The 144,179-nt window shown below is 41.6% G+C and overlaps 3 protein-coding genes across 12 annotated transcripts; 2 read left to right on the top strand and 1 right to left on the bottom strand.

Moving 5' to 3' along the window:
* Positions 1-22,882: 22,882 nt before the first annotated feature.
* Positions 22,883-27,416, top strand: eomesa (eomesodermin homolog a). 5 transcript variants are annotated; one of them, XM_086192726.1, is made up of 8 exons: positions 22,883-23,841; positions 23,968-24,289; positions 24,637-24,791; positions 25,441-25,562; positions 25,796-25,954; positions 26,109-26,170; positions 26,271-26,989; positions 27,117-27,416. In XM_086192726.1, the coding sequence occupies exons 1-8, from the start codon at positions 23,589-23,591 to the stop codon at positions 27,128-27,130; spliced, it is 1,806 nt and encodes a 601-aa protein (XP_086048852.1). In that variant the 5' UTR covers positions 22,883-23,588; the 3' UTR covers positions 27,131-27,416. The 5 variants fall into 5 exon arrangements, with proteins under 5 accessions (XP_086048852.1, XP_086048850.1, XP_086048848.1 ...); XM_086192724.1 differs by lacking the exon at positions 27,117-27,416 and having other exon boundaries at positions 22,883-23,126; positions 23,272-24,289; positions 26,271-27,024; XM_086192722.1 differs by lacking the exon at positions 27,117-27,416 and having other exon boundaries at positions 22,883-23,157; positions 23,272-24,289; positions 26,271-27,024.
* A 5,073-nt stretch (positions 27,417-32,489) lies between these two features.
* On the top strand, positions 32,490-73,940 carry slc4a7 (solute carrier family 4 member 7). 4 transcript variants are annotated; one of them, XM_086192717.1, is made up of 26 exons: positions 32,491-32,724; positions 46,301-46,382; positions 48,033-48,182; positions 49,251-49,389; positions 52,040-52,200; positions 52,389-52,577; positions 53,484-53,864; positions 58,005-58,120; positions 58,806-58,963; positions 59,652-59,739; positions 59,939-60,085; positions 60,565-60,671; positions 63,092-63,266; positions 64,144-64,277; positions 64,396-64,641; positions 65,304-65,409; positions 65,667-65,828; positions 66,326-66,439; positions 66,668-66,829; positions 67,704-67,955; positions 68,075-68,143; positions 68,362-68,535; positions 68,687-68,824; positions 69,139-69,239; positions 71,143-71,253; positions 71,806-73,940. In XM_086192717.1, the coding sequence occupies exons 1-26, from the start codon at positions 32,683-32,685 to the stop codon at positions 71,885-71,887; spliced, it is 3,786 nt and encodes a 1,261-aa protein (XP_086048843.1). In that variant the 5' UTR covers positions 32,491-32,682; the 3' UTR covers positions 71,888-73,940. The 4 variants fall into 4 exon arrangements, with proteins under 4 accessions (XP_086048845.1, XP_086048843.1, XP_086048846.1 ...); XM_086192718.1 differs by lacking the exon at positions 32,491-32,724 and adding an exon at positions 37,230-37,395; XM_086192719.1 differs by lacking the exon at positions 71,143-71,253 and having other exon boundaries at positions 32,490-32,724.
* A 1,995-nt stretch (positions 73,941-75,935) lies between these two features.
* On the bottom strand, positions 75,936-81,295 carry LOC147240716 (homocysteine-responsive endoplasmic reticulum-resident ubiquitin-like domain member 2 protein). Of its 3 annotated transcripts, none has more exons than XM_086194094.1 (9): positions 81,171-81,295; positions 80,526-80,764; positions 79,474-79,551; positions 79,142-79,255; positions 78,898-79,031; positions 78,461-78,574; positions 78,106-78,387; positions 77,675-77,789; positions 75,936-77,327 (listed from the first exon to the last, which is right to left on the bottom strand). In XM_086194094.1, the coding sequence occupies exons 2-9, from the start codon at positions 80,670-80,672 to the stop codon at positions 77,160-77,162; spliced, it is 1,152 nt and encodes a 383-aa protein (XP_086050220.1). In that variant the 5' UTR covers positions 80,673-80,764; positions 81,171-81,295; the 3' UTR covers positions 75,936-77,159. The 3 variants fall into 3 exon arrangements, with proteins under 3 accessions (XP_086050220.1, XP_086050219.1, XP_086050221.1); XM_086194093.1 differs by having other exon boundaries at positions 80,526-80,790; positions 81,171-81,292; XM_086194095.1 differs by having other exon boundaries at positions 80,526-80,758; positions 81,171-81,259.
* Between the last annotated feature and the right edge of the window lie 62,884 nt (positions 81,296-144,179).

Below are 144,179 nucleotides of genomic sequence, written 5' to 3'. Positions count from 1 at the left end.
TACGGTGCATTAAAAGTAGTGTATCTTCCTCATACAAAGTATCCATTATTAATTAATTATTATAATTACTATCTAATAATCATTCCAGGTGGTTCAACTGTAAAAACACACACAATTTGCTCATGGAGTGTGTGATTGCACCTTTTCCACATATCCACTCCAGTAGGTGCTACAGGTTCTATTGTTTGCTAAACAATCGATGCACAAAGGTGTGTGTGTGTGTCTATGTGCCATCACTCCTATACACACGCATGAACCAGCTGAACATTGTGACATAGACACGTTGCAAGAGCTGGAACATAGCATTTTGTTACTTTCTCGCACAAGTACATTTCTTTTCTTTTCATCTATTACAAATAGCTTGATTCATATCAACAGGACTGGGAGAATATTAGGAGCCTCTCCTGAATAAAAGGAGAGTTTGTCGCAAGTGTAGTTGCTCTGAGTGCGGCAGTGGGAAACTGTCTGAAGTGTAGTATACTGAAGCATGCATGATACGGTGACGCGCGTGTAAATTAGAGAACAAGGGCATTTGATCTGTTTGCAGTTACGCTTTGCATCAATGGTTGCTGTCACAAAAGAGCAGCGTGGATTGACAGTGTCGTGGGGGCGGGGGCGGGGGTTGTAGCGGGGGGCTGGCCTCTGGCCGATTGTGACCTTTGACAAGTCTCCGTCTCTTCTCACCTCTGCAAGACAAGCACTGTCATTGCAACACACACAACATCACATGCTCCCACATTTTTCCGTCTCTTCAATTAAAACCTTAATGGATGTTTTAGCACGCTGCCACTCTGATGACAGCATCCTAATCTGCCACTGGAAGGGGCGGGGGGGGGGGGTGGCGGCATCTTACAGGTTAGGAGGGAGCACTGACAATATAATCATGGTGAGTGAGACACTGCAGCGTGACTTTTTTTTTCTTTTTTCACACGCGGCAGACCCAAAGGGGTGGTCCTGGTCAGGGCATCTAGCCGGAGAGCCTAGTCTCACCTCACTGACATAGAAGCCACCCTGGCTGTCACTTTGCATCTCTGATGCCTAGAGAGGGAGACCATGACCAGGCTGACAGGGGCAGAGGAAGGTGAGGACCCAAAATGCTTGAGACACACTTGGCTCAGAGCCAAACTCTGCCCCCCCCCCTCCATCACTTACTTAACCCCCCCCCACACCACTTTATTCTTTCTTCCCCTTCCTTCCATCTATGTGAACTTTTATACTTTATGATCTCTCTAACCTTTACATCTTCAGAATAAAACCTGAGCGGATCTGAACGACCCGTTAGTCCCTCTTCCGAGAGCTTATTAAACGCTTTGACACAATGACAAGCAAGACATTTCGAATATCTGTTTTGGAAGACAATGTCACCCCATGTGAAAGATAGTGATTAAAAAAAAATAAAAAATTCTGAACCAACTTTAAAAAAAAAAAAAAAAACATGGCTGTATATGAACCCGCGGCAAAAGCCTGGAATCAGCACACAAAGGCGACAACATGACGTATCACAAACAATGTGTAAAACCTGTGAGATGAGGTAGGTCACACTCCAGTTACAAGAAGAGAAAACACGCACAAACGTAACATGTGCAACAACCCTGCAGGACTCAGATGTGATACCAATGACTAATGCTTTCATACTCTATGGGCGTTGCAGAGCGAAACCAGGGATTCCACATCATCTGCAGAACTATCCGAGCAGCGTAGGTGCAAGACGAGCACTCGTGGTCTTCTCACGCTGGATTTCACTTTTGTCATCATTCAGTATCACAAACATAATCACAGGAAATGGCTTATCATAAAAAAGATAATTACAGGGTATAAGAACAGAGCAAATATGGGCAAGAATAATATATTATCTAGAAAAAAGACCATGTATAAAATTGTTTACATTTGCAAAATGAATGATTTATTTGTCAGTGACAGAGCCCGAAGCAAAGTGATGTATATAAAAAGATATAACTCATGATCAAAATGATCTAACTTCAAGGAATAAGTTGTGCTTTTGGACACAAGATGGGTTTTTTTTCTTTCTCTGTGCCAACAAAAAAAATTTAAGTTGGTTTCAATGAAAATTCTGTTCTTAGAGATTTGAATACACCGATAAGAACTGCACCAATGACACCATTTGTGATGTCATAAACATGAGCCCAGAGAGCCACAGCAGATGGATGTTGATGGGAGCAAAACAGCTCAAATTAAAAAACTTAAATGTAAGAGCACCTCTCTCTCTCTCTCTCTCTCTCTCGCACTCTCTCTCTCTCGCACTCTCTCTCTCTCTCTCTCTCTCTCTCTCTCTCTCTCGTGAACATTGGCTTGCTTCCTGTATGCAACTCGCTCATGTGTGAACAAAATTAATGGTATGAGAAAAAAAAAGAAGTGTGACCTGCTGTTGCTTCCCTGGTCCTCAAGAGGCTTCTTGAGGACCAGGGAACCTTAAACACACACACACACACACACACACACACACACACACACACACACACACACACACACACACACACACTTCCAAATCAAACCAGTTTCCTCCTTCTGTAACAACTTTTTCAACAGTTAATCACCACAAAGACCATTTCTTGATCACACCTTGAGAAGGGACTGGAACTTGTTGGTGTCACTTGTGATTAAGGGTGTAGGCAAAGTGGTCAAAAGATGTCAACAGTGACAGCAGAGTTGTTCCAGACACTCGAACCACAATGAATATTTTTTACCAAACATGTCATCGGACTGGGAGTTTTTTTTTTTAACAAATGTGCAAAATTGTGAGGAAAAACCAGTTGAACAAAACTTGCCATACTTATGATTTTGTCGTTTGCCTTTGAACTTGAGCTGAACTTGAGCTGAACTTGTCAACCTTGTGCTGGTTGGGGCCAACATCAGGCTTTGTCTTTGATTTTTGCTGTCTTAAAATCACACAGGGAGGAGGGAGACAGCAGTATTTTTATTCGATATAAAACTTTTTAACATCGAGAGTGGTAAAATTCACTTGTACACACTTTTATCAGTTAACCCCACCAATAAATGATATCTGATGTAGATACTGTACACAAAATCATTGATGAACACAAACTTACTGATTTGATGGCAGCAGGATGGTCATCATTTTATTTTGAAAAGGTACGACGCTCAAATACTGACCATAAATGAATACTGCATCCCTTTAAATCTTGCATCCACAAGTTTCAAATACTCTGACTGACATGGACGTCACTACTCTGAGTCATACCTCAGCATGTCACAAGTGTCAACAGGGTTGTCAGTGTCGACGCCTCTGAATCCTGATCCGGAATGGTTCCAAACCATTATTAAAAAGTCATCAAACTGAGAATAACTTCATAAAGTCCAACCAAATTAATGTCAACGGGCTGAGTAGATCCGGAAAAGTTACAATGACACAAACGTTAATTGAGTTATCGCCAGATATCACGCCTGAGGTGTTTTTTTTTCTTTAAGTTTCCAACAACTTGGCCACTCATTATCCTTTTTCTTCCTTTTTTTTTCATTTGATCAAACTTGCAAGAGAGCAACAAAGGGGTCGCTTTGATATAACCCCGCCCCCTAAACTTGGCAACTAATTGCGACATGACTCAGAAGTCCTGTACACGAGAAGATGATGATCTGAATCATACGACGGTAAAGAGGCGTTACCCTGTAGTTACGCAGCACGAAGTCTGTAACATAGAGTCTGGGTGTGAATGAGCTGATTAAAGTCCAGAGAATATTTGCAATGATAATTCTGCTGCAAGAACCAGAAAAATGCAAATATCAGGGTGAAGAAGAAAGAACACGGGGAGAGTGGGTGACATTCTGGGGCTTCTATCAGGGAAGGCTGGAAAGGAATTAAACAAAAGTTTACAGTTTAGGATTTTGAACCAGCAACATGACCAAAGTGTAATTTAAGTGTTACAGCTTTTATATCTTACTCAAAATATTTCCGGGAGGAGAGAAGGTCTTCCCTTGTCCTTCAGTAGAACAGGTTTAGCCCTCCTGAAGATCCCCACAACCAAGAAACCCCAGAGTTTTCACACTTATGGGAACTTTTCAAAGGTTCTCTGGAGTTTTATGGATGTGAGTTGAAAATGTTGCTGAAGTTATCTGTTTTAAATTAAAAGTGTTAGGGTGGAGGTAATGTCCATCCATCCACCCATCCATCCTGCCAGCCCTTCCTCCCTTCCTGATCTCATCATCCTGTGCACACTTGAACTTGTGCCCCCTGCCTTCTTGTTGACCTCCTCAGTTGAGTGCTGTGATCCCACCATTGCCCCTCCGTCCCTCCCTCCCTCCATCCATCCACCCTTCCATCCACTCCTCCTCCTCTCCTTATCCCAGCTCTTTCAGTGTAGCAGACTGCCGATCCCGCCTGGCCGCCCCTTGCCGTCTCACAGAAGTGCGAAAATAAGATGGCATCGGATCTATTAACACATCGGGCTGAGTGTTAGTGAGGGGAGGGGGGCGGGGAGGGCGGGATGAGGGGGAGGTGGGGGCGGGGGCGGCCCAACCGAGACCACTCTCCCAAGGTTCATGGACCACCGTTCTGGCCTGTGTCTCTGGTGGAAGGTTGTGGAGGTTGGTGTGTGTGTGTGTGTGTGTGTGTGTGTGTGTGTGTGTGTGTGTGTGTGTGTGTGTGTGTGTGTGTGTGTGTGTGTGTGTGTGTGTGTGATCCGTGGGCAATTAGAGAGCTCTGAGGGTTGTACAAGGAGGGAGAACCAAAGAAGAAGAAGCTTCTGTTCAGGGCATGTTGACACTTGTCCACTTGAAATTTCACCTGTTCACCAGGCAGGCGCGTGTCAATCGATGAATGGAGCATCAGAACTCATGTCAGGACTTGTGCAGTCTGATAAGAGAACCGCACTCACACACAAATTAAATTTTATTTTTTTTTAACAATTGAAACAAATTGTGCTATTGTAGTATTTCATTTCAAGAAATCTGGAGGGAATGTTGCCTTTGTATCCATAAGACATAAGTCCAACTGCGCATGTGCAAATCCTTCCGAATCAGTCAGCATATTTTCTATTCATGAAGGTAAAACATAAACTGCCACATAAACTGCCATTTCTCAGATAACCTTGTTCCAATGTTATGATGACTTTACATGTGCTCGCATCCACAGGATTTCACTCCTGAACTTGTTGGCACGCCGAGATGTAATGTGTGTCTATCTCCGAGTGTCTCTACCTCGGTGTGATTTACACGCCCACAGATTTACCAGCTCCGTCACAACAGCAACGAAAAATAAATAAACCTCACAACTTTTTGTCACACTTCAATCACATCAACCGACTGTATGCTAAGAATTAAAAGGCGGTGCAATATTAAAAAAAAAAAAATCTTTTCAAGCAATTAATGAATGACTACAGAGGAAGGGAAGATGCCATATATGTTTGTGCAAAAAAAAAAATTCTATAATTTATAAAAATGACAATTAAAGTGTTATTTCTTTTTCTGAGAATGGAAGCAAATTCCGGCGTCGTTCTTCTGGTGTACAGCATGAGGCCCTCCCTCAGAGGGGCTGGTTACCAAGCAGATTAGACAAGATATGTACAGGTGTGAAAAGATGCATTTTTCTAATACAGTGTGAAATTCTTCTGTTAAGTGTGCTCTTTCCAATAAGCCTGTTCACAATGGAATGGGAGAGAGAGAGGGATCGAAAGAAAGATAGAGAGAGAGAGAGAGAGAGAATCCAAGATGTGAGTTGTCTTCTTTTTTTTGGCTCTGTATTTTAAAAAGAGCTGAGGCGTAGCTGAGCACAAGTCTTAAGAAAAAGTGATAAAATATACAGTGAGAAAAGCTTTCAAAGTGTCGGGAATTAAAGCGGAGTGCAGCAGCAGGACGGGGGACGTGGGTGGGGTGAGGGGGGCGGGGGGTTTTTCGGTTGTTGGTGGGGGTGGTGGTGGTTGGGTGGCGGTGGAGCAGCGATCAAGATGAATACAATCTGCTTATGTGACTCCAGAGAGGAGTTGTCCTCAGAGGCCTCAGACTTCTCCCGTTTTTATGTGTGTGTGTGTGTGTGTGTGTGTGTGTGTGTGTGTGTGTGTGTGTGTGTGTGAGACATATCAGCTGTATGACAATCAGCAGGTTCATATTTGCCTCTCAGTTTAACACAACACATGGCGCATGACATATAGAAAATCTGAAGCTTTAAAAAAAAAAAAAATCTCGAGCATATTAAAGTGGGTCTTTTCCTTTTGTCGCCCGGCATAACCCCGCGAGCTCGTATACTTCCTGAAGTTAAACAAGTGAGAAGGAGGAGGAGTGGGTGAGAATGGGAGTTTGAAGGAAACGGTTCGAATTTTGGGTAAAGGCTACAGGGAGTGTTGTGTCCACACGCTTTCACCCGTAGAGTGTGGCTTGGAGCCCAGAAAAGGGTACGCTGGGGTTGTCCTCCTCTCTATGGAGAGACGGTCCGTTCTGTACAGGAGTCAGGAACAGCAGCACGGGGATGAAAACGCTTTGATGCCAACTCTCTATCCTGTGAAAAACAAACAAATCGTACTCGCTGGTTAATTCCTGCAACTTGTTTTCCATGAATAAATCTCAAAGTAAAGACAGAAAATGAAAAACAGAATTGAAAAATACGGGAAAGGGTTAGGTAGTGAAAATCTTGCATTTATTTAAAATTTTTGAAAAAATAGAAAGATGCCTGTCTTTTTTCCTTAATAAAAGAACAAAGTGTTGTGGCCTACAGCCGGTTTCGTATGATGTCCCAGTACGTAAATCTTCACTAATACTCATTTTCTGGCAGTTGTAAGGGAGGTTTGTTCAGCCCGCAGCCGTCCTCTCCCACCACAGCGTCGACACACAGCTCGGCCAGGGCAACATGGCGGGGCTGAGACACCCCCCCTAATTAATGGAGGCAATCTTGCAGCTTACAACGAGCTTTTCATTTCTTTTAATGAAAGGATTAGTGTGATGCATTAAGATGTATTTAACCTCCAGCACTAGCTGTGTTTCAATAAGTATTAAACAGACCATTAAATGGAGTCGGGGGGCTCAATTAAAGCAGACAAAGGCCAACGTGCTGAATGTGGAGTGAGAGGTGGATCCAGGGAGCCTCGACATGTGAGTTCACATTTAGCATCTGCCCGAACAGCTCATGGTGAGCTGGAGGAGAAAGAGAAGTGACTCGATGCAGCCTGCAGATGCACGGAGCTGAAGGTCCATCCTGAGCTACGAAGATAAAATATATTTTGTATTATTTAATAAAGTTGAGCCATAATTTGCATCCGTCTTTTAGCAGGAGTGGAGATTGTTTTATTTCTTTTTTTTTTTATAAAAGATGTATGTAGTCTACCCACATTGTAAACCAAAGCGAGAAATCTCATAAATCTATTTTCCAAGTTGTTGATTTTACAAAACAATCAACCGCCACCATGTAAGTGTTGCCAGAGCCCCTGCTGAACAATGATGGTATTGTTCACTTGGAGAAGAAAACTGGCGTGGGCTGCTGCATTTATCAATTTTCCCTTTTCTCTTTTCGCCCACTTCTTGTTTGTCATGGCATGGCGAAGGCCCATTTTGGGCCCAGCATGTTGTCCTGCGCACACGGCATCACCTAAAATTAGTTCAAGTCAGCGGTGGCCTTTTTGCAGCTTCGCCACTGTGGATGTTGGATGCAGATCCAAAAAAAAAAAAAAAAAAAAAACCTGCCTTGTCTCACCGGCTTTCTATGTTTGTAACAAACGGTGTTTTCTCTCATCTTTGCTAAGAAACATTTATTGAAAAAGCACAAATTGTCAAAATACGTCTTGACGTACGACCTTTTCTTATAAATGAACAGGAGATCAGAAGTCAGAAATCGTGATGACGGAATGACGGAACTGATTTGAACTCAATTTAACCAACGTGACAGTCTTGTCATTCACTTAAGTGTTGATTAGTTTTTCAGATTCGGTACTCCTTCCTCATCTACCCTTCGATCATGAGTGGAGTGAGAATGACGTGGCCCACGAGTGAAGTGCATTCTCTTTCGCATGTCATTATCCCCCCCGCTGCAGGATGTGGCGGAGCAGCTTTTCTCGGGTTGTCTTCCATTGAGATGATTAGGCTTGAAACTACATTCTCAGAAGTGTTTGTCAGGGCATGTAACATGCTACAGTGAATCCGGGGAACAGATGGATTTGCTCTTGGAGGAACAGGCTGAACATGGTGCGCTTTAAAATAGCACCATGAAACCTTCAGTCCATATTATCGTACTTTTTTAACCCCCTCCAGCATTTACGGTAGCCTGCAGGCACACATTATGCTGCTTTCTCTGCCACTACACAAAACTAACGGGGAGGGTGAATTATGGAGAATGCCAACACATTATAAATGTCTCATGAGATTAAAGCCATACTGATACTTTTGAAATTAATTGAAGCAGCGTATCCGTACTCCTGGATATAAAAAGCTAAATAAACTCCAGCCATGCAAACCACACCACAGAGTCCAGTGACTTTTCTAAATATGCAGGCAAACTGATTCAACAGATCTCAAAGTAAAAGTTCACTTAGTGTTCCTCTTCTCGCTGTCACTGTCACATTCTGGTTTGACAAGTAATTGAAGTCATTGAGTTATTTTGAGATACTTCTACGGCCAGAGTGATATTGGAGATATTCTGTACAATAATGACAGTAGTGTTATGTTGGCACCTCAATTGCCCTCAGCTGAGTTTGTTCGGTTCTTCTGCGTCTCCGTCCGCGCGCCTCGTGGTCGAGGTTTTTTTTTTTTGCATTTCTTTCAACGGTATCAACTCAATATCCAAACGGTCACTAAACGGCATCGCTGCACTGCTTCATTCGACAAGGTTTTTCTTGTTTTGTTTTGTTTTGTAAAGCTAGAAATTTTGTGCTGTGGCGACAACTTTGACAAAGCGATGGAAAGGTTTGAAAAGAGGATCGCAAACATCTTTTCTCTTTTCTACTTTTCTAATGATTTGGTAGAAATTACAAAAGCTTTGCATGTTTGATTTTTGATTTCCAGAATATCCTGACAGAAAAGATGTGAAGTACCAGGTTACGGCGGAGTGAACTGAACAGTAACACTGGTTCACTAAAGAGATAATCAGCTGATTTATCACCTTAACCAGCTTCAGAAGTTTCATGTACCCATGTAATTAATAACTAAATTGCAGTCATAAGTAATTAAAATGTATTAAACTGTCTGTTTGTTACACAGTATAAATACAGCCTGTCAAAAAAAACATCAGGAGTTGTGGACGTTTGTCCCAGGTGTAATAATTCCTGAGATATCACTTTCACTGTCATGGGAGGGATGTGAGGTCACAGTGACTTTGACCTTTGACCACCAAACCCTTTTAGGTCATCATCCAAGTTGATATTTCAACCAAATTAGAAGAAATCTTCTCAAAGCATTTCTAAAATATTGTGTTAACAACAATGGTACATTATACAGCCAATTATGAGGTGAGTTCTACAACCCAGCAGCCAGATATATTTGTTTCAACCCTCTGCAAACACAGCAAATAATTCGATGGTTAACCCATCACACCATCCATCACAACGACCTGCTTTACACAGACAGACTTCCTTGCTTCCTTCCTTCCTTCCTTCATCACACACATGAGAAGAGTGTGTGTGTGTGTGTGTGTGCGTGTGTGTGTTTGAGAAGTTGAGTTTGATGGGGTTTGGAGTATATTCCGGCTTTAATGGCGTTGGCTGGGGAAGTGCCAAGACTGACAAATACCACTCCTGCTGTGTTCTTTGCACCCCGGTCGCAGCTCTCAGAGGTATTCCCAGCCTGTTGAGCCTGCGATGGAAAGAGAGACGGCTGAATGAAAGGAAATGGAGGAGAGAGAGGAAGCATATGAGAGGGGAGAGAGAGATGTTGGGTAAGAGGGAGAGAGAGAGAGAGAGAGAAACAGAGGGAGGGAGGCTATGAAAGTGTAAAACAAAAGATGAGACACACCTGGTGTCAAGTCACCTGTGTAGAATCACAGCTTTAGTCCTTAGGTCACATGTTTAACTATACTCTTTCTCTCCTTCCCTGTGAATTGTCATTAAATCATATGACACGTGTGTGTGTGTGTGTGTGTGTGTGTGTGTGTGTGTGTGTGTGTGTGTGTGTGTGTGTGTGTGTGTGTGTGTGTGTACGGGGTATTCCTTATTTTGTGGGGACATAAATCTCTCTTCTCTGTTTGGGGAGAAGGGCAAGTCTCCTCAACACAGGTGCAAATGGAAAGTTAAAGTTTACAAATCAAAACTCGAGTGGTGATGTAATTATAAGAAATGCAACCATCATGTGCATTTCCATTTCCTGACTTATATGCTCAATACTGCGAGAATTACCATATAAAGTGGGCACACAAGAGCTGTAGGATTGGACTTGTCCTGACGCCACCATTACAGTTAGCAAATCCAGTCTTACCAGGGCCACCTGATGTCATCTCTGGACTGGAAGCTTCTTCTCTGGGCTTTTACTGCTCATGCCAATGGGCAGGAACCCACTGGTGTATTCAGCAGTCCAGAAAGTCCTTAAGAAGTAGAAAAGAGAACCTGTGTTGTGAGCAGGGGTCCTGTATAGAGCAGGGAGGTTTTCAGTTCTCCAAAACTGAGTGCATGAACCAGCAATATCAATTACTGCGATCTCTGCAGCTACATACTGGGCCTGATGTTCGGCCCAGCATGGAATGTTTTCTCAATAGCAGTCAGTCTCAGCAATGCCAAGAAAGTCCGGCAACAGCCGGAGCCACTGTCCCACTGCAAAAGATATCTCAGGTGTGTGAGTACTGTCAGCATCAATGTTAGCTGCAAGTTTCATTTTTTTCCCTTTGAGAGGAAGGGCGAGAATCCTCAAACATCTTGAATCTGCACTGGCTCATTATCCAGGCAGCGGTTCGAGAAACATAATAAGCTGTTCCTGCTTTCAGTTTTCACCACATGTAAGAGTGATGATTTCACACTCACAGAAAGTTAAAAAAAGAGTGCTGATGTGATGGCGGTTACAGGGAATCATGACCTGATAAATGAATAGGAGTCAGGTAAGTGTGCGCTCGTCGAAATGAAGAATAAGCATCATCCTTTACAAAGTTCTGAACTCTAGCAAAGCTGCCTGGCTTCCTATTGTGTCACTGAGCTGAACTGTTACAAAGTTGAAATGGCCTAAGCCAAGAAAGGAGGCCTCAGCTGTGGCTGAGTGGAGCCAAAGCATGGTGAAGGCCTTTACTGGGGTGACAAGAGCAGGGAGCAGGGAGCCAGAGCATGTTAGCTAGCTAGAGCGTTTGATAAAAGTGCAGACAGCTTGGGAGGTGCTAATGAATGCCGGGCATTGCTAACCGTACTGTACCCAGGCTCCGGGCGCAGCCTGGCAGCCTCCTGTCCCTCCTGCCCGTGCGAAATGTGAAAGATCAACCGGTTGGAGGGAGCAGACGGGAGCAAACACACACGCACACACACACACAATCAAGTGCATCTACACTTGAGGATGCACACGCATCACTATGCATACACATGTATAGACAAAAACAAACTCACACAGGCAAATACATGCGCGTGCAGACTCACAGAAACAGCCACACAAACAAGTGCACCCACACTCGGGCCTGGCTCGCTACGCTAGCACATCATGAGGGCTCCAGCCAGGCCAAGCCATGAGGCCTCAGCTGAGATGATTCAAGACTCCCTGCTGAGACACCACTCAACCAGCCAGGTGGAGCACAACTCCATCACTACAGCTCCGAAAACGCGGAAATACATTTGTTAAAGTTGTGGCTGATTGAGGAATGCAACATTTTAAAGAAAAGAGCTAGATTGATTTACATATATTTGTACTTGCATGTGAACTTTTGTTTTCTATAACATTTGAACTCTAACAACCAAACAAGGACAAATCATCCAGCATATTCCAGGACTTAATCAAACTTAAACACAAAATATGCCTCATATACGGCAATGATGGCCTTTAAAAGTAACTGACTTTATCTCATTTTGGTTTCATCCACTAAAACACAAACAGAAATTCAAACGGACACTTGAGGTCACTCGCTACGAATCAGGTTTCTGAAAGGACAAAAGCAATTATAATTGCTATAATTGTAATTTTCAAGACATTTACCGACATCGGGAACAACATTACTGACTCCTGCTGTCTTTTCTTTATACAAGCGCTTCTTAACCCGTGACCGATAGTCATGCAAATACATCTCACATGAAAAAAGATGACGAATCACTCGACGTGTGTCATCTATTAACTGCTGGTGAGGTTTTCTTCACAGATCAGGACTAAGGTGACAGGACACAAGCAGAAAGCATCTGATTCTATTTAATAAGCTTGTAAGTTATCACACCAGCTAATCAGAGTACTCATTCCTGGAAAGAACATGTCACCTTCAGAAGGATCTAAAAGCACCGACAGAACAGTTGAGGGAAACTCTGATTCCTCTCGCTCATTGAAACATTCAACAACTACATAACTTCACTTTTTATTCTTTCTTTTTTGTTTTTTAAAACCACACCAATCACATTTTTTTCCTGCTGTGTGATGATATTCGGGTTAATCATACAGCAGGAAAATACCAATAAAAAAATTTACAAAGAACATCACAAAATTAGCAGCAAAAAACTGTGCTTTACTTTTGTAATTATTTTTAAATTAAAAAGTTTTTTTTCCATGAATGATAAATCATTTCTTAAACTGGATATTTGAAGATGGAATTTACGTTTTTAAACATTTTTTTTTTAATTTGAGCTAAAAAAGTAAGACATGTGGCTGTAGATGTAATCAAAAAATAATTTCACACATTTTTTATATCTGTGCATGTTGAATTTAAAGTATAATTCAGTGCATATATATTTATATATAGTGCACAACACTCCCCCTTTTTTCTGTTATTAGCAATCCTGAGAGTGAAAGGACGCTTCAAAACAAGGTGAGGAAATAGTGGTGTCTGTCGTACGCCTCAGAATGCAACGCGCGGACACCTGGAGAGCCGTGCTAAGTCGTAGAAACCTACCTCCCGTGGTGATGCAGCTCTAAGGGGATAAGTTGTGAGTTCTCATCAGGAATATAATGGCGAGATCAGCAGCTCAGATACAGGGGATGGTGAGTTTGTCCCTGTTTTGACAACCTAACACGAGCTCTATTCTTCACATGGGGCTCTGTGAATGATACCCAGCTGTATAAGATGAATCATATTTACCGTTTTTCGCTCATGAATATTCATCATTTAATATTTTGCATATAGCTCATGTAAATAGAAATGGAGGAATCACAGTTATGATCCGTGTCCGACCATCTGTAGTGTCCTTTCGAATTATTACAAATGATACAATTTCAACTTTTTATTCAGTGTGAAAAGAAGAATGCATATAATTTATGTTTTTAAAGCGGTGTTGAGGATGAATATATATAATTTATCATGCTGCAAACATTACCACATTATCAAGTTTTACTGTCAAAGTCCCACCTCGCTTCTTGGCACAAAATGTAATGCCTTTGATTTTCTACTTCAACTTTCTTCTTCACAGTGACATCAATCTTGAGTAAGTTGAGTCTCATTAAATGCTCTTTGCGAGTTGTCTGGAGATGTATCTATTCATTAGCTTCAAAAGGGTGTCATGTGTATGAATTATGCTAACAGGATCTAATTAGCAGATGCAAATGAGGTTAGTCAAAATTGTACTGAAAAGACAGAAGAAAAGCTCCATGGGATAGTTGGAGCTCGACAGCTCACCAACCGCCCCCACGCTGGGCACCAAATGTGATGGTTCGCCCCTGCTGCTGCTCTGTACAGGAGGCAGGACTGAACCATAAACACAGACGTGGGGAAGACAGCTGTTTGGAGGTGTACTTATCAAGAATAGTGCTGTGTTTTATTTGAGACAGCCTCTTAGAGTGGATATCAAGCTTGATCACTTAAATACTGAAATTTACGAGTGTATGTCATCTTACGAAGGTCCTCACACTGATTTGCCCTAATGGAACACGCATTGCACGTGCAAACAGCAACATACATGCCTCCTCTTCCCCCCTTTTTCCACTCCAAACAAGTTACACAACCAGCTGATGGAACTCCAGAATCCGGCGTGAAGAGGACTCACTAATAGCAGCCGCCTACACGCTCCTGCCACTCTGACATCAGTGGCCCCAGACTGTGGAGAAGCTGGCAGGACTTGGGGAGCATACCTTCTGGCCTCGGCAGGAAGGAAGGCCAGCAGGCTTCAGTGTCACACGCACGCACGCACGCACGCACGCACGCACACACACACACACGCACACCTCATCCTGCAATGGAAGTCACTGCACATGCATGCATGAGAAGAAGAGGGGGTACCGTAAGTAGCAACTAGTGACCTTGTTTATGGTCAGACAGCTACACAGAGCAGCAGAATGTGGAAGGCTGTTAGCTGGCATCGATACCTGATAGTGTTCAACACTGAGCCAAGACTGGCAGCATGTCAGGAGCTGGGATCAGTTTCAGCTCAGGTCAACGAGGATGTGCCATCGTGATATGATATTGTGTATGTCGAGACCACAACTGGGGGTAGAGTAATGATGGAAAAATTACAATTAGGTTTGTGGTCCCGGTTAATTAAAAGGGATCACTTTTTATTTCAACAAACAAAAAGTGCTAACTGCTCTGGCGGATTACTACCTCTGCTGAGCAGGTCATATTTCAGATGGCGTTTGTTTGTGCTTCAGCAGGACACAAAATTATGAGGCCAGTTTTCACCAAACATGCTGGAGTGTAGTCTATTCCAAAGAAGAACCCGTTCAGTTATGGTGCAGATAATTCCTAACAGCACCAGTTAGTGGGTCAATCAGAACCACTTTAAGAACTTGATGATAGGTTGATGTGACCGCCTGTTTTCATTAAACGGTCTTAGCTTGGCAGCCAGTTTCTCCATTGAAGGGGAAACTGTAGTAACTGGAGCTCAGAGCGTCGTCTTCCGGTGACGCACAGTGACAAAACAATAGTGTGTGTTCTCTGGTCCCACCTAGTGGACGCAGGAAATGATATTGGCACCACAGCGCATACATTGGTTTGATCCTTCATGTCACATCCTAAAATGATTAGACTTGACCTCCCTCTCACAGTATAGAACAGCCACGCACTCTGACGTGCGGAGGAGGGGGAGGGGTTGAAACGGCCCTCTCATCGCTGCTTGTTTTTCATCGGTCCGGTTTGACTTATCAGAAGGTGACAGGTGAAAGAAAAGTTTTAAAAATCCGGGCGAGAGATTCAAAGAGTTCAAATATCTGCCATGAACCATGCGTCAATATGTCATGGTACTGCTTTGGTTCTCAATGTGAAAAAGATACTGTGAAACATCCTTCAATTTGCAGATGATGAAAGCATGTCAGATCATATGTAAATATAAACATACTGTGTCAATATTACTTGCTAATCAAAGCAATGAAGAGTGACTTTTGACCTATTTTGCTTTCCTGACCTCCAATAGCAGCGCCCTGACTCATAATTCACATCTAAATGTGTAGAAAGTTCACCTGCTTTAGCGTTCTGTCACTGAAATTTTGATATAAAAATAAACTGCCCTCTCAGGAATTCAATTCAGTGCAATCCAGATAAGAGAGTGAAAGAGAAAACAGATTTACAGCGGTGTGAGACCACCCACTCACATCCTCTTGTAGCGGTATGTGATTCACTTCCAGCCATTGCAAATCACCACAGGTGAAATAAAACATACTTTTATCCTCAAAAAATGTCAAAGTTCTGAGACTGATTTGTACTTCGACGAGTGAAGTTTCTAGGGTGCAGCAGGCCCTGATGCATGTTAGCATCAGCGTTTTTTCTTTTTTCTTTCTGAGGCCCCTTCATATTTCAACATATGTTCACCAACAATTCTATAGGCAAATAACAAAAGAGGCTAGCCACAAACTGCATTCTTACAAGAGGTGAAAACAAAGCGAAAGCAGTTTTCTTCTTTGTTCATTTTGACTGCAACAGATCCCCTGTCTTCACACCTCCCACATTGGTTTAACGTGTTGCATTGTCCCCCACACAGCTAGTTGCATACACACACACAGACGCACAACAGAAATGCATAGAGACCCCTACCCACACACACACACACACACACACACACACACACACACACACACACACACACACACACACACACACACACACACACACACACACATTCAGATACACCTATACCTAAACCACATCAGCCCGGGGCTTCCCTTTTTGTCTGCCTACGCACAGAAGGTGTGACGGCTTGGTGCGTTGCTGAGGAGGTGGGGAACGTTCTTGAACCCGAGGCTGGAAGATATTAGCCCAGTGGGTCCTGTAGTGCCAAATCATTTTAAAATCGAATGCTGGCCATCACTGGGGATCCCCTCATTGCAGCAATCACAGCTGTTGAGTTGAGCAAACTCCTGTATGACTGTATAAACGTTTTTTTTTTTGTGTCATCCCCCCATGATTCCAATCAATATGACTGTAGAGCCCCTTAATGAACAGAAATGCACTTCAAGTATACATGTCAGACTAAATGGAGTCTTAGACCCTTCCCTTTAACAAGTCCATTTACCCTGGTGTTCAACTTTTCCTTGAAATTACCAGATTCTACTAATTTCATTGTATAAAAAAGTGACTGAAATCTTATTATTCATGTCCAGAAATCCCTCTGAGCATCTGCGTCCCACTAACCTGAATCAAGCAGATGGATTCTGATGAAATTTAAGAGAATGACATAACTTGGTATGTTTTTTATATGTGGTCAGATTTTGGAATTGCTCTGGTACCAGTAGTTCCTCTATCATCACGCACTCATCTCTGTTCTGGAGGCACGATGAAGTGGAGCTCTGCGATTGTCCCCAACTCTCAAGTGTCATAACTTATTTTGACGAACGAGCGGGTGTTGAGCAATAGTGAGAACAGAGGGAGGATGGGACCATGTGGGTGTCCTCACAGCAGAGACATGCAGTCATGAAAAGAATTTTTCCACTTTTCATCAAGATAAATCTAAATGATCTAAACAGAATCCAGGTTTACTTCATCACCGGCTTCATTTTCCAGACCTGCAGGTTATTCCCTTTGGTTTATATGATCAATGTATGAAGTATTTGCAAACTAAAGTTGAAGATTTAGGAAATATTATCTTTTTTTATATGTGCACACGAGGAAAAAAACAACTAGAATCAATTTTCTAGTGTCTTCAATGGCTCACATATACCAGATTTGCTCAAATGAAGTCTAGACTATTAGCACTGGGTATGGGTCCAGACTGCCTCGGCTGGTCGGTTCTATCAAGGTCCACAACCATCAGATGAACCTCGAAACGCAAGTGCTCCTCTGTCAGACAGAATGTTGTTCCATGTGTCTAGACCTCCACCATATCTGACCCGCCAGCACAGAAGGACACACAAACACTCGACAGACGATCATAAGGAACAAATAGAGGCAGGCTCCTTCCCTCCACCATGAGACTTGGATATGCATGCTCACTGCTGTTCGTAATCTCTTATTATTGACACCCACCCCTCCACATCCACACATATACTTGTCAAATATGACACCTCTACCCACAAGGAAGAGACCAGGATCTCATACCTCTTCTAGAGAGCCTGACTGCACCGTCCCACCTAGTTCTTTGGTGAGCCATGACTGAGCGGGCCGTCCCTTAAAAATACAAGATGTCTGCTTTGCTTTCAGTTTTCAGGCAGGAAGGCCTTTTGCTCAGTCCTTTACATCTCTCCTCTGGTCTGGAGGAGACCAGACCATGGACCACTTCCATGCTATGTGGGAGTCCCTGCTGTTTCAGTGGCTGCCAGGCAGGCAGCCTCTTCCCTTTCTCTTCGGAGTGCTTGGCTCCATAACCACGGGAGCCCATCTGATGTGGTCCCCCCCATCTGACTAGCAGCTCTCTTCCCCAGGCCCAGACGGCTGGAGGGACAGAGTAGACGAAAGGGGCCGCAGATTGTTGTAGACCATTTACATGTAAATACAGAGACCAGGCCTGGGTCTGGGTTCAATATTGAAGGAGTCCGCTGCACTGAGGTCCCTCTCTATATAGTGTGTGTGCCGACACACATCAGCGTGTATGTGTGTGTGCGTGCGTGTGTGCCCAGGCACCTGGCAAGTGTATATGATTGTGTGTGACCATGCATGCACATATGTGTGTGTGTTTTCATGTATGTGAATGGCATGATCCAGTACATCTAAATTATACAGCTGCCAAATTGCTGCAAATGTTTTAATACAAAAGCATTCTGTGGTCTGTAATTAAATCTAATGGCTGCTGGATGCATTTCTCCAGAGCAAAAACTGGAGCCTTTTCAGTGAATAATTAGCATTTCATACACTAGTTTAATATCTAATTGCAAAACACAATTAAAAAAAAAAGAGTAACATTGACTCAAACATGCCCAGTGTTTGTGAAAATTGGCTATAAAAGGAAGCTATGTTATGTTTTTGTTTGACAGCCAGGGCCTTCTAGCGCTGTGAAAGTAGTCCCCGCTCCCCAGAGTAAACTGAAGATGCCAACGGCAACATACCCACTTTCCTGGTGGGTGGAGGGGGGGTCAACCTTAAACCGTTAATCATGTCTACATAACCTCACGCTCACTAGCATATGCCTCTGGTTGGTAGACTGCAAGTCAGTTAGGGCTTTCCTCTGTGTCGCTCTAGAAGCTTTCATACTGAGAGAGATGTGTTAAAACTCTATATTCTCACGTCTGATTCACTGTTTTAACCACATTGAAGGAGGAGCAGCAGCAGAATACTCCTGTGGTGTAAATCTGTTTGTGTTCCCTGTCCAAAAAAAAAAAAAAAATGCATCAGTTAAAAAAAAACAAAAAACAGAGTCCTCTTGAAATGCAGTTTCTGAGTCAGGGTTAGCAATGTGATAAAAGCCCAGCTTGTTTGGCAGTAATAGTGCTGTGGGAAAGGACAGAGAAGCAGGGGTGAGCTGCTGCAGCACTGTGTCTTGGTGGCTTGGATTGCTTCACAAGCGTAGGACCGTCTCCCCTCCCAGCCCCAGCTCACCCCATCTCTCCTCGGCCAAGAGAGTACGCCTGTTAGAGAGGCAGTGTTCTTTTCAAGGCTTAATGCGTAGTCGATACAACTCTGGCACCCTCCCTTACACCTCACATTCCTGGGAACACATACATCCAGTCTACACTGTCAAACTTTTAGCACCTGCTATTTTGCTTCGGTCCCTTATGTCAATTCCTCTGGTGTTTCAGGAGGGGTGGGCTGGGAGAAGTGGGTCAACAAAGGTTGATGCTAAAATGGGGATGAGGGTGAGAGTCGGGCCAATGATCAGCCATCCACTTCCAGCATCGCTGGCTTAAAGACATGATGACACAGTGAGTGAAAGTAGAAAGGTGGTTGTGCTGCAAGTGCCAGAATCACTTCAGAGATCTGTGATAAGAAAATACACTCTCTCTATTAATACCCGTAAGATTTTTTGGGGGGAAATTTGAATATAAAAGACAGGGATTATTTGAAATTATTCCTTTTTTTGTTGTTGTTTTTTGTCCTAATCATGAAAAATATTATTTGGAAATAGAAAGATTTATATACTGGTGTAAGGATGAAAGAATGTGTGAGAGAAGATAAAAAAAAGTCTCATAAAAATAGATACCTGAAACTCACCCTGCGCCATATTGTGTACCTGCTGCTTTCCCCAGAGCCCCAGGGTGACACTTTCTAATGCAGTAATCCAAAAATCATGTTATCCTGCCTAAGGGAATCAAATACAGTGAGTGCAGCCTTCAATCCTATTTCCCTGAATACAGCCAGTGCACCTTATTTTTCTATGATTTGTCTTAACACAGTGGATTATCACTGCCCCCTGAAACCTGTGCATCACAATATCCCTAGATACATTTCTGCAATAATCCACCACTCCTTCCACGGAACACACACACACACACACGCGTGCACACACATACACACACACACACACACACACACACACACACACTAAACTAGAACACATACACTGACATGTATGCATGCAACACCAACATGCTGACATTGAGACTTAGCTGCAGACATGATGCAAAGTAACATCCGATGGTTTTATGCAATCTATTTTAATGTATTTTGGAGGGACATAGATTGAGAAAATTCCCATGTGTCCAGTTTGGGGGGGGGGGGGGATTCCCATTTCATGATTATGTGCTCTGCCGGAATGAAATGTGAAACATGACTTCAAACATGAATATATTTTACATATGCTAATACTTCCAAAAAAGAAAAAAAGGCTTTGTAAGAAAGATGTGAAGCTGTTTATACAAACTCCTGGTCTAAAGGGAAAATCTCAGGCTGCTTAAATCACAAAGAAACCAGCAGAAACACGGGAAGGTAATTGTTGAAGGCAATATACGGGCAAATGGAAATTCATGAAAGCTGTCACCTCCTATCTTTGAAGACAGCAGCATGTCTGTAACATAAGCTTTCCTCGTGTAAAGACTACTGCTTTGATTAAATGTTAGCCATCTCCTCACACAGGAAAATATACTGGAGGACATCTTTGATAAACTTGTGAAATAAATTCTTTCCAATAAAAATGTTCTTGGGGATGATGATTTGCGGAGGAGCGCAGAGCTGGCATGGTGCACATTGCACTTGGTTCTTTTCCCAGCACCCCTCCCTCCAGGGGTCTCGGTGGCGAGGATCTCTAATGAGACTTGCGTTATTAATCCTTGCAATGGGGTACATGAATTCTCTCCCGAGCAAAGGCTTCAGCAGCCACCTTGGCCCATAAAACCTGGAATGTATTCCTTTCATGTGCTCTGTTGATGATCTACTCTGACAACAATATGGTAAGACTTCCCTTCCCCTGTCGCGCGGGCCCTGGCCAAGGGCCAAAGAGGGTCATCTCAGACACACTTGGAATTTTATAGGTGGTCAAGAAACATGCTGACAGGTCACAAGTGGGAGCTCCTTTATGAGTAAGACCTAAACATCCACCTCATTTGGAATTAGTTTATTTATAGGTGGCCAGTAAATCACATTTATTTTGTTTTCTAGCTTTCAAATGGCAACTGGAGTCATTTTGGAAAACTTCAGTCCACGGTTGTTAAAACGGTGCAATCTCGTTCTTGCTTTAGAATAAACTGGTACAGTAAGAAAAAATTTCCTTTTATATCTCGCCTTAACATCAGTAATTTGCTATTCGTGCAAGGGGAAATAGAACTCTACGACATTTGACGGTGAACACACTCCTTTAAAGCAGATTCACCCGCCAATATCTGTGTCTGGAGCAGACAACGGAGTCAAGAGGACAAGTTCTCTCTCTGCTGTGTGTGTGTGAGAGTGAGAGAGCGAGAGACGGACAGAGAGAGATGGAAGATTGTTAAATTCTAGATCAGGAAAAACAAACAATGCTTGATAATGTGTCTCCTGCATCCTCTCCTACTGAAGCAGGCTCAGGATTCTCAGTCTAGCAGACAACAGGAGCCACCTCATCATCCTTCCTTGAGGAATTCTGTGCTCATAAACCACGAAAAAGATGAACCAGCTCATGATAAGTGAGATATTGTGTTAAGTCAAAATAAATAATCAAATTGGTTGCAAATGATTAAAAAAAAACAAAAAAAAACCTCCTTCATCTCAGTTGTCAAATGTTTGGTGTTCGCATCTCTGTGCGGTCTGGGTGGGGTCTCGTCTTGATTGACAGACGGTGTGCTGTGCATGTAGCTCTGGTCCCCTGATGGCCCACTAGCCAGCTTTACTGTCCCATTTATGACACGAGCCAATCTGCCTCCAGCCGAGATTCTCCCTCAGCTTTTCACAGATTTGTATCCCCACTTTCCCCAAATTCATCTCACCCCCTACTCCCCCCTGTCTAGTTTACTTTAAGTCAGTCTCTCTTTCTCTCTCTCTCTCTCACAAACACACACACACACACCGAGTTCACTGCAGTTGAAGATGATGCAAAGTGAGATTCAAGTGGAAAAGTGAGAGTTAACGGGCTGCTCTCTTACAGCGTTACTGTATTATACGATGGGAACCAGAGACCCCGACCGGACGCTAGAGGGCGCTGCCTCTATAAAGACATATCTTGTAAACGATTTAGGGTGTGTGACATAAATCTGTGATTATTTCTGGATAAGGACCTTTCGATCTCCCAGTGTGTGTGTGTGTGTGTGAGAGAGAGAGAGAGAGAGAGAGAGAGAGAGAGAGAGAGAGTGTGAGACAGAGACAGAGACAGAGACTGAACAAATTTATACTAAAAGTATTTAAAATGGTGTGTTTCTTGTTCATTTAGTTTTTAATTTATCAGCCAAAAACTGTAGGCCTGTTATACACACACGCACACACACATACACACACACACACACACCTCGCACTCTGTTTTTTTCTGTCGTTCGTTCATACATTTGTGCTGTGTGTCATAATATATCATTTATCATTTTCCCGACAGATTTATTTTAATTCCACTGGTGGAGATTTTCTTAAACGCAATCTTTAAAACACACCTCCCCTCCTAATCTCTTTTCTTCGGTCTTTAAATCTTGGATTGCTTTCAGACATTCCAGATTATGTACCCCTCACACTCACTTTAACTGTCTTTATTTTATAAATCGCGATTGAATTAAGAAATATCTCAATGTAAATTTTGCCTCGGGATTTAAAATGACTTCCTCTGAAATCCGAACGCATGCGAGTTTTCTCACTGTAAATGAACCGACGATTAATTGAAATAAGAAATTAAAACAAAATTGTTGGGTTCCCCCATCTGATAAAATAAATTCAAAACCAAAAAAGTGCTATTTACCAGATTCTTTCTTAGGCAGTCGGAAGAAGAAAACACACACACACACACACACACACACACAAACACACTTTTAAAAAAAATTCACCGATTTTTAATCAATCGATAGTTTTATTGGAGCTGAGAAGCTGGAGGGGGAGAGGAGAGCCGACGGAGGCCAATTATAGGAAATAAGGTGCACATGTGATTTTTTTTTTTTTTTCACGTGTGGAGGGTTTGCAGAGGGGGCAGGTCTGGGTGTTTGCGATTTCTCAGGCGAGAGTTAGAGGATAGTCCGACAGTCGTAGTTGATATTTTGCTGATTCCGTTGGACGTTTGGACGTTTGGACGTGAATCTATGCGAGCGCGAGGCTGAACGAGATTAATTTGGACTATTTTGTCGTCAGTCTTTGAGGAACAACAACAAAAATACCGAGTAAATCTGCGTGCCCTATAAAAGTGAATATGATTCTTAATTTAACGTTAAATGGTGTGTATTTTCTCGCATGTTTGTTATCAGAGTAAAAGAAAGAGAAACAGAGAGAGAGAAACTCGTCTGCAGTCGCAAATGTGATTTCTTAAAGACGCTTTTTAATTGAATTAGAGCCCTGCGACCATTGGCTATGAAGAGGGCTGGTGCCCCCGCATGCTTCTCCAAAAGCTCCTCCCATACCGCTTACAATCACTTGGGTGTGTGGAGAACTACATCTTATAAGAGCCTCTGAGAATCCCGTGTCCAACCCATCATCTGATCCGAAAATCCGTAGGTGAGGACAAGGTTTCACCTCCTTCCATCACTCGCAAGGGAGGGAGGCGTGCAGACAGTGCAGCGAGCAGGGCGCCGGTGCTTGTGTCGCCTCCTTGACTCAGATCGACCTCCTGGACTCTTGAACTCTTCTTATTTATTGCTAGATTTAAACAATGCAGTTAGAGAACATCCTTCCCAGCGCTTTACCCAAGACCTTTTACAATTTATCCACGTCGGACAGTGCCAATAACAGCCCGAGGCCGTCATCGCAACTTGACTACCAAGAAGTTGACCGGACAGAATCAGAATCGAATAACGCTCCCAAGAAATATCTGAGCGGGGTGGGCAACGTGATGCTGGGGGACTCAGAGGGGGACGCCTTCGCTAAAACTGGGCCCGATGGGAGGAAAGGCTCCCCGGTGCTCGGTGAGGACGAGATGACGAGTGGTCGGCGGTACAACATAGACGAACTTGGCTCTGACAGATATTTCATCTCGTCCTCCCAGGCGAGTTCCGACATGGCAAGTCCTTGTTCCCTCTTTCCCTATGCAGGACAAACCGGGTCGGTGTACACCGGGTCCAGCAGCTCTAGATACCCGGCCTCGCTTCACTACGGATCAGTCTTGCCACCGACAGGCTTCTCCTCCTCCTCCGTGTGCACCGGCCGGAGCCAGTTTAGCAGCGGAGGGTACCAGTTCAGTCAGGGTCCCGGCTGCTTGTACCCTTCCTACCCAGGGACCGGGACGGGGATTGGCTCCATGTCTCTGCCGGGGTCTGCCGCCGGTGCCAGAGCGCAGGTCTATCTTTGTAACCGGCCTCTGTGGCTGAAGTTCCACCGGCACCAGACTGAGATGATCATCACCAAACAGGGCAGGTAAGAGCTGCTTTAAAGGCCGAGTCTGAGTGTCACGCGCATGGGTCGTTGGCAGGAATATGGCATTTCTTTAACTTTTACGCACAAGAGAATTTTACGCACACGAGCCACATCTTCCTTTTTTTTGCGCTTTAATTAACATTATTTATTTTTTTTCGTTTTTGAGACATTTTAATGTAACAGTAACGCAACAGACTAAACTCTCCACCAGTGGAATTCACATGAATTTCTGATCTAATGTTGGACAGTAGCGCGCCAATGCAGGAAAGAAACAACTGTTTTATCCTTTCCTTTCCTTTCTGCTGCGCAAATGTAAATCTTATTCCTTTTTTCTCTTTATTTCCCAGACGAATGTTCCCATTCCTCAGCTTCAACATCACCGGACTCAACCTCACGGCCCATTACAACGTCTTTGTAGAAATAGTTCTGGCAGACCCCAATCACTGGCGCTTTCAAGGAGGAAAGTGGGTCACATGTGGAAAAGCGGACAATAACATGCAAGGTGAGTTAAATGAATAACAGAAGTACTTTTAGCTCGGGCAAATTTGTATTTCGTTAATTTTCTTTTTTTTTTTTCTTTTTTAAGAAAATCATTAACGAGGAGGATCTATGGATGTAAAACTAAGCCAGATAAATTATTTCAGAAATTAAGGAAGTTTCAGTCTTTTAATTCATGGCAAACCTGTTTGATGCTGCATCGTTTTTAATAATTTCATGCAAAGGTTTATTCTTTAATTTTGAGTATTTGAATTTTCCTGTCCTCTGTCAAAAATAAAATTGTGCAAATTTTGGTTAAATGGAAAGAAGAACAAAGGATTTTATAATTAACATTTCACATATTCTTAATTTAGTGTTTTACCTTTTACCCAGACTTATTCAATGAGCAGTTTTCTTTTCTGTAAAAAAAAAATGGCATTTTAAAATTTAATTTAAAGAAATGAAAGAAATTTTTAACTTCTAATTTTATGATCCATCGAAAAGGAATTATGGGCAGACAGAAATGCTGCATTATGTTTTAAATCTTGCCAATATGTCCCACGCGAACATTTAAAATACAAATGAAAATAATGTGCAAATGATGAAGACTTTGGCAGTGAAGGAGGTCATTGTTATGGTCATAATTTAATTTCAATGTTATTTCTTTCTTTTAGGTAACAAAATGTACGTTCATCCAGAATCCCCGAACACGGGGGCCCATTGGATGAGACAAGAAATCTCTTTTGGCAAGTTGAAGCTGACAAACAACAAAGGGGCCAACAACAACAACACACAGGTTAGATATTGATTTCTTAAACACTTCATTTCAACTACGACCAAACAGGCGAAGGGTCGTTCTTGTCCTCATCTGGTCGTAGAAGTATCAAATAATCATATTTAACTCGAGAAAAGATTGATTTCTGCATTTATGCATTTACTTTTTTTGGGGGGGGGGGGTAAAGATGACGAACTGATTGTCATGCTTCACTTGCATGTGCAGTATTTAAATTATGTTTTTCCCTCTCGCAGATGATAGTCTTGCAGTCTCTTCACAAGTACCAACCGCGACTGCACATCGTGGAGGTGACGGAAGACGGAGTGGAAGACATGAGCAACGAGGCCAGAACTCAAACCTTCACCTTCCCAGAGAACCAGTTTATAGCTGTCACTGCCTACCAGAATACAGATGTAAGCATTTCAATTATTGTTTAAAACAAAACCAAATGTGTTTGACTTTGTAGCTGCAGTAAAATCAAGGCCTTACAAATGTTGTGTTACTGCTCTTTAGTCGCACCTTCTGCAAGATGCACTTGGTTTATGTGGGTTTTCTTATTTCTTCCAGATCACACAGCTGAAGATTGATCACAACCCATTTGCAAAAGGCTTCCGGGACAACTATGACTCGTACGTGTCCTCGCTGTTTATATGGTTGATGTTTTTTCTGTGGTGAGATGTATGATGCAAGCCTGAAGTGTCTTTTTTTCTTCTTTCATGTTTTGAACAGGATGTACACAGCACCAGAGAGTGACAGGTTGACTCCGTCCCCTACAGACTCTCCACGCTCTACCCAAATTGTGCCTGGGGCTCGCTATGCCATGCAGCCTTTCTTTCAGGACCAGTTTGTCAACAACCTGCCTCAGAACCGCTTCTACACAAGTGAACGGGCTGTTCCTCAAACCAACAGCCTTCTCTCCCCACAGAGCGAGGATGCCAGCGCAGCCGCCTCGGCCCAGCGCTGGTTTGTCCCCCCGGTTCAGCAGCCGGGCTCCAACAAGCTGGATCTGTCCTATGAGAATGACTATTCCACCAGTAGTCTGCTGTCCTATGGCATCAAACCCTTATCCCTACAGACATCCCACGCCCTCAGCTACTACCCAGACTCCGCCTTCGCTTCCATGGCTGCAGGTTGGGGCACCAGAAGCTCTTACCAGCGCAAGATGACCACCGGCCTGCCCTGGTCCCCTCGTCCAAGTCCCCCAGCCTTCCCGGAGGACCAGCTGGGGGTCAATAAAGACAAGCTGCCTGAGGAGATTGCACCGCCGGCCTCGACCTGGATTGAGACTTCTCACTCACTGAAATCGGTGGACTCTACCGACTCTGGTGTGTACTCCATGGTCTGCAAGAGGCGCAGGATGTCCCCTGGGGGTTCGAGCACAGAGAACTCCCCAACCATCAAGTGTGAAGACTTGACTACAGAGGATTACAACAAGGACAACCCAAAAGGCATGGGTTATTATGCATTCTACACAAGCCCCTAAGACTGTATTTATTGAAACTAAAAATCATTCTTTTGTTTACTATTGAGTGCTCGCCATTCCTTGTTAATGTCTTTTTTCTCTTTTCTCTAAAGGTGCCAAAGCTTAGTGTTTCCCCAAGCAAGCTGCACAAGGTTATTTTCCCAGGCCCGCCCCTCTCACATACCTGAGCAGAAACATGCATAGTGATTGTTGTTTTTGAAAAAAAAAAAAAGAAGCATGTCCCTTTTTTATCCATTTATTTTTACAACTTTTTTTTTTTTACAAATGTGATTTTATTCCCAGCCTCCCCTTGCATATTTATGTCATTTTTGTTGTACAGTATTTGTGCACTTTAGAATGTGATGTAACTTGTACAAATTGTCTTCATGGAGGTGTTATTAAATGGATAATAAAGCAGCTTTTCATAAAGCATTGTCCAAATGTCCTTCCCTGTATGGTTTATTAAGTTATGGCTGAAACTAGATGAACTACAATCAAAATATCTGACCTTAATTTGACGTAAATAAACTTTAAGGAGGCAATTGGAAATGTTTTCCGTGATTCAGGTTTTTTTTGATGCAACGCGGAGAAAGTTTTATATTTTACAGCCTCTTTTAGATACGGCATCTTAAGTGTATCAATCCTTTAATCAAGTAGTCCCCTACCTGCAGGCTCAGGCTGCATTAATATGTCAATATGGTATAAAAGTGTGCATCAGACTCCTCTAAAACAAGTGAGAATAATCATATGCAAACATGTTGGGGACGCATTTTCAGACGTATTGCTTCGTTTATGAATTTAACAAAATTCTTTTGCAGTTAGACCGTCTATTCAACCACTGCTGCATTTACAAAGCATTTCCCATATCTGCACACTGATCATATATTATTGTAATCAAGATTAAGTCAATTTTAAACACAAACGGATGTAAAAAGTTCATATTTTTAAAACTGCAGGCAGTGGGCTTTTTGTCTCGCTCCCTAAAAACAAAGATTTAAATTCAAAGCCCCATGGCATGCATGCACAGAGGAGCTGTTAAATCCTTTTTAAAGCTACAGAAGACCAGGATTCTTAATCAAATTGATCTAATATGAGATTGCCAAATGTCGCAAAACATAGATGCGATTAGGCTAAAGCCTCTCAAAAGAACAGAGCCATATTGCTTCTGTTTTTCTATTGTTTTCACACGTTTTATCATTTACCGAAGCAATTCAATGGCATGTAAAGCCCATCTACTTGAAATAAATATGACAACAGGCCAAATGGAAAATGATCTATCAGGCACCCAACTGAGGGCAACGTACAGCTCAACACCTCTATTTACGCCCTGTTTTCATGGCCTCTCCAAACATGGATTAGTGAAAAGATGAAACGAGAAGTCATAATATTCACACAGATAACTTGGCTCGTGCTCTCAGCACCTGATTTTCCTCAGTGAAAATACTTCAAATACCCTCCCACCCTCACCCATAAGGACGCCCAATTTGAATTGATTTACATACTCAAATTCTAATTAATTCTGTTGTCAGACTGCTTGACAAAGTGAGGAGTCTGACTAACTCCAATTAACACCTCCTAACAAGGTAGAGTGCTTGATTGCCCTGGCCTCTCAGGAAAGCTGTAAGAAAAAGCCTCTTGGGGAGTTTAAGCCAGGAGAATAGAAATGTTTGCGCTTGTGCTCGTCAGCAAATTGTGTTTCTGAGCATCTGATGGTGTTTTTTTGTCTCCTTTTCACATTTTCTTGACCTTTGCTAATCAGTGATATATGTATGAAGATTAGGGACGATACTGCAGAGTAGAGATAGTGGATATCTGTCTGTCATTGTCCTCATAGGACTCGATGCTCATTTGGAGTCTATCCATCATTCTGAGTTTCCGTTGCAGCTTTCCAAACACCCTGTGGCCTTTTTCTTTCTTTTTTTTTTTAATATAAAAACAGTTCATTGTTTGGAGACCCTGACAACCCTGAAACCCAGCAACAGGTCGATAAATTGTGTCTTTCTCAACCATCCATGCAAGAAGTACAATAATCAATATACACCTCTACAGCATGCTTCCACAAATTCAGACAATGTTGAGTTATAGGAGATACGCGCATTGGGATAAGACATTGAATTTCGGCCTCAAGTGCTGTTGTAACCATGCCTTGATACAATCTCAGCAATTCTCAGAGCGAATACAAAGCCTATATCAAGTTCTGTCTTCCTCCCTCTTGTTCGTGTTTGTGCCCTTCCCTCAGGCTGCCTGTTGGTGACCACATTCAGAGTTCATGTAAGAAAGGCCAAGGAGGTTTGGGAGACATTGTACCCAAGGAGGACTGACATCTAAACACAGATGAAGGCCTTGGGCTGTTTCCTCACCTTCAGTCACACACTATTACAGCTCTCACTGACTAAATGCAGCCAAAGGCACACTTGTGTTTGGTTCAACATTTTTCGACATTCCCTTTAAGAAGTAACGTAGGCAGGACTGAAACAGCGGCAGTTATATTTCATCTTCACACTATAACCCCCCCCCCACACACACACACACACACACACACACATCCTCCAACCTCTATTTGATGTGTTGATAAATGTCACCTCTGTTAAATGACTATCAAGCCAGTTAGGATTACTGCTAAAGTGTTCCTCAGGGACATTCTGAGCCTCATGTCCACTCGTGTGACGTACCCAGCTAAGATCGAGGGAATGGTCATTGTTTGTAGTCGTCCAGAGCAAATCCCATCGCCGCGAGTGAGTCAATCCCTTTAATTTGTTGAAGTTTTTTAAGTATTGTGTTTGAGCTGTAATCATATTCTTTTCATTTATTGAATGGGAGTCCTAGTGATGCTGACACAGGCATTCTGTTTACCTCGCCTAAGGTGTCTATGTACACAACTCACTGGTTTATTTAGTCTCACTACCTCGATTGGAACTGGTTTGTCAGCAGTTGGGGGCCGGGGGTGGGGGGGCATGGGGGGGGGGGACTACAGTATGATGCTCACAGGTCTGTTGGAGTGAGACCATGGTGTGAGATGAGTCTCAAGTTAGCAGGGCCACAACTGTTTGGAGAGGGGCGTTGAGTGTTGGCAGAGAGCATGGAGGTGAGAGGAACCAGAGGCGCGGAAGGGCCTCGTGACGGCGCCCTAAGACAGCGGCATGTGCAGCGGCGCTCAGGCAGGGCCCAGACTCACTGGTGCATGGATAATGTTAGAGAGAGTATCCCGCGGCTAAGCTGCACTTAACAGCACATTGATTTCAAACCCCTGTGTTCCCTCTGGAGGGTAGAGGGACACATCTCAACAGGCTGCCCCCCCCTCCCTTTTTTCTCCCCCTTTCCACCTTCCCCTTCTGACCAATAAAACCATTTACAATCTCCACAATCCACCCCTCCCACCAACAGTCCATACAACGATTTGGGTACACCATGATGGTAACTGGCCTCTACTCCCCAACCCCACCCCCTCTGAGTGTCTCAGAGGAGTTGATCTAGATTCATAAGGTTCCCATAAGATCCCAGTTTTGAGAGAGATGTTTGGTACAGGACATGCGGGGGCAGCCGGGTGGAAAAGATGCATGGTCAAAATCAATGCGTTGGCACTCTGATGGGTCGCTCCAACAGATTTGGGAATGTCACATTCTCTTCACTTTCTCTCCTGGCACACTCAGAAGGCCTCCCCACTAGAGACTAAACAACATCCACTAAACCTTCTGGGAAAGAGGGAGTGCAGCTGCACACGACACATTCAATATTCATTTGGTGGCCAGTCCCTCATAATTCTCAAATCTGCCACCAAATCCTGCTTGCAGGTTGAAATCTGAGCAACCTTTAATCGGAATCATTCTGGAAATTTCATTTCAAAAAGTTTCATATGACTAAACTGTTCTATCAGGTTTTTTTCATCACCACACCTTACAGTGTGTATCTCTTTACACAAGTACCAGCACAGGTGGATGTCAGTGTGGTGCTTCTTCTTCTTGACTAACTTCTGACTCATCTCCCAGCTGTGTTATGCAGATGCATGTTCGAGGAGTGGTACACAGCACACTTCCTTGTGCGTTAATAGGCTCTCAGCATCTTTAAGACTCAGGGTACAATTAAGAGGTGATAGTTTGATCTCCCACCTGGCAGTTCTATTTCTGAGCTGCCGCGTGATTATGCCGGAGGTTGATGGGCGGGTGAGGAATGGGCTTTATTTATAGGAAGACACCGATGAACTCCTGATTTGGTGCGGTTTGCACCAGTCTTGTTTCGATTCTAACAGTGTTCTATACAATCAGTAGTGCTGGAGTGAGGTACAGAACATGGTAAACTAATTTTGTGATGATGCTCATGACAGGAAATTACTGCAATAATAACCGTAAGTCACTGCTAAACCCTTCAAGTCAGGGGAGAAAGGTTTTTTTTCCCCTTAAATGTCTACTTGGTCTGAACTATTACAGGCAGTTACATGTAATTTCTTTTAGCAAATTATTTGCCTTGATTATCATTAAAGGTAAAGAGATGCAGAAACTCACAAAACCAAATTGAACATTTTTGTCAAACAGCTTACGTTTGGCATAAAAGAGAAAATTGGTTGATACAACACTGCCATCTGCTGGTGAAGGATATTTGTAAAGTTGAATTTTCTAAGGGTACGTGGGGTGAATGGGGAAGTTGGGTCAGTCTGTCAAGAGGATGTAAAACAACAGGACAACTTTTTTTCCCCGAATATTTCTTATTTCCTTGATCTTTTTTTTTATTAATTAAATACTTTGTCAATTTATTAAGAGGGTTCATGCCACAAAGCACTGATATCTTAATGAAATGCATCCCATTCATTTCTGTAGATGTCGAAGTGTGTGTCACACAGTGTGAATAGCACTTCTGCCTCTCTTTTCAAATTTTATCATATTTAATAGTGAACATAGCTGAAACTTAGTCTGGAAGATTTTCTAAATATTTGCTTTCTCTCAACATGTTTTATTGCACCAGACTTTCATTAATTTAATATCAGTTTTATATATATATATATATATATATATATATATATATACACATATATATATATATATATATATATATATATATATATATATATATATCAGGTATGAATTATAGAAATGGAGTCAGGCAAGAAAAGAAAGGATTTGTTTGACATCACCTCTGTGTTTTCAAATGTTTGGGAAAGGATCTGTACCATTAACTTTGATCTTGAACACTGACACCAACTTTTAAGTCCAACCTGGCTGTTTTTTTCTTTTTTTATCTTAAATATGCCTTTCTGTAAATCTCTGACTGCAACGGAGGCAACGGAGGAAGATTCTTACAAGAACAGGAGTTCTATGTTGTGAGCGTTCACACTCGAATTCAAAGTGAATTTACTTTTTCTTTTTTCTTTTTTTTCTTCTTTTTTTCTTTTTTTCTTACGTCCCAACCTTATAAAGCAAAGAGCCCGCTTTACTCTTTGGGTCAACAAGGACCTGGCCTCCAACCCTTTCGTGACGTTATCATATTTGATTGGCTAAAAATACCAGTTACTGAACGCTTAGTGGTAATCTATCACTGTCAATCAATTTGGAGGCGTGTCCTTACGGCGTCGTTAGGGGAAGCACAGCCAGTTTTCACTTCGGTGAAGTGTCACCCAAGCCGGTCTCCTGTCTACGCCAACTGACCAAAAGCGAATTGTGGTGGCTCTAAAGACCGACGGCAAGTTAAATGGATGAACCTTCGGAACAAATGCGGCCTCTGTTGAGAGCAGTAAGTGTGAACTATTAGCCCACCGTTTTATCTGAATGTCTCTTTGTCCTTACGTCCCTTGTTTGTCAGGCTGCCGGGGAAGTAGAAGGGATGCTCGAGAGTCAGATTCTGTGGGGCACCCTCCGGCAGCTGCTATTGTTAGCCGGCTTTCTTGTTGTGACACGTGGCATGGGCACAAGTTGTTTAGTTGCCACCGTTTAAAAGTGTACCAGGGCGTGTATTCATAGCCACATGTCGCAGAAATGCGTTCCCCTTTCCGTTTTTTTTTTAAAATTTGCTCTTCAGTTCGTCTTCATTTGTTACCGCTAAATAACGTTGATTGCTAGCTCGCGAAGTAGCAGGGCACGAGCTTGGTCAGGCAAGTTGAGCTTTGTTGTTGTTCCCTGTCGTTTGCTCAAGCATTTTCACTGTAATGAATGTTGTTTGGTGTTGCTAACCCAGGTTGGACAAGAGTGTTATTGTATTTGGTAAGGGCAAAGTTAAACAATTGGTAACGGTAGATTTGTACGTGGTTAGAGGCATTTTCTCCCTCGCGCTCAACAGGTTCACCAGTCCGCTACTTGATAATATCTGTCCCTGGTCACCGTGCAGGATACACTGGTGGACCGTGGAATGCAAATTTCAATAGAAAATGTGTCGTGTACTGTTATTATGACATACAACCTTTCGTATGTGGCATTTTTTTAGCACAAGATTTTGTTGTGAGATATTGGAGGAACGATCGGTGTAAAGTAAATTGTATTATAGTATTGCTCAACTGTATGACTCTTTATGATGTTTTATCAAGGTTGTGAGACTCTACCCACATCCTGTCTGGTGAGTGTTACTTTGACAGATTGGACGATGAGCATCAGACGCAGTGCAGTGTGAAAACCCCCCCAGAAGAAACTGGTTCCAGTGCTAAGTTTAAAATGCATATTCATGTCTGACATCAATGCTGGTGTAGGGTTACCCACTTCTATGTTTGAACGTGCGTCAAGGTACTTATATGTGTGTGTATGTATTCATGCGCATGCTTCTTAGGAAATTTGACCCTTGGCTGCCTAGGGATGGAAGTCAATCACTTCACTGTAACAGAGGACCCCCTTTTGCCCACAAAAATAAAGCTGTGGGTTTATGAACTGTGCATTTACCCTTTAATGTTTACATCTTGGACAAATCGATGTTATCACTTCTAGGGCAACATACAGCTAGGGCAACATACAGCCAGTGTATGCATGTTTTTGAGCAAATCTGATTTCAACAACATACTTTTGTTATTTTGGGCCTGTTGCTTGACCAGGGCGAGGAACCTTAAAGGGGTCTTTGGCATTTAGAGCTAACTACTACTACTAATAGCAGCTAACTTGCACAGCCAACAGTCACTTTAAGTACCCATGTGGGACAAAAAAAACATCTTTAAAAGATGTTACGCCTGAAAATCTAAAAGTGCAACTTCTCAGAGCATCTCTGTGACATTCATACCTGTTCAAAGACTGTAAGAGTGAAATGTGGCAAGGCAAGGCAAATTTTATTTGTATAGCCCGTTTTCACAAACACTTTGTCTCAAAGGGCTTTACATGGCATCATTACAACATCCTCTGCCCTTAGACCCTCACATCGACTGAGGAAAGACTCCATAGAAAACCCTTTTAACAAGGAAACATCTGAGAAACCTCAGGGTGAGCAACAGAAGAGGGATCCCTCACCCAGGACGGACAGAAATGTGATACATAGACAATTCCTGTATATAACATATCATTTTTCATGTCCTCAAATGTAAGGCTAGTAATTGTGTTTTTATTTTGTGACAACCAATTTACCTCACCATTGGAGTTTGACAAAGCAGTTAAGGGCAATGATTTGGTTTTACTTTTTTTTTTTTTACATCCCCAATCATTATGAATCTCACGCTGCTGTAATGAGACTACACTGGTAACATTAACTTTATCATAACTTCATATTCATAAGGATGCAGTTCAACACCACCAAGTTACAATGATCAATTAAGTGCAAATATTGTAATCATGGCATGTACACTTACCGGAAAAAAAAACACAGTGTTTTAGTTCAGAGCCGTCTTCAGAGCATTCTTGAACATCTCTATGATGGAAAATGTGTTTGTTTATTGTGATGTTAACCAAATAAACCAGTCAAACTTTCAAACTCTGTCCTCCTCAACTTGGAATTGTAAATATGAGATGTGCTGCCTATTTCATATATATTTTTGAATACTATTTTGGAGAACTTGACATTGCTTAAACTATTTGATCGAAGTATATACAACTGCTCAGCTCTTAATGTTATGTATGTAGTAATCATCAAATGCTCCTTCATGTATGAAAAAAAGAAAAAAGCAACTGCAAATAAATATAAGAAAGATACATTAAGTTAACTTAATCTGGCTCTTTGTAGTGATAAAAGTCAAACCCTGGATATTGGCCTGCACACTAGAGTAGTAGTAGACTGAACACCACAATGCCTCAACTCACCTTTTTGTTGTTGTTACTGTTGTAATCTCATATTCCACAAGTGTATTGTATTATTACTCCATATATATATATCTTTATTTTGCAGGTCTTTGCAGTGGTATGATATCAGTATCACTATCAATTATCAATCAAGATATATTTGTTTTGCATATTATTGACATCCTAATATTGGTATTGTGCAGCCTAATAGTCTTTCACAATCTATTGTGTCTCCCAGTCATAGCATTTAAGTTAGTGATCAGGAGGGGCAGGTTTTCTACCACAAGCGTTGGTCTGTCACTAGCAAATTTGCTAATGACTGTGTAAAATATTTGAAACAAATAGCTAGAAGCACTTTTTAAATTAGGTTTTAAGGGATGGATTTCACTCCTCTACAAAGGGAATTCTTGAAGTACAAGGAGGGCATGAGAGTATACTTTTGGTCTGCTTGTCTTTCTCCCACTGCCATTGAGTGGTATCTGTTTGTATTAGTGAAAAATGTTAGTTGCTGCTGACAACACTACACTGTTATGCTAATGGTGCAAGCTAACTAGCTACTATTGTGCTCTGAAATAAGTTTAAGGCAATTGCACTGGTCATATTGATAGATACATACATGACAATTTAGTCAGTAGGTTACATTAAGCATCGTTAACACATTTTTTTGCATATGTATTCCCAGCCCTCATTATGCCAAACAATCATACTGACTGATTTTTCAAGTTAAGTACTTTTAAGAATTTCCAGAGGAACTGTGCTGCCCTATTTGCATGAATGTGGACCTGCCAGCACAGGGCTGTAACCAAAGAGAGTGTGTCTCTTTTCTGGAACCAAGTGAATATCACCTGTGGTTTAAGTTTTATTTCCCCTGTGCTGACAGCTGCAGGCCAGAAGCATTATGTTTTTGGGGTTGTCCCGATTTTATGTTCTTAAGTGATCAAGTGCTTTTGTGAAGGAGGTACAGTCTACAATAAACAGTGCCGAAGAAGGCAGCTGAGTTGGACCTATGACTGCACACTTTTTACTGGTGCCTGGGTTTAATGTATAATGGTGATTGAAGGAGGATTAATTGAAGCACTGAACCGTTTAAGTCCAAACACTGCACTGACAACATGTTCCTTTTTTTAGTTTTTTTTTGATAGAAATTACAAGTAGCATTTAGGTGGTGGCATTCAGCCAGTAGTTACACGTTAGTTCCTGACACTGGTAAAAGGTTAATTTTGCTGAAGAACTGAGGCTGGCCAGTACCAGTATTCAGAATTTTCTTGATATTTTAGTTTCATGTCAATCAGCCATTAGGTGTCACTCTTTCTAAATAATTTCATTCGATGGTCTCCCATTCTTTAAATTTTACATTTGGTTTCACTTTGGTCATTAAGCTTTCTGTTTTGATTTGTATATTTGGAACTAAATTGACTGAAATTGCTCTGCATAGTGTATCAACATGGTGGGTCTGGACTGGACAGGGATCCTGAGTGTTTTTGTGAAATAAACAGACTCCTTTTGATTGATGCTTGTGTTTCAGGATTATGGTCTTTTGCCCTTTTGATGGAACAGATTGTGTTGTTTGCAGACAGGAAGAAAATGAACAATAGCTCTTTGAGAAATTGCAGGTTGTTGAAAAAGACATGTCCAGCCTTGAGCTTATAATAAGGATTGTAAATGTCAAAGTCAAAGGCATGGAGCCATTTGGAATTTTAATGAATTCACCACTATCTGGTATTTTTTTTTAATTCATTGCAACCTCTGAGGAATGCCAAGCTAGCACGTGTGCTTGTTTCTATTTATCTGTGTCGGGGATGGGTTATGACCTGAATACCTCAGCGGGTGAGCATTTGTATGTCCTCCAAGAGTGAGTGTGTGTGTGTGTCCTCCATGCGGTGGTGTGTATGCATGTGTTTTTAAGCTCTTGGCTCGGTGAATAAAATATTCATGGTGGCATGGTGGGATTGGCTGCTGAGCAAAGAGCGGGCTGACAACAGGGTAGAGCAGAGCACTGTGTGTTCTGAAGCAGCTTGCTCCCTCTCTCTCTCTTCCTATCTCTGTATAAAGAGATGAGCGGAGGAAGAGGGAACAGCCGAGTGCGACAGTGTCTCTGTTAGGGCTTAGCTTGCACACATTCTACAAGCGGTAACCCTCTGAAAGGAGCCGGCTGACGTCCTTGGTGCCTCTTGTTAGAATCTAAATGGACAAACAGAGTGAAGGGGAGCATGTGCTTACGGTATGTTTTATCTTTTATGAATCTTTGCATGTATTTGAGTGTCACAGTCAGCACCTGAACAGTGTCTAGGATCTGGTGGCTGTGCATTCTGTGTTTATTTTTTTGTCCTTCTTGTGTTCTTTGGTCTGTACTAAACAAATGGGGCAGGTGGTCAGTACATTGGCCAGAAGGAAAAATTTCAAAAATGGAGAGGATTGTGGAAGTGTAGGATTAGGTGAAAGGGGGGCAGTAAGCTGTTGCCTCATTGTACATACCCACAGAAATGGGAATATTTGCTTCCTAGTCTTTAATTGCCTGAAGAAGCAGGAATAAGAGGAAGCTGGTAGAGACAGTTATGGCTGCTTAAAGGAGCGGGACAAGGAGAGCAGGAAGGAAGAGAGGAGAGTGTCAGGGAGAGGTGGGTGAAAAATGGGTCTGCCAAGGTAGCTGAATATAAACGAGGTGCACATTGTCAATAGAGATCATGTGAATCATTATTGAGTGAAGGGAAATTAATGACATGCTTGAATTAGTATAATCTAGCTAAATGTATTTTTGCTGGCAATTGATTCGCTCAAAGTAGGAGCAATGAGCCAAGGGGGACTTTTTAAAATCAGGTACATCCAGACAGGGAAAATATTGGCAGCCATAGAGATGTCATGGTTTCCATTGTATTTCTGGAAATAGTGAGCACATTTAGGTGTATTGATTTTTATCTTATTATCTAACAAAGTTACTTTTACCAATAGCTGTGAAAAATAGATATGTTAGAGATATATTAGAGATAAAACTACTGCATATCTTCCCTCACAAGACATCAGGGACTGGAGCTCAAGCTTCTTACTTTCTCATGAGTTGTATAATGGTCAAATGTAACAAGACTCCAAGGAGGAGTCTCTAGTACTCACCAAAACATTGCTGCAGAATCAACTTAATTCTTTTGTTCACATTTGTTTCAGCACCAGTAAGAACAAGCCTCTGTTCCTGCAAAGCCTTTGACCAAACTGAATAAAACACCTAATATACAGCTTCAAATATACTGCTATGAAGGGTACCATTTGATCTCAATGATGTACTGTCTGTTGCAGGGCTTCAATGTTTTTGACTAAAGAAAACAAACAACATACAAAAGATGTTCTCCAGTCAGAAAGGAACTTGCTTGATTGCTACAGACAAGAAATTTGCTTAATATTTACATTTTTTTCCAGTGAAAATTAAATGCCTGAATTACAGTTTCCAAAATGATGAGCCATATTGCAATATCTGTCAATACAATCATATGTGCCCCCTTTCCCCCTTCCTGAGGCTGGGCCCCCAAGTTTATTAACAGCCAACAAAGTATTGTTTGGTTGTTGTCTTGTCTGTAAAGTGCATTCAGTCACACTTCCTCAACTCAGTAATATATTCTCAAATGCCAGGAAGAGATGGTTGTTTAAAAAAAAAAAAAGAGCCTTTTTTCCCCTTAATTCCTTTTTGTTAAAATAATTAAGTATTCAGCGGGATTATTTCTATCATCTTTCTTTTCAATCATGTTTAAACTGGGTTCATAATTTTACATTAACTAGCAGTAAATGTATTTTACAATTATAATTAGTACTGTGTAATTGTGCAACTAGTTCTGTCAAATCTCAAGGGACAGGTTTCTCTATGACACCCCTCTTACGTCAGTCTCTGTCTGTTGGACCAGAGCCCGGAAAGGCTAGAAAACAACTGAGATTAGAAGGAATCATGTCTGTTGGCTTGTTGGATAGCTCAGTATTTAATCCATTGTCTGGGTTGCTCATGAGCTGTTTGCTGTTTTTAAATCACTCTAACAAAACTGAACTTAACCTACATGAAGTCGAATAATTAAAAAAGGAACCTCAACATTTGGAAATAAGAATACCTTCATTTAAAAATGTACATACTTAAATATTTGTCATGGCTTGTGGAAAGACAGGCACATAATTAAAGACAGCTACATATGCTTTAAAATGAAAATCTTATTGAGAATGTCCTTGAATTGGAAAATAAATTATAAACATGTTGTAAGGGCCCTTTGATCAGGATTTTGGGGGTTAATCACTCATCGCTGAAAGTAATCTGCTGATTCTAATCACTGATCATTGGGGTTATTCCAAGTTTTCTGTTTATCACGTACCATTCTTTTACTTAATTGTTCTTAACAACACTGTTTTAAACTTAAGAGAAGTAATAGTAACTCATAGCAGTGTTTTTAAAGACAGGCATTGCAGCTCCACCATCTGTCTCTCTTGGACTTGTGTAAGAGCTTAGATTTAACAACAAAATAACAAAGTTTGTTTTCTTGAGAAATAACAGAAATTTTTTTTTCAAATACAGAAATGAGGAAAATGTTGAATGTGCAAAGCGAACACAGTTGGAACAAATTATATATACTGTAGGTTTTTAATTACCTGCAAATTAGTGATGCCAAAATCAGCGTTTAATAGAGTGCAGCTTGCATTAATTAAGCAAACAAGAGTGATGGCTCGTAAGCGGCTTATAGTTTTCAGGTGATTTGCCAAAATCATAATGGATTTGTGATATGCCAGCTTCAAGTTTTTTGGGGACATCTCTGCAAATTTGGTAGTTATTCCAGACGCTTGACTTTTTCAGCATCTTGCCTGTGGAGCAGTCATGAGTCAGTGGCAGGTTCCAGTGCATCGTTGGTCACAAAACAGTGAGGTTTAAGGTCTGTTTAAGAATTAATAATAATTCATGCTTTGCATACTACGTCCTTACTTTGAATGATTGATATAGTCCAATGAAAAAAAGACAACAGAACATGACACCACGGAATACTGATTTGAGCATCAATTGCCATGCATGAATGAAGCTTTGAAGCCCCAAAGCATTCGGGTCAGCCTTAATGTACTGAGGCCTTCTATCAAAAGCCCTTTATTGATGCTCCAATATGCTTTTCTTAGTAAGAAATGAATCTTGGTCAGCTGCCTATTCTTCTTCCCGTCATGCCCTCCCCACTGGCGCTTCTCCTGTAGTGAAGCCACAGCTGTGCTTTGTGGGCATAATGGCTGCTTGCCTCCATGGGACTGTGGGTGACACACTAGGCGTTTATTTTGGACAAAGCAATGTGACAGCTTGCCTCGTGTGTTCTTGTACCCAGTAACATAAGGTGAAGGGCACGACAGACTCCAATCACATGTGGGTAATTAACAAAAGGGGCACAACAACACACAGAGTACCTGATCATGGATGTTAATATGTGAACAGATTTATGGAAGTGGTATTTTAAGAAGCTTAAGAATAAGACGATATTTATGAAGCAAGAATGGAACACCAGCTCTGTGTGGCCTGTTAGTAAATATTGGTTCATGATTCCTGCTAAGGACATTAGAGCTTGGGCCACTTGCCAAGCCCTGTTGAACAGTTTTCTGTGTTAGTTTTGATTCTCTTTTAGAAGGATTGTTCCAAAAACACAATAGTTACAAGACATGTCGGAGATAGTTTCCAGTGCTTCTCTGTCAAACATAACCATCAGGACAGGATCAGGTCTAGTTATAAAATAGTCACCTTGGGTCAGTTGTACCTTCACTTAATCTTCTGTGGATTTGCTGCAAGGACTTAAAATCCAGCACAAAGTCCATCAACAGATCTGAAGTCATCAGATCCTACCAGGTTTCGTAAGCAAGCAGGCAGTTGATGATGTGCATGTCATGTGATCTAAGGGCTTGTGCTATTATAAAAAGACATCATCATGAAAAGTTCTCTATTTCAAGTGAGATAATAGTCAGATCACACCAAAAAGGTAGTGCTGATCAAATGCAAAGCAAGTTTCTGCCACACCACTGTTGGGGATTGGCAGTCGGCTCTACTTTCAGATTGTTCAATCATGCTTAATGGAGATCACTGAATGATGATCCAAGTCATGCTAGTGTGTGGGAGGAGTTACATCATCGCATAGCCTTGAGACGCTAGCACAGCCAAAGTTCACACTGAAGTTGTAGAGGACACTCACAACTGTCCAAAGTTGAGTTGTCTTGTGAGCGCTGAAACACAATTGCCCCCCCCCCCCCCCGCCTGAGCATGCTTACATCATCACTGAGCTGTACGAGTCTTATATTTGGTCAGGAAGAAACTTGCAGATCTGATGCTGTATTTAATCACTGGGTCGAGATGGGAGGCTCGTGTTAGGCTCTGTACGTTACATATCGAAACACACTCTGTAACGAAGATGTGACAACTTTTCACTGCAAATTGTTGTTTCGTTTTGTGGTTTGATATACTGTACAGTGAGTGAGAGGCAGGTGAGAAACAAGTTACACATAAAATATTGTCATGCTGACATTGCACTGAAGCATCACTCATTTTGTAGATATTTTTCATTGGACTGCCGGAATTTGCTCACTCACTGTATTTGCTGTCGCTGTCGAAAGACATAAGATGATGCCAGACACGGGGCAACTTATTTATTTGTACCCCTGCGGACTCGCCTGCACTGCAGGAAGCAGTGTCAGAGCCATGGGGAAAAAGCCATGGCAGGCAAACTGGGTTGCATGAAGGATTAAATTTTCCTGCCAAGCTGCTCGTTAACTGCTTTAGGTTTTTGGAAAAATCTTTCACCCTTCGATTGCTGATTAATGATCTAATTGCCAAATGGCTTACTGAAATGTCAATTTCTCACCACAAATGTTTTCAGAAATACACTTTAGCTTACTGTTAAGCTGTAGAAGGAGAATGTTTGTGGCTCAACCCCTATAATGAAACCAGTGCAGCAAAAACCACCTAATATCACAGAACGGTGCAAATCACTTGACTGCCAGAGCGATCAGTGTTCCAACGCTTGCTGATGGGAAGCAGTCTGATCTTTAAAGATGGTTTCTCACTGCTCTTCAGTTTCTTTACAGCCAAATTATTCCCGCTTGTGATCAAGATGATGTCAGAGAGCTTGACAGCTTATTATCATGCAAATCCAACAGCAAATGAGAAATGCACTCTCCCACAGGCCCACAAGTACACAGACAAATGCAATCACAGATGGCACCATTCATCGTAGGTGGAGTTCTAAGAGTAGAGTGATCATGGTTGTATGATAATGCCATGGAAGTCATGCTCATCGTAGTGAATCAGTCATGAAATGGGGGAAAAAAAACAAGAGACTGACATAGTGTACAGCTTTTACATCAGCATGAATTAACTCTGTGGTCAGTGGATGTGACTTAAATGTTGCAACCAAGACACACAAGGCACTGATGCCATCTAGGTATCATGTAACCTTTCAGTTTGTGTCATTATCACTTTTTGTTTGTAGTCATTCCCTCTTGGCTGTAGTACTTGTCTGATTGGGAAAGGGATTGAAATTATCCCTCAAGTGGACATTGTGTTGCATTGGTGTTTAGCTGCATCAATAACTCCACAGTAACATGTTTTTTAGCTCACTAGAATATAATGTGAGATTTGCAAGTGCATCTGAAATGTTAGAATGTGACTATTCGTATGTGAGGTATGTAAGCCTTGGACAGTACAGTACTTGAGGTATCTGACAATGCAATGTAAAAGCTCGTGTGTTGGCATGGGTTACCTCACTAGTGCACCTCCAGATGGCAAGGAGACTGCCAGAAAGTGACTCAGTAGCTTGCTAAATAGTGCTTCTGACAAGATCCAGACTACTTTTGATTTACACAAAATTATACAGAACGATAGCTTGGATATTGGCTTGCGAAAAGGTGGGACCAAGGCAATTTGCCTGCTCACATCAAAGTGACCAGGAGAAATAGTGAGGGGATGCATACTCACAGGTGTCAACACAAGTGGGGGAGACAGTCAGTCCAGCTCCGTGGCCCTGATGCACAGGTGCATCAGCTCAACCTCACGGGTTTTTTATGGAGCTCCTGCTCTCTGAGCCGAAGTGTGAGCTTCAGATCCTCTGTCTCAACCCCAGCCTCTTTCAGAGCCATGGGATCTATACTGAAGTGATCCTGGTACAGGACTGGAGGAGAAGCAGGGGCCTCCGCCTCTCCCTGATCACTGAGCTTGTGGGGCCATGGTAGCCACGGCTCCCACCTCCCCATCTAAACCCTCAGAGGCACCGTCTGTCTGCGGCTGTGCCATTGCGGCCGCCATACCCCTCGCCACGAACTCCCCTGCCAGCACACTTTTAAGCTCTGCCTTCAGTGCATTCATCGGGACAACAGTATAAAAAAACAAAAACAGTGAGTATCAATAAATCCTCCTTCGTACATTTATCTAATTTGTCAAGAGTAGGAGCCTGTGTGAACTCATCCATATTCATCCTGGACAAGCCCCCAAATTATGTTCCGCCCCAGTCTAGTGGAACAGAGGCACGAACATGAACGAATATGAGACAGACATTTGTGAAACATAAAGACAAGAGTTTATGATAAAAGGATTGTATAAACAATGTACGATGTGACAAAATAAAGGGAAGTTTCATTTCAGGGTAAATCCAGGCCAAAATGATAAACAAAATAAAGCAACCTTTTAACCTAGCTGACTAGCACTAGAAAGAAAAACAAAGAAACAAAGTTACAAAACTAAAACTGACTCCCTGGACCAACAAAAACTGGAGAAAACAGGAGATCAAAACAAATGGGGATTTACCCCTGCTGCTTCGGTATGTCTGCTATATATTATACAAAAAAGGTGCTAATTTACAAAGTGACAACAGAAAAAAGTGCCAAAACACACCTAGTGGCACGCAACAAATAAAAAGTCCAAAAATAGGCTGACGAGCAGAGTATGAAGGGGGCCGTTTTGCTGACAGCTGATTGGGCTCATTGACAGTTTTGTGAATTAGCTGTGGAGGACCAATGGCTGCTGATTGGAGGCAGGACCTGTCCAAAAAAAAAAAAACACAGATGGGAGGACAACAAGAGAGCCCACTCTAACTTAAAGAAGAATAACCAAACTAAAAAGATAGTCTAACGGCTGGGGCCGTAACACTATTGAACCTGTGCTCCTGCTCTGATGCAATTTATCATGAACTGAATTTATTACATGAAAGAAAAGCCATAGTAGCTCAGCGGGGAGTTGATGCCAGCCTCCTGTAACTGTCCTTGCGAACCCATAAACTCTGTTTCATCATGAATATGTAGCTGCATGTTCTTAGCCCGTCATAATGGTCTCATAACAATCCTCCGACTCTACCGCGGCTACTGTGCTGCACCGCACAAGTTGAGTTGAAATTGTGCATACACAATTCCAGGCCCCATTTGAGATTTGATCATAGCATCTGATCATGTCTATATTGATAAATGCAGACGTTCATTTGATAAATGAGGATCATTGCATCGATAGTACATAGTATGTAACCTCATAAACAATGTCTGTTAATGTGGCAGGAAAACAGTTCATTGTGACTTGTTGAAATTAATTTTATTATTTAAAAAAATCCTAGTCCATTTTGGTCCAGATGTGATTATCTTGGCTCCTGTTGGCATTTCAACAGTTAAGCGATGAGAATACTTTTGTACCCATGATACATGTTGGTCTGTTTGTTATTTTACATAACTGCTCTTTGCTCGCAAACCAGCTGAGGGGGAAAATGACTCAAGGTAAACAAAGCACAGTGTGCAACATCTCATCCAAAAAACAAAATTACATGTAAATTGTGTATTTAACAGCGCTTACAATGAAACTACATCACATGTATTCAATTACAGACAACTTGTTTTCTGGTGATGGCTGTCTAACCCACTCTCTTCCTCACAGGTATCAAGATAAAGTCCATCTTAACTTGGGGTGGGGGGTGTCATATAAATGCTTTGCATCAGATATATAGTTTTTGTTTGAGTTTATTCACTTGAATTGAGTTTGGCTACTTAATTTGAAATCCACAAATACAAGTTTTGTATTGAGGCATATACATATTGACTTTGTGCTAGTAGTTTCCTAAATTGTATTTTCCCATCCTGAAAAATGGGACGAAAACAAATTATCAGCAGAGATTTTGGCTCTTTTTTTCTTAAAATTCTTCCTGTGTATCCTTAATTAAGTCTGTTCTTGTCAACCCGGCAGTCAAGGCCAGCATTAGCTCACTGTCACCCAGTGTCATTTATATAGCTGTGTCTAAAATCGGCTTCTCCCTTCGGGTCACAATACCTCGTGCTTTGTTGAAATATACACTGATGGTGGAGCCATGCTGGTCTGACTTGTATTGATTTTCTCCATGTGATCCTTTTTTGTGGTGTTGGATCACAACTGGAAATCATTTTCTAGCAGGAGACAAGTGGGAAAAATTATTTATTAGGGCCATGAAGTCATGCCTGAGTGTCACTGGTGTACTTATTGAAGTGAGCTGACATGTCTGATGTATTTTACTTAATGTAGCTGTATTTGTTATTTGTTAGTTTGATGATTTGGAAATTTCAGGGGTGGAGTTTCAGGAAGTCATTTTAGGTGTGGTTGTGGCTTGGAGTAAAATCTGTATCATGTAACATTTGTTGCTGTACACTCGTGATATACCCACAGTAACTTCTCACAGCACATTTAGCTCAGTTTTAGCCACACATGCTGCAGTAACTGGAGACAGATTCTCAGTGACTGCTTTAAATGTCCTGACACTAAAGGGCAGAGAGTCAAGTGACCATTAAAACAAGTTTGGTAATTGGGCCAAGAAGGCTTTTTATGGAGGAGGTGTGTATAATTTTGTCTGTGTGTGTTTCTTTTTGCAAAGTTGTAGCTGGTATAGTTCCATGATTAGAATTAGTACAAGGCTAGTTCTAAGGGTCAAGATCGAGATGACGTACGCCTTACTTATGATGCTAGGTGTTTTATGGACACACTTTGTCTAAGGAATAAATCTAGTGTTTGTCACTTCACAAGTATGTTAATGTGATGTATGTATTTATCATGTATTCATCCACTGGCATCTCTCTGCAAGAACAATGATAATCTTGAAGAGTAATTGTCTCACGCTCGTTCTCTCCCTCTGACTTTTCCTTCTCAGGGTCTAGATGAGGAGGCATTAGTTGACCATGGGAAGACAAGCTATGCTACACACACAAATTATGAAAAGGACGAGTTGGAAAGTAAGTTTGTTTCAGCTTTCCCTTGTGAATGTGTGATAGCATTAAAATATTATCATTATTACATGTTATAATTAAAAACGAGCAAAATCAGTATGCTAGACATAGCAACTACTCCTTGTTAACTAGATTTTTTAAGCTATGTATTTCTTGTATACAGTAATTTGCTGTTGTATAATAACACTATTTACAGTACTATTGTGACATAGATTTTAAGCATATGACTTCATCCTATTTCGTTGACCATGTGCTTGACAGATGAATGGAATCAAACTTCAAAAGATGAGAAGGAGTGTTATATTTAATTAAATGTCAGTGCAGTTCATATGAGAAGACAAACAAACAGTATGACCACAAGAATATCTTCCTCTTTGTCCTCCTATCCTCCCCCTGCAGCGCTCTTTATGCAGGTCCACCACCACACATCTTCAGTATTATCTCCTATTATACCATTCTTTGTGAGACCATTCTGCTCTCTATCTAGCTAAGCTCTCTTCCATTTTCAGTTCTGTCTTGCTCTTTCAATATCTCACAGTTTCTCCCCATCTGTTCAGCTGATATGCATGTCGCTTCTGCGACTTTCTGAGTGCTACATCTTGGTTTCATTCCTCTTGGGTTCCCTCTCAAATCAAAGGGAAATGACTCATCTATGAAAAATGAGAATTGGCAGAGAATGTAAGTCAAAAATAGGGCATTTGCATCACAGAACACAATCCCGGTGTGATAGAAACGATGAAGAGGGGGTAAATGGATTTTGAAAAAGTACTCCGGTTTCCTTCAAGTAGGTTATCTGGAGCACTTGAAATAAATGGGAAAACATTATTTGTCTTCTGTCTGGATTGTTATAGTGTCTTATCTCGTCTAGAAACACTTAGAATAGTTTCACAAGATATACAAAGTTGGTCAAAATTGTCTGTTAATTTGTTGGATCAGAATTCCCTGTAATCATTGTTTGCCTTGTTGGAAAAGTCTTAATTTATGCATTGTTGGTATATTTTCAATGGCTAACTGAGGCAGACATCTGCAATATTTAGTGGAAGAGAAAAAATGGGGGAGATTTTGTTCTAGAATAATAGAAATGTGTTTATGGACGTTAAAAAAAAGCCTTCATACTTTTTATAAGGATACACTTAAATTAAAATTATAAGCCAATTCTGTTAACAGGGCAGATACTGTGTGCTTGAGTTGCATGGTTCTTACATTTGACAAAACTGCATCTGACCCAATTCACTAAAGTTAATGAAAGTACACTTTTCAGTGCAACACATATAGAAGTTACCTCAGTGTAAACAAAGTAATGCCAGCAACCTCATAAAATACAAATGCAACACTTGACTGATTCGAAGCAGTGCAGGCTGACTGTGCTCAGTCTCCTCCTGGTGTTGTACAGACCATGTTGAGTCAAGGAAACAATCTTAAGAATGGAAGTATTCCCATTACCTGCCTAAATTTAGATTTATTTTCTGCGGAAATAGTATAAAATTTTCTTTAGAAATTTAAAAAGGTTTTAGAAAATCATTACATTTGATCTTATAGTGTCTAGCATCCCAGGTTATTATAAAATAATATGTTATATTTGATTTAAATTTGTAAGACAGATGTAAAGGAAAGGTGTGTGAGGTTTTTTTTTAAAATTGTGTTTCTTTTCCCCAGGCCACAGAGCGGTGTACGTAGGCGTCCATGTTCCTCTTGGGAGGGAAACTAAGCGAAGGCATCGCCATCGAGGACACAAACATCACAGAAAGAAGAAAGAGAGAGATTCTGATGAGGGCAAGGAGGATGGCAGGGACTCCCCCTCATACGGTTGGACACTCTTCTTAGCTTGAGACACCAACCTAAAATGTCTTATATATTCTGTGGCACTGAATCTGGTAATTAGCCATATCTGTGTCTGTTTTCCCCCTGGGTCAAGATGTCCTGATATCTGCCCTTTTATCTTTAAGGAGATTTCCAGGAAGCATGTTAGTATTCATTAGTCTCTATTGACTAGTTCATGTATGACGATTTCTCACTATCAAGATCACTCATGTATTTGTCTGTGGCAGAATGAAAAGCATTTACTTGGCTTTTGGAGGCTTACGTGCAGCTTTGCTGGCTAGCCACATGCACGTACTGTATCATGATCAAAATTACATAATCACCTCTTTTTTTTTTAATATCAGTTTCTGTGGGCAGAAATGTTCCTCCGTGAGCACACAATTTCACTTCAGAGTATGCTAACTCTAAGAATGCTTCAATTTGATTAGGAGATTGAAATCGCTGGTTCAATGGATTGTCTGTGAAAGACATCAACTGCTTAAATAGCATTATGAAGGTCTGCTCGAAGATCACTGGAGACTCCAACAAAAAATAAATTCTTTCTCTGGAAGAGCCGAGTTGTTAAGGAAGCAGAAGAAATAATAAATCAACCTCATGATGTGACTTTTACGGAATTCTCTGTTATGCCCTCGGGCTGGTGCTATTATGCGCCCACGCTAAAAAACAAATAGATTCGCATCTTCTTTCATTCCTCTGCTATTAGGCTACCAAATTCTAAGCTACTAAATGCTAATAGTAGTCAACCTGTGGTTACTAAGCCACCCTTCTGCATCATGAGAATTGTTGTCTTTGTATATTTCTGATGTTCGACCCATTGATCAGTGCGCTTATCACTGGCATGTGGATGGTCGGATGTCTGATTGCTGCTGTTGATTCATATATTTGTCTATTGAAAAGAATGAAATAGACATTAGAAATGAATTGCCCTTTGGGACTAATGATATACTGTGAATCTGAATCTGAAATGTGGCACATAATTTTGAGAATTTTAAAGTCAAGGTAACTCTAATCCCTATAAATACAATTTTAGACCTCTGCCCACTCTGTGTCCAGATACGCCATCCCAACGGGTCCAGTTCATCCTGGGTACAGAGGATGATGACCTGGAGCATATGCCCCATGACCTCTTCACTGAGATGGATGAACTCTCCTTCAGGGATGGCAGTGCCACTGAGTGGAAGGAAACTGCCAGGTCAGAAAACAATTGAAAGGTTGAATACCATTATAGCAGTTACACAAGCTCCATGGATCGATCAGCTTTTTGCACTCTACTATTTGACATGAGGATTAGATATGATGTGTATTTTAACAGTACACATCAGCATGAGATGCCTACAGACTAAGGCCAGGATAGAAGTTAATAGAAGAATTAGGCTCAGGAACAAGATCTCACCTTGCTCTAAGATACCGACAGTTTAAAGTAGCTTCCTTTATAACCAGTTTTAATGCTCCACTCTCCCTTTTGTCAGAGGTACTGTGTTCTGTAGCGTTGGAGCAATCATTGAGCCAATCTCAACTCATCAGATAGTAAATTGTTTCACTTTTCCCCATCTATAGTTGCCTCTGACCCCCATACAGCAATCCAGACTGCACTCTGTGACCCGTGTTTCTGGGTGTCACCCATTACTCTCCATCTGGCAACTCTAATGAAACATTATCTACAGCTCTGTTTCCACACAGAGGGCATACTTTCTATTGCCTTTCCTTGGAAGAAGGCCTCTCACCCAGGAGCCATGCATACACTGGCTGAAATCCAGATGCCTCTCACGCAGTTATGCATATCTCCTTAACTACATAAACCACAGCCAACCACGCTTCTCCTGAGCACCCACTCGTCACCACAGAGTCAGGCAGAGTTGCAACATGCTTCTGGTTCCAACATTATTTCCTTCAAGTTCAGGGAGCAATGCCTGATTTGGAATTTCCCAGAGCTACACTCCAGTCGCGCCTTCCTTCCAAGAAGTTCAGATCATTCAATCAAAATTTTCAGACACTGATCTTCGCAGCTATACAATGGCTGTTTCAGAGCTCATTGCAAAGTTCCACAGTCAAGAATCCCACTCCATGGTTTTTCCTGACTCCAGGCCCATCAGTGGTCCCTGTTTCTAGTGTTCTGTAATTAAGTGGGACAGTAACATGAATCAACCATGCCAGATTTTAATTAGTGAGTCTGTCCGATCCATTTCAACCCTGCATCCTCCAAAATTATTTTCATCCTTTTCTCCACTCCAGTTTGATCACTGCATAATGCACCCACCCTTATTCAGTCCTTCTGGAAACCTACTGTAACTTCATTTATGCTGAAGTCATCTGCCCCCACCCAAATGAGTAGCTTTTGCTGATTATAACATGCACTTGTCTGCATTTGCATCTAATTCCACATCTATATTGCCGGGCGGTGTTTAGCACTGTCGCCTCACAGTAAGAAGGTTCTGGGTTCGAGCCCTGGCTCGAGCGCAGGATCTTTATGTGTGGAGTCTGCATGTCCTCCCTGTGCCTGTGTGGATTCTCTCTGGTACTCCGGCTTCCTCCCACTCTCCAAAGACATCAAGAGGGGACGAGGTTAATCCAGACTCTAAATTGACCGTAGGCGTGGCTGTGAGTGTGAATGGTTGTCTGTCTATATGTGTTGGCCCTGCGATGGACTGGCGACCCGTCCAGGATGAAGTCCGCCTCTCACCTGAGGGCAGCAGGGTTGGCCCCGAGGCCTCCTCCCGGTCGGACATACCTGGAAAATCTCCCGAGGGAGGTGTCCAAGAGGCATCCTCACCAGATGCCCAAACCACCTCAACTGACTCCTCTCAACATGGAGGGGTCCCTCCCGAATGGCCAAATTTCTCACCCTATCTCTAAGGGAGAGTCCAGCCCCATGAGGAAACTCATTTTGTCCGCTTGTATTCGCTATCTTGTTGTTTCAGTCATTACCCAGAGCTCATGACCATAGGTGAGGGTTGCAACTTAGATTGACTGGTAAATTGAGAGCTTTGCCTTTTGGCTAAGCTCCCTCTTCACCACAACGGACTGGTTTAGCACCCGCATCGCTGCGGATGCCGCCCCATCTGCCTGTCAATCTCACACTCCATCCTACCCTCACTTGTGAACAAGATACCGAGATATTACACACCAGTTTCTCAGTTGATATACTGTATACATTAATAATTGTCTGAAGACAGACTGTCAGTTTCTGAATCTAATTGGACATGAAAAAAAAAGAAAAGAAAAAAAATCTATATTTTTTAAATTTATTTAATTTTTTAAATTTAGTTCAAGGATGAGTTTAAGTAAAACGATGTAATAATTTTTTGGGAACACACCTTTGGCCACACTGGATGACCACAATCAGACCAAAAGTCAGTGTAGAAAGATGGCACTGGCATTAGTTCTGCAGCAGCGATGCTCAGTTAGCTGTCACATAGGTACAGTTAGCAGTGGGCCCAAGCGGAAAATGAAAATGAAGCTTTCAGCGGGTTCGAGCTCTACAGCTCAGCTTTGCTTTGCTCACATTTTCGAGAAGTTAATTTATATTTTACCCCTTTTTAATGATGTTTTATTTTGCCGCCCCTGGCCCATCCACTACTAATCAGAATGTTAATTTCTGGACAGAGTGCAGATTAACCGATTTAATCGCAATTCTCATGTCATCCATACTAGTGAAACATATTTAGAACCCTCCAGTTGGAATAGAAGGAAATTATATTTAAAAAAGGGTAGTTTAGCTTTGTTGTTCTGTATTATTATAAAAGCAACTTTGATTCCATCACTGATAAAATTCACTAAATTTCACACATCATTGAAAGCATTTTGATACGTGTGTTTGTGTTTCACCTTGTGTTTGTCTACAGATGGCTAAAGTTTGAGGAGGATGTAGAAGATGGCGGAGAGCGGTGGAGTAAACCTTACGTGGCAACGCTGTCTCTACACAGTTTATTTGAACTGCGTAGCTGCATACTCAACGGCACAGTCATGTTGGATATGAGGGCCAACAGTATTGAGGAAATTGCAGGTAAAATTCACTGTGCTTTTAAAGATGTTTGATTGCATTTTGGTTAAATTTCTTAAGTTTCATAGTCATGAAAGGTATTTTATATATAACATATACATATGCTTTTTTCAGGTTTTCATCCATTTTTTTGCCTTTTTTTCCCCTAAATACTGTGTTTGTAATCATGTACAAATGTTTGTGTGATTCAGACATGGTGATAGACAGCATGGTGGCATCAGGCCAGCTCAAGGAGGACCTGCGTGAGAAGGTACGAGAAGCCATGCTGAAGAAGCACCACCACCAGAATGAAAGAAAGCTCAGCAATCGCATCCCTCTGGTGCGCTCCATTGCTGACATAGGCAAGAAACATTCAGACCCACTCTTGCTTGAAAGAAACGGTGAGATCCTACATGCACTCGCATTTCTTTTTCCTCACTATGCTCCACCATTGGGAAGTATTGCTGAAGATACAATGTTCAAGTCCATTTGCATAGAAGGTGGAGGGTAAAAGTGAGTAGAATCTAGAGAATGACCTTTATTGTGATCAGTCCTCCACGGTGAAAGAGAAATCTGGGTGCCAATATTTATGCTAACCTGTATGGCTGGCCTGGCGTGGGGTTTGAAATACTGAGGTTGATACTCAGGAAATGATTCACCTTTCTACTTTTTTTCCCTTGATGCATGGCTTCAGGATGTAAATATATGGTGTGCGTTTTAAGATCTTGGATGCCGGCCTGGTGTTTTGATAATGAAAGAAATATCACCGTCTCCACTTCTTTGCCTGTGGTACTTTGTGGTCTTGCATTTTCATTTAGTTGAACATGACCTGAAAATGTGAAAGTTCAGCAATTTTATCTCAGTTTGACAGTTGGCGATTGTAAACACTGGAGTGTGAAAAATGCGTGTGGTCTCAACCTCATGAATATGCACTGTTTTTAAGATTCATGACCAGTTTGTTGTGGTGCACTGTTATTGTGCTAACACAGTTTTGCCGTACCTCACTTCTGATGTGTGAGTGGAATGTTTGAGCTTGAATGGGAGAAGTTGTTCGGCCTTTTGTGTGGACTCATTCTGGGGTCTTCTGCACAGAACCATGCTCACATTTACTCAAGCATGAATGTCTCTAATTACATCTCTGCCACTGTCTTGCTGCTCACCCTTTCTGGCTTTCTCCAGATACCATCCCTGTGATGTACTCCTACCTCATATGTTTTTCCTTTCTGCTCACCCCGTTTTCCTCTGCCTCCTTCTCCTTACCCTCTCTCTCCCTTTTTCCCCCCTTTTGCCATTGTCTCCTTTGTTAGGAGAGGGCCTGTCCTCTTCACGTCTCTCTCTCCACAAGCCCGGAGCAGCAGCCTCTGTCTCCAACCTGTCACAGAGACGAGAGTCCAGAGTTTCCATCCTGCTCAACCACCTCCTTCCCTCTTCCTCCTCCAACACTGGGCCCTCCCCAGGCCCTTCGCCCCTCACCACTCCTCAAAATACCCCTACATCATTCAGGCGCTCCCAGAGCCCCCCTCATACCCATGGAGGAGGCCTTGGGCCTCAAGGTATCCCAGAGGTGGTGGTATCGCCTCCTGAGGATGACGACCCGACAAACTCTGCAGAGGAAGAAGCAGCATCTCCACAGCTCAGCCGGCAAACATCCTCGGCATCCCAGGGACTTGAGCTGCTGCCCCTAGAAGGCAAATATCTGTGTAGCCTGCCAGTGTGAGTCACGGCTTGAACAGAGAACACTAGCACTAGCATGAAAGCTCTGCTTCCTGTTAACTTCCAAACCTGCAGCCATCTCATCAATAACCCACAGCAAGGCTCACTCGCTAAGGCACTCTTCCTACTCTATTTACCCACATTTTTGACACCACTCCTCTTGACTTCTTATGGTTCATGCTTCCCTTCTCTTCTATCAGTTTTCATATGATACGATCACTGTTATTCCACAGACGCATTCTACTTATCTAAGAATCTCTTTCTTAGTGTCTTAAAACAAAAACCTTACTGCTAAGCCTACTTAAACGTCTCTGTCTCTACACATTTTTACAACATTCCTCAGCGTCTTTGCCTTGCTTGACCACATCTGTTCACCTTTATTGTGGTTTTCATGGCTGCTTGCCAAAATTTTTTGGTCTTGTCTGTTTTTTGTTCTACACTGCATCATGTGCCTGGTGATATTTTATTGTCTTGTTTGGCTACTGTATTTATACAGCATCCCTCCTCTGAATCAAAGTTTTTTGTGTGAGATGTGTTAATAGGAATGTCCCAGAAATCAGTGGTGTGTGCTGATTATTTGTAATGCAGGTACATGATTCAGCTGTAGAGTATATACATTTTATATTGGCTGGATGCAGAATGGACAACTTAGTGTCCTTGAAGTGATGTAACTTAATTCACAGACTTGCAGTTCCCCCATAAACAAGGTTGAGGGTTTATTTGAAACGTTCCAATGTGGTTCAGTGAGCATAATGTGATACAAATGCAAAATATTACTTAGAATGGATGCAGCAGGTGTTTTCTAACCCGAAGCTGTATGGTTTGATTTGGTGACTCTCTTTATCAGTACTACCAACTGCTGGCTGCTGTTTGTTTTCCTGTTGCTCTACTGTTTACTCCCTCCCAAAGCTGCTGTAGGAATAGGTTTATTTGTTGTTTTTGTAAAGTGTAGAAGGAAATTTGGATATGTTGCAATTTTAAGAAGAGCCCAGTTGAATTTTTTTGGCTTGAAAATGAAGGCCAAGACTAGGATGTATATCTGTTGGCTGTTAGACTTTGGTCATTGCTTGTCATTTTTACATCCATATGGTGTCTTTATTATGTATGATATGGAAAGTGGCATACTAAGTGCTAAGTCTTACCAGCTGTAACCTTTCATTTCCAAGTCGCTGTCCCAGTTTGAGTACCGACAGTTATAAAGGTCATGCAACTTGTGCTTTTTCCTCTTGCGTCATTTTGCACCCATGCCTTTTGTCCTCATCAATTCCTAAGTATAAACATTCTTTTACCCTATTAAAGATGAAGTGAGGGACACTTGTGCCAACAGCATAGCTAAATATAAGACCAGGCTATGAGTGTTGGTTCTGTATGTTCTATCACATCAGCACCTTGAGAGACTTTCTGTTCTCTTTCTGTTCTCTAAATAAGCCTTGTTGGCTTGTTATTTGACTGTGTATGCATGTGTGTGTCTGTGCTTGTATCTTTGTGGGAACGGCTCCATATCAAAGTATGGGTCATTACAACCAGCAAACACTTGGTTGGAGTTGAAGCTGAAGGGCTGTGGGAAAGGGTGGTCTTATTATAGCTGACAAGCTTATGTAATTGTACCCCCTTAAAGGAAAATGGGTAGTATTTCCCAAGAGGGAAATGTCGTGACATCATTGAGTTAGTCCAACAGGGGTTTCAAGTCTTGAGTCATTGCTGTCTGATAAATGGACCTTTGTGAATCATGTAGGTTGTAGAAATAGGCACTGAAATAAAGTTGCCTTTGAATTGCTAACTGCACAACTCGGTATCAAGCAGAGATACAACAGAGTTAGGCTTGTGACACATTTTTAAAATTAAATTTTATCTTTTGAAATTGTAGCCTTCTAAGACACAAGCAGGATCACCATCCTGTGTTACAAACCTGCTATCAGCCGCCAGTGTATAGAATCACCTTCTGTTTTAACAGTGTCTTTTCACCTGTCAATTGGGGAGAAAATGTAATAATTCTTGTTATTTTAAGGCCCCTTGATAATGGGAAAAATTCTGATCTCAATTAATTTGGTCAGTACAGGGAACTAACTGCTTCACTGGTTACAACTTTGAATTTTCAAGTCTATACACAATAAAACAAATAATGAAAAAATCCATAGATATCAGAGTACCTCCAAAGTCATTCCTGTTGTAATACAGCATAGGAACTAATAGTTATGGAAAGACTCAGTAATCCAGCTCTAGCTTTGTCTCTCTTAGATATTTTATTGTATTCTTTTCTATACAAGTGTGTGGCGATGCCACAGTTTCAAGGCCAGTATGGGTGAGCATTCCAGGGCTTAGCCTCCTTGAATGAAGAGTGTTGGTGGATGCAACCTTAGCTAATCCCTCCCTTATTCCAAGAGGCTTTGTTGGGTATGTGAGGAATCAAGCTCCTGTTCGCCAGTCACAGCTACCCAGCATTCACCGAGGTTACTTCAGGTTACAGTTCAAGGGTATGAATCACATACCTGCAGAAATGCTCATTTAGATTTGGGATTTATTCTTGATGGCAGTATGGCGTATTTCTGAAGACGGTTTTAATGAATTTTAATGACAGGAAAAAAGTTAATGTGTGGCATTAAAGAAGAAGATGGTAAAAGAAGTGTTACTGCAGAATTGAAAAGAATAGTATTCATATGCTATTCTTTCAGTCAGATACATCCCTCCATCATTGCATCACCCCACTCTCATGTCAACTTGAAGTGCTAGCGTTTCTGTATCTGGAATGGCTCAAATGACATTAGAAATGTTGAAGTCCGCACAGATGCACAGAAATAATGTAGCTTCAACATGTGAAGTTACATCAGGCTGTAGAAGGTGATCTGTTTGGCATGTCAAACTGACTCACTCTCTCTTGCTCAAAGCTTACATTAATTCTAGCTAACAGGACAGGTCTTAAGCACCAAACTAATGAGCTTTATAGATGGGAAGCAATCAGCAAGAGCGCTTGTGAAATAGACATCTTCCCTGTGCAGAGCCATTAGTCTTGCAGTGCTCAACTCATTATTACATCTCGCAAGTAGTGGTTGTTGTCAAAGTAGTCCTTCCGTTTGCAGCCAAACTTGTCAGAAATTCCAAGCACTTACGTGCTTGTTCCCATTTTGTAATACTATTTTTTTTATCAGCCTCAAAACTTGTCTGTTTATCTTAAGTTTTTAATCTTTGTAGAAGGCACTCCTTTCTGTGGGCCTGTTAATCCCAGGTACTTCTGATTTTAATTTTAATGGTAGGAATTTAAGATTTTAACTTCAAATACTACTCAAATATGTATAAAAAGAAAAAGTAATCCAAGTAAGTGTACACTGGTCTAATGTGCACATTAAGCATTGTTTTCAGTACTAAATCACATAGTAAGATAGGATATCAGTGAAAATGTGGTGTAAGTTAATGTATGTCCATGCACTATATACTTTACCAGCAGTGCATTTATAGATTTGTAGGTTACAATATCTTAAATGAAGAGCTAAAAGTTTGGTGAGAGGTAAAAGCAAATGCTCAGCAGTTTTGACAAACTTTTCTCTTGCCACGTGTATTATTACGCATTGTACTGGATCAATACTCAGCTAATATCCAAAATCCAGGTATCGTTATTATGTAAGAGGTCAGATTATTGCATCCCCACATTCAAGGTGATGTTTTTCATGGAATTTTTCTGATATCACCAACAATGATATGTGACTGCATATGCTTGATATAGTGGTTAATCACCAAAACCGAATGCAGTAATCCCAGAAAAACGGGGCACTTACATCACAAACTTCTGTGGGTTACAGTATGAATTCATGATTGTGTGTCGGATTTGTTTGCTAAGCTCTCACCTCCAAAGGAATTAGAACACCTGTGAAACTGCCTCCCATTTTTTGACCCAATGCTATAAAGTATTCTATCAGAGAAAAATGGCAAAAACTTGTTTTTTTGCTCAGAATTTAAAGGGATCGAAATAAAAGTGAAAGATGAGACATTGAGTTACAGTCGCAAATAGCATTTCATGATAAACCTCAGTTATTCGCGAGCAGTCTTTACCTCCTGAGTACTCATACAGTGTCCATTGCCACTTTGTGTCTCCTCCCTCCCTCCACCTTTCCCTCCACTAGGACCTGTGGCCTTTCAGAACTCTGTCCCAAACAATCTGGATGGTAGCAAGACATTGGAGAGGAGGCCCTCCAAACCAGGGGTCAGTAGAGAAAGCAGCAGTGTGGACTTCAGCAAGGTAACCTAACCATAGTTCTGAGCACAGAGACAGTCCATCATGGTGGGATGCCCATGAGTTCATGAAATGATTTTTCCCTCAATGTCTGGACCTTCAAAGACATTGTGTTGAGCATTTCCTCTCTGAGTGGCATTATCACACACCCATTAGACTTTTCATTGGGGCTGTAATGGATTAAGAATTGACCATCAATTGTTACATTTTGGAAATTTCCTGCCTTGCGTTGCCTCATCTTACATTTTAGTCCTCCTCCATTAGTTACAGTGGCAGGCTGCCATTAGTAGCTAACATTGTAAAACCGTCCATTATGACGGCCAAAAATAAGGTGAAGGGTTTATGAGGCAGAGTACACAAAAGAGGGATGAAGGCACTCTCAATTCTACACAAAGATGAAGAAAGAAATACAATGTACCAGTTTGTATTTATTATTGCATAACAGATATTAATTCAGCACTATGTTAAGAAGTGAATCGCGGCAATGAACAGTCTCTGCTCAGGACTACATTATTGCAAAGTTGTAGCTTTTAACCAGTTTGTTTTCAAAGCACACTTGTCTTCATCTATTGCCACTTCTGTGTCCTTGTAATCTATTACTTCCTCATCTTACTCTACCCTTTCCTCTGTATATTATTATTCTTCATGAGTGTTTCTGAATCCTCAGTCCCATTGGTTCCATTGGTTTCAGGTGGATATGAATTTTATGAAGAAAATTCCTCCAGGGGCTGAGGCATCCAATGTGCTGGTTGGGGAAGTGGACTTCTTGGAGAAGCCCATAATTGCCTTTGTACGACTGTCCCCTGCAGTCCTTATCACTGGTCTCACTGAGGTGCCAGTGCCTACAAGGTACACTGATTACTGCGAGCTAAATAATGTTCTGAAAATGACTTAAATCTCCTAAAACTCATAAGTTTCAAAAGCAGTTGCTTATACTAGCTGTTATTTTGTTCTGAAAATATGATATATTAATGCAGGAATGCTCACATCATATTTAAGTAATTTGGGGATCATCTATGATTGAAAACAACCAAATATTTCCAAAACTGTGTGTAAATTTTCAATATCTGTGTACTAGTAGAAATTATAATAATGAATGTTTGTAGTTATGGATGTATTCCTATAAAGTTGTGATTAGGATCCGTATTAAAGTTCAGAAATCAGTGTGTGTTTTGGGGAAATGGAGGCTAATTTTCCTTATTGTTGTAACTCAACAAATAAAAACCCTGGACTCCTGCATAGTGTGACAAAAGTCTGGTCAAAACATGATAAGGAAACAGGAAATAGGATACGTATTGCTGTTGATGGATTTCCTGTTATTAAGAAATGGGGAAATGAACAAAACAGCAGGGATGGCTGTTAGCATGCAAACTTCAATTTATACAATGTAGGTCAAAGAAAATTTTGAAAGTGTTTTTGACATCTATTAGTAGAAACAAAACCTCTCCAGGGTTATTGTTAAGTGTGATATGTCTGTGATTAGTTCTGTGATTAAAGTTATTCCGTCCATTTTTGTGTCTTGACCTCTTTTCCAAAGGTTTCTCTTCCTGCTATTGGGTCCTCATGGCAAGGGGCCACAGTACCATGAGATTGGCAGATCCATGGCCACTCTGATGACAGATGAGGTAAAAGAAGGAAATGTGGAAATAATAGAAACACAGTTTCGTTATTAAGGCTGTTTCTTTGTAGTTTGGATTTTTTGGACATGAAATGCTACAAAATGAATACTTCTATTAAACATGAAGTGAAATTAGCCTTGTTGGGACAAAATTATTATAAAGGTTTTTGAACTTCTCAATAATAAAAATGTTATACATTATCTAGATTTTCCATGATGTGGCATATAAGGCCAAAGACCGAACAGATCTCCTCTCGGGTATCGATGAGTTCCTTGATCAAGTGACTGTCCTGCCACCTGGAGAATGGGATCCCACGATCCGTATCGACCCCCCAAAAAATGTCCCATCTCAGGTGAGTGCTTCATCTTTCATCAGCTTGGTTAAGAGTGCTCATAAGACATTACATACGGATGAGTGCTTTTTAAAAATATAATCCATATTATGTTTTACAGCTATGAGAAAACTACTCAGCTTTGCTACTTAGTATTCACTGTCTTGACCTCATTAAGAGTATATTGCATCCAAAACAGTGAACTGCAAAAATCAAGGCAATATTGACAGTGTCTGAGGATCAAAAACATCGACAAGTGTTTCATCTGCGGTCTAGATTGTTGTCTTTCTCTGCCTTTGTTGCCGAGTGTTACAATGTGAGATATTGTAAATCTTTGCTCTGTGTGCAGTACTTTTATTTTTCCTATTTTGATAGATATTTTTATGGGTATACCATTCTATACTCTGTATTGATATAAAGACAACGTGAGTGCCTTGTTTTGATCTTATGCAGCATGTCACTGTGCTATATATTAAATGTAAATGTGCTTTGACCCACAGCTGAAGAGGAAGCGCCCGTCTCAGCCTAATGGCACTGCACTTCCAGCTGGAGAGTTGGAAAAGGAAGAGGACCATCATGCTGGACCTGAGCTGCAGAGGACTGGCAGGTAAGTTTCGCATCGTTTTGAGGCACGGCAGTAAATTACAATTACTACAATTATATATTCAAATGAACCTTATTTACCATTACCAGCATTAACTCTTTCTAATATCAATTATGTTTGCAAAGAAGTATTGCACAATTAAACCATGTCTTTGACCACATGAGAGCAAATCAGTAAACAATTTATTATTAGTAGGGCTTTAATATGTTATGTCGATTGGGGCGTTAGGCAGCTGAAGTACCTCTAGAGAGCTGCAGGAGAAAGAACCACGTTATTCAGTGTTATTATTATCTGTGTATAAAATAGGCATCTTACACTACTTGCATGACGTAATGAATAGATTCTGTATGTGTTTTCAGTCGTGTTAAGCATAAGAAAACAATCAGGTTTGTTCGGTGAAAACTGATGAGATGGAAAATATGATCTCAACTGTGCTTTGTGTTGTCGATGAACCAGTAGCTCATGCTGATTCTCTAGAGGCTTTACAGTGGAGATGTGTTTATTTAAAACGTCAGATAGGTACGCAAACCCTGCACACTGTATTATTTACAAATTCATACTCCTATTCACTGCTTCTATAAAAGACTCGTGCTATGAGGGAGAGACTAGGGGACAGAAGAGAGTTAGGGAGAGAGGCGAGGAGCTAATGTAAAGAACAAAAATGAAGAGACAGTGGGGCATGTGGAGGCAGGAAAAGGAAAGAAGATCTCACAGGTCAGCAGTTGGACGGATAGAAAGGAAAAATTAAAAAAAACCAAAAAACAACAGTATTCAAGTTGAGAAATTGATTTAAAAATAGACATATGTAGTTGCCCACAGCTGCCAAGGGTATCTGCTGAATGTAGCATGCATGTCTTCCCATTGTTTTATTTGTGTTTTTTTTTAACCACCCCTCCTTGCTCACCAGTCAAAGTCCAACATGTCATAGCCCACAAAATCTGTCATGGCATGTCAGAAATATATAGAAACTTGGAACATCAGTAATCCAATATTGCCGTGGAGACATGCAAAGATTGATAGCATTCTCTGAAATTGCTTTTGAGCAACTGCGTGGAAATGAGTGGCAGTAGTTGCAGGGGCGCAAACATAGTTTCTTCATAGTATGTTGTAGTGGGTGCAGATAAAGCTATAAAAACAATCTCATTATACTGCAGTTTTGTCACTGTGGCCAACAGTGCCTTTGTGCATGTGTGTGTGTGTAATTTGTTCACAAATGCTGCTTCACTGAACACAGGACAATGTGAAGCCTAACCAAACAAAATGAAAAATCAAGCAAAGCAGCAGCTCATCCAATAATGCAGAACAAAGCAAAAGGGACTACAAGTGTGTTACAGTAAAAGTTATAATAACCATAAGAGTATAGTTATTAATCAGTAGTTTCTGTAGTATTCAAACACAGTATATAGAAGTAAATAAGACAATACAAATAATGAATGCTTAAAATATGTAATAGCACATCCAGTAAGACTGACGAACAATGTAATGCAATTAATTGAATTAAAGTAAAATGCTGAGTCCCGGCTCCAGCACAGGATCTTTCTGTGTGGAGTCTCCATGTTCTCCCTGTTCCTGTGTGGGTTCTCTCTGGTACTCCAGCTTCCTCCCACAGTCCAAAGACATTAAGAGGGGACGAGGCTGATTGATACTCTAAATTGACCGTAGGTGTGACTGTGAGTGTTAATGGTTGTCTGTCTGTATGTGTTGGACTGGCGAACCCTGTCTCTCTCCCGAAGGCTGCTGGGATAGGCCCCGCCACCCTTAACAGGATAAGCGGTAGAAAATGGATGGATGGTTATCGTAAAAAAAAAAAAAAAAAAAAAACTAAAACAAAACAAAAAAATACAGGAGTGTGTGTGTGGTGAAGTAATAATCACAGCTATGAAAAGAACAAGAGGAAGATTCAGTTAAATGAGGACTTCATGATGGCTATAATGTTAATATTAAGCAGGCAGCAGAGTCATTCAGATCTCCCATGATGAATTTGATTTACCTATAGACATATAGATGTTTGGACAGCTTCTACTTTTTACCTGTTTTAAAAGTTTTGCAGTCTTTCAAAATATATCAACGACATTTCTGTTGATGGATGGTAGCTTCCCAGTCACTGTGACACTTAATTATTTGCCTGGTTCCCTCTTGCCTTTCTGTTCATTAACTATTTTTTTTATTAATTATAGTGTATCATGTCACTGTCTGGCTGTCGTTTTGCACAAAGCTACTAACAAATGAAGACATCAAACATGTTGCTGTAGCTAATTATCTTGCTTATTGATTAATCTGCCTTTTTTTCTTTCACAGTTAATCTTGGGATCTGTAAACTGCCAGAAAACAGTGAAAAATCCCCATTAATCTTATTACATTGCTTGATTTATCGCCTAACGATTCAACCAATTGTTCCATCTCCCACTTCTGTCTTTTTCCAGGATATTCGGAGGTCTGATATTGGACATCAAGCGGAAAGCACCATTTTACTGGAGTGACATCAGAGACTCTCTCAGCCTGCAGTGTCTAGCCTCCATCCTCTTCCTCTATTGCGCCTGTATGTCCCCTGTCATTACATTTGGAGGTCTGCTTGGAGAGGCAACCAAAGACAACATAGTGAGTCTGACTCTTAAAGCTTTTCATGATCTCAGTGGGAATTGAACCCCAATCCCCATCTAGTCTTAAGTGCAGTGTTTCAAATTAACATAACTACTTTGCACATGTCGGTACACAAATTATTTTATAATTCTCATTCAGGTACTTAAAAGGGATTTTCACATCATGACTGACTTTGAGTGAATCCCTTGGTTCTACCAAATCCTACTAAAAGCAAAGAAAGAATCTGAGTTTGCTCTACCCATCAACCACTGTCAACAATATCTGTTTATTTTAAACTCATTTAAACTCATTTATGTTTAATAACTTCATCATCATTAAGTACATTATGTAACTCTAATACACCTTATGAGCATGTCATTGGATTCTAAAGTAAGGTGCATGTCCTCCTACTACCCATCATGGCCAACAGCTCAAATGTCCAGTTGTACTGTGGAGTCATTCACTGTCTAACTAGGATGTGAAGATTATCCAGTCGCCTGCACTTTTCTGTTATCATACTGAAACGACTCTATACAGTGTCTGTCTTTTCATCGCTCCCTCTCTCTTTGTGTGCCTCTCTCCTATGAGACAGGGACTGTTGGCATAGGCTCAGTCTGTGTGCTGGTGTGTGTGATGCGTCCGCTGTCTAAACTCTGTAGGCAGAGCCTACACAGAGATATGACTTAGGACAAGTCAGCAGGATGGAAAAATCCGGGCAGTTTATCTTGCCCCAAAGATATCTCTTTAATTGAAACTCTGTGTTCTCGTCCGAGGTCTCTTCCTCACCTTCCTCTTTTCCCTCTCAGACTTTCCCTCTCTGTCCTCCTTTATGTGGTTTCAGTCCCCCGTCCTCCCTTTCTCATTCCTTCACTCCCTCCCTCTTCTCTCTCCACAGAGTGCCATTGAGTCTTTGTTTGGGGCGTCGCTGACTGGAGTGGCATACTCCCTCTTTGCAGGCCAGCCCCTAACTATTCTTGGTAGCACAGGACCTGTTTTAGTATTTGAAAAGATCCTTTTCAAGTTCTGCTGGTAAGTTTTATCGCATCCAGCATTTCTATTTCAATTCTAATTCTAATATAATTCTAAGAATTCTATTACCTATTCGAATATTCTCAGGCCACCTAATTTGATTCATCTCTTCCCCTAGTGACTATGACCTGTCCTACTTGTCGCTGCGGACCAGCATCGGTCTGTGGACGGCCTTCCTATGTATTGTCCTGGTGGCCACAGATGCTAGCTCCCTGGTCTGCTACATCACCCGCTTCACAGAAGAGGCTTTTGCTGCACTCATCTGCATTATCTTCATCTACGAGGCTCTAGAAAAGCTCTTCCACCTGGGAGAGCACTACCCTGTCAACAACCACAACGACCTGGACAACCTCACGCTGTATTCGTAAGTACTGATAATCTAAAATAAGTTTCATATGTGGATTTTGATGTGGATTTCTTTTACCAAAACAATGATTAAAATCCAGCAAAGAGCTCAGATTTGGTTACAGAACCCAAAAAAATGATACATTTCCAGCTTTAGGTTTTGAGGTGCACAAGAGTTTTTTCCGTTTGAGTACCGAAACTGAAATTTATTATAGGGCTACAGGCCAAAAGCAGGAAACGGTAGTGTTAGAATGTAACATGAAGCTAGGATTCCAAGTTGCCTTTATGAAATATTATTTAAGCTTTTACATAGTTGACAACAACTTAGCAGTAGATGTTATTATTTTCATACTAGTGATGTAAGTCCCTCAGAGCTAAAAAAAAAAAAAAAAAAGCAGTTTTTTTTTAAATATTATATTGCTTCGCTCAGCATGAGAGGTCAATGCTAGAAGGTTATCGTAATAGTTGTGTGTTATACACATAAATAGCATCATTTGAAGAGCAAATTACTATTGTTGGGAAAAGCTATAATTTTTGTGGCTGGAGGGGCTCTCTTGCAGAGAAGAAATAAAATCTAATCTAAAGCAGACTTGCTCCTGACTGTCATTTGAATTCACTTTATTGTTTCTCACCTGAATGGAAGGATACAGACTGCTGTGTGTGTGTTCTCTTGCCCTTTAGGTGTCAGTGCTCTCCACCAGCTAATGCTTCTGTCCAGCTCTTGCAGAAGTGGAACCAGACAGGATACACCCCAGACTCCATCCCCTGGAGCAACCTCAACGTTTCAGTGAGGCCGACACACACTGACCTCCAGTGTTAGAGGCAGTAATTACAACCACGCTGTCATCTGAGGGATATGGAAAGCAAACACTTACCATCAGCCAGTGGCCTACTTTTTACTGTCACATTCACTCACTGATTCATACAGATCTGCTACTACTGTGGCCACTAATACTACAGTGCCAAAGAACCTGCCACTACTCATATTCTGCAGCAGCTTATCAAAATAGGCCTCACAGTACAGTACTCCTGCTTTTCCTCTAGATGTGTAAAAAGCTACATGGGGAGTTTATGGGCACCGCCTGCAGTAGCCATGGGCCTTACATCCCAGATGTTCTCTTCTGGTCCATCATCCTCTTCTTCACCACCTTCTTCTTGTCCTCCTTCCTCAAGCAGTTCAAAACTGAGAGATACTTCCCAACCAAGGTGAGGTTTTTTCATTTCATATTTGATTTAGTCCACTGAGTCTGTCGTACCACCAATTAACCTTTCTTTTTTTGTTGTTTTAATCAAGATAAAAGGCAGTAGTCTTTTTTGGTGCAGTTTAAAAATGTTTTGAATATGTAAACATTCACTCCTACATGTGAATTTAGCTGCAGGCCCCTGACACTGAGTAAATGTTTACTTCAGTCATCAGTCTTTAATATGCAGAAGCAGCCTCCCATACTGCAAGAGAATCTCTTTAATCCTCCCACCACGAACATGTTAGTCACTCATGATGTGGGGTTCTGTGTAGGCAAGATGTGCTGGTACTGTCAAAACTGTTAAGCTTTTGCTTTCAACACAAATATATGTATTTCTTTGCTGGATCTGGACAGTAACCTACAATAAATGAATAGGTCCTAGTAAAAAAAAAATTTTTTTAAATTGTATATTCAGCTCAGCTAATTATAAAGGTGAATTAATATGTTTGTGTGTGGTAGGTGCGGTCCACTATCAGTGACTTTGCTGTGTTCATAACCATCATGATCATGGTGTTGGTGGACTATCTCATGGGGATTCCCTCTCCCAAGCTTAATGTTCCTGATCGTTTTGAGGTAGGCATCTTTTCCAGCTTTTTTCTGTGTGTAAGAATCTTCAAATCACATGTTGATCATATTTAGCTTTGTACAGAAACCATTTATCCATAGTATATATCAAGGGTTTCCAATGTAAATACTCCTTATAAGCTTTATATGTATCCGCTGTAGGTTTATAAATATCAAATTTTGTCAAACGACACTTGTATACACTTAATGTGACACATCCTTGCCTTTTCACTGCAGCCTACTTCAAAGAACCGAGGCTGGCTGATGGATCCTTTAGGAGAGAATCCCTGGTGGACACTCCTCGTGGCAGCACTCCCTGCCCTGCTCTGCACCATCCTCATTTTTATGGACCAGCAGATCACTGCCGTCATCATCAACCGCAAAGAGCACAAGTTGAAGGTCAAAACTCATCTGATCTTTGTTCTTAAAGTGGCAAACCTTGGAGTTGCTCTTTTCTTATACTTGTTTTGTTTTACACATAAGAGACTCACATTGCAGAATCTAAAACCCCTAGGAAAAATAATTCTTGGATCATATTGCAGTTATGCTTACAGTTTATTGGATTATAGCATTTGTAATAGATTTTGAATACATTTTGATAGAAAAGCATGCACACATAATCTGATTTATGCAGGTATTTTCAAGGGGGGGGGGGGGACTATTGTAAAGAGATTGATTTTGCTTGATTGTCGGCATGTAAACCAGCATTTGAATACGAGTGTCAGATTGCGCTATCAGTCAGTCATTAGCAAATTTTGCCCTGAACTGATGGCCTGCCATTCCGCCTGTGTAACAGGTGTCAAGACTTTATGATGTGATACAGAAATTCTTGAAACCAACTTGTTTCTGTCATCTTTCTGTCTTCTCAGCCCATTCTGTGTTTTAGTCTTCAGCTGCACCGCCTCCTGCTTGCTCTCCGTCTATCTGAACACTCACTTCTCCTCTCTAAGTCTCTGATGTTCTGGAGCTGACTCCTTCTCTCTGTCATCCTTAATTAAGGCTGAAGCTAACATTTTCTCTTGTCTGTTCCGCTGTGTTAATCTCATAGAAACACTTTGACTATCATCCCTTGCAGCTTGTTTCTGCAGCGTTTTTATTTCTTAGTGCTCCAGTACTGCAATTTTAAAAATAAATTCAACCCGAATTCATGTTTCAACTCATATTATGCTGCCAAACCTTGTTTTTTATTGTACAGTACAAATCCTCCTCTTTGATAAACCCATATTTTAGCTTCAGTGGCCTTCAGATTCACTCTAGTGTTTCTTGTCTGCAGAAAGGCTGTGGCTATCACCTGGACCTGCTGGTTGTGTCAGTAATGCTGGGAGTGTGTTCCATCATGGGCCTACCCTGGTTTGTCGCTGCAACAGTCCTCTCCATCTCACATGTTAACAGTCTGAAGGTGGAGTCTGGCTGCTCCGCTCCAGGAGAGCAACCCAAGTTTCTGGGTATCCGGGAGCAGCGTGTCACTGGGTTCATGATCTTTGCCCTGATGGGCTGTTCAGTTTTCATGACCTCAGTGCTCAAGGTGAGATGAGAGGGTGTGGGATAATCTGTAACTTGCTCTATGGTGCTTCCTTCCTGTAGTCTGCCCCCTTGTAATTAAAGTTAATCATTCTACTGCTGTGTCTCCTCTGCTCTTCACAGTTTATCCCAATGCCGGTGCTGTATGGCGTCTTCCTCTACATGGGAGCCTCCTCTCTTAAAGGAATTCAGGTGAGCTCTGCAGGTCTTGGAATATCCAACAGCAGTCATGAGCTGCTGCTTCTCTCCTAGTAGTTGCGAACAGTTGATCCTGATTTGGTGTCATGACAACCTTTGTTAATGAGTTTCTTTTTCTGGTTAATGGATGGAATTTCACCCTTGTCTATTCGGCTTTTTTCGTTTGCATATTAATCTCCCTCATTGAATCTTTTGTCTCATTCTCCCTGCAGTTCTTTGACAGAATCAAGCTGTTCGGCATGCCGGCCAAGCACCAGCCCGATCTCATCTACCTGCGCTATGTGCCACTGTGGAAAGTCCACATCTTCACCCTGGTGCAGCTCACCTGTCTGGTGCTGCTCTGGGTCATCAAAGCCTCCGCTGCAGCAGTTGTGTTCCCCATGATGGTGATGACCTCACACACGCACAATAAATATCTTTACTTCGTCAATGTATTGCAGTGTAGCAGTCATACCATGTTAGACTCTCAGCTGTTACTGAAACACGTTTGTGATGTAACTGAGACAAATACCTTGTAAATGTGTTTCTTCCTCGCAGGTTCTGGCACTGGTCTTTGTCCGAAAGCTTCTAGACCTTTTCTTCACCAAGAGAGAACTGAGCTGGCTGGATGACTTGATGCCTGAAAGCAAGAAGAAGAAAGAGGATGACAAGAAAAAGAAAGCGCGTGAAAAGCTGGTACTTTTCTTTTTTTGCTCATTTGTTTTTTTGTGAGGAAGTTTGTAGGTGTATTAGAGAATTTTACTGTAGCCTTATTTCAACAGTCTTGACAGTTAAAATCTTTCCGTTAGATTATTAAAAAAACAAAAGCAGTAAAATTTAAAAAGTAATAAAAGCTGATGCTCAAAGTAACTTGGCACTGGCTCAGACATACATCATGAGGCACAGTTAGAGAAAACATGTTCAAGCCATAATTGCAAATAAAGATGACAGATTTTAAAAGCCTTATTTGGCAGGTGTCTGATTTTGGCTTCCTCTTCTGTTTCTTTCAGGAAGAAGAGTCCAGACTGCAGGAAGAGGAGACGCTGGGGCTGCAGGTCGGCTATGAAGGTTCTAGTCAGCTCAACATCCCAACAAAATCTCTCTCAGGAAGGTGAGTGGTGCTCTCTCCAAAGCTAGGAAAGAATCATGTATTCTCCTGTTAATTATTCTCTATCACCAAAAAGCTCATATTTTCATGGTTGTAATGCATTATTCATTTCATAAAATGATAACTCGTAGGAGGTATCTACATAAATGTCTTGACAAAATGTTTATTTGCTCCCTAATTTAAACTTTTTACAGCTGAAATCATAAAGAGGTCAGAACTAGTGATGCACGGATCAAATCCAAACCCACCATCCACAGCCGCCACCCACCCCAGCAAAGGATTCCCTCCATTTCTAACCCACACGGACATTTCGCTCTGGCTCTCTATCGTCTTTTTAAATGATGCTGAGCTGCACATGAGAGTCTAGCTGGCGTGAGAGGTTCTCAGCACAAATACACAGTGAAAATGATCTGTAAAATAGTCATCAAAGCAGCATAGATAGATGGATAAAAAAACAAACTTTTTAAGAGCATCATGTAAAAGAAGGTTTTGCTGTTTCTTTGAGCAAGAGTAGATAGACTGTTCTCTGGTTCTCTGGTCTCCTATTTTGGCACTTTATAATGAAATAAGAAGAATCATTCTATCATTGGTGGGTACATCAAAGGAAAGGCTGTTTAGAAAGATGCGGTAGCAGGGTATGGGAGTGGACCCGAAAGGCGTACAAGTCGCCCCACCCCAGGTACAGTTCAGCAGTCCAATCATAATGTGACAAAAAAATGAAGCTGCTTAAGAAAACGTTGCCCGTTCATTATGGATCTTTACACCATCTGTGATGCATTAGAATGATAATTCATCTGCCCAAGCCAGATTGACATTGCTATCCGTGCATCATTAGTCAGAGTTGCAGCGGTTTGAAGAGTCACTAGTGGTGTTCTTAGAGCTGTAAACACCTTTTCAGATGAACCATGCTGGCATATTCAGCTTGTAAAAGTAACACTGACCCTTGAAGGCAGCTCTTTGTTATTATTTATGTCCATCTTGAACAGATCGTACAGAATAGGAGTAGTGACCCACAGCACCCCAATGGAAGAAGAGGTAGCAGGGCTGTGTGTCTGATGGAGAGACTCTGACCCACATGGCTGCCCTCTAACCCCTCTCACTGATACTCAGACAGTTAGTGCATGGCCACATCTGTCAGAAAGAGACCCACCGGGTTTATAACCCACAATGCTTTGTGTTTGTTTTAATTATTTTCTGTTTGTTTAGTCTTGAGGGCAACGCCTCGTTTCCATGTAGCTCTGTATACATACGCAAGTCATCTGGATGTTCAGTCACTTTTCTCTGATGTGTCTGTTAAACTCCTCCTTCTGTTAGCTTTTCTGTGTTTTCTCTTCCTCTTTTTCAGTCCTGAGTATGTGTCAAGTACAGTGTGTTGAACCTTGTGCTAACAGGCTAGTAGCTAACTGGCAATTTCCTTCAAATCCATTGCTTCTGTTGATTCGCGAGTATGTTTGTATGATTGAGAAAATATATAGTTTAACATATTGTGAATCTGAATAGCATTCTGTTACATAGCAGGTTATGTTTCTGTCAGTAAAGAAATGCAGTTGCTGGTATATAACAGCAGGGGGCGTATTTGGTACATGATACAAATTTATTGGCACTAGACAAAACTATGTGGAAACAAGGCGTAAAGTGTTTGTAATGAAAAATCTGTCTTGTTGACTTAACTAACCAATAATACATACACATTGGCCCTAACCTCCAACATGTTCATACGTGTAAACATGGAGCACACCTTACATATGTGCGTCCTTTTGTGCTGTCTGTGTGTTCCTGTCTAATTTAACCGCATGTTTGTGTCCTGCACTCCTGCTGATTTAACGTCTCCATGCCTGTCTTCTGTTTGTGTGTGTGTGTGTGTGTTCATGTTTGTGTGTATGTTTTTTTGCATTTTGGCGTGTAGTTCTGACCCCTTGGTTGTAAATATCTCTGATGAAATGACCAAAAGCGCGGCGTGGAAAGCAGTGAACCCAAATGCAGACTCGGGTGCCCAACCCGTGACACATAGAGGAAGGTAGATATGCCATTAACCAAGAGTTCCTGCTCCCACCTACCCTTCATGTTATAAACAGCTTGGATTTATAACAGAGGACACCTGTAGACTGTAGTACCACTGGCAGGTGATTGGAAAACTAGTGAAGCTAATTGCTGCCTGAAAGAAAGATGTAATACTGAAGATGAGTGTTAAAGTATCAACTCATGACAGGTTTAATTCTGATGAAGAGGTAAAGGTTTCTTGTTGTGGAGCTGTTTATTGTACCTTGTTGGCAGGAGTTCTACATTCTTATAAAGTAATTATTCACACCGGTTGGACTCCGTCAAGGAAATGTTAACGTAAGCTGACCTTTCTGCAGAATTCTAAATTAAAAGCTGCAAATTTTAACTCCGTCTCCACATCAGTGTTCTTCAACCGAGCAGGTGCTCTGAGAGCTTTACCTATTCACACACTCCACCTTCACCTGACAAAATCTCCCAGTTGCCTCTTTGTTCTCACATTCGACACCTCTGCTTTAGAGCTCATCGCCTCTCCTTCGTCTCTCTCTCTCTCTCTCTCTCTGTACAACAGCCCAGAGAAGGTGGCCTGCGTTAGAGTGGACATCAGCCCAGACACACCAGGAGGGAGTTCCACTGCGGAGACCTTCTTGTGATAAAGGGGTGCCATCTTCCTTCTCTCTTACCCTCCTGACACCTCACCCCACACCACACTTCACCCGACTGAAGGGGCACCATCTTAGTGGGAGTGTAGAACCAGAGCCTGCACCGCTCCCCTCTTCAGGACTGAGTCTTGAAGTCCTGTGTGTGTGTGTGTGTGTGTGTGTGTGTGCGTGTGTGCGTGTGCGTGTGTGTGTGTGTGTGTGCATGATGTACCGTAGAACGCACATAACTGAGGAACGAGGAGATCCTACTGCCCACCGTCGCTCACTGTTTAGGAACGATCTGTTAGTTGTTGTCAGCCATGTTTTTTAAAGCACAGATGCCAAAGGAAGGGGCCTCACTGGTGGGGATCTTGGACTGTGTTACTTTGTTTTTAGAACCTTTAATCTTTTAAATCTGACCATTCTTCTTCTAGCTGGCACACACACCCTCTACTGCACTGTTTGTGTCCTCGTGTTCCGGATCAGACCGTGACCTCTCGTTCAAACACACCAGCTCCAAGCCATTCTGCTGATCTCAGTGCCAGCTGATTGTATCTCAAAATAAATGTCATTGTCACTGTACAGGATACAAACCAAAACGAAGGTATGTTACTACAGTTCCAATACATCATACTAGTACCGCTGAGGTCACGGTACTCAGAAGCCCACCCTGTATTATCGCTGCTCCAACTGAGTTTTCACTGTAACGTTCACTTCTCATATGTGCTGAATATTAGTGCATGTCTATCTACTGTGTTCTTTCATTTGTATCGTTCTAGAAACAGAGGCCATATGAAGTCTGTACTGTACAGGAAGCACTTTGCCAGTATAGTTTCTTATTAGAGTGTATTAATACAAATGTTACGTCTCCTACAGTATGTATAGAGCTGGTGTTCAAATGTCAGTTTACACAACTCAGGAATCTCGAAGGGTTTCTGACTGTGGCGGTCAATGTATTTGTCACAAGGCAGAATGTCACATGTCCTCCTGTCATCGCTGGTGTCACAGTTATTTGATTAAATGCTGTAAAAACATAACTTATAGGCTTAGTAAGGTGCAGGGTTAAAAACAAAAAGATTATCGGTGATAGTTGCACCTCTTTTTATACTGTCTGTATTATTGTTGTTGTTATAGTGTGTGGTGTACAGATAATTAGTGTTGCAAATCATTTTATGCAAAACATTTCTACAGTAAATGTATAAACTTATATTCTACAAAGTCGTTCTTATTTTGCTAAGTGCGGTTCTGTTTTAGCAATAAGTGTTCCATATGTTACGTATGGACCCAGGCAAAGACTCATACGTGCGTGTGTGTGTGTGCATGCGCGCGTGCTATCGTGCGTGTGCGTGTGTGTGTGTGTGTAGCTCTCGTGACAGTACGGACATTAGCTTACGTGCCTTGTCAAAGCTCTAAATGTGCAAGTCTTGTACTGATAGCGTCAGTGTTGAGGACACGTACTGGTACCCACATGGTGGCACACAAACGCCAAAGACACCATCCTCACTTGACAGGAGTGAGACGTTTATCTGCTTCCGTCTGTTGTATTGTTGCTCCACGTCTATGAAAGTACCACGTAACTCTGTTCATCTTCCATCTCTAAGTGCTGTTTCTGTGTGTATGTGTGTGTGTTTACTGATGTCACTGCTTTTGTATTTGCTCACAACATAAATGCCCAGTAATACTGAGGTACTTGTTTTCTGGATATTTAATGAATGTCAATTTGTTCGACTGTCAAAGACGAAGTCCATAAAAGTTCAATCTTAATTGGGAGTTTTCTTTGTTTCTCAAGTATGACTGTCATGTAACCGTTTATTTCCACTTCACGCGGAATCATCCCAAACATTTTCTCCAACAAGTACTTTCAGAATAGATTGTGATCGGAACTGAGCCCATTTTCTCATGAGTCTGAATACATCCTGTGTTTGTTCGTGGTTTTTCCTCCCATCTCTACATAAACATGGATTAGTACCGTGGGACATCAGTGAGGCATCCACAGCATCCTGGTGTTAGCTTGAATGATGACTTTCCTGTCATGGTGCAAAGCAATAAAAGTGAACTCTATGGTGACCGTCCTCTGCCTTCATCTCTCTGTGACCTTTACTGAACTTCCGAAATCCTGTTGGTCCTCAACTTGGATTCCATCTCTAAACCCCAAATGACGTAGATTTTAAATTCATGCCCCCTCCAATATAGACAGAAGATGAGTAGTGGCTGCTGTTCCTGTCTTTGATAGATCAGCTGAGAAGTCACATGACGCTGAAATACAGAAACCAAACCTTGAAAAAGTAATGACTAAGATAAATGAGATGAAAGTAGAAATATGGAGACAAGGAAGCCACAATTATGATACTTAGATTTTCTTTGTCTAGTAATTCTGTCAACAATATGACTGCCAGTGGAATACTGGATCTATTTTTATTGCTTTTATGTTTGTTTTTTTTCTTCTCCTACACTGCCATAATGGGGTCACATGATGTAAACAGATATGTCTGGCCATATTCCCTGATTTAAACGGATACAAAGCAGAAAAGGAAACAGACTTGATGCATGAAGATGGAGGTTCTGTTCCTTTGCGGTGCTTTTCACGCTACAGGCAGATGGCGGCAGTAGAAGTCTGGGAACAGGCTGCTACACTGCAGGAAGGCAGAATCAAATAGTTCTCCCTCTTAAAGTCATGTAATCTCACTTTCTTAAACCTTTGCAGTTGTTTGATATATTTTTCCCTCACTGTCCGGCAGTTTGGTCTGAACCTTTTGAACTCCTGTTAATTCTATCAAAGCCCTGCTGACCTGAGATCAGTTCTGATCGGCAGGATAAAGTCAATCTGAATGATCAGGGTGGTGCAACAAGTGGCTGCAGCCGTGACTCCAACACAGAATTTGGTGGCCTCTTGTGGACTACTTTTCCCCCGAAAGTCTGTTCTAGGGGGGCAGCATGGCTCAGAGGTAGAGTGGCCGTCTAGCAACTGAAGAGTAGCTGGTTCGATCCTCACTTCCGCCAGTGACCATGTCCAAGTGTCCTTGAGCAGGACATTGAGCCCATAATTGCTCCTGATGGCCCTGCACTGGTGACCTGTCCAGGGTGAACCCCGGCTCCCACCCACACACCACCTGTGACCCTGGTCTGTTCTTGTGAAGGAAAATACTGAGTCATTATTTCTACTGAGACCTTCGAAAAGAATGAGACCGGCTTAGTCAGCGGTCTGGTTGAACAATTCTTTATGACGAGGCCTTGGTCTTACAACACAGCCAAGCAATAAATAAGATGAATATCTTGGCTAGAACATCACTTCCTTATTTTTGTACTTTCGGTCACATGTTGGTGATGTGTCAGCACGGTTATGATAGGCTTGCGCAAGATTCCGGCTACTTCACTTCAAACATTTCCATTCGTCGTAATGTTTATTTTAACTAAGTTCTGTTGTAATGTTTCATGAGTCTGGTCATGTCAAACCTGCACAGACGGCCCTTTAAGGTCAGTGCTAGCTTCAGACGACACATCAACCCAGGCTAAAATAACGCTCTTCATGTTGATGCCATCTTTATTTTGAACAAAAATCGCTGATATATATATTAAGAGGTGCCACACTGGTGCAGTGGTCAGCACTGTGGCCTCACAGCAAGAAGGTTCCAGGTTCGAGCCCCGGCTCCAGCACAGGATCTTTCTGTGTGAGTCTCCATGTTCTCCCTGTTCCTGTGTGGGTTCTCTCTGGTACTCCAGCTTCCTCCCACAGTCCAAAGACATCAAGAGAGGACGAGGCTGATTGATACTCTAAATTGACAGTAGGAGTGACTGTGAGTGTGAATGGTTGTCTGTCTCTATGTGTTGGTCCTGAGATGGACTGGTGACCTGTCCAGGGTGAGCCCCGCCTCTCGCCTGAAGGCTGCTGGGATAGGCTCCACCCCCTCGCGACCCTTCACAGGATAAGCAATAGAAGATGGATGGATGGATAAATATTTAAGATTTTTTTTAAAAAGATGAAGGGACCTAACACCATTTGTAAGGAGCCCTTCTGCGATCATAGCGAATAACTCATCTTAAACCATATTTACATTATCATGAATGTAGATTTAATAAACATTAATATTATAAATGCACAATACATTGTATACATAACACCAGCAGTCATCTGTCCAACATGAGGCAGCTTTAAACGGCGGTCAGCCCGCTGCATCATGACCTTGACGCGCCTCTTTGATTTTCCATTAGCTGTCAAAGATCAGTTCTTTGAAGCGGTCCGATAGAACCAGCGGGGGTACATCAACCCTCTTGTTCAAGAGTCACACTCCAGAAGCCAACATCACACTGGGATACACACTTGACAGCACTACACGGCTTTGATCTCTCAGAGGATAATCAACTTTAAAATGCTCCGTGATTCTGGATTATTTGCTGCAGTGCAGCTTTTGGAACTCAAGCGGCCCTTTAAAGTGTCTTAATCCAACAACCACCATTTAAAAAAATTATTACAATTCAAACCAAACAATTTTGACATGTTGCAGCATCTTACAAAGAAACAGATTCAGGTTGTTAAAGACAGGTAGTGCTGTTATTATTGTGTCATGTCATAAATGTGCCTGCTGATTCTATTTCATACGTTACGGAAACAATTCAGACGCTACTCTCTATACAGGGGACCTCTATCAGACCCGGCATACAGCAGCAAACATTTTAACTGTTTACAAACAAAAACAGTCCATTTGAAGTCTTTCCATGTCAAATAAGTCACTCTTCCAGCGATACTTCACTTGACCTTTAACAGCTTTGAGTAGTTGGTCTCCATTAGCGTGAAGCTAAATATACGTGGCCGGCTCTTTCTGCCTTGTGGAGTCAGAAAGAAGTGATGCAGGAAGGAAAAAGTGTCTGCGTGAACTCAAGATTTCTGTTTGTGAGGTGGTGAAGTATCGCTTTAAGCTACGTCTTAGACGTGGAGTCAGGAAACAGAGCTGCGCGCTTCACCAAAATATCGGAAAGTGCAAATCGCATGAGCTGCAATTTTTTGTTGTGGGTCAAATGTGTCCCAACATACATCAGAAATGAAGCCTTGTGGTGCCTACAAATCGGAGTCCCCACGTGGAGGCGAGCATGCTAGTTTGATACAGACCTCAGCAGAAATCACATCCTTGTTAGAGTTTTTTTGTCATTAAAAATGAAATGCAAAAAAAAAAAGGACATTCCCACTAAAATCATATCAAAATAATTAATGTGGACTATTTTTTTTTTTTGCATATCGTGCAGTCTCGCCGGGATACACTGCACCGCAACAGTTTCCCTAAACGTCAACTCAGTTAGCGGCGTTTGGCGGACCCTCCGGGATGAGTGACATGAAAAAGGTTATAATAAAGGACCAGGTAGAAGACAGGAAGCCTGTGTTGGGGACGCTGTTGGGGTCCTCTGCTGCTTCCTCCCCACTCTCCCCATCATCGTCTGAGCCATCGTCCATCACTCGTTCCTGTCACGGATGAAGAGAGGAGCAGGAAGACAGGGTGTGTGAGACACGAGACTGAATTTGAGCAGTTTTGATAATATTTTTTACAACTTAAATCTGTTTGAGGCACTTTTCAACCTCACCTGTGCGTGACTGTACCATGTGATTCTTGTTTTGTTGCATTACTTTACTATAAAGGTCATTTTAAGCAGAGCTCTACTTTTTGTTGTCCTAAAAAGTCTGAAACTGGCACTTCAATTCCCATCAGTACTGGCCGACGTTATTAATAAAGCTCTCACTCTGTGTGTGTGTGTGTGTGTGCGTGCGCGTGCGTGCGTGTGTGCGTGTTGTGAGGGTTGGAAGGCAGCTACCGTTTCTTGCAAGTCGTGGTTCTGCAGCTCTCCCTCCACATCGTCCTGATTGGCTCGGTCTCCAGGGAGCTGCAGCTCGTTTTCTAAGTTAAATGGAAACCAGCCAGCCTGGTGCCTGCAAGACAGAAAAGCGGCTTTAGGTCAGTTGTCTCGACAGCGCAAGACCTTCAAAAGAACCTGGAGTCATTTCTAAAAGAGCAAAGGCATGATTGACAGCGAGAACCTGGACTGAGTAAACGGCTGGAATTTAAACTTTTTTTAGTGAAACCTAACTGTTTAATAGCTTTCACTCAGATCCCAGTAAGGTTTATAGTGGTGAAGTCTACTGAGGAAACCAGGAGTTTCATGTTTTATAGACTTCTAGATGCGACTGTGGTGTGAGACAAACCTCTCTCACTGAAACAGATCCGTAACTGAGCACAGTGACTCACAGGTAGAGCACCAGCATGGCCATCATCACCATGACGAAGCGGCTGAACGACGAGTAGAAGTAGACAATGCTGAGTAAGATGGCGGCGCGTGAAAATGTGTACACCCAGTCCAACCAGTCCCGGTTTAGCTCCTCCTCATTGAGGATCTCCCCTCCCTGGGCGTTCATCTGAACCTCTGGGTTTCTATCCGCCTGAGGTCGCGGGCTCAGGGGGTCGGGCTGGTTGGGCTGAGTCAGGGGTTGGTCTGGTCTGAGGTGCTGAGAGGAGGCGGCCAGGAACTGACTGGAGGGAAAGACAGACGGGACAGTAGCAGTTTTGCCCGGATACAGGAAGTGATTGATGGCGAGAGACTTACTAATGCATGTAGTACTGACGGGCATACAGTTGCTGCCACCACATGACCGTCATGGGGTTGTAATAGGGGGGCATGTTGGTGGGAGGGGTTGTCTGTGGAGGGTTCTGAGCCCAGCTGGAAAAAACAGTAACATTAGATGTACACACACAGATCGAGCCACTATGTGTATTTGGTAAATCAGCTGTGAGGGGAAAAGCACTAATATTAATATTTCATGTGATTATTAATTTATTTGTGCAGAAAAAAAACAAATGCCATTTTTGGCAATAACCCCCTAATCCTGAGGGTTTCTCTGAACTTGGGATACTTGACATAACAACAAATGCCCTTCACACCTAAAGACTGGCCTTCACACGACTGTTCACTAAATAATCAGTGCCTGACACCTCGCTGTGCGGGTCTGATACGTGAGAACACTCCCCTGCAGGTTCTGGTACCTGTGCATATACGGTGGATACATGTGGTGTTGAGGGAAGGTTCCTGCTCGCTGCCTGAGCCCATCAACGTTCTCATCTGCAGACGAGTGGCCATCTTGACCAGGAAGTGTGGGGCTATTAGAGTTTTGAGTGGCCTGTAAGAAGAAAAAGGAAAAGAGGTGTCAGGTAACTTTTGTTTAGCGGCTGATGAAACAAAAACGTGGTGATGATGAAATAATTAGCAAGCAGCGCTGGGCTGACGCACCGTGGTACCGGCCGTGTTCTCCTGAGGGTTGCTACCGTGGCTGCGGGGAGGCTTTGGGGACCTGGGAGGGGTTCGTGAAGGGCAGACCAGATGGAGCATATGATACTCATCCTGCTGTGGAAGACCACACAGCACATTAATGACGCACTAGACAATCAGACACTGCTGTTAGTCCACCCCACCGTCCTCATCGTCCCAAAGGCGAGATTGAGTTTGGAGGGTTTTCTCTCATTTATTGACTCAAGAGTTTTACAACAAAAAGGCCCATATAGCATAAAACAACTGCACAGATATGACTTAAACCCAACCCAACAACAAACAGACCAACTTACCTTTCTGAGCACATCTTTTAAGGTTAAGTGATCCAAAAGCAGCTTCCCAGAATACACCAGCCTCTGGTCTTTGGAGCTCTGAAATGAAAGTGTTATTAATGATGAGCACGGTCACAGGAGAGCACCAAATGCTGGAATGTGGATCGCTGGATCAAAACAAGCAGAGACTTTGTAAGTGAGAGAGCAAGTAATGAGGATGAGATCATAGTAACCTCAGTTGTATAAGTGGGTCTTAACTGCAGATTAAACCTGCAGCGTAACAAGGTCGGACTGTTTCACTGTGGAGCCTTTGGGAATTTAAATGTTAAATCCCTGCCAACGTGCAACTGAGCCCATCTCCGGTCTCATTGTTTCATAAGACGAGAGGAATGCCCTGTGCAGCACGCTGAGAGCACACTGCCCCGACTGACATTACCCTGCTGCAGGTTGTTTACAATGATTGCATCAGTCCTGAGCGGGGGGGGGGGGGGGGGGGGGGGGCAAAGTCAGATTAGCCTTCTTTTGACTGTGATATTAAAATTCACACACTCTCGGGATTTCTCTGCTACTATATGAAAATCCACTTTCACTACAGAGAACCCATCGATGTTTTAAATGTGGCTTTTTTTGGATGGGGGTGGGGGGTTATTCAACAATATTGTTGTAGATTATAGAAAAACATATTTTAAGGGAAAAAAAAAACAGCGATCATATAAAGTAATTAACACACACTCATACCTTTGATAAACACTTATTTTAAAGGGAAGTGTCAGTCTGACATTTAAACCACTGAATAACCCTGATCTAATCTCACACAACTCACTTCCTGGATTTAAACCGGTGACCCAGCTGCAGTGGATCACTTGGGGGTACTTGCTCACAGTGTATATTGAGTAACGAGCATTTCTGTTCTCTCCTTTGCCTCGGCATCATGCAGACAACAAAACAAGTGAAAAATAAACGTGCAGGATGTGACTCTTCCTAGCAAGCAATCAATCAATCAATCAATAAAATGTGGACAAACGGGTCCTCGGAGAGCGTTCTCACTGTGAGGGCTGCAGTGACACACTCACCGGTTTGCTGGGGTACACATCTGACAGGTGGGCTTTGAGTTTCTCTACAGTCCAGTTTTGATAACAGTTAATGGTCTGGTCATCATACTTCTGGTTGGGAGCCCTGATGACGAGGGTAACAGGACTGTCCACAACACCTTGATCCATGACTCAAAACCATTTGTCTTCAATAGTACACATAGATGATCAGGATCTCTGGTGGGTCTCTATCATCAGAGCTTTCCCAAGTTCATCTGCAACTGGAAGAAAGAACCTGTAATGCTGACTACGAGATAAGGACACAGGGGAAAGTGTTTTATTAATAAACAACAGTCAGCTGGGGTGCAGGGAGCTTCACGTTTTATGCAAGATCAATTACTGATGACACCGTGATACTACAACGTAACGGGCAGCTTATAAAAAGAGCAGTAATATAACGGTATTTGTGGTATCAAACCATGTTTGAGAGCAACTAGCGTTATGCCCTGTCTCTGTAACGTTATCTGGCTATCTAGAGCTAAGCTAGCATTAGCCTCTATAGCTTTTCTATTTGGTTTAACACTCACGAGTGTCATAAACTAGCTTATTTGGCGAGTTAAAGCAACATGACCGAGTATTATAAAGATATTTCTCTGGGTCGTGATAACGGTACTACACGCAATTTACCTTCCTTTTTTACTCCTCCCAGTGACCGATATTTGTAACTCCAGCCCTGCTTAGCCCAGGCTAAAAATCCTCTTCTTCGTCGTCGTATATTTTGGTCTTCTTCGTCTGTGTTTGGCAGACTGGACAGAGCGAAACACCAGCAATGCCCTCCAATGGTTAAACATAGAATTTAATTGCCATCCTTTTGCACTGAGTAGCCACGACGAGATGGAGCTAATTCGGTAATCAGGATTATAAATCGATGAGTTTTTGTGAAATCTGATTGAGACAAATATCATTTCTATATTTTGTCATCATATTTGCTTCAGACATATGCCTTAGGAAATATTTTCTTCACGTAAATGCTATATTTCCTTGAGATAACATCAATATTATTCATTTTATTTTATCTATATTTCTTTTAATTTATTAGTTTAGACTGCAAGCTTCTGTCAATCACATTTCAATAGATATGAAACCGAGATGAGCTCATTATCGCCACCTCCTGGAAAGACGTGGCAGTTGACGCACAGAACACCGGAGCTGGTGCTTACACACTTGAAATGAGGACAAGGTTACTGAATACGAAATGATAACAAATCTTTTTTCCGGATGAAAAAAAATGCAGATGCAACTTAAACAATATATGGATGATTGGATGCTTTACACGATCTTTGTTTGGATTTATCTATGTGATTATTATTATTAAAACAACAGGGAATTCATTAAAACTGAAGGACCCGGTCATTGCAACACAATTCCTTCTCTAGTTTGGCTATGGAAGACAATTTCTACAAGCAAAAAAAAAAAAAAAGAACAATAAAATGGAAAAGCTAAACAAACAAATAAATCAACATAAAACATAACATTCATAATGAGAATATTCCAATGTTAATTAAAGATTATGAATTTAAAAAGTCAAAACCAACCATGATCCCCATCTGCGAGCAAATATGTGAAAACGGTCGTATTTTTACACAGACGATGGTTTATGATCTACATGAAGTAAAGAGAAAAAGGAAGGGAAAAGGGCAACGTGAACTGATTTTCTTATGTGGTGGAAAACAAGTCATTGTTATGAAATCTTGTCAAATACGGTTTTATATTAGTTTTATATTTACACAGGATTGCTCTTGAAAAAATTCCAAAAAAATGTTCAACAGAATTGGCCTGTCATGACCTTCATTGAAAAACTATCTGTTCCATCTGCTCTGAAAATGGTTTAGTCCACTTCTGCTTGATTAATAAAACCAGGAGACCTTGCTGGCTATTGTGTAACTCAAATGTTTCCGGTTTGAATTTTCCTTGGTAGATTTCATAGCTTTTACCTTGGTCAGAGGGGACAAGATAGTACCAATAACAAGAATTTTACAACGCAATTATTGAGGCTGGCAAAGCGGGGCAACAACAGACTCTTGAACTGAAACAACAGACTCTTGAACTGAAACGCAGGATGGAAACCATCTCGGAGCAGTTGGCCGCTTTGCGAAGAGGAGAGTGATGTTGAAGACCAGAAAATTTTAACTTATAATTTGGATTGGACTGAAAGAGAAGACGGATTGGAATGTGTGCTCCTCTGCCCAAACCCAAACACAGCTTCCTTATCGGCTACTGAAGGTCATCTGTCCCACTGTTTATCCTCCAGGAGAACTCCTTCTGCCTTGGTGACGCAAATGGCACGTATTATCCCCCCCTCCCCCGTGTGTTCCTGACCCCCCCCCCCGCCTCTGCCCTCTCCACCTCCCTTGGGGCGGCAGTGCCTGTTGACTGCAGCCTGCCCTGCCCGGGCTTGGTGGCGCGGCCCTGCTGCGACGCCTCACTCTCACTTGCCTCCATTGGGTCAACGGACTGCTCAAGTTTAGCGTACATACACAACAAATGTATATGTGCTGTTGTTAAATTTCTGAAGTGTACCATTATTACTTTCAATCTGTAATAATTGTGACCACTTGTGATAGTTGTATCAGGCTTTGAGTTTGTAATGCATTTCACCTTGGGCTCGATCCCTTGGTGACAAATAAAACACTCTTGATGAACACTAGTAGGAAGGAAACTCATTTTTTGATTTAACCTCAAACGTCTTGACCCAGATTTCATCCAGGTGTTCTAGTTTTCCTGGAGAAAACACACATAATAAGACTGAATCTATATGGACCGGGCCTGTAATTAGGACTAATCAGTATAAGAGCTCGATGGATGGATGCGTTTCTTGAACAAGATCACCTCATGCTGCTTTTTAGTTGTATCATATTATCTGTTCTTCACACGCTGTTAAAACCTACAATTTTATGAAGGTTTTTGAGAATGAAAACATCATGAATCATATCCGCCTGAATAATTATTTTTTTGGATTTTTTTTCTCTCATGAGTTACAAAACCATATAAATACTTCCTGCAAGAGAAGCGTCTTTCATTGGGAAGCACTTTCTGTTTGATGTCCATCATGATAATGCTTTTTGACAGCTTCGATGGCTTCGAGGATGTGACATGTTGACAAGGTGATGTACCGTAGAGTTTCACGTCTCTTTTAATGGCACTGCATTAGAGATGTCCAATCCCTTTCATTCCAGCCTTCCTGTGTGTGTGTGTGTGTGTGTGTGTGTGTGTGTGTGTGTGTGTGTGTGTGTGTGTGTGTGTGTGTGTGTGTGTGTGAAAATATCGGAAATTAGAGAGTTAAAATGTGGAAGGGGTCGAAATGAGGCCAGCATTGACAGCAAATCTGATGTGTTCATCCATGTCCATAGAAAAAGATCATTTCAAATAAAAACTGTTGTTTCAGATTTGTTCTACAGGTTCATGCTGCAGCAGCACTAGTTCTTAGACTTTAAAGCCAACTTTTGGGAATATTTGCTTATTTTCACTCCCTCTTCTGAGCTAAATAAGAGGATATATGTTCTCTCCCCTGTGTATGCATTGGTGACCGACAGCGAGAAGCTCGTCGCTAGTTAGCTTAGCATAACGAATGGTGGTTAACAGGAAGTGTTAGCATACCTCTTCTGAAAGTTGTCAAACCATCTTTGCCCGTATCAGTAAAATGGTGCATGACTATAAAATAATTATTGACATGACAAGATGATGTTTTTCTAGAATCAAACACACAACTAGCTAGCAAGGACCGTCTCCTCAACATTAGCTAGGTATTAGCCTCAAGTTCTGATGATTTCAAAGAAAGTGTTTCATTTAACGTTTTGTCAGTCTAACAGACACCAGCACAGGATCTTTCTGTGTGAGTCTCCATGTTCTCCCTGTTCCTGTGTGGGTTCTCTCTGGTACTCCAGCTTCCTCCCACAGTCCAAAGACATCAAGAGGGGACGAGGCTGATTGATACTCTAAATTGACCGTAGGTGTGACTATGAGTGTGAATGGTTGTCTGTCTCTATGTGTTGGCCCTGCGATGGACTGGTGACCTGTCTTTATCTAGTGTATCTATCTATCTATCCATCTATCTATCTATGTATGTATGTATGTATCTATCTATCTATCTATCTATCTATCTATCTATCTATCTATCTTTCTATCTATCTATCTATCTTTCTATCTATCTATCTATCTATCTATCTGTCTACCTGTCTATCTATCTATCTATCTGTTTGTCTGTCTGTCTGTCTGTCCGTCTGTCTGTCTAGCCATCTATCTATCCATCTATCTATCTAGCCATCTGTCTGTCGGTCGGTCGGTCGATCTATCTATCTGTCTATCTGTCTGTCTATCTATCTATCTGTCTATCTATCTATCTATCTTTCTATCTATCTATCCATCTATCTATCTATCTATCTATCTATCTATCTGTCTACCTGTCTATCTATCTATCTATCTGTTTGTCTGTCTGTCTGTCTGTCCGTCTGTCTGTCTAGCCATCTATCTATCCATCTATCTATCTAGCCATCTGTCTGTCGGTCGGTCGGTCGATCTATCTATCTGTCTATCTGTCTGTCTATCTATCTATCTGTCTATCTATCTATCTATCTGTCCATCTATCTGTCTATCTATCTATCTATCTATCTATCTATCTATCTGTCCATCTATCTATCTATCTGTCCGTCTATCTATCTATCTGTCCGTCTATCTATCTATCTGTCCATCTATCTATCTATCTATCTATCTATCTATCTATCTATCTATCTATCTATCTATCTATCTATCTATCTATTTATTATCTATCTACAGTATCTATCTATCTATCTATCAATCTATCTATCTATCTATCTATCTATCTGTCTGTCTGTCTGTCTGTCTGTCTATCTATCTATCTGTCCATCTATCTATCTATCCAACAATCTATGTTGCTCAAGACTTTTGAGGAGGCTGCAGCTTTTTTGCTGTTTTCTTGACATTTGTCCTTTGAAACGTTATTAGTCACAACAGGTCGTGTCTGTCAATGCCTTCTTTGTGTTTCCATATGTATTGTGCTAATTCTTAAGCCCCCTCTGTGTAATTGATGATGGAGCCCACAGTTAATGAGTCACTGGTGTGGAACCAGTCACAAGAGGGAAAAGAAAGAAGCTTTCACTGCATATTTGCCATGATGATCAAGTCAGGCGTCTTCACTGCTTGAGACCATTATGTGAAAGTCCTGCTGCCTGGATGACTCACCATTTTATTCATGTTCTCTGTGTGCATAGTGTAACATAGATGGCTGTACTTAACAGCACGCTGACATGATAAGGTATTTATTATGAATTTATTGCTTAACTTTTGCAATGTAAACATCTCAAACAACAAGAAACCCCGTGTTTGGTTTGCGCTGCAGCGATCATAAAATATCACTCATGTTGTTGCTCATGAGTCACACCTTTCCTCAAACCTGTCATTTACACTGGGTGGCAGTGTGTATTCATTTATAAACTCAAATCAAGTGGCTGTTAGGAGCAGTATTTGTTTAATTCCTGCACCAACACCTCCACTCTGATACAAATCAGGCAAAAATATACAGTGTGAAACATACAAACATATCAAGTGTTAAATGCAACTCTAAGTTGGTGACAAACTTTTGCAGGAAACCCGGTGCACCCTCAAAGCTAAGCTGGAAGCTGCAGTCATCCCTCCATGCACGCACAAACACCCCAAGTTTGTCTGATGGAACCACCGCAGCCCGCAGCCCCTGCTTGCAATCAGTCTTACTGTTTTACTCTCAATCTGATCCCATTCCGCAGGGTCAGTGATTAACTGCAAAGACATTTCCCTCAGCCATTCATCTTGCGTCAATAGCTAAGTATATCAAAGTGAACACTTCTCTTTCAGAGCTGCAGGATTGTCTTACGTACATACGTCTAGTCGGTCCAACAGTCCCCATGGAAACAGGTTTCCTATCTGCTGGAGCACCATAAAGAGATTTCCTGATAAAGAGAAGATGTGTGTGTGTGTGTGTGTGTGTGTGTGTGTGTGTGTGTGTGTGTGTGTGTGTGTGTGTGTGTGTGTGTGTGTGTGTGAGTGTGTGTGTGTGTGCGTGTACGTGTGTGTGTGTGATGGGAGAAAGAAGGAAGAGATGTTATTTGCTGCATTATTTAAACATTACAGTCTACATGCATAATCGCTGCACATACGGTTTGGTGACTGCACATCGACGGTCTTGTGTTTCACCTGGCTACTAAGTGCTTGTGAGTCATCAGGTAACTTGACGCAACTGAGGTATTTTCTGTTGGTGCACTCACCGTTAGCCTCAAGTTTTCCTTGTGTGTGAACTAAAAGAGAGGATGAATGAAGGCCATCAGACAAAAAGCATGACTCAAATCTTCCTCTCTGTTAGTGCCCACAGGAAGGAAAGATGTACAAATTAGGAAAGGTCAATTGTAGGCTAAAGAAAATCCCCTCCCCGCTGCAACCAGTGCTGATGATTGAATAAAGTGGGAGGATAAATTGCCCATGCACTTATATTCACAGTTGTATCCTGCATTACATTGTGGAAGGCTATTAGTTTACATCAAATGCAGGATGATTGCTGTAGAACTGCTATGGGCCCAGTACTGATGCATGTGGCACCTGTGGGCGTAACACAGTCTCGTTTTATTTCTGGTGAGTTCCTGATGGTCCCTGACAATCCCTGAATAGTGTTCTCAGCAGACAATAGGTGTTCAGGGAAGAACGTCCTGGCAGAGGAACTGTGATGGCAAACGGCTCCCCACGCAGTCAAATTAGTAGTTACAGTACATCGACTAAAAATAGTTCCTGGAATCTGTTCCTAAGCATTAAAGATAATTAGTGGTGGTGCAAGTGGCTCATTTTAAAGACATGTATTTTTAGGCCTGGAGGTGGAGCTTAGATTAAGATAACACTTCTGGAAATAAAGACATTTTAAAAGGATCTATTTTTCACACAAGATGTTTTGTATTAAATTAAAATTAACATACAGTTTTTTTTTTTTTAACAAGCGAGACGACGACAGCAAGTCTCGCAGCTCTCTTCTATTTTTGAGAATCTGAGTGGGGTAGGATTCAACAGCCAACAAAAATAAAGTACTTAGCTATTATTTTTTAACTCAAAGCAGTAATGCGACTTTTAAACCGATAAAAAAATTGTTATTATTTATTATCTGGACAATCATCTGTTGTTTACATTGTGACAGTTTCGCTCAATCCCACCAATACTGATATCAAATAGATAATAAATACTTGATTGAATCAAAATAAATGATGACATACAGCTCATCAGAATCACCTTTTTTTTTTTAAAAGATCCCTCGATCCCTCTATTTCTATAATAGTTATCATGGCCCATTTTAATGTTGATATTTAGAAAGTTAACATATTTTTTGCAGCTGTAAATATTGGGCTGTTTTTTTTCCTTGGCATCTGCTTATTTGTATGTATGTTTTTCTGAATATGTCCTCTGTTGACTGGCGGTGTGTCTGATCTACTTATGATACGGTAAATAGAGGTCTTGGACAATAATCACGTCCCCTTGCATGACCGACCGCTGCTGCCTGAAGCTCATCTCAGCTCTAATCACGGAGCCTTAAGTAGCAGCGATCAGGCAGCTTATACAGCAAAATGTATGCACTCTGATATATCTTATTAAAAAGTTTCCTGAATGTCAAAGAGTTTTCATGAATTGCTCTTGCTTAACTACGTCCTGTGGCAGATTCCTGCTCCTAGGTTGAACGAATAATACTACAGCGTGGACTGTGTTTACTGTCATCCCACCAAATCTAAAAACAGCTCACAATCAGCAATAAATGTGTTGGCAGTGAGATGATTGACAACTTGTAAACGTCCCACTGCTTTGTCCCCTTCGCTTCCTCGTGTTATGACATAGATCATGAATGGACTTAGAGACTCAGCAATGCGAGCACTGTCAGTGAGTTTGCCTACTCATTCATTCATAAAAAGGAACATCTTGCATCAAACTGTTGAAAACAGATTTTGTGACTATCCTTTCATTGCCAGTCAACAACAGCAGAGGTAAGGCTTGTGCAAGGATGCCAGTCAAGACAGAGAGCTGCACTCGAGTGGAAACGCTGTGCAATGCTCTGAGTGTGTTGTATTGAACAAGTTAGCACTCGAGGACAAGTTTCCATAGCTACAGGTTAATCAGAATGCAGGACGCGTAGAGTCTACCTCCACTTGAGATGTGAGTGAGAGGACGAGCAGGTTGCGTTGATGCACTCTGCAGAGTCAGAAATGGTACCATTAAGTACAATTAGCAAACATCCATCCAGGAACTTCAGGCTGTTGTCCAGGTACTTATTCACAATAGTCCTTTATACGCGGCAGAGGAGCAATGTAATTACATGATACACATATGAATGTCATGGTTGGTGGGGGTGGGGGTGGGGGGGGTTGCCATGTGGCTCACACCTAAGTTGTATTCAAGAGGCAAATTAGCCTGATTACCTGACTTTAGGAGGATAAGCATAAACAAAAGTTATGAGTAAAATATTCTAAGGATGGCGATGGAATTTCATTAATTAGACATGAATGTCAGAACTGAACATTTCTACAAACTTTTAAGTTACTTAAACACTAATTTTTTGTACATTGTCTGGCAACTTCATTAACATCTATTGTGCTCCCTCCATTTAATGGTCATTTCACTGATTTCTGTGAGATGGAGGCGACCTCAGGCAGCTATTTAATGTGAAAGTCAGGGTCCAAACCTCATCTAAACCACGAGGCTGCATAAAGGTCATGCTACTTCCTTCCTGTCACCAAAAACCGGCTTTGAATATTTAGCCTCTGCAGATTTGCTTCAGTGCTTCTGAACTTGGTCGGCTCTCTGCAGTTCCAGAGCTTTACCTGTGATTAGAAAACATATTCTGAACACAGACGCAGGATCACACCTTCCCACTAAAGCATTTAAGGAGTAATGGGAACATTCAGAAGTAGTTTTTAATCTCTTGACCTTCACAGACACCTCTCATCTCCCCCTGTTGGTCAGCGAATCCATTCACCAGCCTTCATGTCTGATCTCAGTAGACAGCATGAGCCACCTGAAAGCAGCCACCAGAGCTTGTCGCGATCAGAGTGATATATTCTGCTCAGCTCTCCCATTTCTCCTCAGGGGCATTCAACTTCCTGTTGCTGGGTTACACTAATTACAGTTTAAGTATTCTACACTGAGCTGCAGCCGGAAGCTGAGGCTCCAGCAGACATCGATGGCCAGTGCAAGTCATTGTAATGAGTACAGCAGAGACCCCCTGTACTCTCAACAGGCACAGCTTCCGGTCTGACTGTGATCAGTTATTTCCCATTCATTTCCTACATTACTTTGGCTTTTGGCTTTCTGGATCATTCTCTAAAGTGTAAATTCAACTGTCACGTCTGTTTCAAAGAATAATACAATTCTATTGCACAAAAGGTAGTAACTCACCCAAAACATTTCATCCAAGCTGAGAAACCTTGCAACCGTGCACCTAAACCTGGCGCCACCTTTCCTCTTTTGCTACCAAAATACAAGTAATGCCACTTTTTCAGAATTCTAGCACGAACATGGTACTGGTGCATGTGGCACTACTCTTGCTGCTGGTGCTCCATCACTGTATATTTCTCAACATATCTTTTGAATACGACTGATTCAGAAAAAAGGTGAGCCTTCAAGAGCCATATCACATGTGGCAGCTTTGCAGATAGAAATCAGATAGACTATTTGGTGTAGCAATATAAAAGAATAATTAATGATATAAATCATGTGTTTGAATTGGAAATTATTTGGTCACATTGGAATGTCACTCACACTTTTCTTGTTAGATTCCTTTAACATTCTAAGAAAAATACATCACCACAGCAACGTGAGCTGCAGGACTCCATAGCTCAGGCTCAGTTACCGTGACAACATCCTCCACGGTGAAGATCCAATGCTGAGGATCTCCCTGCATCTTAATGAAGAAAACTTCGAAAAGTCCAAAAAGAGCAATTTTTTAGAGCAACCTTTTGTGTGGAAAACATTATTCTCTGTGTGGTGTTAATCTCTGACTGTGTCTGTGCAAGTAGAAGATGTCACGTGTGTGTGTGTGTGTGTGTGTGTGTGTGTGTGTGTGTGTGTGTGTGTGTGTGTGTGTGTGTGTGTGTGTGTGTTGTGGATACATGCATGTCAGAGGGTGCGTGCACTGGTGTGGGCAGTTATTAAAATATATCAGAGCTGCTGTCGGATGTTCAGTGGCACAGAGGATCTGTTTCCTGTTTATGAACGGTGCACATAAATAACCTGCAGGTTTAAGGTGTGCGCTCTTTGCTCGCTGCTCCACACATTAACCATGCGCAAAGGTGCAGAAGAATATCTTTTTGGGTTTATTTGTTTCTAATCTAACTTGAACACAATTATTCTGTCTTCCTGTGTGATGAAAAAAGACTGAAAAGCACCGATCCAGCATAGCACGGGTTTCATGTTCCTGCTGTGTACCTGCCTTCCATCCTCACCGGGTTCCTTTTTTTCCAGGTTGATGTGCGTCATTAGGACAGTGTGAGACTGATCTCTCTGCAATGTTTCTCCTTTTTCAGGAGCAGTCACCAGGGTCCTATGACTAACATACTATACTTTGTCACCACTATACATTGTCTCTATCCTACAAGTAGGATTTATGACATCTGTGATATTTTTGGGAGCCGCTTGGTCATGGTCCAATATTCTGCAAATACAAGTATGATGCAAGTACTGAGAATTCACATGACGAGTTTAGCAGTTAAATCCGTGCAGTGCTGGCAGAGGCAACACAGCTCCTAAATATAAAAAGCAACAATTTTAAAGTGTGTTTCAGTTAATGGCGGAGAATATTTGGAGAGATGAGGCTGTTTTTTTTTTATCTTAGCACAGCTAGGCGCGTTTTTTTGAACAAGTTCTAAATGTAGTTGATCAATCATAGTGCTTGGTTCCTTTTTCTTTGAGAAAAACTATCTGCATCATCATCATGCTGCATGTCACCTGGGTAGCCTGTGTCCAACCAACAACAATGGTAGAGATTTTGACCAAAGCTAAAATGATGTTGTTGTTTTTTTTTTCCAATTCATGGAAATGACTATTCATATGTCATTTTTATTAACTTTTCAGACCGTTTATATTCCCAATATGTGGACAGTTCAGATAGAAGATAAATTCCCTTTAGAGCAAAAAAAATACTGATCTGACAGATGAGATATTGTAGCTGCCATGTTAGAATGTCAAGTGAAGCTTCATGATTTCAATGAATCACCCACGGCAAATATGATAGGAAACACATACTCTATCTATAAATAAGAAATATTACACAGACACATCCATTCTTCAAAGATAGAAAGTGTTCAGCGTGCTCCAGTTGCTGTCTTCCTCCTGGAGGCGGGTCTTATATTCACCGGGGCTACAGTGACAGACAGCTGTCAGTCAAGACAACTGACAGAGATATTAAAGCTACAAGTTATTTGGAGAGGGCCTCTAAAAAAAAGAAAGAAAGAAATGAATTCACATTCTACTGTATTATCACTTAACTTGCCGTCATATTCTCAATAAATGCAATTGCATTGACTTGATGAGATCAGTCTATAAATGTATTTTACTCAGCACTTGGTAACACTTTGTATTTCGAGTACATTGCTACATTACAGACTGAATGACATAATTTCCTGCAACTTTCTCTCAAAACGTTTTGAGAGCTTTCATTTTAAATTCATAGGTCCTAGTAATGTCAGTTTGTGTGAGTGAGAATAGTCTTGTTGGTGAATGCCTGTTACAAGAAATATCTGCTACTTTAGCCTGGTACCACTTAATATTAATATATTCAGGATTTTTTAATGAGGGAGAATAATAATGTGGCACTTGTATTTATGAGGCTGTGCTGCAAAATCTACACCAGACACGCGTTATAGCGTCTACCGAGAATTTTTGTCTGCCTTAAACAGGGTGGTTCAATTGCGGTGTGCAGTTTAATGCACGCTCATTTAAAAATGCCGGCCATTGCATTCAAAACAACCTCTTATAAGCCACCGCTGAAGCATGCATTTGCTTGAAGTGGGGTCTTACAGCGTAGACATGCCCTGATTCATAAAGTTAAAAAAAAAAGTAATTCCACAACAACATGCCATAACTCTGACGATATGTCTGAATCTGGTGAAGGAACAAAAAAATACACAGACGGAGAGTTCAACATCCGCATGGCGCTTGGTGTCATACATCATGGTAAAAGTGATGCGGACTTCTACCCTTTTCCATTCCCTCACCACAACATTTTATCACGTCGGTTTCATCGTTTAAATCTCAAAGCACTCCTTCAATCTTTTGCCTCCGCACAAAACTTTTCAAGCTCCGCTAATCAATTAAAGTGACTGATGGTCTACCTGAGAGCAGTTGAAGGCAGCGGTGACTCAGAGAAAATCCCCCTTTGAACCCGCGCTCTTCCCCTCATCTCTTTTAATCATCTTTATGCTCATTGCTGTTGTTTCCCTCATTTGATGCAGACTCATCACTCTCATCAAACTCATTTTCAGCCACAACAGGGAGCCGTTTTCAACAAAAACATTCTAATAAACCCACTGTGCACAACCCTGCTCCTGAGAGAGAAAAATATTATCATACTTTCTGGAAGTTTTTTTTTTTTTTTGTGGGGAAATTGAAGCCAACACTTGACATGGAACAGACTCGTTCTATCAAACGTAACATCCATGACATACACTATTCATTCCGTAACTGTACATCTATTCCTTCTTCCTGATCTCAATTAAGGCATCACCACATCACCCCCTGTCCTGTTCCTTTACTGCACACAAGTCTACGTAAGGCATGTGTATTTTCAGTATATACCAACTGCTATTAATGGAAAACACAATTACAGCACATCCTGCCTATCCTATTAACTCACTGCGCTCCTCAATGTTGTATGATTTTTTATTCTGTTGTAATATATCCATCCATTTTCTACATCTTATCCTGTTAAGGGACAAGGGGGGCTGGAGCCTATCCCAGCAGCCCTCGGGGCGAGAGGCGGGTTCACCCTGGACGGGTCGCCAGTCCATCCCAGGACCAACACATAGAGACAGACAACCATTCACACTCACAGTCACACCTACGGTCAATTTAGAGTATCAATCAGCCTTGTCCCCTCTTGATGTCTTTGGACTGTGGGAGGAAGCTGGAGTACCAGAGAGAACCCACACAGGAACAGGGAGAACATGGAGACTCACACAGAAAGATCCTGTGCCCGAGCCGGTACCAGAACCTTCTTGCTGTGAGGCGACAGTGCTGACCACTGCACCACCGTGCCACCTTTGTAATATGTTTCATTCTCAGTTTTTAAACTTTTCCCTCATTTTTTGACGTTATTCCTCCTTTGTATATACCCCCCTCCCCCCGCTTAATTATTTTCTCGCTCTTAAATTCTCATTTTGTTTTGGTTCCTTTGTCAAGCAGCGTCTCTGTCTTAAAGCACAATGACGTCTGTCTCATCTAAGGCTGTTCAAGTGCTGTCGCTCATGTTGTCATTGTGTTCAATCTGCAATTAACCCACTCATTCGCCGCTGCCTCTCAGTAGACTGTATGTGATTGTGTGCGCTGTTAATTTGTATCTGAATGAAAAGGATCTGAGTGAAATTGTTGAGGCTAGCCTTTTTTCTTTCTTTTTTTTTCTACCTCAAGTGACGTCAATGACATTTTAAGAGTGGCAGCGATCAAAATGAACACCTACAGCAATCACTAGAGCAATCACTTGGAAGCACCGAGGTGAACACCACAGCAATTAGAGAGAAGTGCTGAGAACATGGCCCGCTAGAATGAAAGAATTCCTTTGATTTGATTTGTAATTGTCAGAGTTGCCTTTGCTTATGTGACAGGATTTCCTGTCTAACGCAGAACTCTGTGTCCAGGTCAAGCATCCCACGGTCTGAAATACTTCCCTTGAAGACAGAAGGTAGAAATGTTCAACAGAAGGCATTCATGTTTGTGCACACACACCAGGGGTCTTGTCAGTAAAGAACACCATGCCATTTTTTTCTATCATATATCTACAACTTTGTACTTTCTCTTTGTTTTCTTTCATCCTAAACATGTGTCATATGGAACTACTCCTACATGTCATGCAGGAAGTGAGACGCAAGATCCTCCGTGGGAAGTAAAGGTTTATAGAAGCTCATTGATTTCTTCAGTTCATCAGAACAGCGGTGTGTCAGGGCAAAAGCTCAACTGAGGTCTTTTATGACCTCAGTGAGTTATTCTCCTTGAGGGCTCATCCTTCAAGAAAAAAAAAAAAAGGGAAAAGGAAAAAGCTTATGGTTAATGGTTTCCAGACACAGATGTCAGAGGAATTCTCCAGGGTGAAATGGGTTAGATGAACGCATCATCATGTTGGTATCCATTAGAGTTTGTGGTTAAAAACGCAGCAGCCGCCACTTCCTGTTTGACACAGTTGCAGGCAGGTGAAGTGAGATCAAGGTAGTTTGTTCAGAGAGATGTGAGCTTCCTTATAGGACAGTGAACCAGTGCAACTGCGTGGTGCCGGCATGAACCTGCTGGTCTGAGCCAAACTATGGCCCCGAGCCATTTTCCTCAGAGTGCAGCTCTAATATCAAACAAATCCACAATTGAAAGCTTTTATTCATTTCCTCTGAGAAGGGATCAGTGCTTAATTTGTCAATCAGAAGGTGCCGGAAGACAGAGTGCATATGAGTTTGGTGCAGGAACACATAGCACGGTGCTGAGAAAATGGCATGTACACAAACATCCACCACCTAAGCTGAGGGGCTTACATTGGCATCAATTACATATAAATTATATAATAGAGAAATGTTATGGCCATAATTCTGCATTACCTTTGGTTGTTCTACACAACACACACAAATGCCCACATCAACACGTTTGCCTGTGGTGCACGATGATTCAACAGTTAACTTCTCATCAAGTGGTTGCCTCCCGTATCTCCCTTCTCCTTCCACAGCTGACTTGAGTTCCTGCTGTTGCAGCTGGACAGCTGCTCCTGATGTAGCTGATTCTTCGCTCTGGCAGTCTGTTGACCCGGCCAGCTGCCTACTGCTCCTCCGCCTACCCGGCTAGCAGCTGCAGCCGTACCCACCTGGCTCCACTTGTTCCGTCTCCATCAAGTTCTGGCTGCAAGACTGTTTACCCCAGTGACCTGCTGCAGCTGCAAAAAAAAAAGGGGGTTCAATTACACACACCTAAAAATATGCAAAGTTCTAGGAAAAAAGAGCCAGCAAATGCTTGACCGTGCAATAACAGGTGTTGGTGTGCTGTGAAATTAAGGCCCAGCTTGAGCAAACCCACAAGCCCCCCCGGATGTCGCTCTGGTCTAAGACAAACGGCGGTGCACTGGGCTGGGCCGATGTTGGAAAGGAATTGTTTCACTGCTGCCCTTCCACTTAACCTCACACAAAAGATAATAGAAACGATGAGATGCATTTAAAGGGAAACCAGTTCACTTCTGCTAAAAAGACCAAATGAGAAGAAATTACAAAAAAAAGAAGCACTGAATGTATCAAGGTGGATTTCCTACAGTTTATCTTAGAGTTTATAAAATGTGCTCTCACCAAGGGCAGGAACAGTCATTTCCCTGTTAGCAGCAACAACCTGAGCAGAGTGGCTGGTAGTCACAAGTTCATCCTTTTGATTTCATAAGAAAACTAAATTTAACTACGGAAAACATTCGATTGCTTACATCAATCAGCATTATGTGCTTTTAGTGGTGGCACACAGAAAACTTGAGCATTCAAAACTGCTGAAGAGAGGAAAACAATGCACCAGTGGAACCAGTAAGAAATGAGAGGATCTTGACAAAAGGAACAGAGTTGTCCCAGTAAAAGCGAGCATGGTGGACATTGGATTTACTGGATTTCTTTTTGTCTTTTAACTCCTACATCCTGAGTTAACTGTCCCTCATTCCTCTAAACAAATCTTGTTTCAGAATTTCACAGGGGAACTGGAAAAAAAAACACTTAAATATCTTTGCTAATTACCTTATATTAGCATGTTAATATGAATCTCCCCATCTCCTCGCATGCATCAATTAAAACGGTAATTGTGCACGACTCATGGAGGAGATGGTGTTAGGATAGGCCCGGTCCTTTTCTTGTTTGAATTAGACGGAGGAGTTTTGAGTTTGAACCACCCTGGGTTTAAAAATCTCTGCTGAATGTGTTCAAGCCAGTTTTGGTATTAACGTACAGCCTTGCGGCACATTTCTGAATAATCTCAGTGTTGCTTATTTAACTGAGGATTTTTTATTTTTATGAGGTCAAGATGTTGCACAAGCTGAAGATTTAGCCTGCAGTGTAAGATACATTTTTCACAACATCTGTGAAATGACTCGTTTAACAATCGTCATGTGATCCGTTTGGTCCAATAATATTTGTAAAGTCCAGAGGAGCTGCGAGATTCATTTTATCCTCATTCAGGGTGACCTCAGCTGTCGTTATACACAGATGCTACACACAGTATTATGCTCGCAGTGTATGCTAACTAGCTGGTAGCTGCTGTGCAAATTGGAAAAGTGAACTAAGGGCTACAAGAGTGCAAAATAAGTTTGGGTTACACGCATTTATCAGCCAAAGTTTGACACAGACTGGAGCACCATCACATGGACAGACAGCAACTCGACTGGACAGGAAGTGAGTGTGGGAGGCTTTGACAGAAAGCCAAATTTGTCAATCGGAAATGTAAAAGGAACCACTTGCGTACTTTTCATGCAAATTTGAGACAGAATGGTAATAGCGTTAGTTGTGTAAGCCAGGTTGTTATTCAACTGTGCAAAGATGAAAATGCCAGAGGAATTCCTCAAGCGCAGACGCCATCAACTGCTGAGGTGAATTACACAGCGCTAGTCTCTTATTCAGTTGCACAAATCGGCCAGCTGATCCAGTCTAATAGATCTGGCATATTACACATGCTGGATAGCACAGGGTCAAGTGAGTTCCTCTCACCCAAAAGTATTGAAATTACACTATAAACACCGTCAAATAGGCTTTATGAACAAAAGGGAAGACAGGAAAACAGCCTTTCGGAGGCATTAATGATTTAGTCAGGGAATGCTTTTAACACGTCGGCTCTGGGGGTTGGCAAGGGAAGCGTTTGATTAAGTGTCCATTAAATCGAATGGTCCCTCAAATGTGCATTTCAATCTCACGGACTAATTGGCTGAAGAATTAGTCTTAGGTTCACACAATGGATAAAACACACGTCCAGGACAGAGTTTAAAAGGAAATCAGAAAAATTGGTTTTGGTGAAGAGGTCAGGGGAAACGGGTTCCGTCTCTGCTTCTTATCGCTCTGCTTTGAGGAGTAAGTTCAGTCAGCATTCTAACCCAGCACTCACAGAAACTGGAGCGGTGGGCAGCTGCCATGCAGCAGTGGAGCAATGAGGTTATGGGTGCCTTGCTCAAGGGCACTTGAGAAAGGAGGACAGCACTGCTCCTTCTCTCCCTTGGTACCCAGGCTCTGTCTAATCTTTATCAAAGCTGTCTCAGACAGTCAATGACTGTTGAAAATATAAAAGTCCACAAACTATCCAGCCACTGCAAACGATCCAATGGAGAGAATAATTCGGCTTCTTCTCCAACATTGATATCTGACTTATAGCATTTGCATAATGAGGTTTTTGTTATTCGTCTAATACATTAAGAATATTCCAAACCTTTGTTTTTTTTTGACTGTTTATGAAAAGTTTGAGATTAAACAAAGATTACAATCATCAATAAATATTATAAAAATCCACACGTGAGGACCAAACATTTGAATCTTGCATATTTATTTGCATGCCGTTTTATTTTTTTGTTTTTCTTCTTAATTTCCAGTGGGTTGTTATTGTCTACGGAGGCGAAGAACTAGGATCGACCCGGCAAACTCACATGGAACATTTGATTAAATCGTCTGCAATCTGATAGTTATTGGTTGCACTCCGACCTTCAGTTGCATGAGCTTGTTGCTATATTCTGGAGTTTTCTTTTTGTGAAAATGTGTTTTGCATTCCCTCTCGTCCCACAAATTCACTTGTAGAACAGTCGTTGGACAAAATAATCAGATTCAGGACAGAGGTCTGCATATGTGATTACATGAACTGCCTTCATGCATTTCATTAAGCGGCACTGCACTTGGTTCACTTACCTATTAGTGAAGAGGGATTTGGGGAGTAATATTGGATGAGTGAGATACAAGAGCCACTACACCGCCAGAGGATCAGCTCTTCAGCAATTATGTAGGAGGTCAGCTTATGAAATACAGAGAATATCAGGTTCATCGTCAACACACATAGACCTTTTCAGGGAGGGGGCAGAACCTGATTGTTATTTAATATATCTATGAAGAGTGATGATTTAAAATGGAAATACATAACTCAAACATGTCTTTCACAACCAAAAAGTCTAACGCCAGTGTGCAGAGGGACCTCAAAGGGGCCGTTGCCTGAACCGCATGTTGGAATTGTTTAGTCCTCAAACAGCAGGATGTTGGATTTTTCCAGTCAGCAAGAAAAGCTGATAAAAATTAAATTCCTTCACAAAGTCATAACAAAAGTCATTATTTTGATGAATCCAACATTACGCGAAAGTTGCAAAAGTTAAACAAGTCGCATTTTAGTACAAGAGGTTAAAAATTGGTTTTAAATCCAATACGGTGACACACTAAGAAAGCATGAATGAATAGGTTGTGGTCCATGGCAGGAGCTAAACTACGGGTGCTGATCCGTAGAAATGGAGGGAAACAAGAAAAAAATAATGAAAAGAAATCATTTTTCACACAAACATACCTTTTTATTACAATTGAAAAAACTTACTGCAGGCATTTTGTGTCAGACTCCTAGCCAGTCTGTAATCCCACATCTGCATGAATAGACTCCATGTCTTAATGGCTCAAAATAAAACCACTGGTAGTTTGTTTGCTTACAGGCGTGAGAAAATCCAAAAAAAAAAAAACCTGAACAAAATACATTTTACATTTGTCTCATTTCCAGGGACACACCATGAATAGGCAATTGCAGTGGATGTAACTATGTGATTGCCTTCTCTCACACCCCTCCTGGTTTCTATTGGATAAAAAACAATCACCCAAACCCCACTCCGTCCCACGCACACACGCACGCACACACGCACACACACAAACACACACACACACACACACACACACACACTTGTTGACACTCAAGCCGGTAATGACAACCACTGAGAACATTAGTGATTCAGTCACCTCTGACTGAGGAGCACCTCTCACTGTGGCCTCAACTGAAACCCCGAGTGAATACGTCACACACGGCGGATCAACTCTACGGCGCTAAGCGGCGTTGATGCTGACGCAGGTTGAGAAAAACTGTATTTGATCGGCGAGCAGGTCCCATTCACAGCCAATCGTGTGGTGTTTGAGTTTTCTACTCCTCAGAGCTTGTTTGTGTAAACGGAGACCTCTGTGTGCACACGTGGGCGTGAACCTCGTACGGCACATGACTCACTTATGCTAATCATTCCAACATTTGCATCATTGTTCATGAAAGTGCAAACCCAATTCCAAGCTGCATCTCCCATGCAATCTGCTTTGTTGCTGTTATTCCGCTTTGAGTGCATTCACACGCGTCTCTCCGTACACAGGCTTTGCTCCGTATTCGGAGCCTACAAATGTGCTGTAACGGTTCATCCACAATAGATTTCAGGTTATGAAGGAGCCTGTGGGGGAGTGTTAAGGTCATTTGATGTGTCACTTCCTCTACTAGTTGAATTCAGTGAGTAAGACGAGATGATAAAGACACCAAACCCACCTCAACAGCCACTTTCTTTCTCGAGACACGTCATTGCAAGAACAAGAGTTTGACGCAGTTTTCCGTTACACGGAAGCTTCTTGACGAAAGCTGCAGTATGAATGCATGGAATCACAAAAAAACCTCTCTCGATTCTGGGAGACTTAATATTTTGATTCAGGACACGATTTGCATAATGAGATGATTTTCCCTAAATTAGTAAGATTAGCAATTAATGGTGTTCCACGACGTACATCCTTAGACCCCATTAAAACTGTCCTGCCACCCCCCCATCTCTCAATACCTTCTGAAAGGCCATACATATACTGGCTCATTTCTTGAGGGTAAATTACAAAAGCCATTTTAGGAAAAAGGGGGGTCACTCTGAACGCTATTATTTCTTCAAGGCAGTACATGACGGGATCAATGCACCTCATCCAATCAGACCTGAAAATGATGGAATTGCTAACATGCGTTTTGTGATTTCTCAGTCTTCTGTTGCAGATAGAAACATAAAACTGCAACAACAACAAAGATCAGATGTTTGGCTTCTGTGTGAAAGGATTTACCTCTTTTATATAATTGATTTATAATTATTCAAAAATGAAAACTAATGTAAAGGTAGGACAACCGTATGTTGCAGCAGGTCGAAATGGGCATTAAAACATCCTTGAAACGCTGAAGATTTCTGTGTGGAGTTGGACTTGAAGTCTTTATCTGTTGACCTTGGGTTCTACACAAAGTCTCTCTCTTGTTGATGTGTCCATCACGATGCTGCAATTATTACCGCACCTAATTACGTGCTGATTATATATCTTCGACCCACAGAAAAGCCAGTGAGCGTCTCATCCTCCACGAACACTGTAAATAGGTTCTCTGTGGTTCATGATTCATTCAGTAAAGACATTCTGGCATGTGTCACTTCTTCTGTGACTGACATGGTGACAGCAGAAAATATGCCGATGACAAATCACGTGGGAGGTGATTGGATGTACCGTAATGACAAAACAAATCTTCAGAAGAGGTGGTTACGCCCTTTAAAAAAAAGGAAGATTGTTGAAGATGATTTTTTTTTTTTTGAAAAGGAAACCATTGTGATGCTTGACATAATAATACTAATGTGGATGCTCGTGTTAATTTTTTTCATTTGACTTTATTCAACTTCAGAAAACAATAATGCATCTCGTGATGAGGGCTTCAAAGTTTACTTATGTAAGTTGTTTACTGGACTGAAATCCGCCCCAAACCAGCTGTGATGTCACAAATCTTACGTCCACTTTTAAACTGAACCTTCAAGAGACTCTGCATTTTCAGTACATATATACGTATAAGTCCTGTTTGAACAAGATTAAAACATATTTTGGGGATTTTGGGGCAAAAACACCTCATTGCTGTTTATTACTCTTAAATACAGAGTATTATTCCAAGAAATACCGAACAAGATTGTTAGTTTTTAGCATTTGTTGAATTTATCTGCTATCTCACTGAGAGCCGGTTGCCATTGCGCCAGTTTATCAGTGGCCAGTAAGGTGAAATATGAAAAAGACACATGACACATATAAGACCTGGAGTTGTGTACCGTACCACACGAACAGAAAAAGGTTTCCTGATGTTCTCAGTCTCTCCCAGAGATGGGAGGCATTCTCAGTTGTTTTTGCAGAGCTACTTTCTGTCTCATAGCATCCTCCAATCAACGTCATAGAAGTAGCTACACAGTCAATAAGAATCAGTTGAAATACTGAGATGTTTGTGTTTCGCAGGTAGTTACGCACAGGCTCCTGCAGTTTTTCGACATAGTTTTGTTTGGAACTTGTGTGTGTGTATGCATACGGTATGCGTGTTTCCTTCACTGGAAGCTTCCTCGCAGAGTGAACTTGCAGATAGATCCCTCTCAAATAAATTACGAGACCAGCCTTCACGAGTTTGGGGAAATTGAGTTTCAGCTGAACGGTTCCACCTCTTGACTCTGATTTCAGTTTTGCCAGCGTGGGAGCAGAAAAGTTTCCTGCCCTCTCTCTGTTCAGTCAAGAGCCCTTGACTGTACCTGTTGCTGCTGCCAGCTGCCGTCAACTCGTTCTTTCACATTCCGGGATAAAAAGACGAAATTCTGTGTTTTGTCGTCATTCCATGTCAGTGTGAACTCGCGTGTCTGATGTGTAACATCTGTCCATTCGGTAACTCCTCTGTCTCCAGCTCCGTAACATGACGTGTGTTATCTGCAGGATGGACGGTTGAACGTGGGTCACTACAAAGTTGGGAGTTATTAATGAGTTAACTGACTGATTTAATTCTAACTGTTGACCTCATACCAGCATTGTTGGTCAGAAATTGTACTAAATCCATACATAATTGATTGTTTTGATTTTTCTTTCCCATAGTCGTGACTTTGACCATCATAGCATATGGCAGGACGTCATTTTCGTCCGACTTGTTTCATTTATCTTTCAATCAGCTGCATCAGCATTTTGGAACACGTGACATTTCAACCTTCTGTTCAAATAAAACAGAAATAAACCATTGTTTAGTCAGTTTTCTTAGGATTAAAGTCCCATTTTTACTTGACAATAAAATAATTCATAATTCTTTCATTTTTGTGACTGTGAGATGATGCTAACTTGAAATGATTGTTGTGATCAAACGACTACATAATGATCCTTTATGGGCATCCAGGATAGAATCCAGATTTACAAAACACGACCAAATACAATGCACACTGTTCCCTTAACAACAATAAAAGACAGCAGTACTTTTCATGTCTTCCAAGTACTTATGGCGTACTTTTAAAGATGTTCTCAAATGTGCAAAGGGAACTCTTTCCTGAAAACGTGATGGCGGGGTATAAAAAGGAGTCCTCAGTGATGACTCAATGATTCAGACAGAGAGGACACGTTCGAATCGATCAGCAGCTCAGTCTTTTATGGGTTTGATAGTTTCACACCTGCCTATAGCCCTTGACGCTCTTTAACGTCAGTACTTCTGCTGATCAAAAGTATTTATGTGAATATGCAAGAACATACTGTATTTAGAATGTACGAGCCTCACAAGTGTTGAGATTGTGTTTTCAAGGTCGAGAGAGAAGACTAGTTTATGGAACTCTTCTGTTGGCCCAGACAGCTTTGCATTATTGTGACATAAAGTCAGTCTTCTCATGGACGACAAAAATTAAACAGTGGACCTCAGAAGGTGGTAAAGGTGGAGGAAGACTGAAGATACTACAGAGGCTTTATATATCAACATTTTTTGCAAGGTTGAAAAGACTTCCTGTAATCCCGTATGTACACTTCTTTTGTAACAGTATTTTCAGGGGAATGATAAACTCTCAAGGGCGGCACGGTGGTGCAGTGGTCAGCACTGTCGCCTCACAGCAAGAAGGTTCCGGGTTCAAGTTCCGGCTAGGACACGGGATCTTTCTGTGTGGAGTCTGCATGTTCTCCTGTTCCTGTGTGGGTTCTCTCTGGTACTCCAGCTTCCTCCCACAGTCCAAAGACATCAAGAGAGGACGAGGCTGATTGATACTCTAAATTGACAGTCGGAGTGACTGTGAGTGTGAATGGTTGTCTGTCTCTATGTGTTGGCCCTGTGATGGACTGGTGACCTGTCCAGGGTGAACCCTGCCTCTCGCCCAAAGCCTGCTGTAGAAGTACAAGCAGTAGAAAATGGATGGATGGATGAATGGATGGTTGGATGGATGGATGGATGGATGGATAAACGCTCACATTTCCTGAGTCCTAAAGGATGTTCGTGCTGGATTTGGAGAAAATCCAGAGTTATTGGCGGCTGTACACAATGACACTGACCTTTTGACCTTTGACCAGCAATATCTTTTCAGTTCATCCTTGAGTCACTGTGAACATTTGAGCCAAGCTTGGAGAAATTCCCTCACAGCATTTCACACATATCGCATCACTGACAAATGGGGGGATGGGGATGATGTGCATCATACCAACAAAGATTTGGAAAGTTAATCCTGCAATTCTGACAAATATGCAAATTTCCCTGCATGTTTAGAAATTTCTAATCATTTATAGAGAATTCCATGAAGAGTTCCTCTTGTTGCTGATGTCTGACACCAGGACAATCGGCCACACGTCACATTGACCGAACTTCACTTTGAGAGCAATGACTCATATAAACCTGATTGCGTACATGATATAATTGTTAGTCGTCAGGGGGATGATTATAACTGTGACAGCAGCAGATGAACATTAAATAAATAGATAATCAAAAATAATGCCAGTTAGATGGAAAAAAGTCATTAGTTTTGTTTTGTACTCCCTTCCTTTCTACACTTAAATGTCCACACATAACATGGGATATTGTTAACACTTTAATGTGCAGCTATGATAATTACCTATTGATTAAAGTGGCAGTTAGTGGGACGTTCAATGCCTCAGAGCACAAAATATCTGCAGTCATTCGTTTACAGCTGCAGTGCTAATTCTCTCTCTGCTGTGTTAAATGTTGATATCTGTTCATAGGATTATAACGCTTATTTAATCGGTCAGTAATCAATTTCACTCCATCGCTGAGTCAGACTAACTATTAATTATAGACAGTTTCATTCATTATTGATTAATTGGCTTCAATGTTTGCCTCACTGGTACATGGAGAGTAAACCTGTGGAACACCATTTCACAGAATGTTTATTTTGGGGATTAAATCTGTTGTAACAATCAATATTTGCAAACAGAACATTTGAAATGAGGCTTTTCTTTTTAAACGCAACAGTCCCCACTGTGGAATTAAAGGATTGTTTCGATTTAATCTTTTTAAGATCCCCTTCCAAAAACACTTAACCAGGCAAATAAAACTCTGCCTGGAACAACTGCTGTGAGCACAGACGCAGACAAAGAGGAGTACAGAAGAGTTGATTTGGTGTGGGACTAAAGGTTACACAGGGAGAAGCAGGAGGCTGGATGAAGTGAAGGGTAACTAAGCAGGTTCAAGTGAGGCCGAGTCTGAGAGCAGGTGGGCAGGGGAGCATGGAGCTGAGGGCAGTCTGGGAGGCTGAAGTTAAATCCTACAGGACAAACATTGTAAGGGACATGAGGAACTCTGCCTGGTCAAAACAATAGCTGAAACATTAACTTCAGTCCATCTGCAGCAGCTTTCAGATCTCATTTGCTGCCTTCATGAAAGCCAGAGGTATCATTATATCATATTATATATCCTGGTTTTCCATACATCCGTCCAGAAGACCTGTTCCTGTCTGTGTGAAATCTCCAGAATAACTCGAGAGAGACAGATTTGGCTCAAAAAGTCCACTGGGACTTCAGTATGAGCTGGAATGTTTTTGACTGTCAAAGGTTAAGGTCACTGTGACAGGTACTCATCGAGGAGGCATTCAGTCATGATGCGGTCTTTGTATTTCTCAGAAAAGATTTCTCCTCCTATTTATCTGGAAGCGTGACAGGCATGCCATTTTGTTGTCACAATTTGGAATGCTTGCAAACTGTTTCATATTTTCCAATCTTTCTTTTACAGTCATTTATGCTTTCTGTATTTAAACTCTGTTTTTCACCTGTTATATGTTTTACACTGCTGACTTCTTACGACTATTTCCTCCACGCACTTCAGCTTCAATGAGGAGAAGATGATAAGCGTACAGGTATCGTACCGGATTAAGCACGTGAACATGAACACAAGTTTGTCTCCCAGGTCTTGTTTGTTCGGCAGTGGGTGACATCGAGCCTGGTGTGATGTTTTGCTTTGGAGGCAGATGCACGAGAGAGAGGCAGCCAGGCAAGTGGCTCTCTGTCTGCTCTGGGCATAGGAGCACAGAGGAGATGACGACAAACTAAAGTAAATTTCAGGTTAGACTCCCCCCTCCCCTACCCAACCACAATGGTAACCTGCAGCTATGGATCCACATCCGACTCAGCTTTTTTTTACCTAAAGGTGCCACACGGAGTTCTTTTGTGTCGTCAGATTGCACAACACTTCCTGGGAGAGAGAGAGAATCTGCAGAGCATCTGCATTGCATATCTGACCCATGGAGCTCATTGTTATGTACTGTTCATTCATTCCTGTCAATAATGTAAGAATTCTGTCTAGTTGTTGCATAAATCCTCTTTTCTCTCTCAGTGTTGGACTGAGTGACATCAAAAATCTTTGTTTGCAAGAATATTACAACAGAATGTACAGAATGACTTTGGTAACCTTGCTAAGTATGTATGGGTCTGTTTGCACAGACGGCCGTTCAATATAAAACCTATAAACTGAGACAGGGAGGAGGTCTGCACCACCGGAGGAATACAAAAGAAAATGCCAACCGGAAGTCTTGCTACTCCAACTTAAACCTGAAGGGGGCAGACGAGAGCTGGGGATGCCTCCTGTGAGCCAGGATCATGCACACTGCCGGAGAGAGAAGAGGGGTTACTACAGGACGTCGCAGATGTTTAGTCTTGCAGTCTGCAGCTCGAAAACCATTTCTGGTTATTTCCTCAAAGTCACATACAATTGTTGATACCTGCAGAGATTAAAAAAATCCATACAGAAATCTTTGAAAGACTGAGTGAAAAGTTTTCACTGCCCCCTCCCTAACAGTGTCATGCTCATACACTCGCACTGTAAGTCAAATGTTTCTGATCAGAACTATCTGTCACACCCATCTCCATAGCGACATCATAATATCCTGTTCTCAATAATCAGGCAAGAAAAACAAGCGGAGATTAGATTTAAGCGACTTGTCGGCACACATGGAGCATCGCTGTGCTCACCCACATTCTGTATGATCATTAAACTCTGTCTTTCACTTTATCATTCGTTTTTTTCCCCACCGGTCCTCTGCTGCTCTGATAGATGACATGTTCTACATTTACCATTCAGTAATTGCATAGATTGACTGTACATTCAAGTGTCATTTCAAACAAACAAACAAACAAACTTTAGATAGCATATTGAACAGCTTTGCATTACACATGGCGGCACACTGTGCTGCTATAATATTCTAGTGTTTTCCTGAGGGCTGGCTCGTGATCTGTAAGTGGGTCTGATTCTATTAAGATGACAAAATCTTAAATATAAAACACAAATTCCTGTCAGTCCTGTGACTTTCACACTTCTCATCCGGAGAAGAGGAGATGAGCAGGGGCTTACCTCTGTGTGGGCGCGCCATTTCTTTTCGTCATCAACCATGGCAAAAAAAAAAAAAAAAATTTAATTCATTGCTGCCCTGTACCTGTGAAAGTCTCAGATACATCATCGGGTAGCACAGACAGCTCAGTCAGGGAATTTTCAGCAGGCTCAGGTTGAATCTGCTGCATTTTTCCCGACTACCACAACTAACCTGGTAATTAGTCATTTCATGGTGGCTGAGTGATTAAAATAATGTCACATCACAAGGCTGACATGGGCAAACAACTTTTAAAATGAATGTTTTCTGATTGTAATTTGGGTTCGGGTTTGTCAGCATCACTGGAGCTTCTCATTCCTATTTGAGGATGTTTAATTTGTGTGTTGGCTTAGTTTATAATAGCCGTGTTTGCTCTGAACATTGCAGAGGTAGAGGAATACGGCTCTGATTTTTGAATAACAATGAGAAATTCTGAAAGTGCCACCAGTACTTGGGATAACGTTACTACAGAACTCATCGTTTTACTTTTTTGGAGACTTGAATGCAGAAATGTTCTGCCTATAATGTCACATTTAATCTACCCAAATCCAAAGATTCTTTTGCTGACATCAGTCTTTTCCTGGGCACACACAAAGCACATCTGATGTGAAGAGCAGGAGAACCAGGAGTGTTTGATGCAGCCAAGTGCTCTGCTCTGTCTTTATGTGGGTGTGTGGCAGCATTAGCTGTTAGCAGAGTTGGGCAGCAGGTGGATGGAATCATTTTTAGCCTGGGAGCCTCGTGCTTCAGGCCTGCCTCATGTACAGCCCACAACCGGACTTGAGGTGGGAGCAGACTGTGTGTCAACAGTTACTCATACCACAATTTGTAGCTGTGGATCAATAATCAAAACGAAAAGGAAAAAAAAACTTCTGGTTTTGTCATATTTTCCCTACGCATTTGATCTCACACCAACTGGTGAATGTGCCAGTGGGGGTTTTTGTACTCAAAATGATGGCTAAGGGATTAAAACATCATTATGTGCTCAGTGTGCATCAGTAGAACCTTACAGGAGCAGATGCCAAGGTAGTGAAAGAGGTTGTAACTGAGGCGTTCACAGCCTTAGAAGGAGGATATAAAGGATCGATCCTTGGTTTTTCTCTCACGTTCTCCCTGTACCAGATTAAAATAAAGCATTTATTTTTAAAAAAAATACAACGGTTTGTTGTAAGGATGACAAAGGAAACTATGCCAAACAACAAAGGGTGTGCATTCCACACTGGTATGTGGTTTAAGATGATGCTGTTTTAATGACATTGTCATTGCAGGTTGCCAATCTATCTGGACTGAAAAGTCTAGAGATTAATAGAGCGAGTACATGTGGCTGCTTATACTCATGAGGAAATACGCCTTCTGGCAGATGTGATGCCTCAAAACACATAACTCTGACTTCAGGGTATCAGATGCAGCACAGAACAATCATGGCCTCAGGTTTACTGGACAGCTGCTCTGACTGCCATGTTCTCCCACATTGTAGTTGATCAAATTTCCCTAATCTGATGTGTCAGATGGTAGGTTTCCACCCATCGAAACTGTTTGGAAAAGAGCAGTCACTTTCAAAAAACTGTTGGCGCGACAAACCATCTGTCTGTCCATGCCTGGCCGAGTCGGTAGAGGAGTGAAACACATCGTTACCATTCAGACAAGCCTTTCTTTTTGCTCTTCTTTCAAATCAGAAATAATTTCTACTTCTGATATAACTGTGTGGAGTCTCCATGTTCTCCCTGTTCCTGCGTGGGTTCTCTCTGGTACTCCAGCTTCCTCCCACAGTCCAAAGACATCAAGAGGGGACGAGGCTGATTGATACTCTAAATTGACTGTAGGTGTGACTGTGAGTGTGAATGGTTGTCTGTCTCCATGTGTTGGTCCTGTGATGGACTGGAGACCTGTCCAGGGTGAACCCCGCCTCTCACCCAAAGGCAGCTGGGATAGGCTCCAGCCCCCAGGACTCTTAACAGGATGAGCACTAGAAAATGGATGGATGGATTCAGGCATACAAACAAAGAACATGACAGCTGAGAAGATGGTTACTCATGTGATTGCATGTCGCCATGATCCCAAGAAACGGATATCTCATCTAAGTCAAAAATAAACTTTTATGTGCATGAAATTACACAATGCTTCACACTCGGCAAATATAAAAGGAACTTCGAATAGATGTACTTGAATTTGTTCTGATGGCACCGGAACTGAGTAACGTATTCAACAATTACACAGTGAATAAAAGCAATTCGTGATTGAGCAACTTTGATTGCGCTGGTTCTCTAAAATTGCATTATAAGAAATTTAACTCCAACAGTGCAGAGTTTAACGGAGAACACGTTTTCACCGATTCTGAAAGCTTCGGGGATTAAGAGCATCAGAGGAAGTTTTCTGTCACCCTCTTGTGTGTGTGTGTGTGTGTGTGTGTGTGTGTGTGTGTGTGTGTGTGTGTGTGTGTGTGTGTGTGTGTGTGTGTGTGTGTGTGTATGCGCGCGAGTGTGTGTGTGTGCATATACACTGTGTCAGGGCGCGGGGTTCATGAGTGTGTGCCAGGAGGCAGCTCAGTATGGGCCCAGATGGTTTACAACTCCTCCAAGACATCTGTTTACTGTGAGTTAGACCAGATGCTGCGTACATCTTAAGGTCATACGCAGCTGAAATGCTTTTAAGTATTTAATACTTTCATTTATACAATTAAATATTAATATACATTTTTTAAATCCACACCTCTGTATGTCCGGTGCCTTCAGATGTGATTTTGAGTCGCCTCAGTACAGGTGAAACATGTCTCCTGAGCGCCAAAATGTCATGAAAATCTTGTTCAAGTTTACAAATGTTCTTCAGTTCACGAAGGTCTCTCTCATAATTCTTGCTATTTGTTGACAGATTTTTCATTTTCTGTTGAATGTCAACAAACATAAAAAATGTTAAAGGTGAATTATTCCATTTTAATGGATGCAATTTCAAATGGCCTCATTTAGAAAATAACCATCCAAGTCTGCAGCTCCCATCATTGTATTACCATCATTATTCATTAAAGCTTTAGCAGTGGTTTTGTTCAGCAGGCCGCAATTTATCTGTTTAGTTCAGTCATTAAATGTCACGTAAAAAAAAGACCATTTTTGTCGGTGAAAAGGTTCTAATACAAAAACTGCACAATAGCTGCCGATGTTCTGGTTTGAAGGAACACGAAGTTACTGAGAAAACACGGCAAAGCATTTTTCTTCGTGGTTGAAGAGTGAGAACATGAATAATTCACCATGTCGACTTTATAAGTTGATATTATCGTAATACGTGTTTTTATTTGTCAAAGAAATATTCATTTTCCTCAACTCAGAAACTTTAATTTGCAATAAACAACCCTGGGCTGGAGTTAAAATTTAACCCTTGATGACTTGCATTAATTTCCTCTTTTGTTTAAGGAATAATTTTGGATAAATGTAGTGATAGGTTAAGTCCAAACTCATATTACATAAAGAAAACAGCCTTAGAAATAACAGACATAATGTCAGTTCACAACATGCAGTTTGATGTCTATTTACTGCAACTATCAACTGTTTGAAACACACCGTGTCTGCTTGTTTTTCTACATTTGCGTTGAAATGACCAGCGAGGCTAAAATAGCTCCTAAATCATAGGTACCACATTGTATTTCAATTTTCAGAGCAAAATCAATTATGTTACATTTATCTTAGCAGAGATTTTCCACCTACTAAATGAAAACAAATACAGATGTCTGCCAGGATAGCGCCTCCATAAATGGCTCAATCAATCTATTTTTCAAAGAAAGGTTGCTGATATATATGTTCTTCAAAGTGGAGGCCGCTTTGATGAGAGGTAATTGGATGTCAAAAATGTAAAATAAATAAATAAATAGATAGATAAACCTCGCCTCTGTACAACCTGCTTTGCTAAATGAATTCTATTTTTTGCACGGTGGTTTCAAGTAAAAGCCGTTCCAAATCATCTCTCATCTCAGAGTAGAGTTTTAATGGTGGACAGGTTATTCTCAAACCTAAATCTAAATCTACTGTGCTTCCAATCAAAAACTAAAAAGCAAAAACAACCATCTTTTTTTTGGGGGGGGGGGGGGTAGGAAACTAGTCTGATGCTTGGCTCGGGGCAAAACGCTTACGTAGAGTATGATGTCCAAAAATTCTGTGCAATTCACTGGTGGACGGGAACATCTGCCGCTCTGAGTCGCAGGGATAGTTTCGCTACGAGGCCGCTGTTCCAAAGTAAATGGGCCGATAGGACTGGCACTAAAGAGGAAGTCGAATAACCAATTGAGTCAAGCATCATGTGTTAGTGTAGCACATTTAGAGAAACTCTTAATGAGGCAATAGAAGCACGCAGTCACAATCAATCACGTCATTTTGTTGAAGAAAAAGGAGGTTTTGAACGTGGGTGGCTTGTGTGTGGTGACATCTAAGCTCATTTGGGTCAAAGCGATTCGTTCAATCAAACGTATTACAAACATGCAAAACCCAAGTACAACATTACGTGTCGTGTCCTCCATTTTGTGGTCTCTTTCAGAGGGTGGATTAAAGATTTAATTGCAGACAGAAAAATGAGGGTGAGAAGCATTTTTCTGGAACTATCTGACAACCCTGATAAGGATCCCTCCCGTCAAGCATATCCTTATTCACCTTGTCATTTCATCATTTATAGCGGGGTTGATGAGGGCCAAACAACGAAGTATTGCCCTGTGGTGCAATAAAACCTATTAGTCTGGCCATTTTGATCTTCTTGAGCGAAAGCTGAAATTATTTCGATGACGACGATACCTCGAGGGATGTTTCCTCGTCCTCTACTGTGAAGGAGGTCGACGGCGGAGGGAAGGGGGAGGAGAAGGAGAGGATGGCTTGTGATTCTGCAGAGTTGCTTGTAACAAGCTCTTCATGCGCGCACGAGGGTTTCTCGGATCTCAGAAATTCTGTAATTAAAAGTAACTTTTTCTTTAAATCAACAACTCTCAAGAAATCCTCAAAGCTGCCAAACAGGAAAACATTCCTGCTTGTGTCTCTCTGTAGCAATTTGTCCTGAGCTTGTAGTTTCGATTCACTCATCAAAGAGGTTTGAATAAATGTGCTCTGTCCCCTCCGTCATCATTATGCAGATAACTTTATCAACGATTTTCAGAACTGACAGTAATTTTAGGTTGTTTGCATCACATAAAAGTCAAAAAAGCCTTACATGATTTCACTTCATCAAGGGGTGCGTCCTCGCTGCTTTGAGGTTGGAACCAATGGAGCAGTTATTGTCCTTCCACATGAATGCATACTGTCACATTGTCTATGGTAAGTCAATGGACAAGAATTATACAAAAGCCCGCTTGCTCGCCCGTCGTGGTCAATACTTTCACGCAATAGATATTGAATTCTCTGTCGGGTATTGAACCCATTTTGATTGCAGACTTAAGGACGCAAGATGTTTGCAAAGAAAAAGTGCAGAGAGGACAGCTCCAGGTTTGGGTGGCTTGCTGGGTTATTTTATGCATCCATCTGTCATGGGTATTGCTTAATTTCAATCAGACTAATACCGAAAATTTGATCTTGTTTATTTAACATGACACAATGTTCATTTGACTTTCTTCTTGCTGACTGCAATGCTCAAATGCTATAAGCACAATAGCGAATGGATTGATTTGGACAGAATTACTTAGCTCTTAAACACCCAGCCAACAGTAAAGGATTGGACAAATTGGAAGCTGAACACTTGCTGTCTGTGCGCTTACTTCTGTTATCAGCTATTGAACAGGCAATGGCAGCCGCTGCATAAATGTTCGCAAATTGTTTCCTCCTACTTTCCTTTTATTTCTCCCAGCTTCCTTTGTTTCCAATGAGAGATGATTAACATATTGGAAGTGGAAAATCCACCACCAATACAAGTCGTTGACACCTACCTACCTGCTGAATGGTTCTCTGTCCCCATGGAAACCTAATCAGCTGACGGCAACAGTGCCAGAGAAGTGTGAGAAAGAGGGGACAGAATGGTGAAGGTGTTTGAGGTGTGAAATCATTGGTCTCTCCCTGGGTGCCTTTAATTTATTAAATGGGAATTCAGACTTTCTAAAATTAATACCGTGATCAAAGTTCAGAGTGATTCCTTCAGGTTCCTTGCTGCAACAGAGTGAGGCTTGACAGTAAAATCCTGCAAAAACAAATGCAGGCACTTTTTTCCTCATACAATTGCAGTTATTCCTAAATTGTTTGTTGGATGAATTTAAAATGTTGGGGTTTTTATGCAACTTGCAGAGACTCTGTTACAGTGCAGCCAACTTTTTAGGGAATTCTCTTGTTTTCTAGTGCCATACAAGCAGATCCTTTCCTCCAAACCCCCACCCGACAACTAACCGCAAATTAGCTTAGCTGCGACTGAAGGCTAGCGATGGAGCATTGGAAATGTCTCACTGCTCAAATACAGCTATCTCTGAATTTTCAAGCAAAACCCCAGTCGTAATAATGAAGGCTAAAACTGTTTTGGAGAAACCTTGGCGATGATAAACTGACAAGCACTAAGCCAAGGGTCAACTGTTCACTTGTGTGGTGTTAAAAATGGTGGGAAAATGTGCTCAGTTTGACATCGCTGCAACCATTTGTGACTCTGAAAATATAACATCGCCCATCCCATGTTACTGCTCTGACACAGGTGTGCCAGCCGGCATCCACACTCACCGATCATGAATCATGTAATCTGTCTTAGCCTTATGAAAACCTGTGCATGTCTGATGTCTGGTGCAGGTTAACGCACCAACTTTAATGGATGCAAATCATTACAGCCCCCATCTCTTCTTTATTCAATGAATGTCTTTGCATAATGTATTTGTCACAGACGATGACCTCTCCGCCGGTGTGCTGCTCACTCATCCTTGATGAGCTTTTTGTTTTGATCCCTCGACACCAAATACCCATCAGTTCACGCTACATAGTTTGTGTCTCTATCTGCTGCTCTCTCTCTCTCTCTCTCTCTCTCGCTCTCCCTCTCTCCTTTCCTCTGCATAACCTCTTGATTTCTCTCTTCACTGCTTTTCTATCAGCCCTGCACAAATTCCACATATTGTCTGCTTGTATCGTGCCCACCACTTCCGCTCGCCCCCAGTGCCCTCCCTCTCTCCCTCCCTCTCTCCCTCCCTCCCAGTGTGGCTCTCCTTTGCTTTGGTTCCTGTCTCACAGCCAGTTCCACATCAGCATAATTTGAAGCTGTTAGGTTTCTGCCCACAGCTCATCTCTGCCTTTGACCATGTCCCTCTGCCTTTGACCATGTCTCTCTGACATTGACCATGTCTCTCTGACATTGACCGCTCTCTCTCTTTCTCTCGCTGTTGCTTTCTTCTAAATGTTTGCCAGAGAAACGCTCTGCCCTCAGTCCTGAGGCACATCAAGCTGCATTAAGGTCATCAACTCCAGATAGTAAACCAACACATGATCCTGTTCCATTTCAACAAGAAAACAAGCAATTAATTGCATGCCTGCATGTAACTGGAATGCCTTTGATGTTAAAAAGACAAGATTTACACAATTACGTTTTTAGTCACACCCCTAAGATATATTAATGTACATGCAGCAAATAGATTAGAGAACCCAGGAAATGTTTTCGAAATTTGTCAGTGTGCACTTCATTATGTCTTCAAAAAGAAAGAACAATATATGAAAAAATGTTTCACTTTTGACAGCAGATGATGATGATGATGATGATGATGATGATGATGACGCAGCATGCCACGGAGGCCGTCAGAGGAACAGCTGCTTTACATGGAACTGGAGCTGATTAATGTCTCTCTCACATCTGTTGGCGGTCAAAGGCTGAAAGAACCGAGGCACCGACTTTCATGGATGAGTTGCCACCTGTTACACAAAAGAACACTGAAGTTCATTTTATGTAAACTTAAACTTTTTGTGCATTTTCCATGTATTCTTCAGGCACCAAGTATAGTAAGATCACATATACGTCATACAGCGACGACGTGACAGTTCTCTTTTTCCTCCTTTACCCTGTCAATTATGGATTTATTCGAACGGTTCCCCTTGAGTCTCAAATGCATGCAATTCTGCTGAAAATGATATATTAAACTGTATGATCCATAAACTCTCAGTATAAAACAGGATCACTGCATTCTAGTGCCTGAAATGTATCTCATTGAAAAGTTTTAGCTTCAGGGCTTCTTCTTATTGCTCGAATCCTTGCTGCATCACCAAACTCGAATCAATAAAAAAAAAAAAAACGTTTTTTTTACAGTCAAAGGAATATACTGTATGTTCTAGAGTAAAGTTTTAAAGTTTCACGTTAACACTACGTTCTTATATCATTACATTAGATGAACATCAAAACCTGCAGCTTAATTCTGGGGGACTAAGTTACCTGGCCATATTTTCCATCCTCTGAATGCTCTTTTGTTTGAATACATCTGCCTGCATGACCAGGCTTTGTCGTTTTTTTCACGTACTGATGTCGTATTTTGATGTCCTAATGGATCACAAAAAGGTATTACACAGATGCACTTCCCGGGATGCTAAATGGGGTGTCAGACGATATCGAGAGCTTACGTGAGCTGAGTAGGTATAATGGAGCTACTGGGTGATTTGTTTTACTCCGTGGATTACAGATTACAGTAGGGTGAATGAATGAAAACATACTCAAGCTTATTTTTAGGGCTACTCTTTACATTCGCTCTGACTGAAGGGGGATGATTAGTTATTTCGAGAAAGCAACTGAAGATGAGTCATGAGTGCCACCTCCTGATTGTACTTCCAATGTCTTCCTCTGCTGTTCCCCACTTTCTCGAAATGAACAAAACCCACATTCTGTCTCAGCGGGTGGAAAACTGAGCACAGCTGACGTCAGTAAGATTCCCTCTGCTATTTCAGTCCAGCCAATATAGCAACAGATCTAATAATGACAATAACTCACCTTTTTTTATCAACTCTGTAGCCTACAGTGCACATGTACTGTACCATTGTTGTACTGTATAAATGAGCTGACCTGCAAGTACGGCTGACATCTTCATTTGTGACACTGAGACGGGGTCAATGGCGAGGGAGCTTTTTCCAGTCCATTGAATTTGTGATGGTTTTATCTGTCGCCAATTTCACCGATGTGTTCAGTTAAGCCCAAATCTGCAGACTGGGTGCACCTGTTGAATAAGCGCCATATAATGTGACCCATCATGTGTTGTCCTGTTTGCACAAGGGAAAGTCTAAAATGAACTGAAGAGTTTGTGGTCTATTTTCACTCTGTATGGCACAACAATGAAGTAAACGCACATTTCAAACCCAGACTTGGGTCTGTACTCTGTTGTCCATCCATTTTCTTTCTGCTTATCCGTTAAGGGTAGAACCTCAATCCGTTGCAGGGCTATCAGGAGCTCAGTATTTTGCTGTTCTCTTCAAGTACTCTTCTACTTGGTCACCTGGGGAAATGAGGATCGAACCAGCGACCCTTCGCTTGCTGGACGGGTGCTCCACCTCTGAGCCACACCGCCCCACCCACTCTGTTGTGTCATCTTAAATAAGTCCCCTTATGCTGCTTGTGCAGCTCATCTTTTATTGGACTCGAATGATTTTCTGTTTAAGAATTTGATTATAATCACTCATGCGCTTGAATTTTGTGTTTTTGTTTGTTTACGTTCTGTCGTTTCCCTCCTATGTTGTGTTGTGTGCTCACCCGTGTCTTCTTGGTTAACCAGTTTTTGTCTGCCCTGCTCCTCTTGTCCAACCAGCTCCTTCCCTCAAGCTCTCCCGCCTACTTGTGTGATTAGCTCTGTTGGCATTGTAATGTGGCTTTCTTGAGGTCTTTGCCAGATCCTCGAAATGTGTGTGTGTGTGTGTGTGTGTGTGTGTGTGCGTCTGTGTGCGTGCGTGCCTGTGTTTGTTTGTTCACCTCACCAGTTTGCCTGTCTGCCTTCTCACTGTCTACTGTTTCCTCTCCTCAGTCTGTTTTGTATTTGTATCAAATTGAGCTTTTGCTTCAGCCTCCACACTAAAAGATATGACATTTCCGTTTGTGAGCAACATCTTTTTCGGTTTATTTTCCCCGCGTTAATTCCAAAGAACACAATGTAATGGTTTGTTTTGCAACCAATATTTCTAGACCCTGGGATATCAGATCACATTTCATAGATGTGAAGACACATCTTCATGCACATTTTTCCTCTCTGATGTGTGCAGTAGCTTAACATATTTTATTTCTACTATCTAAAATTCATCTGCAGATGGAAATCAAAGGAAAATCATGACATCTATGAAATCCCATGCGTGTGTTGAAGAACAGTTACTCAGTGTCCTGCATCCTGTGTCATGTCCTGTAGCAAGTATCCTGACACATTGATCTCCCTGAGGGGCCCTAACACACTCACCTGAAAGGATAAACACACATGGTCTGTCGTGCGTGTGTCTGTGTGTGTTTAAAAGAGATTTTTCCCGTTGTATCCAGATTCTTCAAGTGTGTCTTGTCAAATCAGAAGTAAACCTTCTTCACTGTGAACTGAAAAACCTGCTCCTGTTACCTCTTATCCAACTCTCAATAAAATAACTCTTAAACCTGGAAGAGTTCTAACTGTGCTGTGAGCAATACCAAATATGTGGAATCTAATTTGACACCCACAGCTATTTCATTCGTCCAATAATTTACACCTCAGACTATATTAAATTTAGGTCTGGATATGGGCCATAGTTTGTAATTGATTTGCCAGACTAATAATACATCCAATCTCAAGACGCCTCTTCACTCCCAGTAATGTGCAGTTCTATTTGTGTGTATAAATATAGGTGTAAGTAAGTTTTTGTACTCTGTATTTCAGGTACATTGAATAACAATACTCTGACTGTGAAAAAATGATAGTCATCCAGCTCTATCATAAATATTCTCATTGTGAAAAACATTCAAATAACTTTTTGCACTCTTTTTTTCAGTCACAACAGATAAAAACATTAAGAGTGAAAGACCCCCCCCTCCCCCAGCAGTTTCCCTTCCAAGGCATCTAAACCCTGACTGTTCCCCAGGCACTGCAGCTGCCCTCTGCTCTAGTGTGTGTGTGTGTGTGTGTGTGTGTGTGTGTGTGTGTGTGTGTGTTCATTACCTACAGATGGGTCAGTCAAGACTCCTGATTCCCCTCTGAGATCAATTATGTACGTAAATTAAAACCAAATTGGTGATAAGGTAAGAACAATGGATCATTTATGTTCATTTAATTCAACGCTCAGCTCACAAGAACAGCTGTAAATCCATAGGCTACACGTACCTTGAGAGCTCCCACGAAAAAGTTTTGAAAACACAGAAGAGTAATTTGGAATAGATATGCTTCCTTTTTAATAATATGAGGAATGCCTAATGTTAGCAGTAAAATTCATCACGCAGAGTGAAATATTGTTCAAATCTGAAGTGAACTAAATTCCTTTTCAGTGTCATGATAAATACAAACACAGTATGAAGTCTTTTTTACGGTGTTTGTTTTAAAATCTTTTTTTTCCACACACACAAAAGAGGTCTCACAAATAACGTCACAACAATGTGTTGCTGAAATGATATTCTGCGATATTCTGAGACATTGCATATTCAAATGTCAAAGATCTTTTTGTCTCCGTCAGACGCCCACATGTTGGGAAGACTGACACTCTGACTAAATGTACTTCTGACAACTTGAGGCTGCTGCTAAGGATGAGTGAGCAGAGCAGACAAACTGATGTGTTGACCTCACTCTGGCATTCTAAACTCAAGGTTCTGGTTTTGTGCGTATGAGAAGTTATTGAGATGTTTCATCATTGCACTTCCTCCCAGTATTACGACCCAGCTTAGCCCTGAAAGGGACCCTTCTGATTAAGGCTTTATTAGATCTGAAGTGCCTGTTCTCATGTTGATCGTAATGTTTCCGCTTCTCCTGCTGACACAGAAAACTTATGTTGAGTTGAGTTGATGCGACGTGAGATTCAGGTGGTACATAAATGGCAGACGAGTCCTTCTCAGGGTTGCTTTCACACGTTGGGTTTAGCACGACTTTCTCTGGAGAGCGTTAGTGGTGGGCGTCCTGCTACTTTCCCAACTGAACTTAAAAACAATGTTTCAACAGAATAATGAATGAATTTGTCAGCAGAGTGAAACACATTACACCTGGAACTTCTCCACCTGCGGGATGGACTATTTCATCTGCAGATAACTTTATCTTTTACAGACATATTTCTATGTAATCAAAGATTCAACTGCTTTAAGTAATTGTCTATTTTTCAGTAAATATATTATTTGTAGTACCACTAGTATTAAGACACAAAACCATGTGAAAGGATACGATACATTTCTGTACTGCCGGGGAGCTGCAAACAGTTACTCAGTGACAGCATGCTAGGAGACAAGAGCGTTTTTCTCCCCCCACACCCCCCTCCTCCCCTCACCCCCCAGTCATCACTGCTGTCACCTTTTCTGGAACACACACTGTCTCTGTCCCCATTAGACCCCAAACTAGAACACTCACACTCTCACCCACATCAGTGTGACAGGTACGTAATGATACTGTCCTTCCCACACACACAAACACACACACACACACACACACACACAAACACGCACTCACACTCACACAGTTGTAACCTACTGTATACTTTGCTTTCAAACTCTATGATTGTCACACCCACTGTTACGCAGTTAATCTTTGACCTTAGACATAAACAAAAAACATTGTTATTTGAGCCTCTGGCTACATCTCAGCGCAAGTGAGAATGCACATATCCTTCATTCAGATAAAAACTGAAAAAAAAACACGCAAAAAAACAGTAAAAGTGTCAGCAATGGAACTTAAAAGATCATGAACACACATAAGATGTATTTAAACAGGAGAGTTTAGATGCACACACTCCAAAATAAGGTCGGCCTTTTTTGTGTGTTATTGCCATTTTGCTTGAAATCTGTTTTGAAATGTATGAAAACAGTAAAGAGGCCATTTTTAAAAAATTAAAGGCGAAAAAAAGCTCAAGTTTTTGAGTGAAACTGTAAGGGTAATGGAAAACAATAATATATAACCCAAGTATAGTACAGATTCCAGAAAAACTGTACTCCAGTGCAGTAAAGAAGAAGTACTTGTAGTTCTTTGCCTCCCTCCACTCAGTGTCTCTCTGCGGATGGATAGCCTGGAGTTAAACTCAACTAAGTGTTACCAAGAGTGACCAAAGTTTCTTATATTAAAAAAACACAATGAGACAGTGTTGTTTCCCTGGGAACAGAGCTTCGCTCTGAGGAAGACAGTAGCTAGAAAAAGTTTCTCTGACTGAGCATGAAATACTGCCAAGTGTCTGTTGACACAACTGGCCTTCACCAGCTCACTGGATCAAACACTGCAAATCCCAAACCCAACACTGGCAGACAGCGGTCCCTCTTATACAATCCATTTGTCTCCGTGGTTGTTCCTGCCAATCCGGTTACTGCGGGATTACGTGGAAACCACACCGCAGACGATCATCAAACTTCTCTGACAGTTGGAACACGAGCCAAGGAAGAACCCAGTAAATTGTTTTGTTTTTCTTTCTGCAGATCTGAATGAGGAGGCTGCTGCAAGGATTATTTGTCGTTTTTGTTCAAACTGTGAGCTATTTGACCAGACAATGCCACTCTTCATTCTTTTCGCCAGAATGTGTTTTGTCAGTTCAGTTTACAGGCTCAAGGACTCACATTTCTTCATCAACATCCTTGCAGTGGTGGAGTCAATGGACACCAGTGATCAAGGGGACCAGAGGCCATTGTACAAAACCTGTATTTCCCAGTTGGAGCAGCTGGAGAAGCGGTTTAAAAAAAAGTATATACAGTATATGTGTGTGTGTGTGTGTGTGTGTGTGTGTGTGTGTGTGTGTGTGTGTGTGTGTGAATTAAATAATGGGTCAATTCTCATCAAAATATTAAATACTGACTCTATTTTGCACTCTTGATATGAATTTCTTATGGACATCAAGGGAGGTAGTGCACGTCTATATTTTTCTTTTTGTAGTTCATTCAGGAAACATGTTTGAGAACACAGAGCCTTCCGAGTTACATCCGAATGACTCACCCAGCTCAATTAAATAAATGAGATGTTAGCTTAATTGGCATGAAAAGGTGTCATTTCAGATCCTGGATTTCAAAGATGTCATACAGTCAGCTACATCCAGTTCCTTCCTATGTTATTTTGGATGCCCCAACAATGAGTTAATCTACCGTATCCCACTCGCTAAGTGATTCATGCATATTTATACGTATCTTTGAAGGAGTAATCCCATTAAATGTGGCAACGCCGCTTCGCTGAGGACTATTTTGAATTTATTACAAAATAAAGCAGCTTTTCTCCAAAACATGCAACCGATATTTGTGGTGAGAGTGAATGCAGCTGGAGTTTTCAGGCTGTAAAATGACAGAAGATATTATGCTTGTGATGGTAGCAGATTAAAAACCAGTGAGGCACTGTTGAATCTCCATTACAACCTCCGTTACAGCAGCTGAGTGATGATTGTAGCAGTGAGCTTCACATACTGTTAATTACTTTATATGTTAAATGTTGCACATGAACAGTGCCAGGCCGGATCCGATTCGATTTTTGCACTGAGGGTTTCTACCGGACTTCGAAACGTACATTTTTAATTGTTTGGCGTCTCACACGATCCGGGTAAATTACCAAGACACATTGATATCATCCTAATTATAATGTGACTTAATGACTCACTTCAGTCTTGACTGTCTTCTTTATCATTATTGGACCATGGTAATTGCCTACACGCAAGCCAGCACACTTTGTGACGCATCTAGCAGCAGGGTATTTGGCAAGCTGATGGTTCCCAGGCTGCAAGTGGTTGCCTAATTTTTTTTTTTTAATTGGTTCAGAAGCTATTTACAGTCACAAATCATACAGAGTGCGTATGTGAGAGTATGTGATGTAAAAATGTGGACTATGTGCTGTTCTCGGCTTGTGTTTTACAGAGACATTGAATAGTAAACAAGATGTTTTATGAGGATAATGACTTCAGCTGAATTGCTGAGAGAGAACGTTGATGATCCTCATAACCGGGACGACATTCCATTTCTTTCAGTTTGCACTTTGTGGGTCACATAAAACTTGAAAGCTTAGATGACATAAACGAGTAAAAAAAAAACAACAACAACAAAAAACACATATTTTGGCATTTCTTTATCATGAATAAAAAAATGATTTATAGCGCAATCCAAGTACACAGCACAGGATATTTGAGAAATTCAAACGTGCAAATGGAGAGACAAAAAAGCAAGAGAACTGAAGGGAGAAAACTAAATAAAGCAAGGCACAAGTTGAGGGTAAAACTTTCTGTAGCTATTTTTCATTTGTTTTGTTTTATTCTATTGACAATATTTTTGATATTCCTAAATCAAGTCACCGATGCAGGTGAGAACATTCCATTGATTCAGTCCTGGTTCCCTTCTTTGGTTCCTTGTCCGATCCGATTTGGTACTTTTCCCGTATTGAGGACACCGTGTTTCCCACTTCTGACTCATCGCGTAGCCTGACATGAGTGCATATGGAGAGGCTGCCAAACTGAAGGATCAAGAAAATCAACCTGCAGCCTGCTGCTCGCTCCAGAGTTGCGTGTTGACCGGAAGACAGTTGACGGGTGAGAGGAGCAGCAGGCTGGAAAATCGCTGATGATAAGAGAAACCAACAAAAAGTGACAAATTGAAAAAGATCGATGGAAAATAAAAGGCTTCACAACTGACAGGACGTGAGAGAAATAGGTATGACACAAATTGTTTGGCACTCAGCGCCCTCTGTGTCACAGTCATAATTAGGGAGGAAGAATTGCATAATGAACATAAATTGCAGAGTGATACATAAAGGCTGCCCCTCTATCCCACACACTGTTTGCTAACCAGACACACAATAATGACAAGAAGACAAAGGTAGCAGTGTAATGTTTTGTCAGGCCTCTGAACAGACAGAGGAATACTGAATAGCCTGTTCTTTTTGATTCAAGTGTCAGAATCAGGGAGACATCAACAAACTTGCACTCTCTGTGCAGCTTAATCAAGGCAGATTACAAATACATTTCGCATCAGTTCACATATTACTCTTTTTATACTTTATCCCACTTTAAATCCTAATATGCACCTATAGGAATCAGCTCCAAACTGAACTTAGTCACCGTTCTATAGGTGTTTGATTGATGTGAGTAGAGCTGCACCTACTCTGTGTTTTGTTTTGCTTGTTAGCTGGATATCTAAAAAGTCGCATTTTGGTTACATTTGGGGTCAAGAGTAAGCAACATTTAATGAAACAAATGATTGACCTTTGGAGGGGACGTGGGTCAAATTGTACATCCTGGATCCGGACTTTAAGAACTTTAGCCATCGTCTGGCCGTTACAGACAAATTTCAATCAAATTCCTTCAGTCCAGGTGAAATGGAGCAATTCAGCTTTCTCTTGATATGTGACCTGATATGTCATCTGACACGCCAGTGGTTTCTTAAACAGAGCCATTGAGGAAGTCCTCCATCAGAGGGTCTAGGCTAACCTCATAAGAGGCCACCATTTTTGTTCTGAATAGAGAATCGCACTGCGGTCACACCTATACCACGCCCCTACCCCATCACAATACGTTTACTGGTTGAACCGCTTCAGGAAAGGACACAAGCCCAAAAAAATTGAAACCCGGACGAGATGGATTCTCATGTGATCTCCTTTCATCCTTTGTAATCTCATATGATTTTATGAATCCAGCTTTTCCTTGCTAGGTAAATCCAGAAAACCTTGGGATTTTTAATACGGTCAAAAATCTGGGCATATTGGGTTGAAATTCTTGGACGCAATAATTAGATGGATAAGCATGAAACACTTGGTGATGGAATGGAACATGCTCTGGATCAGTGAACAGGAAGACCAGACAGACCGATAGATTCTGATGAAACTATGACGATATTCTGTATCTCTGGACTCTCCTCAGTGGAAGTACAGTATGTGGCCTCTGAGAACTTTCCAGTTGATCTGGTGTTAACTTACACTGCATGTTCGTCACCAGTAGAACCTGCGCCTTTTATGCTTGTACATTATGGATAAACTGACCCACTATACTGATGTAAAATACTTCTCAAATAATATTTGGAAAGTCTGGAATGTATGAACTCAAGCACAGAACAAAAGAAAAGTCAGGACCTGAGTTTTCCCCACATCCATTTTCCCATGGCCCCAGGTTTCTCTGGCCCACTAAACACGGGAGAGGCATTTATTTTCACGCCAGTGCGTCACAGTTGAAATGGCTAAATCACCACCACACCGCTGAGAAGATAACATAACTTTTTGTTGTGTCTCGATATGGTTTGAGTTTTCGCTTTTTCTCCTCATGATGCGCCACAGAGTGTGGTTTGTTTGCTTGCACAAACACGCCACACACGTGTGCACACGACCATTCTATTACCGAGTCACTTTGCTGCACCTGCTGGCACATCTACGATCAACCTTACAAAACAAGCCCCCGAGACTGTCGAGTATTTTGTTGAGAAGTTGGAATCAAGTGGTGTGCATTAAGTTACAGAAACCTGACAATACCCCCACCCCCCCAAAAAAACTGGGTTACAGAAATGACTTCCTCCTCCTCTGAAGGTAACCCAGACTCAATCACACATAAACTAGCCTGCTCCTCTTTCACAATCAAACACATTTTTCAGCACAACAAATGTGTGTGCTGTTGTCTGTGACCATTTCCTGTCTGAGAGTATCCTGCCGCCAGTTGCCTGCCCACCTGCTGCTTTTTTGACATCTTTGGTCTGGTGTGATTACCCTCCTGCTGGAAACAGTAGAGCAATGACCTCTGACCTTTCTTAAAATACCTCTTACCTTTGTTTGTCGCTGCTGCTGCTCAACTGACTTGAGAAATGGCACTGGAAAAAGATCGAAAACAAGAGGATGTATAAAAAAAAAACGACACTGTAAATAACCGGGATTTTTCATGTATTTAAAGTCTGATGATCTGATCTTCTACAAGAATCTAAACAGATCATATACTGTTAAACTACATGTTGTCGGTAACGATATCATTACAGTTTTTAGGATACAAAACAATGTTTGTGTCAAATTAAGTTTTTGTCACAATTTCCTTTTTTTTGTTTTTTTTTGTTTTACAACCTCACCCGTTGACCAGCACAAACTTCCACTTTGCTTGCATTTGCATCTCTGTGCTCCACTGCAACCCCAACTTTGTTTACCATGCTTACTGCACCGTCTGTGAGATTTTATTGTCCTCTGCTGAGGCCATCTGCTCTTCGTTCATCTCCACCCAGCTCCGACATTCTGAGCAGGATTTGCACTAAGCTTTCAGTGATTAAAACAAGGTTATAATATAAACAGTTATTGTGTGTGTATGAGATTGGGAAAAAAAATCTGTGTTGGTAAGTGCACGGATTTCCATAAATGCATGGATATTTAACAGAAACGTAGAAGTGAAGACAGACGGATGTGAGATTAGAGAAAAAGAAACGGCAGATAAATTGGATGAAGGCAATCAGAATGAAGGGGAACTAAAGGTGTTGGTTCTACAAGTGAGTGAGTAAGATGGGTGAGTACACTGATGCAATAAAACCCCCGTCACTAGTCTGAGTGTGAAGGTCTTGTGGGAGTGTCCAGATGTTACAGTGAGACCTTCTCAGCCCCCCCCCCCCCCCTTTTCTCAACAAATACTGAGTCTAGCATGACATTCAAAGGTCTTCTAAGCATTTGCATTTGTCAAAGGAATAACCAGCACATTTGGCTGAAATAAATGTCATAAAAATGACAGAAGGGCGATAATGAATGTGATGATGTCTGCATGTAGCCAGAAAGTCAGTGCTCGGAGACAGATTCATCCATGGGTTTTACAAGTTTAATCGAAGTCGTAAGTGTTCGGTGTCTCAACCTTGGTGGACATTAACCATAGCGACACATTATAAAACATTAATTTTCAAGAACCAAAATCTGTGTTAAGGCGTCATTGTGGTGCAGTGGTCAGCACTGTGGCCTCACAGCAAGAAGGTTCCAGGTTCGAGTCCCGGCTCCATCACAGGATCTCTCTGTGTGAGTCTGCATGTTCTCCCTTTTCCTGTGTGGGTTCTCTCTGGTACTCCAGCTTCCTCCCACAGTCCAAAGACATCAAGAGGGGACGAGGCTGATTGATACTCTAAATTGACTGTAGGTGTGACTGTGAGTGTGAATGGTTGTCTGTCTATATGTGTTGGCCCTGTGATGGACTGGTGACCTGTCCAGGGTGAACCCTGCCTGCCCAAAGGCTGCTGGGATAGGCTCCAGCCCCCCGCAACCCTTAACAGGAATAAGCGGAAGACAATGGATGGATGGATGGAAAATCTGTGTTATCAGCTGTAACAGTTCAGGAAATTTCTTCAAATTTGTTATAAATATCTACTGGAACTCCAGGTTGAACTGAAAGGATTTTGGTTGTCAAAGGTCAAACGCACCATCACCTCATATAGATGCAACATCTCAGAGCGACTTGATTGAATTTTTTGAAATATAACAGGAATGTCTACTGGGTCTCAAGGCTGAACTTAAAAGATTTAAGTTGTCAAAGGTCAGAGGTCACTCTAATAGACACAAATTATACATGCATACACCCTTGATCGTTGAATTTCTAGTTCTTTCATGGAAAGTCTACATGTTTGTGGTTTTCAGAAATGGGAAATTACATTTTTGTGGGTTCTTTATGTTCATTTGCACCAAAATCAGGTGGAAAAATAAATATTCAGACCCCTTCCCATCTATCTGTTCACATCTATTTATTGTGCACATAATTACATTAAGATCATGTTCGGTACTTGTCTGCTTATATTTGCATCCTCTAAACCACCTTCAATACGATTAGGTGATTATACCTGAACATACATAAAGAAAATAATAAGTGATGCTACCTGTGAAAAGGACTCAAAAAGAAACATTTCTTTCTTATAATTAAACTTTTCAACTCACTGCTCTTTTCCAGCAGCATTATTACTTCCTCTCACCCACCAGACTGCACAAACATGTGGCAATTTCCCTAAGAGCGTCCGTCGATTCTGTCAGTGTCAGAATAAGCCTGTCGGGAACATTCACATAAAAGTCACCCGAGTCTGATTTAAAAGGAGTCACCACTTCAATGGTTTGATAAAGTGAGAAAAGAGAAGTTGACGAGACAGATGTCGCTTTTAACGTGCCATTTGCATTGCGCTCAAATCACATCATTATACATCATCTTTTGTATGTTCCATTTGGTTTGTATGGATCTAGGGAGGACTACACAGTGAGTGCCTCTAATCTACAGCTCCCAATTAGGCCCTGTGCTTCTCCTCCACGGAATATGCATGTCCTCCTTGGGTGAGCCCATCCCATTCCAAGAAGCTAGACCCAGCGTTGAATAACAACTGCTGCTCAATCACTGTAAGGTTGAAGCCCACCAACACAAACAACCTGCACCTCCTCGCTGGCATTGCCCCTACTGACGTGAGGTGGGAAGTTGCCAGCCCATTAGAGATGGCCAAGGCCACCAGTGATGAACGTCACCTGCTCTACGGATGTGTACCCCCTGGACCAACAGCTGAAGTCCAAGAGAAGCTTTCTCAGCCATTTTCCGCCCATAATGTCGTCATGGGAAGAAACCAGACTCCAACTATGGAGGCCTGAGGATGACCCCCCTCCTATAGACATGGGTATCCCTCCTTCTGAAGCCCGCCCTTTGGGCTCAGAAGCATCATGGGTCCAGTGCCTCAACCGCCTGAGAACAGGGACAGGGCGAGGAAGGGTGGGAGGCCAGAGTACTTGGAGAGAACCTATGCAGGCACAGGGAGAACATGCAGGCCGGAGCCGGGGCTCGAACAACATGACCTGTTGTTCAAAAAGTATGTTGAACTGTTTTTCGTTAATAGGAGACGTCACTCTTTTCACAGTTTCAACAACAAATAGAAAAAGGAGATGAATCAAAAAGTGTCCTTGATAGTGGTAACTTAGCATGAATACAAAAGAACAAGAAGAAAAAAGAGCTGAGTGTTCTTTGTGCCATTGCAGAGTCAGATTAAGAGGGATCCACTCGAGGATTCGGGTTACCGATCTAATCAAAGAGGCTCTTCTCCACCCGCAGATGCCCTGAGTTGCCATCTGCTTAGACAATAACTCATTGGAACTGTCTCTGATTACAAGTGTAATTGTACTGAGGACCCTTGGAACTGACATGTCACAGGAGTGAAGAGAAGAGAGTGATGGATGGTGGACCATCCATCTGTAATTCATTCCATTCAATCACAAGATTGAATACCATCCAAATACAAAACAAAACAAATCATCTGGTAATCATTAAAAAAAAAGCACAAAAGGTGGCCCTAAAACCAAAAATCTGTCAATATTTGATGACAGTTCCGGCCTGAAGACATCTACAAGCTGAATTAAGTCATGTCATAGCGCCACCTAGGAGTTACAGGACGTAAGTCTGACTCTACAAGTCTTTCAGTCATATAATGCGTGTTCTCTCTGGATGGAAATTCATCAGTGTGTAGACGTACATGTTCTCTGAGTAATAAACTGTGTGATGACAACAGCAGTCGTCTTCCATGAGTAAAAACACGTTACCGCTGCTCTCTTGTCAACCAAACATGGAATCATAATCTGTACATTTCCATAAAAATGTTTAACATGTAGTGACATTTGCTTCTGGATATTTACCATCTAATTTGACCTTTCCATGTGGCCCATGGTAAACCACTGGATATGGGGAACACATCCATGACTTTTCCAGGATCATGCTATCTTTGGGAATTATGCTGATTTTTACCGTTTCGAGATTGGTCAGTAGCAGGCCAGTCCAGGGAGAATTAAACGCACACCTCTGTTATTGAAGTTCCAGCAGAATTACCTGGAAAATATCAAGCGAGGCTGCACACTCCAGCCCTGAGCTATTAGGTTAGTGTAGCATGTTGTCATCGATGTCGCAGCAGGCCACAGGTTAGTGGTCCAGTTAGAGCACCAAACACTCTATATCTGTCATATCCTGTTCCTGACTTTAAGATCCTACTATGACTCAAGCTGAAGAGCAAGCTCTCTGTTGACTTACTGGAAAAATATATTGCTTTGAGACTCAGGGATTTGTTGACGCCATTCCGACGCAGGTGCATGAGGTTGTCATGGCAATAAAGGGATTTCCTGGTCACCATTCTGAGCACAGTACACATTACCATCAAGCAAGCTCTGCACCTCCACAGGTGATCCCCGAAAAGTCTCCTCCTACATTCTCCTGCAGGAATGAACATTTAATTCTGAAAGGTCCTGCTTGGTTAGTGGAATGTGATCTCGTTAGCAACAACATTTTTGAATGCATTAACTTTCCTCCTCCCACTGAAGATTTAAGGTTCAGCAGTGAAATAACAAGAACATTTTGTCTTTCACCACTGCTGCAAACTCTGATACCTCTTGAAGGAACCCTTTTTTGGCTGATAATCAAAACATAAAACAACTGAAATGACGCATTACACGTGAAGCCATTATAAACTGCATGCGTGTGGTCCATGAAAAAACAAGTTTGGCAAAATCAGTCACTACAATGCTCCGTGAAGTCGATTTTGAAAAAAAGAAGAAGAGTAAACTACCTTGTTACAGCTGCACCTTTTTGTTTTTCCTTCATTGGATCAATCAATTTTAAACCTAATGTGTGTCCTTCTTTCTCACCAAAATACTCTCTCTGTGCTGTGCATCTCCTTGCGGTTGGACATCAGGAACAGCTGAGTAATTTGCCTCACAGAGGTGATCATCCGAAGCACAGGACCTCTCCAATGAGCCCCCGCTGTCCGTCCGTTGCATTGTGCAAGGGGCTGTCCCGGCAAACAAGAGGGGGGGTGTCGCCTGATTTTGTCGATTCGCTGATTTGATCATGTTCCTTGATTTTTGTACTTGTACCTGCAGTGAAAAGTTAATGTTCTGATGCCACGAGTTGTGATGAGGGTCTGCAGAGGATGATTGATCTGCGCCGTGCGGCATCAAGCAGCTCAGAGTTGTTGCCTTGGTCATTTGAATGCGTTAACCAAATGGGGATCATCATGGCAGTCAGTGAGTGTTGTTGCTGGATGACACAACCATCTTTAAAATACGAGTCTCTAATGTGTCATTCATTCGTTATTGTCCATCTGAATAATCAGATTAGAAATACAGTCGTCAAATCCACCCGTTTGATGATCTCTTATCACACGTGGTAACCAGGCCGTACAACTGCAATTGCTGACTAATCACATTCTCCTCCACTGCCCTTATTTTGTAAACTTCCATTAATATTTAACAGGAGAGCAAAAGCCTCATTTGGGAGCATTGCATAAGTGTGTTGAAAGACAAGAGCGTAAAGTTCAAAGCTGTTTGCTGTGGACTCAGTGTGAGTGTGCCCGTTGGGGCGTAGGTGTCAGCGAGTCGCCTGGTGCCAGAAGATCAGAAATTCTGAAAACCAGACTGTGATAGCAAACACCTCTCAGCGACCTAACAGGCACAGACAATTTATTCTGCAAACACAGGAGCTAATGACCTGGCAGATATCAGGCTTGTCTCCCTGCCTGGTCTTCTCATTAAAGGTTCTTTTGCTTCACCTCTTCTTTTCTTTATTTTTTTTTTTCCAAAGTAAAGAACTTTCTCATCTGTTTTCCTCAGTGTACTAACACCATGAAACTCCATTTAATGGTCACGAAACAGTCAAACAGCAAAGTTGTTTTGCTTTTTTCATAGGTTTTAAAGCAAGTTATAACACAACGGCGCTAAATGGATCTCCATTTGTGTTACTGAAAGTTCTCCAGATTTACATTTGGGAAACTAAATGCCAATAAATGGTCCAATTAGACATCCAGTTAAAATGACAAAATATAATTTCTCAATAACAGTCTTTAAAAAGATGGTATGAAACATCGGGATGCTTTCAGGAAATTATTGTAAAAATATCACTGGTGCACGTTTGTTTCTTCTGCTCTCGAAAGCCATTTAGGCAGGTTTAAATGACGTTGAGCCAGACCAAATGAGTACACATACTGCATATAGTAGTAATATGGTATCAACCTCACTGCAGATGAAACTAGAGATAGTCAGTGTCTTCTCCCCTGGACAATTCAGCTATTTTAACATTTTAACATGTAATAAACAGGTTGATTGATCGAACGGTTAAACAAACTTGTTCTAGCAGCCTCATTCTACCATGGCAGCATGAACAACACCAGCGATGGCCCAACTAAATGGAACTTGGCCTTAGTTAATGTGTTCACCTCGTCATGACGTTTCAAAATTACTGCTGCAAAAATGACTCCTTGCGAAAGCAAAAAAAAAAAAAAGCACAGAAGACGATCTACCCAAGAATCTCAACCTACGCTACACGCGGGCTCATAAGGGATTAAAAGATCTACAATACAATCCAGAGCGAGACCTTAACCAACCTCAAAGTAGATAAGCAAGATCTTAAAATCAATCATAATACCAACAGGGCGTATGAGGAAAGGGTCTATAACAGGTGAGTTGGGATTGTGGATGGCACAATTGATTCAAAGTGCTTTGACATCGCAAGAGAAAAGACAAAGAAGAGAGAAGTTGAAAACTGAGTGAAGTTTTAAATTCTTCATCAGTATTTTGAGTTTTTTGTTTTCATGTACATCTAAACTGGACATATTGCCATTTTTCCCTCACGCTCCCAGTAATTGTATTTTTTTTTTAAATGTTTCTTTTTTAAATGGAAAACTGGAGATGGTCAGACATGGCAGCCATCATGTTTGTCTAAAATACACAGCGGTAAGAACCATGTAGACCTTTTATATTATTCTGTAACTTTGTTGCTTCAGGAAGCTCTCCTGCTGATTCACCTCGTCATCAAGTATTATATCCACTTTATTTTTGAGCTGGTTGGCTTAGCAACGGGATTATGAATAACATCCAACAGTTATTATTAATGGCCTTCCCAAAATGGCATTATGATGTTGCCAAGGAAGAGACAGTATTTTAACTCCCCAGATGAGATCCTTAAAGCGTCTCAAGTTTCAATTCATGAATCTTTTGTGACAACCAGTCCATCAAACCAAATCTGTGAAAAGAAAAATTTTCAAAGAAAGTATATGACTCATATATTGATAACTCATAATAACTTTATTTACACCAATTCTAATTTTAAACACGGTTTTTATGATGAGCAAAGCTGATCGAATGCTTCAGACAGCTGGACGATGACGCAGTTCTGAGGTCTGTTTGGGGCCTTAATTAGTGGCGTTGAAACTCCAACCACAACAAAGTCAGACCACCTGACAGTCGTGATGTCATGGCAACGCCTCCAACGTCAGGCCATGTTGCGATTCACCTCACCTGTTTCTTCTGTGTCCGATCTTTCACATCTCCTCACATCATTCTCCTCATCCCCAAACTTCATAAAAAATACATCTTTCAGCCGTTCTGCTTCTTTCAACCGTACACAGTAGCAACTCCCTCTAACGCTTCACGGCAAGAGTTTCCATAGCAGCCCGAGGGACCCGATCGGAGATAAACCTCCCTCCTCAATGCTCCCTGGTGCTTACTCCCGAGCGACATCATTGCTATGATTAGATTCTTCAATCTATCATTGTTTCCCTGTCGGTCCAACTGTACATCAGCAAATTCTTTAATAATATAGTTTAATTATGTAGCTCCTTCAGTCATTCCTCACTAATATCAGCCGGCCCAGGGGGATGTCTGACCTGGTCCCAGTCTAGCTTTTACAACTTATATGTACTTTTTCTTTCTTTCCTGTTCATTTGTTTCTCATTGATAACAATGAGTCAATGCTGTGCTGACCACCATGAGTTTCGTTGTTGTAAACTGCGACTTTGGACATAAATGAGCAACATTTTCCATAAAATGTTTTTAGATCCCTATAACCTGTCAATGGTGTGTTAATTTGTGTGAAGTTTTGGTACCAAAAATGTTTCACAATTAGTTTAAGTGAAAGATTGTGAGTGAAACGCAACCAAAAACTACATGCCATCGTGGCTTTACAGTCCACTGTGTCTCTCACCGATGCAGAGGGCCTTAATTGTTGAGGTGTAAATGCAGGGTTAACATCCAGTACTGTGACCAGATATCCTGGACGAATATTAGAATTTTAAATAAATTAATTTGGTGCCAACCACTTACTTTACGTGCTCAGTGATTCATGAGAATGATAAGATGAAGCTTTTTCAAAGGTCCCTTCTGGCCTCTTTGAATAATTTGCTGCAAGAAGCTGCAAGAACAGACCAAGATTTATTAATTCACAGTGTAAACCTGCCAGTTCTCTCAAATGCGCAGAACATGTTGTCATAGTGACATCAGAAAAAAAAAACATCAACTGTAACATGTGATGGTGTTTTTGAACACGGTGAATGGTGCACATGTAGAACAGAGAGGCCTACACCAGTGAGGGAGGTCAGTATGAGTGAATCACCAGGAAGCCCTTGTTCCGCTTGCTTGTTATGTCTCAGACCAGAGAGAGCTCACCATGATGTCATTGTGGAAGATGACATCATCAGGATATTCCACGACATGCTACAAAAGGTCGCCTTTCCCTCCCACCACCTTTCCGTCCCTCGCTCTCTCCACATTTCAAGTGCGCTCCAAGCTGTATTGGCCGCGCCACACTGATTGCAACATCACAGCGCAATTACTGTTCCCCTCCTGGCCCTCATCATGAAAATCAGCAAATCACCCTCTGCCAGTTTAGCTGCTTCCTTCCTTCCCTCTCACTCACAACCCAAACGCCACACATTAACATACAAGTATGAGAAATACTGGCATTCTGTATTTGGGGCTTGCAAAACAAGACAGCGCTTCCTGAGTGCTCCATGTGCACCAGCTGACCCCGTCACCTGCCCTCTTTCCGATCCGCCCACCTCTCGCTTTGCCCTGGTAAGCCTTTGCCTGCCTTCATGCTTGATAGTGGGTATCAAGTGAAGGAGACCCACTCACACACACACAGATTATTGTTAGTACCCATCCATGACGAATCCTACAACGAACCTAAAGACACCTCATGATAAATGTATGAATGGAGGAGGGTGATTTGTGTGAGCCGGATATCTCTTTGTATGGTTGAGTCTCCTACACACATTCTGCTTTTAAAAACAGAATGACTCGCATGTGCTTCTGTGTGGGGAGGAATTCCTGAGAGGTTATTTTGAGTATTTGTATCAGATAAATCACAAGAACTGTTACATCAAGTCTGAAAACAAAGGAATGTTATATAAATGACCTCAAGCATGCAAGAGTTTTTTTGTGATTTTTACATGAGCCGCAGTGAGACTGCATAGAGACGAGCCGCATCCAGCTGATAAATTAGTTGATACTGTATAGTTTTCATTTCCCAAAAGCAGGCTTTCAACCCATAAATCTTAGAAATATACCAAGTAACCACAAAACCCAAAATGGGGAACAGGGAACACCATGGCTATAGACAGTCACTTTCATGGTGGACACATGAAATCCCAGGTTTATTAATATCTTTCTATACAGTATGTGTGACCTTTAATGTATTTCTGTCAGGTCCATTCACGTCAAGAAACACAAGAGATGATAATGAGCTTGATTTGTTTATTATAGCACAAATTGGCAGGATGGCTCTGTTCAGAGGAGTCCCCTGATAATTTTTCATGAGCACCATGAAACAGGGGACCAGCAGCGTGAGGGAAGGTTCTCCCAGTTTAAGACTGGAAGAGCAAACATACCCCCGTGAACGGAGCAGCAACATGACATGGAACGAACTATGCCATGTATACACGACAAGGTGGAGCTGGGGAGGTGGAGGGTAGCAAGTTGCGAGCAGCAGCAACTGTACAGCAAATAGCAGCAGCAGCAGATAGCAGATAGCAGCAGATGACAGCAGATGACAGCGGGCAGATGACAGCAAATGACAGCAGATGACAGCGGGCAGAGCAGCATAGCCAGAAGCTAGCAGAGCGGTAGTTGAGGCTGGGTGACATTTAAGTTGAGAGGGGCCAATCAGAAGCGAGGGATTTGATCAGCTGATGCGGAGCAGCTGATTGATCAGTTTGATTGATGGACGGGAAAGCCAATAGCGCTTGACGACCACGGCCTGACAGAACTAACGCTAACGCTCGATTTGTTTATGTGTCGAGATGGATGGAAACATACAATTTACAGTGGGAATTCTTGTACTGCTGGTATGAACCACATGCAAGTTACAAGAAGAGAAAATAAGCAAAAGAGCTTTTTTTCATCTCCCTGTGTTTGTTCTCAGGTCCTCCTTGACTCACTGACACTTCTAACTCCACTGTGAGCAATTAGCCCATCATAGACACTTTTGATAATGATTTGGCTGATGTGACTATATTAGAAGTCCCAATTTAATTATGATAAACAGATTGACACGTCATGTTCCCATCGTCACTGCTGAAACTGATGGGAACAATTTAAGAGCTACTGCAACTTTGATGACCTAATATTTCCAGCTGGAAAGATGCAGCTCTCTAAAATCCCTTTGGGGAAATTTTCATTTTTCTGATGCTAAACTTTCTGACTCAACTCTGTCTGGGGTCCCACGGTTGCCGTAGACATCAAGTGGCCTGTCTATGCTATGATTGTTCATTTTTTATTTTTTGATAAATCAAATTAAAATGAGTTTCGTCGGATGAACAACTGTAGTCAAGCTCATGGTTTAAGACTGACAGTGGCATTGTGCTATTTATTGATATATTCAACTTTAAAGGCAAACTCTGTAGTAGTTTATAGATCTATTTAGCTATATAGCACTTCTGGGCCTGAACTAAGTTCCCTCATCACAAACACACTTTCCCACACAGATGGTGTGTAAGGTGCCAACCTACTCAGGAGCAATACGGGGCTCAGTATCTTGCTCATGAACGCTTTGACATGAGCCACAGCTCCCCCACCCCCATCTGTGGCATCGTCCAAATGTAGTTGGACCTCGTTAAAGCGATGATCCACTGGCATTTCATGACATAATCTGTTTTTAAATGACCAAACATGTTGGTTTTTCTTTTTAACTGATCAAATCTGCAGCTGCTCTACAGAAAGACCTCAAATACACAAACACTGCAATTATATATTTAGTCCAGGAAAATTACAACCAACACTCGTCATGTTTGTAATGAGGGAATACACTGCTCAGTACAATATTTTTTGATATCCTAATGATTGGGTAACTAAGCCACACATTTTTAAATAACACAGTCCAGTGAAGCGATTTATCAAGTTAAATCTTCTTTGTTGCAGGTTTTGTTTGTTTGTTTGTTTGTTTGTTTGTTTGTGGTTGTTTTTTTTAGTGAGCTGCATTATTTTCGAGACGGTGAGGATGAAAGCTTTATTTTCCTTAGATCAAGAGTGGAGTTGGACAGCGATGAGTCAAAGTGGCAGCAGATGTGAGTGACTCAGGCAGAGGCTGATGGCGCATTAACATGTTCGCTCCTGCTGCATTAGGTTCCCTCATTAGCGCCTGTTTGCACAGTCTTATTTTGTGAATAGGACAGGTCACATCATAGCCACAATAGCGGTGTTCTACGTCACATATTAAGGCCTGGAAGTTGATTTGGTGGCACATTGACTGCAAAAATGGAAAAAATACAGCAGATGGGGCCGGATGGAGGACATCATGAGTTGTGAGGCTGAACAATGTGCATGTAATAATCTTTCTAAATGTAGAAGTCCTCTACAATAAATCACCGTTTTTATATATTCTTATATTACGTGTGTCAAAAAAGTAAAGATAATCAATGCTACTACTATCGTACAAGACGCTGCAGGAACTACAAAACAACTGACCATTTAATACCACAGGCAGATGTCAACTTCCCAGAGAAAATTGCATCGTGATTCCCATTCGGAAATAAACAACTCTATCACAAAAGGAGCATGTGGGCATCACAAAAAGACAGAAGTCACGAGTCTGGAAGAGAGTAGGGGCCAAGGTTTTCTGTCATTACAGGTTTTGATATCAGAACCACGACCTGTAATTGAAGCACACAAAAGGAATATCATTACAGGTAATCTTGGTGTAAAACTGAGGCAGTCGCCTTCATAAACCGTTAAATCTACTGACACCTACCCTGTCTGCCTTGAAAAATGAAGGTAATTATTGGTCTTGAGGTTATATTATGCATCAGTTAGGTTACTTTTTTGTTACAGGCACTGAAAATTATTCCAAAAAACATAAAAGAAGTCAAGTTTTTAAAGTGAAAGTAAGATAAGCTTTTGAAGAGGTCTGACTTTCAGGCCCATTAAGTAAAAGTTCCATCGTATTTTTCCAGACTTCAGTCAATGTGATTGCCTCCTGCTTAACATAAAAAGACAAATCCACTCCGTTATCATTATGGGAAGAAATGGGTAATGCAAGAAGCAGAGATGGAGATGGAAGATGAGACAGCAAATATGAGCAGCCAGCTGTGGAAGAGGCCGAAAGCATTTAACAGATTATACTGCTAAGCTGAGTCCAACTGGTTTTTCTCCCAGTCAAAACAACTGAATCAAAACTAAGTCTTTGAATCTCCACTCTAGTACTGAAGTTTACTTTGTAGTTCGTGTATTGTGTGTTCGTGTATTGTGTGTGTGTGTGTGTGTGTGTGTGTGTGTGTGTGTGTGTGTGTGGAGGGGGGGATGCGTGAGTCTGTGTAGGTGAATCAAAAGTGGAGGTGTGCAGGTGGGTATCTCTGCAGGCATCAACCACTTTTCAACAGAAATCCAGGTAAACACATGAAAATGATGACCTAAATTAAATTCAAGCCTGTAATTTCTTTGTGAGATGTGCTTATTCACGTGTTTTGGTTAGTTGGCGGAGAGAATTGGTATAGTCTGATATATATAAACCTTCAGCCAGCAGCAGGGTAGCTTTGCGAATTATTTTACGGCCTGAATGTTGCTTCTCCTTTAGAAGGTCACTGAAAGCACCTGCTTCCACTTAACTGTCCAGGCAGCAGTAGAAAGACTGGCGTTTGATGCTGTGCTCCATTTGATTTTCATTACCTTGTATTGTAAAGAGCCGGGGCGCAAACAACTTTTGTTTTTCATTAAAATACTTTTTTTTTCTTCTTGAAACCAGTCGACTCAGGTGTGACGGAGTTCCAAGATAAATCGAAACACAGCATGAATGGCGTTGCTGCTTGCTACTTTGGGAGGCATGGATGACCTGGAAAAATGTTTTTGGTCAAAAGCTCAAGGTCATTGTGACAGAAACTCATCATGGAGTTACAGAACCGTAACACAGTAAATAATCATTAGCCTGCCCCTCACCAGGATCATTTACTCTCACTCTCATTGAGAAGGCTTTTGGCCTCCCGTTTACGCTGTCTACCAGGCTGCCTGTTGTTCAGTTTATCACCTCCACGCTCGTCTAGAGAAAACTTTTATTCTATCTCGTCCCTCCTGTGTGATCCCTGAGCTTGAGTCATCCTCCCCGGTTCACAATTGTGAGAAATACCAGATAAACATCACACTAAATGTAATCAGCGGCTCCTGCGATGACACCCTATTGGAGCTACTCCTCGTGGCTATGTGAGTGGGATGCCTCGCCGTGACGAGCCAAGCCCACTGATGAATCAACCCTCATGGAACTTTCTATAGGTTGTCCTTTTTTTTCCCCAAAGGTTCTGACAGCTGCCTGTTCTGGGCATTTGGCCCACTTATCAGTCACAACCAATATGTATGGAGTGTTGGGTGCCACGTGACATATCATTCAAATGGTATTCTGGCAGGGATGGACAGTTGAGCCCTGGACAGTGTGGGAGGAGGTGCGAATTAAATCAACATCAACTCCCCACTGCGGTGTTTCATCACCACACACACACACCGTCTTGTGGGGCAGACTTCTTCGTCACTGGTTGTCTGAACAACACCTCCCAGCATGGGCATGTTCTTATTTTAGGCCGTGATAGAATGATATTTCCATGTTCATGCTGCACAAACAAAAACAACAGCCAATATAAGATATAAGTAGGTAGGGCAATGATGCACAGAGGGTCACCTAGGACGTCATAGTTGGAGGACAAGAGCCTAAATGAGTCCAGAGCACAGTGGTTCATAAATATAAAATTTTAAAGTCCAACTTTACATTTCTTTTGTCTTGTTTGGGGGAAGCTGACTCCACGTGACAAAACATGTGAAAATCATTTTTTAGACTCCGTTTACAACGGTAGCCATAATTGATCAAAGTATGTTGAAAGGTGAAGTTGAGCTTAAAAGATCTGATCCTAAATAGAATTCTAAATCAAAGAAGCGCCGATGTTCTAAAAACTGAAAAAGTAGAAGAAGCACAACTCAAATTTCATTTTATTTTCAGGTAATTATATCTATTGAGATTTGAACTTTCTAAACGTGTGGGATTTTAGAACTTTGTTGCCTGCAACATTCTTTTTTGTGCATCTTTTTTGAAAATACCAATAGTTTTCATACATTCGCTGCTAACTTAATTACATATTAAAAAGTGAGATCGTGGTGAAGCTCAGTGCTTGCAAACACACAGGATGTCATCTATAGACAAACCAATTTTAATCCCAATTTATATAAATTATATGAGAAGACTTTATTTAAATAGAAATACTATGAAAACAAAGCCTGTCTGAGTTTAATGGTGGTTTATTTTTAGCTAAATGTATGAGAGGGTGTCAATCAAATATATTTTGTTTGTTGAAAAACTCTTTGTTTGTCTATTTTTCATAATTTTTTGGTATAAATTTGCACAGGGGTCAGTAGACTTTTCTCAGTACACTTTCATGCTGCTCCATTATTGTAATTGTAATAGACTGACAGAGTTGTTTTTCAGCCTCCCAGGTTTTTGCTGATTGTGTTTGGGAATATATCCATTGGCTCTGCTGCAGGCTTGGTTGTTGCAGAGACTCTGTCACCTGCAGAGCAATCACATATATTGTGATTAATTTAGTACTAATGTTATTTATATATGCTGCCAAAGAAAAGTATTGACAGCAACTTCTGTCCTTTGAAGTGTGCAATTAACCAGAAATACAAGTCTAAATACACTTAAATGAGCTGTGAGTAATTTTTCCTCATCCCGCAGAGAGCAGACGGCAGCTTCCTCTGATGAAACACTTGACCAATCTGGCCCAAAGACAGAATCGCTCCAGTCATTTCTTTTTTAGACTCGAGGAAAAAAAACTGTGGAGAAATTCAATCTTTCAACCTTTATGAAACTAGAGACGGATTTGATGTGTTGTAACTACTTTAACACCACAGAGGGAGTTGTGTTTTATGTTTTTGTCTGGCGTCAGCATGGTTACACAAAATCCACTGGGGCAGTTTTGATGAGACCTGGTGGGGTGTGGGTCGTGGTAGAACCCAGTACATTATGGGACTGTGGTGGAGTCTCTGACGCACGTCTTCAAGCGCTATCAGCACCTTGTAACATGGATAACTATGGTTTCTAACTCCCTCTTTGGTTCACTCAGAGATGATTTCACGTTGTTTGGTGCGTCTGTTTCAGTCAAGAGGGATTAATAGTCTTGGTGACTCCTCTTCGATATGTCACAGAATGAATCAGAGAGTCAGAGGGACATTTATTGAGGATGTGCATTCACTTTCATTATCTGGAGAGTGCTCATTTGTTTCATCCATCGTCATCTTCCGCTTATTCCTTACTAGTAAGGGTCGTGGGGGAGCTAGAGCCTATCCCAGCATCAATGGGCGAGAGGCGGGGTACAGGCCAGTCCATCGCAGGGCCAACATAGAGAGACGAACAACCATTCACACTCACATTCATACCTACGGTCAATTTAGAGAATCCAATCAGCCTCGTCCCCAAAGTGCATGTCTTTGGATGGTGGGAGGAAGCTGGAGTACCAGAGAGAACCCACACAGGCACAGGGAGAACATGCAGACTCACACAGAAAGATCCCGCGCCCAAGCCGGGACTCGAACCCTGAACCTTCTTGCTGTGAGGCCACAGTGCTGACCACTGCACCATCGTGCAGCCCGTTCATTTGTTCCCCTGCGTCAAAACATTTAAAATATCTTTCATTATGAGAACCATCATGAACTCAGAAGTGACTACAGAATTAAATTCAACTGATTCATAACTAACTGAAAAGTTTCACTCATGCTGCTTAGTTTTACAGTGCAGGAACTTGATCTTCCAGCTCAGTGAGTAGAGATTACACTGTGGTAAATCATCCCATGTTAACTAACAGTAACTTTATCAACGGATATTTGGGAGATATTGTTCTCCTGAAGTAGTTTGGTTTCTTTCAATCTCTGTAGTCATATAGAGATTGAAAGATTATAGTTATAATAAGAGTCTTGTACTCAGCAGAAAGAACATAAAAAAATGCATTATAGATTTCAATGAGATCAGCAAATAGCAAAAATATACCGAAGCCTTTTCGTCAGCCATGGTTACCAGCACGCAGCAGGGCTGTACAAGTTGCTGAGGACATTAAATATCATCAGTATGGAACATTACTGTGATGACGTTGAACTCATGGGTCCAATATAGATCATTCATAGCATAACGTTAGCTTTGTACTTGTGGGATTGCATTTGCAATTCAAAAATCACTGCTGAATAAAACGCGGAAATCTCAGAAATGTTTGCTTGACTCAGAGCTTATTTTCTACTGTAATCTGGTGTAAAAAAAAAAAATCCCATTGGTTTGTGGTGGAGGGAGTGCATGGCGATACTAACCATCCCTGCAGCAGCACTCTATTTGATCTTTGCAAATACAGATGACAAACATAATTTCCATATAGAGCAGGGGAGTGAGGACCAGCGCATCACTTGAGATGCATTCTGATGGCAAGTGGGAAGTGATGCCTCAGAGCTGTCACTGAAGATGCATGTTAATCTCTGAACTGGGTCAGACACAGAATGCTTAAGTGGTCCAATGCTAGGACAGTTTAAACTCACAGTTTTACAACCTTTTACAAACGCATTGCTGATTGATTTAAGAGACGAGTACCTTCGTGTTGTTTTTCTGGCAGTATCCACCCCCCGGAGTTTGTTTTCTTGTGTTTTTGCATCACAAATGTGTTGATGTTCTGTCAGTTTAGTTGTTTTGCCGGTTGAGGCTAATTTTTCCAAAGTAAAACATGTTATCTGACAAAAACAGTTTCAAGGAATATGTCTGTAAGCCTGCAAAATAAATATACCCGGTAGTTGAATTGCCATAATTTACTGTCATCAGGAGTGATGTTTGTTTCTGTAGCTGAAAATAGACAGTTAACATGACAGTAGAACATGATGGAGTGCTGTTGTCTCTCGTGTCAAGTTCATCAGTTTGTTACGAGCCTGGCTTTACCATCCAGATGTTAACAATTTGAACAAGTATTACCACACTATTGTATTTTTAGGTTTTCATTTTGAAATAAACTTCGTTGAACATTTCTCATATTTGTCCTGAATAAATTCAAGTTACGTAAGACAACAAGGACCGTGTCAGATCAGTCAAAGGGATGTCGTGATGACACAACCCCGAGGGAGCAGGAGAAGAGTAATGACTGGAGGGAAGAGGAAGGCACAACAGAAAAATTAATCTTCATCAGTCTACTCCTCTTCACCCACTTCTCACCAGCATCTACAGTGTGAGTCGGATTGGCAACTGACTTGGCCAAACAAATTACTTTTCAGTCACACAGACGCAACACGATCCACTGACTCAAAGTGGCTGAATCATAGTCCTAATGAAGAAATGATGGGTCAGTCAGCACTGAAGGCTTCTCCAGATGTAAGGAGACATATGGCCAACAATGGCCAACCACTTACACGTAGTCGCCATCGGCCCTGCACAACATCGACCTGCCATTCCTGGAAAGAAGCTGGTAGCTGAGATCTTTCACAGACACTGTGGTTTAGCTGTATGCAGACCAAACGTTCAGATGGAGAAGAACACTGAACTACCAGAAAGATGCAAAAGGAAATATCACCTCAGCATTGGCAACTTCAAGGCCCTTAGCACATTGTGGGGCTACGAGAACAACTGAGACAGAAATGAAGTTGAAACTTGAGTTAATCATCTAACCCTAATCCTCAACACCGAGCTGCCCAAGTCTTCTTCCACGGCGCCAGATGGAAATAAGAATACAAACCCAGACCATGTTTGCGTGAGCAGTGTACTAACATCACGCCTCGCCAGCGGTCATGACCTTTCAAGTTCACAAAGCCAAGCTCGTGTAAATATTGATCTCCGTGTGTGGGCTTGGACAGACATTATGAATTCCTAAAAAATGATACTCTGATACAGTTTCATTCTTGTTTATTCCCACAGTGAATCAGTGCGTCTTGAGCACAGTCAGACTGCTGCTGAAGGCTCTTGGTCACAGCAACAGCAGCAGCAAGAGCAGGAGTGAACCTGCAGAGATGCCATGTGGGTGAAAAACATCAGATTGAAATGCACTTCTGATATCATATTCCTGATGTACCAGCCTTCACAGTGGACGCAGTAAATACTGATACACCGCAAATATACGTAAAAATGGTAAAGCTATTACTGGTTCTGCCAGTTTTGCTTGTGAAGTGGGGAGTTGAGTGTGTTTTTGTTGCTGTCATTATCTGAAAATGACAGTCAATAAAATACGTATACTGTGGGTTAGTCTAAACTTGGTGCTCCGAATGTTTCCGTCCCACTGTCAGTGAAAACAAAAGGTTCTCAATATGTGAAATGTTTCTTTCTTACCGAATGTATTTTGTCTTTTTTGTTTTTGTGCTTTTTGTTCTTCTTTTTTTGTAAATCCAAAGTAGAAACACACCGTATAGATCAAATTGCACTGTTTTGCGCATTTAATTCCTCAAACGAACCTGTGAAAAGCCTCCTTCCAGAGCAAGAAAAATGTGAATGTTCCCAAAATAAAGGAAATCCTAAACACAGGGGAGGAAAAATCTGTGAAATTGTACCAATATGTGT

This window comes from Aulostomus chinensis, chromosome 22 (genome assembly GCF_037954235.1).
Source record: "Aulostomus chinensis isolate RoL2024-O1b breed Wild chromosome 22, RoL_Achi_v1.0, whole genome shotgun sequence".
Classification (NCBI taxonomy): domain Eukaryota; kingdom Metazoa; phylum Chordata; class Actinopteri; order Syngnathiformes; family Aulostomidae; genus Aulostomus; species Aulostomus chinensis.
Note: the sequence above shows the minus strand (reverse complement) of the source record. Positions and strands in the feature narration are given on the sequence as shown.

Coding starts and splice junctions, on each gene's coding strand:
- eomesa (XM_086192724.1), top strand. CDS start 23,589: ATGCAGTTAGAGAACATCCTTCCCAGCGCTTTACCCAAGACCTTTTAC. Junction 24,792..25,440: donor AGCGGACAATAACATGCAAG/GTGAGTTAAATG, acceptor TCTTTCTTTTAG/GTAACAAAATGTACGTTCAT. Junction 25,563..25,795: donor CCAACAACAACAACACACAG/GTTAGATATTGA, acceptor TCCCTCTCGCAG/ATGATAGTCTTGCAGTCTCT.
- slc4a7 (XM_086192717.1), top strand. CDS start 32,683: ATGGATGAACCTTCGGAACAAATGCGGCCTCTGTTGAGAGCA. Junction 58,964..59,651: donor GAGGTGCCAGTGCCTACAAG/GTACACTGATTA, acceptor TCTTTTCCAAAG/GTTTCTCTTCCTGCTATTGG. Junction 66,830..67,703: donor GCAAAGAGCACAAGTTGAAG/GTCAAAACTCAT, acceptor TCTTGTCTGCAG/AAAGGCTGTGGCTATCACCT.
- LOC147240716 (XM_086194094.1), bottom strand. CDS start 80,672: ATGGATCAAGGTGTTGTGGACAGTCCTGTTACCCTCGTCATCAGGGCT. Junction 79,256..79,473: donor TAAAAGATGTGCTCAGAAAG/GTAAGTTGGTCT, acceptor GGTCTTCCACAG/CAGGATGAGTATCATATGCT. Junction 79,032..79,141: donor AGAACACGGCCGGTACCACG/GTGCGTCAGCCC, acceptor TTCTTCTTACAG/GCCACTCAAAACTCTAATAG.